Below are 144,179 nucleotides of genomic sequence, written 5' to 3'. Positions count from 1 at the left end.
AAGGGTAGTAATTATTTTAATAGAGTATGCTAAATATCATATACTGTAATAAAACTTTACATAGTCTGCTTTAGATACCCTACAAACCATCTGTAGACTGTCGTGAACCGACCTATCAATAAAGCAAATTATGTTCATTTATCTTTGATCTAAATTTGAAATTCAGATAGGACTAGGAAGGAGTTGATAGTGTATAGATGATTCAGTCTCATACTTGATAGAATCACCTTTTGTTGCAGTAACAGCTTTAAGTGTGTTGGGGTTGTGATTTCTGCCCATTCTTCCTGACAGATTTGCTCTTTTTAGCCATCCTCCCATACAGGACAGGTGTATGCAGAGTTCTTGATATTGTTGCCTCGTGCACGTTCGCTTCAGTCTCAGAACTGAACACTGAACTCTGAACTCCCTTTTTTAATAATTCACAGGTAGAAGTCAATTGTAAGCCACCTGTGTCCTTGTTAGGGCAATAAGTTTCATGTGTAAACTTGGAGCTTCCACAGCACTTCCATTAACCCAGGGTGCAAACAGCATTTTTCAGTTTTGAATTTTTGTTTAAAGATCTGCAGTCAAATTTGACTTTGAAAATATACTTTCAGAGCATATTGGTTTGCATTAAAATACTGGCTGGAATGATCTGTGTAAATGTCATTTGTAAATCCAGACGAATCTGATGCCTTGTAAGGGGGTTGAATACTTTTACGAGGCACCATATTCTCTGACATTAGCATGAAAATGGCATTTGTTTTATATGAGCAGTTAACAGGCAAATGTACCTACTAAAAACTGGAGCTTTAGAATGTTGTACTCATAACATTTACAAAAAATGTGACCAGTATCACAACTGACCGCACTCAGTGTGTCTAGGTCATTTACTAAACATCAGCAACCATGGAATGTTGATAAATGGTTGAAATCAGTTAAGAGGCTTCTTTGACAGGTTGATGACAGTGTATAGATGGGTTTTTGACTGTTTCTAGACTCTGCAGTGAATTACAAAAAAAAAAAAGTATTACCTAATTCAACATTGTCACATGATTAATACAGTTAGTTAGTGTAAAATGGTGCATATTTCCTTAATATTCTGCATTTTTATCTGAATGCTTAATTTCGCATGCCTTCCTCTGCAGTGTCTCTGTCTTTTTCTGTTTTCTCTATATTTTAGATTACATCGCAAATACACTATATGGCCAAAAGTTTGTGGACACATTTATATGTGCTTGTTGAACGTCCCATTCCAGATTTATTCCCCGTGTGTTTGCTGTTATAATGAGCTCCACTCTTCTGGGAAGCTTTCCACTAGATGTTGGAGCGTGGCTGTGGGGATTTGTGTTCATTCAGCTACAAGAGCATTAGTGAGGTCAGGCGCTGATGTTGGGATGTCGAGGAGGTCTGGGGTTCAGTCGGTGTTCCAGTTCATCCCAAAGGTGTTCAGTGGGGTTGAGGTCAGGGCTCTGTGCAGGACACTCGAGTTCTTCCACTCCAACCTTCACACACCATGTCTTCATGGAGCTCGCTTTGTGCACAGGGGCATTGTCATGCTGGAACAGGTTTCAGCCTCTTAGTTCCAGTGAAGGGAAACTGTAATGCTACAGCACACAGAGACGTTCTATACAATTGCGTGCTTCAGACTTTGTGGTAACAGTTTGGAGAAGAAATGCATACGGGTGTGATGGTCAGATGTCCACATACCATTGGCCATTTAGTGTACTTAGCAAATCATCTACCACAGTTTACCTCTATGATCTGATTTCTGACCTTCTTTGTTTTCACTACACATTTTTCCCCTCATTGTACTAATGGTTCTTCTGCTCATTTTTCAGGTCAGACTTCCAGGACCGTGAGCTCCTCACCGAGTGTTGAGAGTCTGTCAGGTGGGAGGGACCAGGCTATGTCATCCCCTCCTCTTCCTGCCTCCAAGGGGCGGGAGTCGAGCACATCATCACCGCCTCTCTCGGCCACGAAGAAAGATTTGTTCTTCAACATCAGTCGTTCGCGTTCTCACAGCAAATCCATAGGCAAAAAGGACCTGGTGAGCCACTGCGTCGCTGTTACCCTCTCAGCCTTTTAGTTTTCTTCTCTATGCTCCTTCCATCCACCACATAGCCACAGTCAATCTATCAAGATATTTAATAATTGGAGCAGTTTTTAATAAATGATGATGGAAACATGCAGTATATGATATACATTATACAGTTTTACCAGAAATTGGTTAAATTGGATTTAGAAGTGTCTTATCAACAGCTACTAAGTATTCCATGTAATGAATTAGTAAACCAAAGAATTAGTTTTCAGTCATGCAGATTTTTGGGGGTGCCAGTCTTTATTCAGTAGGCTGCATTGTATAAGGCCAGAAGAATATTATCAGGGCAAAAACAGTGTAGGTTGTTCAGTTGAAAACCTCACTCTGCCATGATTACAAACTGAGAAAAATGTGTTGTAGTACAACTCAAGAAGAAAAGCCTAAAATTGCACAAATGTCAATTTTTTTCCTAAAAAGCAACAATAAGAAATACATCAGGAAATACATAAAAGGTAGTCCGTGTTAGATGTTTGAGCAACTTTGTTGAATATACTAAATGTGTGACATTTGTTTATTGAAGTTAACAGTTAAACTTGCTCTTATAAGTTTATAATCAGTGATACACATGTGGGTATATGTCTCCAGGAAGAGTTGGAGGCCCAAGTGTCCTTACTGCAGGGGCAGATCAATGATCTGGAGGCCATGAGCAAATATTGTGCCAAGATGATGAATGTACACATCGGTGAGTTCAATAGGCCACTTAAGAAAAAAAATGTCATGCCGAAGGTTCCTCATGGACAATAACAACTTGTTTTTTCACATGATGAACAGGCAAGATTCAGGACGTGATACTGCAGGAACATCTGCAGAAAGAGGATGAAGTGCTGGTATCACTTGCTGGACTTAAGCAGGTTTGTCATTATTCATTATACACCTCAACTGAAATATAAAACTGTTTTATAACAGCATAGCTAGCCAGATATTACAAACCCATCCCAGTCCTGCTGGGGTTTTTGTTCAAAACGCATAGTACAAAAAGTCAAACATACCTTATATGATCATTTTGATCCTCTACATGAGCTCCTGCTGAAGTTTTCACACACCACCCTCATTGTGCCCCTCCTCAGATTAAGGACATCTTAAAGGGAGCACTGCGCTTTAATCAAAGTCAGCTGGAGGCTGAGGAGAATGAGGAGATCACAATAGCAGATGATCACTACTGCTCTACAGGTCAGGACACAGCTCAGCAGGGTGGATCCACAACTGTGGCCAATACGGATACTGAAATTGTTCAGCCAAGCCCTCAGCTGGATATCAGCCATCTCTCTGAGCAAGAGAAGGAAGAGGAGACACAAGAAAAGACAACAACTATGCCAAGTGAGGGGGCACATACCACAGAACCACAGGTTAGAGAGGATTACACATGTAGCGTTCACACACACATATTATCTTCTATGGTGTCTCAGACTTAATGAGATCACTGGTGTATAGTAATAGTAAGACCAGGCAAATTCATTTAATCCCACAGATGAACAGCCTCTTGGATGAACAGCTAAACACCTTCAAGATCTTTTAAGTTTTTATATCAAAAACCTAATTGCCTTGACTTAAGACTAATACGATAAAAATTGCCTGAATAACCCAAGAGCTTCATGGCCATAAGATTAAGTTGTATTTTTCTAGCATTTTTTTTTTTTTTTTTAATTTGTTTTTATTGTTCATGTGAGTGTTTCAGAATAACCCATTCCTATTTTTTTTCTCTCCCTCTTTTTCTTTCTTTCACCCAAGATTGCTGAGGGGAGGAACTGGGATGACTACATCCTGGTTTCACAGGATGGGGATCTTCAACCAACGGAGGGCGAGCATGCTGTGCCCTTCAAGCAGGGACGGGGTTTCGGCATGGCAGAGTTTCAGGACCCTCTTATGGGAACCACCTCTGGATCATCCAGCCCAGAAGAGGGCAGCACTAACAGCAAGGACTCTGATTTTACCATTGTTAACTCGGCTGACCTTTGAACCCTAAAATTAATTTAGTCCGTCTGATCTTTATCTTTGAATCCCTCTAAGAGGACAAGACGTTCTGCTGGACTTTTGCACTTGTGAACTTGGGCTGATTGCCTTACAGGATCCTTAGTCCCTTTAAACCCAGACCCCATTTCATCTCCTATCTGTGTTTTCATAGGCCTGTATTCGAAGTAACTGTCTATACACCTGTATCCTGTGACCTACACCTTTTGTTTGCACATTGAATTTAGCTACCTGGTTGCTGTAATTTACCTTAAAACATAAGTAAACCCCATTTATTTGATGAAACCTTATTACCACCCCATACCACTGCATCTAACCCCTCACAGTCCCCTACATGTAGCCTGACTCCTAATAGTAGTCAAATCTTTATCAGTACTCAAACCTCTCTTGCTCTTTCTCTCTGTGTTTGCATAATGACTGGGATAAAGAAGAGCGCAGTGGAATACATACACCATGTGTCTTAAGAAAGCCAGAAAGGGGAAATGTAATCGACATGGACTATATCAGTAACCTTTGTAACATTGATTGTTCGTTAACCGGTGCCTCAGTATATGTCTGTTTATATGTCCGTCCTGTTCTTCTGTTCCAATGTTTTTTTTTTTCCCTAAATAATTTTAACTCCTAGATTACAGTGTAAGATTTTGCTAAATTATGTTTTCCTTCTTTTTTAAATCCTTGATCTGTGAACTGTATCTTTTTTCTTATGTCTTTTGTTTAAGTTCTTTCAGCCCTTAAGGTAGCTGTATGGCACTGCACGTGTGGGATGTTGGAATGATCTTAACTCCAGAAGAATAAAAAGGCATTATTGCTCTTGCCTAAACTTGTGTACTTGGGAATATGATTGTCATTCTCTGTCTAAGGAGTGTTTTCTTAATGAACATTTTAATTTGAATCCAGTTTGTTGTAAAGAGTCCCAGACATCATAAGGATGGCAATGTCTTTAGTTCTATACAATTTCATTGTGGAAATGAGGACTTGTGCTTCATCACAATCTCCTGATCCTCCAGTTTTTAAAGGTGGCATGGGCTGAATCTGGAGCTCTATGGAACTGGATTCGCCCAGGAATTAAGACTCGTGGTGTTAGAAGAAGATCAGTTCAAGGCATTTATAGATCTGTAGGGTTAACAGGACTGTATTTCCATGAAGTAAAGTCTTTAATGTTCACTCTGTTTAGGCTTAATTGCGTACTGTTTTGTCGCTATCTGAGGGATAATTGAAGCCATACCCACATACCCATACAGCTGATATCATATGCATTAGCAAATCTGTTGAAGGCACTATGATATTGTTAAACTCAAAAAAAAAAAAAAGAAGAAGAGCGAGCTGGCCCTTGGTGTACACAGGAACCCTCCCTGATTGAATGGCTGTAGATCAGTCGGGAAGCTGGAGGCTGATTAGTGCCCAGGTGTAGGCGCCTGTTCCTCCTCCATTTTCTCACAACGCTTGAAAGAAACGGGAAGGCAATTTGGGCAGACATTAATTTATTCACTTATTTTAACGGTTTTAGACATGGTGAGTAAAATGAACTCCACAAGTAATGCATATATATCATCCACGTACATCAGGAAAATAATATTATGTTGTTTTTTGGCTTCTGTGAGAGAAACCGCCCTTTTCAAGCTAACCTCCTTATACGAGGCTATACCTCAACAAATTATTAATGTTCGCGATAATGAGCATTTTTAGAGTTTATAATAATTTTAACTTGCGTATCAAACTTTGTTTTTCTTAGTTGTCTTGATAAAGATGTATAATTGAGTCATGGCTCGTCTCGAGCCTTACTGAGACAGAATGCTAACTACCTTAGCAGGGAAAGCTGTTGTATCAGTGCAGTAAGTTTTGTACGCCTGGTTAACCAGGTAACATCCTGTAATGGTGGTTAATTTGAGGTAGAAACACAGCCGGCGCTGACATGCACCGGGTCGCAGCAGCTCTGCTGGTCTGACTGTTCGCTAGCACACAGGGAACGGCACACAGCGTGCGCGCGACCTGACCATCGCTCTCCACTCACACAGTTAGCTTAGCTGAACAGTTAGCTATCGGAGTGATTGTCTCGAATTTGGATATTTTGTAAAAAAAAAAAATCTAAATCTACCAAATTGTGAATCTAGCGCTTTAAAAAATGATGCCCAGGTTCATGGTTGTCCACACAAAGCTTACTTATAATGTATTTTTATGACTTCATGACTTTAGAGTCGTTAGCTTCAGGCCTCAGGACTAACTGAAATGTGACTCTCAGGATCTCCAGAAACAGCGGCATGGCGTGGCGATGTCTAACGGCTTCATCTTACCGGAGGGCAAAATGACGCCCAACACACTGTTTGTGGGAGGCATAGACATGAAGGTGGGCCAGCGTGTGTTTGATTCTGAAATGAAACGCAGAGTAGGCGAGTGAATGCTGGGCTAAAGGCAGTTTCTCTCCGTGCAGGTTGAAGAGAATGAGATCCGAGACTTCTTCGCTCGGTACGGCGCAGTGAAGGAGGTGAAGATCATCACCTACAGGGGTGGAATCTGCAAAGGGTGAGGCTCAGACCTGCTTCACTCCAAGTACACGTTTCTTATTACTTGCATTTAGTTTTCATCAGTCAACAAGTCTCATTTATTTTATCAAAAGTGCATCACAAATACACTATATGGTCAAAAGTATGTGCACCCCTGACCATCACACCCGTATGTGCTTCTTCCCCAAACTGTTACCACAAAGTCTGAAGCACACAACTGTACAGAACGTCTCTGTGTGCTGTAGCTTTACAGTTTCCCTTCACTGGAACTAAGAGGCTGAAACCTGTTCCAGCATGACAATGCCCCTGTGCACAAAGCGAGCTCCATGAAGACATGGCTGAATGAACACAAATCCCCACAGCCACGCTCCAACAGTGGAAAGCTTCCCAGAAGAGTGGAGCTCATTATAACAGCAAACACAGGGGAATAACTCTGGAATGAGACGTTCAACATGCACATATGGGTGTGATGGTCAGGGTGCACATACTTTGGCTGTAAAGTGTATGATTTTAAACTGCATTATCTCTCTATTTTGCTAATGTACACAGATAAACAAAAATGTTTAAACAGAAGAAATTCTGTTATTTGAGTTGGGGAACTTTCACATTCACTTTTTAGTCCATTTTGAATCGAACCCTGGTGCATTTCTCTCTGCGGTTGATTTAGGAAGGCGAGAGCACATCTCATTTTGTCAGTTTCTGCCTCCATTGCTGTTTGTCTTTCTCCACCTGAGGATAAAAAAGATAAAAAGAAAAGGATAAAAAAAAAAAGTCTAAAATTACTAGCACACCTAATTTCAACATAACATCAATTTCACCAATAAGATGGTGGTGCTGGTGGTTTGTTGTCTGATGTTTGTTTATGTAGCTACATATAACATTTTATAGTAAGCATCTGCTTTCTTCTCGTCAGTTAAGCTGCTTTACCAGGTTGTGACTTAATCTTGATGTGATGTTCCAGTCCATGATCTAAAAGTAGGAGAAAAATAAGGTCTCACTGCTCTATTGTATTATATTATGTCTTCGCTGTGCAGATATAGTTATACACCAGAACGTTACAAGTTCTGTAATGTTGCCTGACATCAGTACATTGTTTGTTGTTCTTCAGAGAGACAATAGAGTAAGAGTAAAGCTCAATATACAATCTGTATATGGAACATACAGCAGTAATTGCATCTTGTAAAAGAATCGGCTTGTTAGAGTGTCTGCAATATGAATATTTAATTATCCACGTTTGTAGGCTATACGAAAATACAGAATAACAATAATGTTTTACACATTTTTGCACTTTTCTTTGCGTGTAGCTCAGCACTTTCGTGCATAGTGTCCACACTTGGGAATAATTCTCTTAAGGCTGCTTTTAGGAAAATATAAAATGTAAAGCACCTCTAAAACACTTTAAAAAAATAAATAAATAAATAAATAAATTCTATTGCTCTGTAGACTCATTGTATCCTGTCTGTTATATCTTTACACATATTCTGCCTAAAATACCAAATTAAATAAAATATTTTGATATCCAATTACCTTCCCTTTTTAAAAACTGTTTTTTTAATTGAAGATAAATCAAGTATACAGTTTTAAACTGTGTGAATTCTGTGCATGTTTAGAATATTGCTGTATTTCGATCCTAAATTATATTTTCTGATTTTTAGACCTGAATGTTTTTGTTTATAAATATAGTAGATATTTTTTTCAGGTATGTTTTATCTTTTTTTTTTTTTTTTTTTTTTTTTTAAACTCATGGTATTCCAGCATGTGGACAGATCATTTACTTTTTAATATAGTAGCTTAAAAACTCAAGAATGTGTCTTGGTGAAGGAAGTCCTTTAGGAAAATGAGGAATAATGAGTGCACTTGCAGCTCATCGCAGATTGAATGCTTTGTAGCCGCACACAGTGATGTCATTCACAACGAGCCAGCCCTTTCTTTCTTTTCTTTTTTTTTCTTGCTTTTCATAGATGTGAACAAATTCATTCCTTCATTCATTCCTTCCTCTAGTCATCTATCTTTAGCAGCCACTTAAATACTTCTATGGTAACCTCTTTGCTGTTCATTTGCATTAATTGTGAGACGTGTGTGTATGTATATGAAGTAAGTGTATCATGGGAGGTGATGAGTTGTCAGGAAAAATGAAAAAAACATTTTTCTTCTTCTCAATTTGGTCACCTGCCATTTCTTACCCACCAGCCAGCTCTCCCTTATCATAAAGCAACTACTAACCAGGGAGGGTGAAGGCTGACACGTGCTTCCTCTGAGACACGTGAACTGCTTCTCATGCTGTGTCACAGGGAAGCATCACACACTCGGTATAATGCACAGGGCACACTCGTTAGTCAGTAGGGACAGTAAGATTTTATTAATGTGCAGTCAGTTATGGGAAAGAACAACAGACATTGGCCATAATATTGCAAACTGTGTCAAATTTTAGTCAAAAGAGCTGGCTTAATGTGTACATAAACCGCTCTGCACGTACAAAGTGTATCTTCTGCCATGTGGTGCGCGTAGTTGAAACCGTGTTTTGTGGAAATCGGGTACGAGGACACCGTGCCGCCCGTGCGCAGTGCAAATCAGACTGTGGCGAGGATTTGACAGCCGTGTAGTTGGGGAATAAGTGTGAAGACCATCAGCAGTTCATCAAAAAATCTAAGGTAAAATTAAATAATTATTTACAGCCATCATAATGTTTATATAACATTATAACAAATATAATTACAGCCATTATAATGTTCTTCAAAGATGTATTTATAGTTGTGAAATTTAAATGACTTTTTTGTGTGTTTTGTGGTGCAGCATATTTTGAGTCTGTTGTTGATCATGGGAAGCAGAGTTGTGGAAACCTAGCAGGTAAGATAATGTTTATAATTTATAATTTGTTCCTCATGGGTTCATAGAGCTCATCAATGTTGTTAGAATAAAGTAGAATTGCAGTACTTCCCAGAGTTATCCACTGATACTTTACATTATACACTACTGTATTATACACTTAGAGCAAAGGGCCTGGGAGAAAGATCAAGTAGCTCAATAACTACTGCATCACACTGTTGTTTCTGACCATGATCTATCTGTACACCACTGTAATTTATTAGTCCAGGCTAGGCATAATCTGGGTCTGGAAAGCTGGCACTAGATAAGATAAGATAAACTTTATTAATCCCCGAAGGGAAATTCAGGTAGTCTTGTAGATAAGTAAGAAAGAAAGTAGTGAGAGTAGTAAAGTAGTGAGAGTAGTAAAGTAGTGAGAGTAGTGATTAGTGATTACTAGATGCCTTTTTAATTATTTATGTTGATGAAACTCATCTACATTTAAAGATCAGGATGCAGATTCAACACAGCAAAATCTACAGGAAACATTTCTTTAATCTGACAAAAGGTATAATGTACTACATGCGATAATTTTTTTAATTTGTTATGGTGGCACCGTTTTGTGTATGTGCGGATTCATTATACCCAGTGACAGGTGAGAGTGCTGCAACGTTATCCCTAAGTGATATTGCTTTATGCTTCAGTGAAAAAGGAAATTGTTTTCTAAGACAAACATAAATAAATATAAATACAAATATTATATGTTTATATATAATTTATATAAACACGTGCAGTGAACTCCAGAAATATTGACACCCTTCAAAAAATGGACAAGCAAAGTGTTCAGATACATTCAGTTTTTGCACACTGTTACAGATTTTTATTTAAAATGGATTAAATTGACTTTCTGGCCATCAGTCTACACACAATAACCTATAATAAAAATTTTTTGTAAATAAAAATAAGTAATAAAGTGGGCCAACTTGTCCATTCACTGTGTAATTTGTCCTTTCAAAAATTCTATGTAGGGATTTCATAAAAGTGAAAAATATCTTTCTTTGCCTTTCACAAGATGTCAGTTTCTCAAGACTAGCTGTCAGTTCCTTTGTCCACATGGTTATAGAAGGAGGTTCCAGTTTTTTCCAGAGAAATGCAGTTATCCTTCGTGCTTGAAGAAGCCCAAAGTCAGTAAGCAGCGACTGCTGCAAAGTAACCACATAATCCTCTAGATAAATTAAATGTACACACAGTTTTGATTGAAAAGGTATTTCTTTACTAATTACATGAGTTATGCATGTAACAACCCCCTTCCAAAAGTACTGTATCTTTGGACATTCCCATACACAATGGATTAACGTACCTTTTGCTTCCACACATTTAACACAAATATTTGGGGTATCAGGGGCAATCCGGTTCAGTGTCACTGGAGTAAAGTTAGTTCTCATTAACCATTTGTACTGTAGTAAGCTGAGTTTAGTATTTAGTGACTGTGCTTTAAAGCAGGCCATCTCCCAATCTGCTACATCTATGCCCTCATTCATGTCCACCTTCCATTCGTCTAGTTTTCTTTCTTTTAAGCTTTATAACAGGCGTCATACAATGCTGACTCTTGACCTCAGTTGGTCATATGGCTAATGGTAATTTTCTCAATTTTGCACAGTGAGGGCAAATGCGTTGATTGTGAACTGGTGATAATGTTTCAGCCGCAAATATCTGAAAGTATTTTTTTGGGATATCGTACGTCTTACACAAACGCAAAAGTTAGTAATTACCATCAGCATACAGATCTGAGACTTTCTCTATACCCCTTTCAAACCATACCTTAAAGCCCCCATCTGTCCTTTCAGGTATAGATTGTTTATTACCCCATATAGGGGAAAACTGAGATAGCATGGGAGAATCTCCAGTATGCAGATGTGCATTGTACCAAACTAAAATGGTGTTTTCAAGAAAAAAACTTTTAATCTGTTTATATAATGTTTTAACATTTGTTGAGTATAGGTAAAGCTTAGAGTAGCTAACTGTTCAATATTAATCCAGGCTGGGGGAGCTGATATAGAGAAATAAAACATAGCTGATCTCAGTTGTGTAGCCCAGTAGTACCATTTCAGATTGGGCAGGTGGAGCCAACCTCTTTCATAAGGTAATTATAATAACTTGAGTGTAAGTCTGACCTTTTTATTATTCCATATAAATTTACTCAGTAAATGATTACGTTTATCAAAAAAAAAAAAAAAAAAAGGCGTCTGTTAATGGTAACGGGAGAGACTGAAAAAGATAGTGATACTGCCAAAATTTTTTTTTTTTTTACTTTTATGCTAGCTAATGGGTCTAAAGGAAGAACCACTCCATTAAGGGTTTATCTAGCTTTAAAATTAAAGTTATCATCGCCAGTCTCAACGAAGTTGGAAGTATTTCTTCCTTATATGCTTCTTCATACATAGCTAAAATCTGTGTCAACAGCTTTTCTTTGAATGATTTATAAAATTCGATTGGAAAGCCCTCAAGCCCCAGCGCTTTCCCACTGCTCATATTCTGAATAGCTTCAGATAGCTCTTCTGTTGTCACCTGCCATTACAACTCTTGTGTTTCCCAGTTTGACAAGCTTTGAAAATGTAATTGGTCCAAAATGAATTCTGGTCGTGTGTGCTGCATTCCAATCTGTACAACATTTTATAAAATTCACAAAAGATTCATTAATTACTAACGGGTCCGAACTTGTATCTTGTGCCGAAGTTACTATACTATTGATTGCTCTGTCAGACTGTGTTTTTGCCACGCCAATAGTTTTTCTCGTTTTTCACCTTGATCATAATAAGATTGCAAATTTAATGAAATCTGGATCTTCGAGAAGTTCAGTTGAAAATCTCCATCTTGGAGAACTATATACATATTCATCTATATGTAAAATTAAAGATAAGCTGCGTGATCACTGATTACAATACTATCATACCAGCATCCATTAATTTTAGGCAGGAGCTCAGCTAAAACTAAAAAATAGTCAATACAACAGTGAGTTCTATATGTCTGTGAGTAGTGGAATCTTAGTGGATTATTAGAAACGGTCTATTGTGGGCGTCATAGTGCAGTGAAACTTGTGAAAGGGGGCAAGTCTGGAACCAATGTACCCTGAGGTAAATCAGCCATCTGCTGCTCTCCTAAACGGAGTCTGTGTTTTCTGCATACTGTGTACTCGGTTATAACGTTGCATGAAGTAGAATTGGCATTGATAATCCAAAATCTTTTATGGAGTTCAGAAAGAATGTGATTTCTTCCTGCATGTCCCACTTTGTCATGTATGTGCCTAAGAATGAGTGACACATGAGACTGCTTGGGAAGTATAACAGGAAATGTGATCTCTTCAGGTAAGGCTGCCTTAGACCGACATCCTCCCACTCTAAGAACTCCATCCTTTAACAATGGATCAAGTCTGTAAAGAGTATTTGCCATCTTAATGTTGGTTTGCACTATTGTGATCTCTTCTGAAGAATGGCTTCTTTGAACATATTGAATGATAGGCTGCTCAACCATCTGCTAATCTGAAACGTTTACTTTCTGTCTACCCAGCAATGTCTTATGTTCTGTCTTTTGCTTGAAACTGTTCTCTTTGTTCCATGTTACAGGGTTTGAGGTATTGTTGAACTTGCGTCAGCTTGTCTGTGGAATTGGTATCACCTTAGATGATTGCGATCATAGTTGGGCTTCTTTTAATTTCTGGATCTTCCACAGAAAGTGAGTGGACTCTTATGTGAGCTAGTGGCTAATCCAGGTCTGTTCTCCATAGGATATTTGGACCATGACATAGGAGTCAGAGTGCTTGAGTTTTATACATCTGCTGACTTGGAAGTTTATTTGCTTGATCATTTTTCCATTCCATCCATTTATCATTTGAAGACTGTGGTATCTCTTCATCCCATCCTACATTCATTCTGCACAGTTCTTGTAATAGCAGTTTAGCAGGCAAGATAAAGGGAGTGAGGAATAATCTGAACTTACAGCAGACAGTATACCTCTTGTATGTGGCTTGCTTGTGACATTAGATAGAACCAAATGTCTGTTGGTTACCCGTTTGGATAGGTGGAATCCTCCGCTTTCACAAGCAACTGTTACTTCCTGGATAAGCGATATTGCTTCCTCTTCTATGGCTACAGAATTCAGACAATCATCAACATTAGACAAGATCGTCAGTTACCTCGGGCCTGAGGTATTGCCTACTGTCCTCAGCTGTTTTTCTGAGTTGCACAGCTGGGTGACGATACAGCTCCAAAAGTGTTATACCTTAGTCTAATGGAGTAAGACTTGCATCACCTCCTGGCCACCACAGAAATTTTAAGAAGTCAACTCTGCTGTCTTTACTTGGTGGAACATTGCTTCGATGCCACCTATTATTGGATCCTGGCGGAATTTCATGAGCACTGTTGTGAGTCTGTTTGTGAGATCTAGACCTTGAAGCAGCTCTGAATTGAAAACTACTCTTAATTTTTTCCTTCTTTGGATGGTATACCCCATGGTGGGGTATGTACCAAATATTACCTTCTCTTCCTTTTAGTTGTTCCTTAGGCACTGTTTCAGCAAATCACTTATTAACAACTTCAGAAAGATTTCTTTTGAGTTTTCTTTTTAAACTCTCAGGGCGCTGTGTTTCGGCTAGTCTGATCAATTATATTGCCAAACACTTGGTTGGTTAATATCTTGTTTCTCAATGAACTTGACTAGGTCACAGAAGCTCACTTTTTTTGTTCCCTTTCTCATGGAGCTCAGAAACTTCAATTCGCCTTCTTTTTCTGAGTTTGTAGGGCAAATTAATTGTCAGGGCTCTAAGATTAGAAGCAAGATCAAGTTCCTCCATGAAAGCCTCTCCTCCATAAATTACAACACCCTCTAAGGTAGAGAGCAAATACTTGTAGAGCCTTTGGATCCTCTGGCCATGACAGGGCCTTTTCTATGTACGCATTAGAGATTTTAAATTCATTGCCAAAATGATCTTTGAGGAGAGTTTTGGCTCCATGATATCCCCTGACAGGGTCCATGAGAAGGCAAGTCTTAACCAATTCTTTAGGCTGCCCCTGATAAACTGTTCCACAAAACACAGCCTGTCTTGAGCATTGTCAGTTTTACCCTCAACAGTGTCCTCAAATTTTCTGATGAATGCTCTGAATTCTAACGGGTCTCCGTCAATAACTTTGACTTCCTTAGGACATTCCTGACATTTTCCTTTAAAATTCGCTGGTATAATTCAGAATTCATTGTTCCATCAATGATGGCAAGCCACCCTGGCCCAAATGCAGCAAACCATGCCCAAACAATGATACTACCACCACATTTCAACAGATGGGATAAGGTTCTTATGCTGCAATGCAGTGTTTTCGTTTCTCCAAACATAACGCTTCTCATTTAAACCAAAAAGTAATATTTTGGTCTCATCTGTCCACAAAACATTTTTCAGTAGCCTTCTGGCTTGTCCACATGATCTTTAGCAACCTGCAGACAGGCAGCAGTGTTCTTTTTGGAGAGCAGTGGCTTTCTCCTTGCAGCCCTGCCATGCACACCATTGTTGTTCAGTGTTCTCCTCATGGTGGAGTCATGAACATTAACCAGTGTGAGAGTGGCCTTTAGTTGCTTAGAAGGTAGCCTGGTGGGTTCCTTTGTGGCCTCGTGGACTATTACATGTCTTGCTCTTGGAGTGATCTTTGTTGGTTGACCACTCCTGGGGAGGATAACAATGGTCTTGAATTTCCTTTATTTGTACAGAATCTGTCTGACTGTGGATTGGTGGTGTCCAAACTCTTTACGATGGTTTTGCTACCTTCATAAACAACTCTTTTTCTGAGGTCCTCACTTCCACAAGCATGTGTTGAGTAGATCAGACTTTGATAGGTCCCTTTTCTCTAAATAAAATGGGGCGCTCACACACATCTGATTGTCATCCCATTGATTTGAAAACACCTGACTAATTTCATCTTCAAATTAACTGCTAATCCTAGAGGTTCACATACTTTTGTGACTCACATCTGTAATATTGGATAATCTTCTGCACTAAATAAGGAAAATATTTTTGTCTCATTTCTTTAATTGGGTTCTCTTTGTCTATGTTGAGGACTTGTGTGAAAATCGGATGTTTTAGGTCATTTATGCAGATATAGAAAATTCTAAAGGTATGCAGTCAAATATTAAGTGTTAAGGCTATGCCAATACTTTTGCTCACCTAAAAATTGGGTGATCTGACACCAAAGGTGCCGTGTTCTAAGTTGTTTAACACATCTAGATGTAAATATCAGGAAATGAAAACTGAAATTCTGATCTATCGTCTGTCTTTTGATCTCAAAGCAAATTGTCTTCAGCGTATAGCAAAGACAAAAGAATTGGCCTTGCCGTTCCAATACTTTCGATGGAGACTTTATTGGATAGCAAGCTAGCATTGACATAAATTGACCATATACAGTCAAGTAAGTTGAAATTAAATAATGAATATGAACTTAGACTTTCAGCTTTAATTTAAGGGTTTTTACCAAATTGGGTGAATGGTGTAGGAAATCCAGCACTTTTTATAAGTGATGCACCATCATTCTGGTAACATCTGTCCATGGAATGTTCCAGAACTGTATGGGCTGCCTTTTTTTTTTTTTTTTTTTGGTTTTGGCAAACTCTAATCTGGTCTTTCTGTTGTTGAGGCTTACCAGTGGTGTGCATCTTGTAGTAAAACCTCTCTTGATTGTTGACTTTGACACACACATACCTACCTCCTTGGGGGTGTTCTTGATCTGGCCAATTGTTGTGAAGTGGTTTTTCTTCACCAGGGAAAGAATGTTTATCCACCACAGTTGTTTTCCATGGTCTTTTGGGCTTTTTGGTGTTTCTGAGCTCACCATTCTGTTCTTTCTTTTTTAGAATGTGCCAAATAATTGCTTAGACCACACCTAATGTTTTTGCTATCTCTCTGATGGGTTTGTTTGATTTTTCAGCCTAATGATGGCTTACTTCACTGGCAGTGACAGCTCTTTGGTCTTTGAAATTTAACAGCAATAGATTCAAAATGCAAAACCCACACTTGAATACTTCCTGTACTGCTTTAACTAAAAGTCAGTTTAACTAAAATAGGTTCCAGTGAAGTGTAAACAAGTCATGAGATGCCTGTTCTGGTGTTCTAGAGACACACGTGTGTGTAATATGGTGGTGCTGAGGCATTTGTGGGGATGTTGGGACATACAGGTTATGATTAGGGGATTGTTCATGTGGAGTTGTACTTCATATCAATGACCGTGTTCCCAAGTTTTATTTTGTGAGGCTTGAGTTGCAAGGATTAAAGAAAAAGTCACTCAAAGCTCATTTGAAGTTCGCTGATGGATGGATACATTTATTACTTGCTGGCAAACTAAGACGACAGTCATTCTAGCAAAATTAAGTTAGATATGCAGTGAATGTTTAGCCTCTTAGCTACATTTTCTTCAGGCCTTTAGTTCATCCATAGCCATAAGATTAACCCAACATTGGTATTGGGCTCAAATATAGAAAATAATGAAGCTTAACAGCAGATATTCAGGCCTCATTCAGACATCAGTACCTACTGTGTTTATTGTGGTCACATTGTGTTATTTACCTCTTTTGTATCTTTCAGGTAAACAAGCATCTGAAATACTTCCAACTCCTGGAGAGCTGCTGTATCTTCTGATCGGTTTTGGAGTCCTTGTGCCCCTCTGTGCACCTGCTTGCTCTACCATTCTCCTTTCTAGATTCTAATTTGGCATTTCTGGAATTTGGAATTTCACCTTTATTAGTTTGTAGTTAGTGTTAGTCCTGTCTCAATAAAATGTACAACACAATAGTAAATAGACGTACTTCAGAGCACTTCAACCATGTCATTGAGATATTTTGACATCCACAAATCCAAGTGCAGCCACACACTGATTGTTGTACAGTCTAGAAACCTGTTGCTTTTTTGCAATTTATGGTAATACATACACAATAAGTAATAAGGTTACTAAGGTTGTCGGTTTTATCTCTTGTGTTTGTCGCCAACCTTTTCTTTTGCATCTGGATTGATGGTTTTCTGTTCTTTTAACATGATCCTTCCCAGTACTTCTCATTGGACTACTGTTCTAATATTTTCTTCAATAAATATTGTGCAATATTGTAAAGGTTACAACTGATTAACTTAATGAAAATAGCATTTGAATGTGTGCAATAGCTGATATTTTATGTCTTGGTATTTATCAGAAAGTAAATGGAAACAAATTGCTAGGTTGCAGTCAAGCCTTCAAACATACCTGCGATAATAAGCTCACAGTGGGTTATTGAATAATGGTATGTTTTTTTTAAAAGAGGCACTGAAGTTAACAAAATTATGAATGCCGTTGTGTTGTCCTGGTGGTCATTTACATTTTTATAATTAGACTGCAGGACACACAGAGCACTAAACTTTTAAACGTTTAATCCTGCTTTGCGTCATGGTGCTGTTTACTTTTGCACAGCGGTTCCCAAAGAAACGACCCCAAATGTGCTTGAATTTTCTGCGACCCGAAACCTTAACCAGCCTTTTTTTTAAATAAATTCCAGATTAAGAGTTTATTGCAACTGTAACATTAGATTTTATTGTGTCAGTAACTTGTACCATGAATGAGTAAAGAAATATTGCTTGCACTGGTGAACTTGCATGTCTTGACAAAGCTTTTCAAAAAGTCAGGTGGTGTGTTTGAACAATCTTATTTCTGCTGTCAAATCCAGCTACGAGCAATACATAAAGAGTAAAACACGATCAGTGTGTTGTAGGAAAATAATCCACGGCGGGGTGGCGTGATGCTCCTCTGCTTCGCGTCGGGGTGTCTGGTTTATAATTGACACATGACATTGTGTGCGAGTGCAGAAGCAGCGGCAGTGCGAGCAGCGTAATCCACACATTTGCCTGTGTCTCTTATGTTGAGGATTAAAAAGCCACATCCACTATAGTTGGAATGTCGGAGCCAAAACACCCCGTCCATCAGGTTTTCAAGTGGAACTGTAAAATGTTTTATCGATTACATGCACGCTGAGAGTTATCAGGCTGATGAGCTCTGTCTCTCTTTAAAACTTTCCACCATCGTTGTGATTGTGCTTTCCACTGTCATGAGCTGTGTCTCAAATTGAAAACTCTGACCTAGTAGTATTTACTAATCTAGAAAATCCAGAAGGACGTGCATCAGAACAGACTTTCAGTAGGTTTGAAGGCTACAAGAGAGATTTTTAAAATTCAAGCACATTGTAATAGAAAACCCAGTTATTGTTAGTGCTCAGTAATGGTCTAGAATAATAAACAAGTATGCGATATGAGACACAGCAGTGGTCTGTTTAGCAGTAGATGGACGGGGAAATCTGTCTTTCTGTCACAGAACTCCTACTTTAATGCAGCGTGCCAGGATAGTGGAAAAAAGGAAGATAGCATGCTTCATTTAAACGTGGTTGGATTGAATATGATTCCCATTAATAAATTCTTCATAGAGCGGGATTTCTAATATTAATTTGTAAAAATGAATGAATAAAACAGAAGAGAAGGTTGAGAGTTTCTTTTGCAACCCCGTTTGTAAATCAGGCGACCCCCACATTTGGGAACCCGTGGCTTTATAATGGGTTCCACCCTTAACTGACCCTGCTAGAGGAAGAAAACCATGTCATGTATTTTGGTTTGTGTGCAACATTTTTTTATTTTTTTTGTAGATGTTTTTGCGTGCTGCTAAACTTGACCTGTGAGGAGCAAACCTGAGCTGGAGAACAGCTGGAGTGCAGAAATGTGATGTGCTCTGGATAATCGTGCTGACAAAAAAAATAAGTACAGGATGCGATACACAAAGTGTTTTAAAGTATTTATATAATGATCTAATCTTTTTTTTTTTTTTTTTTTTTTTTTTTTTAGCAGCATGTGAAAGTGAACTTAGATCTGAGTCAAGGACTGTGAAATCTACATGTAGTGGGGATGGGATTTATTTCATTCACACAATATCAAAAAAACAAACTGTAATTATCCAGTACAAACAGAGCACAAACAAATGCGAGGCAAATATTTTATTGAATTTCTTTTTTTTTTTTTTATATGAGCGACCAAATTCACAGAGGTGAAGCATTTTGCATGTTGGCACACACACACACACACACGTCCTCTTTAAAGTCGGCTCTTTTGTAAGATGTTGCTGTTCCAAACCTAAGCAGAAATGCTGATTCACTTTTAAGATCAGGAAACCACAAGTTAACTCAGTTGCTTGCAGTTGTACTAACCTGTTTTTTCAGTGATGTCTCACAAAAATGAGTTGTGAGTGTAGAGTTGAGTTTTGAAAACTTCAAATTTCCTTTGTTACTGCAAAAACAGTAAAAAGCTGATAATCATAATATAGCCCATTGATTGATTGATTTTTTTAAACTGTGTTTCTTCGGTTTGTTTTTAATCTTTTCTTATATTTATAAAATATTTTCTTGTGGGTAAACTCAAAATATCCATAAAGAGAGAGAGGGGAAACACCACTGTTGCTGATGCTGTTTTTTTCCCCCTCTAGTTATGGTTTTGTTTACTTCAGCGAGGATGTCGACATCCAGACTATCGTTGAAGTAAGGAGGTCACCATTAAACATTACAATAATAATAATAGTAATCTATAGGAGTCCAAAATGTGTTGCTTATCAGTTGCTTATTTGAGTTGGGTCGGTGTTGACTTGGTCTTGCAGCACTAATGTGTGACTGCGTATCTCTTATTCCCAGCAACAGGTCACTTTTAAAGGAAAGAAACTCAAACTGGGCCCTGCCATCATGAAGGAGCGGAGTTCTCGTGAGTCAGGTTTCCAAGGTTTGTCCTTGTTTTGATGTGTTTAGGGTAGCTACTCCAAAAAGAATTTATTATTATTATTTTTTTTAAACTTATTTAATTCTCATGTCCATTTTGACAGATGAGGCTGGTGTATGATATAGCAGTTGGATTATTTTTGGTTACAGATCCAGAAAATTACTTCGTTACTTTTATTTTTTGAGCAAAAATAATAATAATTTTCACATCTAAATACATTTGAAGGGCCATGCATGAATGCTTTTCTGTTGCACCGCTCAGTTGGAACTTCTTTAATTAAACATTTGTCTTTTTTTTTTTTTTTTTTTTTTTTTTTTTAAACGTTGGCTAACGGTTTCCTGCACTGCCTTCAGTGCCATTGGTGCAAGCTGCAAATAGCCATTCTGCATTTCTGCCTTCGGTCCTTTAGTCTGTTCAGCTCTCTCATGCCCTTATCTGTATATGCTGCTTAAACAGATCAGATTCCAGAGCTTTAAGTTTCATACTCAATCAAAGCCATCATACGTGAAATCTCATAGATTGCTGACTAGCCAAGCAGCGTCTGCTGTAATTCAGTGCGGTGTCTTATAGCACTGCGTTCTGGAACTTTTTATCCAGCTTTTGCTGTCTCCATTACCTCTAAATCAGATTTCTCTTTAAGTGTAGACATACAGTCAGGTCCGGAAGCAACAACATGCCTTATTTATCAAGCTGCACACTAATGGATTTCTGCGTACATCATTCATATGAGTGTTTACACAAAAAGATTTACTATCTAATAAAACTTAACTGATCAGCCACGAATCTAATGAGTTGACCTGATCTGATGAGTTACTACATTTTTATATACGGATTATGCTGTCAAGTTTAAATCGCTTATTATTACGAATACACATATACAGGCCAGTGTGTATGACATTATATACAGTTAGGTCCAGAAGTATTTGGACAATGACAGAGTTTTTGTGATTTTGCCTTTATACACCACCACAATGGATTTGAAATAAAACAATCAAGATGCGATTGAAGTGTAGACTTTCAGCTTTATTTTAAGAGGTTCCACAAAAATATGGCATTTACCATTTAGGAATTACAGCCATTTTCAACAAAGTACCTCCATTTTCAGGGGCTCAAAGGTATTTGGACAAAGTGACATAATTGTAAATATAACCATAATTTTAACACTTGGATGAAAATCCTTTGCCGTCGCTGACTGCCTGAAGTCTGGAGCTCATGTTCTCAAAACTCAAATTCTGAGTTTCCTCCCTGGAGATGCTTTGCCACGCCTTCACTGCAGCCACCTTCAGTTGCTGCTTGTCTGTGGGTCTTTCTGCCTTCAGTCTTGTCTTCAGTAAGTGAAAAGCAGCTCTATTGGGTTGAGATCAGACGACTGACTTGGCCATTGAAGAATATTCCATTTCTTTGCCTTCAAAAAGTCTCGAGTTGCTTTCGCAGTATGTTTAGGGTCATTATCCACCTGCACTGTGAAGCGGCGTCCTATCAGTCTTGTAGCATTTGGCTGAATGTGAGCAGAGAGTATAGCCCTGTACACCTCAGAATTCATCTTGCTGCTTTTGTCAGCAGCCACATCATCAATAAACACCAGTGAGCCCGTTCCAGTGGCAGCCATACATGCCCATGCCATAACACTGCCTCCAGCGTGTTTGACACATGATGTGGTATACTTTTTTCAGCCTAATGATGGCCTCCTTCACTTGCATTGAGATCTCCTTGGACTTCATATTGGTAGCTCCAGTTGAACAGCTGCCAAATGCCAACTCAATACCTGATATCAACTCCAGACCTTCTGCTTCATTTGTCTTGAGATGATGAGGTCCAGGTGACCGCACCTGGTCAATTAACTTCTTATCAGTCAATTGTCCAAATACCTTTGAGCCCCTGAAAATGGAGGTACTTTGTTGAAAATGGCTGTAATTCCTAAATGGTAAATGCCTTATTTTTATGGAACCTCTTATAGCTGAAAGTCTACACTTCCATCACATCTAGATTGTTTTATTTTAAATCCATTGTGGTGGTGTATAAAGGCAAAATCACAAAAACTCTGTCATTGTCCAAATACTTCCTGAACTAACTGTATATAATGTCATACACACTGGCCTGTATATGTGTATTTGTAATAATAAGCGATTTAAACTTGACAGCATAATCCGTATATAATGTAGTAGCTCATCAGATCAGGTCAACTCATTAGATTCATGGCTGATCAGTTAAGTTTTATTAGATAGTAAATCTTTTTGTGTAAACACTCATATGAATGATGTACGCAGAAATCCATTAGTGTGCAGCTTGATAAATAAGGCATGTTGTTGCTTGCCACTTGTGTATTCAGTTTCTTGTGTCTCTTCATACGAGGTTAATGGAAAAGTTCTAATCGAGTAAAATGCTCATACTGTAGTCCTGATGAAGCTTTGGCTAATTAGTAAATGTTCTCGTAATTCAGGTTCTGTCCAGTCACCTTTGATTGGTCCATCACAGTGGGTAAGCCCCTCCCCCTGTGTGTACTGTACCTGCTGCCCTCCCAGCCTGGTTACACCCACTGTGCTCAGTGGAGGTGCACAGTACCTGCAGGTAAATTTTAATGTGATACTCGTATTCTTCATACTGCTTTAAACATGAGCCTTAACTCTACACAATACATATGATATAGTGAAGTGAAGTGACAATATACAATACATAACTGATTATTATTTCAATAAGCAAAGTTCAACATTTTAGAAAAAAAACATTTCCCTGAGGTTATTGTATATAGGTTTTAAATCATGTAGTATTTGCTAGGAGAAAACAGGCAAGCAGTACCTATGATCTTTTTTTTCTCTCTCTCTAGCCATATTCTTACCCAAGTTTTCCAGGAGTAATGATCCCTCAGATGCCTATGAATTATGCACAGACAGCCTACGCCTACCCGGTATGCAGTCACCATCAGCACAACATGTACGCAGCTGTTCTCTAGCTGACCGTGTTTCTGAAATATTAATCAATATTTCAAAACTCACATTCAGCATATTGCACTGTAACATGTGTGATAACCTGTTACAGTGTTTTGAATGGAGATGAAGGAATGTTATGTATCGCTAGCACAAACTATAATCTGGAGTGGGTTAATGGCACAAATTTAGATAAACTACCAGTACTTGTCAACTAATTTATTCAGTTCTCAGAGTAACTTGGGGCAAGACGTGATGATAGTAATCCACATCTGTAGTTTTCATACTGGGTGAAGGTCTTAGGCACATTCTGTAAAGTGAACATTCCTTCGTTAATAATGGATTTAATAATTCCATATTGAGAAATAAGCATTAAAACAGCCAACATTAAATTATAATTTAACTTTGCAAATTAGGCACGCTGTCGTGCAGTTTTCTGACGGTAGGCTGCTCCAAGTCTTGGAGAACTTTATATAAAAATGTAGGCTGTCTAAGACTGCACATTACAGTGCCAGGCAAATGTTTTTAAACACCTGGGGTCTTATTTATCAACCGTGGGTACGCATAGTTTTGTGTGTAAACTGCACATATGCACATTTCTATAATTCTGTGATTTATCAAGTTTTTCACAACACTAGCACTACTAATCATTAGATGTTGAGGGTGAGTTTTTGTCCTCTAAACAGGATCTTTTCTCAGTGGATTGCCAGGGTAACAATTAGAGCAGAATAATACAAAGGTTTTTTTTTTTTTTTTTTTGCGTGTGTTGTTTTTTTTTTTTTTTATTCTAGTTAAATTAATCTATCACAGTGGGCTAGATAATTGCACCGCTTTCAGATGCTTCTTTGACAGTATGTGAAGTATATGAAGCTGAGTTTTCTGCTTTATTTTTTGTGCCAGTACTCCCTGCCACAGTGGTGTGGTGACCAGAGGACACGGTTTATGAATCAGGTCAGTTTCTGAAATAATGAAATAATGAAGGCATTCAAATGAAACTAATAACTTTTTTCCCAGCTAAAGGACTTTTGATCCAAATAATTGCAGAATTTTGAAAAAGTAAAGCACAAAATAAATATATACAATAAAAATTATAGGAGTAACAAGATAATGTTTTCATATGTACAGCAAGAGTGATTGTATAAAATTGTGCAATTGATTTGCTGTGTGGGAAGAATTTTCTGTGTAATGATGATGCTCTTCCCCCAAACAAGCCTGGAATCAATCCTGGGTACACACTCAAGTGAAAGAACCCTAATAGTTCATTATCAAAGACATTATTTTAAACCATTAGAAGATATTGCAGGCTATAAGTTTCCAAGTTTTATAAGGATTATACAGCAATACATTAATTTGCATGCCTGTGCATTTTAGAACTTTGTGGACTGTGGAGTCCAGACGTTGCTGACACTTCTGTAGTCCGGTTTAGATGTGGACTGTCTTTCCGGTAAGAACTCAGTTCTCTTCATTAATGGCTTTTTCTAGTATTTCATACTGCAAGATAGGAATCTTCAGTGTTGTCCACCATGGGCCAGTGTGGCTCACCTGTACACCTGCTCATTTATGCAGTTATCCAATCAGCCAATCATGTGGCAGAAGCACAATGCATAAAATTATGCAGATACAAGTCAAGAGCTTCAGTTAATGTTCACATCAAACATCGAAATGGGGGAAAAAGTGTGATCTCTGTGACTTTAACCGTCGCATGGTTGTTGGTGCAGATGGGCTGGTTTGAGTTTTTCAGAAACTGCTGATCTCCTGGGATTTTCACACACAGCAGTCTCTAGAGTTTTACAGAATGGTGTAAAAAACAAAAAACATCCTGTGAGCAGAGGATCTGCAGGCTGAAACACCTTGTTGATGAGAGATCAGAGGAGAATAAGCAGACTGGGCTGAGCTGACAGAAAGTCTATAGTAACTTAAATAAGCACTTTTTACAATGTTAGTGAGCAGAAAAGCATCTTGGACACACACATCAAACCTCGAGGTGGATGAGCTACAACAGCAGAAGACCACATCAGGTTCCACTCCTGTCAGCCAAGAACAGGAATCTGAGGCCATAAAGGGCACAGACTCACTGAAACTGGACAGTTGAAGGCTGGACAAAGTCCAGGTAATTTTTTCTTCCTAATCTTCATCTGTCCAGTTTCAGTGAGTCTGTGCCCTTGATAGCCTCAGATTCCTGTTCTTGGCTGACAGGAGTGGAACCTGATGTGGTCTGCTGCTGCTGTAGCTCATCCACCTGAAGGTTCAGTGTTTTGTTCACGCTGAGACGTTTTGCTTCTCACCACGGTTGTAATGAGTGATTTTCTTTTTTTTAAGTTACTATATCCTTCCTGGCAGCTTGAACCAATCTGGCCATTTTCCTCTGACCTCTTATCAACAAAGTGTTTCTATCCACAGAACTGTCTCTCACCCAATGGTTTTTATTTTTAGCACCATTCTGTGTAAACTCTAGAGACTGTTGTGTGTGAAAATCCCAGATGATCAGCAGTTTCTGAAAAACTCAAACCAGCCCATCTGGTACTAACAACCATGCCACGGTTAAAGCCACAGAGATCAGACTTTTTCTTTATTTTGATGTTTGATGTGAACATGATTTGAAGCTCTTGATGTCTATCTTCATGATTTAATGCATTGTGCTGCTGCCACGTGATTGGCTGATTGGATAACTGCCTAAATGAGCAGGTGTACAGGTGTTCCTAATAAAGTGGACACTGAGTGTATTTTCCACATTTATACCTGTCTGCCTTTGTATGTGTTTGATTAATGAAAAGTACCTAAAAATTACAAATATTTATGAAATTTAACCATTGAAAATTGCTACTCCAAGTAGAAATGATTAGCAGTTAAGATTATCTAGACCCACAGTAAAACTAAAGAGATGACCGTTGACCACACACACGTTTGAAACTGTTGCTAGTATATTTTTTAAATGGTTGACTCGAGCAGTAAGACCTGATACTGATATTAATAATAAACTTTGTCCAGTCTAACCAAGTCAAATATTGAGTTTGTTAAGTTCATTACTGTTTACTGTTTTTTATAGTATTTTTTTTTAATGTAGAAGCGTTTAAGTTCATTATTTTTGAAGGCAACTGTAGAGCATTTCTGTAGTCTACAGACTTTTGCACTGTACTGTATGTGTCTTGGCTGTCTACCTTCATATCGGGCAAATTATGTGATTATTTTTACGCTTTCAGTAGAATGCAGGTGTTTTATTTTGCTACCTAAAGTAATAGTGCATATTGTTTTTGACATTTAATCAGAAGAGGCTGTACCCTGTACACCCTGGGCAGTGCTTTCCCTAATAATAATATAACTGCGTCTATTTACGTGCAATAAAATGTCTAAATCTAACAGTTTTAGTGTTACCTAAAGTACATGACTTGACTCCGACTTAAGCCGAGATGCTTGATACTTGACTTGAACTTCAAATGATTAAATTAAATTTAATAGATGGATAAATTAAAAAAGATAGAAACATCATTTAAAAAAAAAAAAAAATCATAGTTGCTCAGTAGACAGTGTGTTTTCCCCCTTACCCTTTTTGACCATCATCCCCACATGGCTTATTTAGGACCAGCACCCAAGGAAACCGAGGCTGATGTCTTCATGAAAATGACATCCAATTGTGGGAAAGCATGTTCAGCATTCTACCTCTGGTGTGACTCTGTGTTTCTGGGAACAAACGTCCCACTCTGGGTGACATGTCAGTGTGATGGCAAATCATGGTTATGTGGTCAAACTTCCAATAGAAGGCTGCATACTGTGTGTGTGTGTGTGTGTGTGTGTGTGTGTGTGTGTGACTGAATACAATTTACACAAATGTTTTTGTCAGTTTATTTGTTATTGTCCTTGCTCTGCCTTTGTCATACCAAACCTTTAAAAAAAAAAAAAAAAGACACTTTTAAAATCACAAAGGTTTTTGTTTCATCTATGTTGGTTATTTTAATGTTTGCACCTCCCTCGTTCTCCAAATGCTTTTTGATCTCAAGGGGAGGCGACTGTTCTTGAGGCTTCTGTAAATTGTTCAGCAAGTTCAGTTCAGCAAATTTTATAATTATATTTGTTGCATAATCTCATTCATGCTGGCAAAGCTCTATTGATTAACTTCTCAAACCTCATGTCACACATTGTAAGCACTGTCCTGGTTTTATTTTTATTTTTATATATTTATTATTTATTTTGAACAGGGTTAGGGATTCCAGTGTTAGTATTTTGAATATTTCTCAATGGAGTTGAGGTTTTTTTTGGGGGGGTTTATTTGGCTTCATGTGGCTTTGCCCATTTGATTAACATATTATAATAATTATTATAAGTTATATTGGCTTGACTCTTAATTTCAGATCAGTTGTGAAGAGAAGCCAGGAAAAAAAATCACTGCATTAAATACCAATGATTGATTGAAAAGAAACTTTTAAAAACTTGTTCTGTAAAAATGCTCAGTCACGCAATGGGTTTGGCCAGTTTTAATTCACTAAGTAATGATGGAATAACAATGCTTCACACGTTCACTGGTTGATACTGATGTTTGATATTTGTGGGGTTTTTTTATTTAAAGGTTCATTGTGCTTTTGTCTTCTTTCACTTTGTTAACGGTGGTTTTCTTCACAAGAATTGTTTTATTTAAAAATAATAGGGTGATCTGTCTTGAATGGTGAGATTTGCACACGTCATTTTCTTATGGCTGTAACAGATTGCAATACCAACCTAAATAGTTGCTGGTAAGCCATAGGTGTTGAACACTATATTGTTAGCAAACACTTTTATGGAGCCTTTGGCATCTGATGGATTATTTCCTCTTTACATCTCCCATGGCCTCATAAGAACTGTAGTTTCTACTCTGGTTGATGGCATTGGTCGATCACTATTCAGTTTCTTATGTATACTAGTTTAACATAAAAGGTTTGGTGTCTTTTGTCTTGTTTATAAAGAAATAAAGTTGAAGTTAAATAAAAGTTTTACTGTATGTGCATCTGTACTTCTTTGTTGTAACTATAAATGGAGGAAACCCTAAAGGAAATTGCTGTTTTGGACAGAGTACTAAGCGAACGTCCACACTAGGGACAGATCTGTTTACAAAAATATCTCATTTTCTTGAGTGTGGAAAAAACAAGTCGCATTTTTAGTTCTAATTTCCCCTTTAATGTGAGGTACTGACTGTCAAGTTTGATATGAGGCAATACAAACTTAATCTAAACAAGCTAATTTGAATTTATGTGACTTGTACGTCAGTCCAACTCCACATTAATCATGATTTCTGCTAATAAGCACAATGTTGAGACCTTTAACACAGTAACATGGTGAACATAGGACATTATAAAACTCTCTGTAATGGCATTCCATTTATTTTTTCTTGCCTCATATCAGGCATTTCAGGCTGTTTACTTTTAACTACAGTCAGAGCTACAGACGAACTTTCTCCAAAGCTGGTGACCATCTCATATTAACTTCATATTACCTTAATGCAGTAACTTAATTAACTTTTGTTTCTAACCCAGCTGTGTCTGTGTTCTCAGTTTTGCAAGCTAACAGCTCTTCAGTCAGCTATGAGGACTAGATTAATCTGCGAGACACTTGCGTCACATTTATGTCCCTTGGCTTACCATGTGAGTGTGTGAGGAGACTCATGATTTGTGGTTGAGTGTGTTGCTCTTGTAATTCCATGCACATAATGCCGAAATGCAAGGCAGGGTTGAGTTATGGGCCGTCATGTTTCCATGATTATAACACTGAGTTGCAAATCTACTCCGGTTTGTGCTGCATCACAGGAGCCTACTGATGAAGTAGAAACTCTGATTCTCCATCTGTGCTAATCGCCTGTGTGGTTGTCCTTGGTTTAGTGCACCTAGTGGCAAGTCATGGAATTGCTGACTCCATCACCATGGCTAACTGTGCCATTCTGCCTTAAGGCTGACTAGCATTCTCAGTTGTGAGTCACAGAATTCATAGTTGATCCCAGTATTCATAGTTTGGCTCCAGAGACAAAAAGAAAAATAAAAGTGATAATGCTTGTGTGGGCAATGTCTGAGAACTCTTAGAAGCTGGAGACAGGCATCAGCTCTGTTTTCAGTGTCTCAGCATCTATAAGAGACAGATATAGGAACAGACATTCCATTCACAGAATGCACAGTAACACCAATGCTGCCTCAGTGCTGGTCCCAGTTGGGAGTCAGAGATGATCTGAGCACCACAAAAAAGCTTGATGCTGAAATAGAGGCGACACGTAGTGAAAGATCACAACCATCTGTAGAGCATCCGAAAGACACCTGAAGCCGATTTCACTCTCAGGAGGCTGTTCAGTTTTTGCACACTGTGTTATAAATGTTTTTTTAATCATTTATTTGTTTTTCTCCCCAATTTTGGTCACCTGCTAACTCCCACCCACCAGCCAGCTCTCTCCTATCATACAACAATTACCAACTTCATCTGAGATATGAAACAGGCCAACTGAATCTTTTCAAACTGCTGCTCATGCTGTGTCACAAGACACTGTAACACACTCGGAGGAAAGTGCTGTCTACCCTCTCCTGCAGCCATGAACTGACAGGCACCTACGATTAGCTAGTGTCATTGTGTTTGATAGGGGGAGAGGGAGTAGGCCATTTTGTCCACCCAGAGAACACTGCCAGTTTTGCTCCCTTGGCATCATCGGGATGTGAAATGGCTATAATTTAAAGTGGATTAAATTTACTTTTTGGCCTTAAATCTACACATAATGACAAAGCAAAGAAAGGTTTTTAGAAATGTTAGAGTTTGTTTATTTAGCAGTTTGGGGTCTATCGATGTTTGGGGTTGGGGCATTTAGCAGTGAGGGGAGTGTTTATATTTGGGTTTGGGTCATTCTGCAATGACGGGGGTGTGTTTTGGGGCCATTAAAAGTGAGGTGGATTTTTGTGTTGGGGTTTTAGCATTGAGGGTGGTCTTTAATTTTGAATTTGGGGCTTTTAGCAATCAGGCGGATATTTATATTGGATTGATTTTTGGGTTTGGGGCATTTATCAGTCGGGGTATTGAATTAAAACTGTTTAGAATAAGTCAAGTGCGATAGCCTCTTAATTTTGATTAATGCTGTGGTGTTAATGTTGTCCTTCCCCAATACAAATCTAGTCACGGGCTGCTGATTTAATGTGATTTATTTATTTATTTATTTTTTTGGATAATTAAGTTTGATTTACTGGCATATTATTGAATTTTCTATACAATAAGCAGTCTTGGCACTTTCTTTCTGAGGGACAGATATATTCATTTTGTACATTAGACCTTTGTACATTTTTGTTAAATAAAGCTTTCTCTGCAATAAGCTAAAATAAATGTTAACGCTTTCTGAAGGTCAGATCCATTTTTCTTCAGCACCGCAAAGATGAAAGATCGATATGAACAAGTGCCAGGAGTACTGACACTCACAGCCTAAAGAATATCTTAATAAACCGCTCCAGTTTGTTCAAATGTGTGTGTAATTTACTTTTTATGTACGTAAAGAAGGATATTCTTTTCAATTATCTATTTATAAGGTTTCTAGTTATCACTCCCCACAGTGTATAGCTGTACCAATAAATGTCTTGTCTCACTCTCTCCAAATGTGCATGCAAACACAGTCAGCTTTGCTACACGTCTGAAAATAAAGCCACTGAAATATTAGCAGGTAGAAGAATCTAAGATGGAGTGCTGCCTGCATGTAGCCTCCAAAACAACTGGCCCTGTAACCACATTTCCTGAAAGAAAGTTGGACCAAGTTATTATCTATAATGCACAACAGTATTTGGCCTTTAACACAACAAAAGATGTAGTTGCTAATGCTAAAAAAAATGCAAAAATGGGCAGCATGCCCACTGTTCCACTTACAGACGTGGACAAATTTGTTGGTACCCTTCCACGAAAAAAGAAGAACCCACAGTTTTCTCTGAAATAACTTGAAACTGACAAAGTAATTGGCATCTATCATTGTTTATTCCATATTTAATAAAAATCCGACTTTGCTTTTGATTTTTGATTTAACAGAATTATTTTAAACGATAAAACAAATGAAAATGGCACAGACAAAAATGATGGGACCCTTAAACTAATTGCACAACCTTTAGAGTATCTGTAGCTCTCAGTGAGACTTCTGCACCTGTCCACAGGTAGTTTGTCCCACTCTTCCTGAGCAAACTGCTCCAGTTGTCTCAGGTTTGAAGCGAGCCTTCTCCAGACTTCATGTTTCAGCTCTTTCCATAGATGTTCGACAGGATTCAGATCAGGGCTCATAGAAGGCCACTTCAGAATAGTTCACTGTTTTGTTCTTAGCCATTCTTGGATGCTTTTACTGTGGGTTTTGGGTCTTTATCATGTTGGAGGCCTCATGACCTGAGACTGAGACAGAGCTTTCTGACACTGGGCAGTACGTGTCGCTCCAGAATGCCTCGATAGTCTTGAGATTTCATTGTGCCCCGCACAGATTCAAGGCCCCCGTGCCAGACGCAGCAAAGCAGCCTGAGCCTCCTCCATGTTTCATGGTGTTCTTTTCTTTGAAAGCTTCATTTTTTGTCTGTGAACATACAGCTGCTAGACTGTACGCTGGATGTCTGGATGTTGTTGACTCTCAACTGCACATTACAGGGTTACTGTAAAAATTCACTACATATCCTATAGCATAAGTGTGATAGCATCTCAAATTAATTTTCTTTGAGGCTGTTATTTTTAATGTCGACTGTATATTATAATAGCAGGTTTTATTTCAAAATTGTGTTTTTCAAAAGACTATTATTTTAGAATTCCCTTTTCATTTTATAATGAGATTTGTGTTTCATAATGACATATTTATTTCCATGATAATCTGTCAGTCAACACAAAAGGCACTACCTGCTAGTGAGGTGTGTGCTGAGCTTTCAGGCAGATGGACCCACAGGGAAGACCTCAGTGAGCTCCATTCTTTCTTCAGCTGATCGAACACACACACATGATTATACAGCTGATGCTATTTTGAGCCTCACTGAAGATATTAGAAATTCTTACTCTATTAGCCTTCTTCCTCCTAAATGCGTTTGAAGGAGAACCTAAAAGCTGATGGACTAAACTGTACACACATTGTGTATCGCACTGACTCTGTAAAAGCCTCTCAGTGCAGCATCAGCCGAAGACGTGACTCCGCGCATGCGCAGTAACAGGGGAGCGGAATTAACCGGCGCACCTGACGAGCAGAAGACCTGCAAGCTACAGGTGAGGAGAAGACCTGCAAGCTACAGGTGAGCAGAAGACCTGCAAGCTACAGGTGAGGAGAAGACCTGCAAGCTACAGGTGAGGAGAAGACCTGCAAGCTACAGGTGAGCAGAAGACCTGCAAGCTACAGGTGAGCAGAAGACCTGCAAGCTACAGGTGAGCAGCAGCGCAGGGGCATGAGCAAACTGCAGATACACGCAGATTCGGGGACATTTATCAAAAAAAAGATAGATAGATGGATAGATATATATATATATATATATATATATATATATATATATATATATATATATATATATATATAGATGAGAGAGATAAATAAGCACAAACAGCTTCATTGTGAACTTTTCAGTGGTTTTATTAAGGCGATCGTTTCCCATTGCTGTGTCTCTAGAAGCGTCACGCTTAATTAACAGGACGCGTTGCGCATGCGCACTGCTGATGCTACATCTGTGCAGGACAGCGGCAGGGCGCAGAGAGCTGAGGACCCGGTCAGCAGGCGAGTTCACTTCCGTCAGTTTCAGATACACAAAGGAACAACGCAGTTACTATGGCAACGTTCGCTTTTGGACAAACCAGTTCCGGTTAGTTCTGAAGTCTATTCGGCAAACTTTGTGGTTAAGGTCAGGTTTAGGCGTAAGCATAGCATTAATTAGCTGCATTAATAGTTCTGCAAGGTGTGTGTGTGTGTGTGTGTGTGTGTGTGTGTGTGTGTGTGTGTGTGTGTGTGATGTCTCTCTTCACTCACAGGCATTAATATGACAGTGATATTGGCTCTGTCTTCACAACTAGACCTTCATTTCCATTACCATAATCAGAGATGAACTGAAAACTGTTGTCCTGCTGGGAATTTTGTTTTAAAAGTTGGACCAGTGTTTTGTAGCCAGGAGGAGAAATCAGACATGTATTAGTAAAAACAGCCCAGTGCTGCACATCCATGAGTGAGAGATCAGTGGATACAGTCAGCTTACTGTGCTATTAGCAAACCAGTGACAGTGTCTGTGTCCTGGCCAGGAACCAACTGTGTGTGTGTGTGTGTGTGTGTGTGTGTGTGTGACAGAGAGAGATGTCTCATAGCTTAATATATTCTCTGTCTGTAGACTCTGTGGTGTTTTAAATGGGTAAATGAGCTGTGAGTCGCAGAACAATTTGGGAACATTATCAGGGACAAGTAAGCTGAGATATACATTTATAAAAAAAAAACAACACAAACCCATAAATTGTCACGAAGCAGCTTTACAGAAATATATAAATTCCGAATATAAATAAATGTATAAATTTATCCGTAATGAGTGAGTCAGAGGTGACGGTGGCGAGAAAAAACTCCATGAGGAAGAAACCTTGAGAGGAACCAGACTCAAAAGGGAACCCATCCTCATCTGGGTGACACCAAATTAAGTCAAATAAAACTGATCATTGAGAGAAAGTGAGTGTGTAAATACATCAATTAAAGAATATAAAAAAAAAATAAAAACACAAACCCCATAAATTAAGTCAAATTAAAGTAATCATTCAATTATGATAAAAGAAATAGCACAGAATAAATGGAGGCATACAGAGACTTAGCCATAAGCTGTAAACAAATGCCTCAGCTGATGGAAGGTTTAGCGCTCGCTTTTATCATTATTATTATTATTATTATTATTATTATTAACAACAACAACAATAATAATAATAATAATAATAATAATAATAATAAAAAATATATTTATTGGCATAGAAATGAGTCAAAATAATTTCCCCTTCTGTTTTTCAGACTTTATCCTGATCATTCATTTCGCCTCACAGCTGTCTGTGCATTTGACCTGTTATGGAGTTTTGTTTTATTTTCTTATATGCACTATATGAGATGTGCCGGACACGTGCTTGGTAATTTATAGGTGATTATAGGTGCCATTTATCAACATACACACGTGAATACGCAGAAAATCTGCATTTAAGAAACTTTTGTAAATCCAGCATAAATTTTTAGTTGGGTTTCGCATATGCAAACATTTACACACAGCTTTACTCAAAGATTGATGAATGAGGCCCATTGCATGGATTTTCTCTGGATTCTTGGATTTCATCCCAAAAGCATGCCAGTAGATGGATTAGCTACTCTTAATTGTCCCTGTGTGCGGATGAGCGTGTGTGCGGATGAGCGTGTGTGCGGATGAGCGTGTGTGCGGATGAGCGTGTGCCTTGTCCAGGCTACTGGAGATTAATGAATCAGTTAGCATAGCCCTAACTATTTTATAACAGAATGAACAGGAAAGGAAAAAAGAAATATTGGTATGCTATCTTCATCTAGGCAAAAAACTTGAAACAGTGTATGCATGTGACCTTGAACGGGTATTTAGAATTTTGTTGTCCCATGTTTTTTCATGGTGGGATTAAAATCCTACTCAGACTGATTGCTGGCCCTAGCGTGAGAGAGAGAGAGATGGGAGAGGGGCGGATTAGGGAGAATGGTTCATATCCTCTTATAGCACAGCTTTGTAGAGCAACTCTGCTAAAAGCTGTGTTGAGGTCAGGGCTATAGTGCTAAAATGTTCTATGATGGGATGGGAGAGCGGTATTTTTTTATATTCAGTGTAACATAGTCAGTTGTGAAAATTCAGAAAACGCTTTATTGTGTCAGAGTCTGTGTTTCAAGTGTTAGAAAATCTCTCTCTATGTAGGCAGGTTTTCCAGTGCTATATTAGATGAAAACTTCAGATATCATGATTTATGCATAAAGTACACGTGTTGAGGTGTTTGTGTCAGAATTACATAGCATAAGTGATATAGTATACCTACTCAAAGTGTACTGATGAACACAATGTTCACAATGAACAATGCATAAAATTATGATAAAATATGAACCTTAGACAGTGCTGGCTGAGGTTATATAAGAATAATTACACAAGGCTACATGTTTGGACTATAGATGGAAGGAGCGGGATAGTTGATGGTCACTGAGCAGCGGATGATGGTTAGTAGTGGTCTGATCAGATGATGAGATTTGAGGGATTAGAGGTTTAGAGGGAGAGGTGTGTGTGTGTGTGTGTGTTTTGTGTGTAGTAGAATAAATGGTCATTGAGTGCATATGAGTGCATGTACTCATCTGTGGAAGCACTGGGTGTCATCTGGAACTTTTGTTATTTTCCTCATTATTTCGTTGTTTGTCTAGTTGTTGTTTTTTTTTGTTTTGTCCCTAGTACCCTCTTGCTGATTGTAAGATGCCTCAAATTGGGCAACTTGTTTGCTGTGAGTTGCGATCTGTGATTGTGGAGGAAGAGATCCTGGCACTTGCGGATTGTGGTCTGCTGTAGCTACCACAACTCCAACATAGTGCTTTGGCTCCTACTTCACATAGACAGGAGCTTGGAAGGGCCTGTTCCAATCAAGTGGCTGGTCAAGACTTGTCCTGGCTTGCACCATTTTGGCATTAATATCAGCCATTTTGCCATACAAAAAGCAGGGACAGCCAAAAATGCAAAAAAAAGTTGAGGTCTGGCCAGATTCTGGTGGAGCAAGCAGAGAATCTTTTACAGGCCCCTGAATTGGCTGGTACTCATATAAAGGCCGAGTTCACACTAGAGAGCTAGAGCAAATGGGTGAGGCTGAAACTGACTGAGAACTGACAGAAGAGGGTGTGACAGATGTCAAATGAATAACAATCAAAAAACAAGATTGATCCATCCTGATGCAATACTTCTGGTTGGTGTTCTCATCACTTGGAAACCACTCGCTGCTGCTGAGGATGACCCCACACAGACAGCCTAAAGCTACAGGAGATTACTGTGGATGGTACCACTTAGAAACCATGAAGATGGCATTGGACTTCAAAGGATATGAACAGTTTTGCTACGATGGCTTGGGACTACAATTGCTTTGGTAGCTTTAGGACTGCAATTCCCACAAACAGTTTTCCAGTCAAGTCTCCATCAGTGAGCAGTTGATAACTTCAACAAAATAGTGTAAGCTCTAATGAGCTTTCGTGGTTACACAATTGCACTTTTTGACCATATAATATACAGTTATAGAAGGGATTTATTTATAATCGCACTAACCGGTGTCACCCAGATGAGGATGGGTTCCCTTCTGAGTCTGGTTGCTCTCAAGGTTTCTTCCTCATATCATCTAAGAACAAAAATAAATCAACCCTACAATAATCCAATGGAAGCCAAGAAAACAGCCTGAACAAAACTGAACGCCCAAAAGATATTGAAACGGCAGCGACTCTCGCAGCCGAAGCCTCTCACCCAAAGGCAGGAATAAGGTGTGAGTACAAGTACTGCCCGCCTGATGCAGAGTAATATTATTCAGTGGAACTGTCTTGGTCTTAGAGACAATTTGCAGAATTGCAGCATTTAGCTGCTGCTTGCCTTTTGTCTTCAGGAGACCCACCTAGTACCAAACAGCTCCATTGCCTTGAAAAATTTTACAATGTTTAGTGCTTATGGCCCAGTCACACATCATCCCTCTCTTGGTACAGCCATCTTAATAAGACACATCATCCATAGCCCCATTGCAATGGACACAAACCTACAGGCAACAGCAGTACACTTAACACTCCACAAACCCATCACACTGTGCTCTCTCTGTGTACCACCTGATGGCTCTGTGACACTACAAGACTTGGATGACCTCATAGGTCAGGTGAAATCCCATATACCCTCAGGGGTGATTTTTAACAGCCACAATCCACGAGGGGAATCCACTACAACGCTAAAGGCAAGACTATAGAGAACTTTATCAGTAAAACACTCTCTGTTTGCTAAATGACCAGGACATACTCTGCAATGGATATGACCATATTTGAACCTGAATTATTGTTTGACTTCTTATGGCAAGTATGGGAAGACCTGTGTGGGAGCGATCACTATTCCTTATTATAACCCTGGCGGAAGCAGACATGCAACAAAAAGCACAAAGATGGCAGGTTAAAAAGTTAACTGGCCTTCCTTTCAGACCCTGCAGCAGAAGAAGTTTAAGATAAGCCTCAGCATATCCAGAATCCAGTAAAGTGGTTCACTGATACTCTAATATCAGTTGCAGATGACGTTATCCCAAAGATATTAGGAAAACCAAATCGAAGATGTAATCCATGGTTTGATGAAAACTGTAAAAAGGCTATTGAGGCCTGTAAAAAAGCAGAAAGGCTTTTTAACCAACACCCAACAGGCCTGAAGAGTCATCAGTGCAACAAAGAAACAAAGTTGGAGGCAATTTGTAACAAGCCTAACACTAAATACACCAGCAATTTGGGGTATGCTGCATAAGATGGAGGGCAAAGAAAGCGGATCACAAATACAGCATGTCAAACATCAAGGCAGTCTTCTTACCACAAAACATGAAATAGCAAGCAGGCTAGCAGAGACATTCGAAAAGAACTCAACACAAAACTGCCTACACGTATTGCTTGGAATTCGGGGAGGCAGTTTTGTGTTGAGTTCTTTTCGAATGTCTCTGCTAGCTTGCTTGCTATTTCATGTATATACAGAACCATAAAACCAGCCCTTCTCAATGGAGCTCCTGAATTGCATAAAGAAGTCCCATTATACTGCTGTCAGGCCAGACAAGATTCACTATCAGTTTATAAAACACCTTCCCCATAGTGTTCTGTCTCTGCTTCTTAAAAACTTAAATGTCAGGATACATACCACCCTCCTGGCTAGAAGCAGTAACCATACCCATACCTAAACCAGGCAAGGACTATAATGACCCCAACAATTACCGCCCTATAGCCCTGACTAGTTGTCTTTGTACTGTAAAACCATGGAGAGGATGGTTAATAATCGTCTTGTCTGGAAGCTAGAAACTGGCAATCAAATAAGTAGACTCCACTGTGGCTTTAAACAGGGTAGGAGCACACTAGATCACCTTGTTAGACTGTAGACCATATGTACATGATGCCTTTATTTAAAAAAAAAATAAATATAAATAAATAAATAAATAAATAAATAAATAAATAAATAAATAAATAAATAAATAAATAAATAAATAAATAAAAATAACAACAACAACAACAACAACAACAACAACAACAACAACATGCTGGGGGCAGTCGTGGCCTAATGGATAGGGAGTTGGGCTTGTTACCTGAAGGTGAACCTGAAGGTTGTGGGTTCGAGTCTCAGGTCTGGTAGGGATTGTAGGTGGGGGGAGCGAATGACCAGCGCTCTCTCCCACTGCTCCGTGTGTGTGTGTGTGCGCACTTGGATGGGTTAAATGCAGAGCACAAATTCCAAGTATGGGTCACCCTACTTGGCCACAAGTCACTTTTTCTTTTTTTTTTTATCTAGAGAAAGCATATGACACAACACAGAAGTATGGCATTTTAAAAACTTGTACCAAATGGGTTTAATTGGTGCCTGCCCATTTTTATCTCCAATTATTTTTTATCCAATAGACATTTTAAAGTGAGGGTAGGCTCTACTCTCGCAAGCTTACACACAGAAACTGGGAGTACCTCAGGGAAGCATTCTTTCTGTTACTCTTTTGTTAGTATTAAAATCAACTATTTTTGAATGTTAATTTTATTGTGAATGTGATTGGGTCAAATATATTGTGCAGACTTTATGTTGACATGGGGGAAAATATGAATAGCATTTGAAGCAAGTGGCAAGTGAAATGGAATGAAAATGAGGATAACAGTCTGCATGGAATCAATCCTGTTATTGGCAGAAGACTGACTCTTTAAATAATCTATTCATGTTCTAGCTGCATTATAGTTAATATTCCTTCTATAGCATCAAATCAATTTCCCTTACAGTTCTTTAAAAGATTTATAGTCCAGTAAAGGTGGTACTTGGCTGTAAGGTTGTTGAAAGCAGGTACAGTATCCAAAAAAGTATCAGAACCACTGAATATGCATATAGTAATATGTACTCTTGATTAGCATGTGGAATGTGATTCACCCAGAGAAAACCACTCACCGTATTGAAATGACAAACAGAAAGTATTGAAAGTTCTTCAGTTGAGCCAGCTTTCTTGTTTTATAATTTTAGAACTGTAGAAGTTTTGATGTAACCCTGATGTCTATACTGTATGCATTTCATTGATAAAATTTCCATAGGCCCACAAATACAATTTAATATATGTATTTTATAAAACAATCTTTGTCTCTAAAATCACTGTTCCATAGAGCTTCTTTGAATGACTGTGACTTGCAAGACCATTACGCCAAAGTTTATTGTTCATAGAAGTGGAACTGATTTCATGTAATGACATAAACCACACAAATTTGTTCAAATTTCTACATTAATTCACATTAATAATCCCAATTCCAATTCCCTCAATCCCCCTCCCCATTTACTCCCAAATTTGGTCTTGCCAATTCCCTCCCACTAGCTAAGTCTCCCCTATCATACGACATCCACCAACCGGGGAGGGTGGGGCAAGCACATGCTTCCTCTGAGACATGTGAAACCAGCCCACCACATCTTTTCAAACTGCTCTTCATGCATGGGGTGGCGTAACACACTTGAAGGAAAGCTGGATCTACCCTATTCTGCATGCATGAGCCCACAAACCCCCACAATTGGCTAGTGTCACTGATTGACAGGTGAGGGAGAGTATGCCCCTCCCACCCTGAGAGTACGGCCAGTTTTGCTCTCTTCGGCTCTTGGCTACGGATGGCTGTGGCAGCATTGGGATTCAAACTCGCTAGAGGAAAACCACTTTACATTCAGCAATGAAGTCAATATTGGTTGAGCACATGTGTGAGGCCTGTAAACCTCTGACATTTTGCAAATGTGTCATCCACCAGTGCAGTATATTTTAATACATTTCATACCATAGTGCGTGTGTGTTTGTGTGTGGGCAGTGTGTACTCCAAATGATCCAGTTAATAGATATTAAGCTGAACTAAATTTACCAGAACATCACGCCGCTTGCAGACAGCAGTGTGTGTGTCTGTGTCTGTGTGTGTGTGTGTGTGTGTGTGTGTGTGTGCGTGCATGCATGCATGTGCATTTGCAAAATGTCAGAGGTTTATAGGCCTCACACTTGTGCTCAACCATGATAAAAAGCCTGATGGTGTGTGTGTGTGTGTGTGTGTGTGTGTGTATGCTTTTAAGCATACATTTAAGCATTTTACAGAGAGGCTTATTCATGCAAACTGATGGTACCAGAGCTCTGAAGTTATTGTACAGTAAAACTATAATTCTGTTAATTCATCCCAGTAAATGTACATACTGCATTCCTGAGTAATTCTCTTGTCTGTTATCCTTGCTTTTCGTTGTCCTTTATATCCTGTGTGTACGTGTAGGCACCTGGTTTAATTTTGCAAAGATATTTAAGGTGTAAAATAAGCAGTGGTAACAGTGAATCGTATAAGCAGCTGCTGGAGGACATGATTTTGGGGTATCCTGTTGTGTTTCACTGTAAACTCACACTCATATATTTACAACCCAATACAGTAGCTAAGATTATGATGTATATAGTTATGGAATTCTTAGGATTTGACAGTGTGGGCCAAAAGATTTTGTTTTAGTTACTTTAGGATTAGATTTAGGTGTAGCCTACTGTTGATTGGCTGCATTAATAATTAACAGTGTTAAATGCAGCAGTTATTCTTTATTCAGCTTTTCAGCAGTAAATACGCTAATATAGTAATATATAGTAATTAGTAATGCACTAATATAGATGTGGCCATGTGACTGTGTGACAGCTGCTTTTCTGTTGAATTTGTGTGTGTGTGTGTGTGTGTGTGTGTGTGTGTGTGTGTGTGTGTGTGTGTGTGAGAGAGAGAGAGAGAGAGAGAGAGAGAGAGTCACTTCTTCCTCTTTAATTGTGTAGCCATGCAGCAAATGTTGGGTAACCTGAGGGAGTGGCCAACCTCCACTAAGGCTAATGACATTGACCTCATCTTCCTCAAAGGCATCATGGAAAGCCCTGTTGTCTGCTCTCTTGCCAAGGTACTACAGAATTAATCTCTCTCTCTCTCTCTCTCTCTCTCTCTCTCTCTCTCTCTATCTCTCTCTCTCTTTCTCTCTCTCTCTCTCTCTCTCTGTCACTCTGACACCCAAACTTAATTACCTCATTAGTGTAACTATTGGCTAATGACTAACTAAAGTAAATAGCTAGTAGCCTGATAGCCATAGTTGAAAGACAGGAATGAATTTTGGTGTGTGTGTGTACAGATTCATGAGCGTTTAGAGGATATGAAGCTGGAGGCAGTGCAGGACAATAATGTTGAACTAGTGAGTGAGATTCTAGGGGTAATTCGTGGGCTGACCATTAGAAACGACAGTGCTGCAGAGTTATCGAGAATACTTCAACAGCCTCACTTCCAGGTATGTAACTTCAGATTATTACCTTTCACTGTCTCCTTTCTTCTCCCTCGTCTCATCTCGTCTCTTCATCAACTTCTTTATTTCCATGTCTTAGTCTCTCCTGGAGGCCCATGATATGGTGGCATCAAAATGCTATGAGATTCCGCCCCCCATCAAGCCGGCCACTGAAACAGCAGTCAACAATGCACTCATGCAAGCCGATGCTGTCAGAATGATCGGCATCCGCAAGAAAGCAGGAGAACCTCTGGTTAGTTTATGCGGGGGTGTAGTTTAGCAGAAGGAGTATAGCAGAAGGAGTATGTATAATTTAGCAGAAGGAGTATGTACTTCTGATGAACTGATCATTTGTGACAAAGGAATATCTGTCTTGGAGAAATAGCGCTTGAGGTTTTCGTCTCAAGATCCAATATACAGAGCATAACTCAACAGCATATTAATGTATGTGTGTCTCTTTAAAAAGGGAGTCACATTCCGGGTGGATAAGGATGACCTGGTGATTGCTCGGATTCTCTACGGTGGGATCATTGACAGACAGGGCCTGCTCCATGTAGGTGACATCATAAAGGAAGTGAATGGACAGGAAGTGGGCAACAACCCCACAGAGCTACAGGAGATACTGAAGGACTGCAGTGGAGGAATCGCACTTAAAATCCTGCCGAGCTACATAGATTCGGCAATACCACCCCAGGTATCCTTAACGCATGGACAGTTCATACAACTGCACGCTGTCAGTCGGTGCACTTAGTAGCTGGGGTGTCAGGGTTCTTTGGGGTCAAAAGGCCTTTTGGGAGCAATGTTAATAACACTTCACATTCGTTTAATGCGTTTCTAACAAAAGCTGATCCCTTTTTTTTTTTTTTTTTGTCTGTGTCTGTGTGTATGTTCTCTTTCTGTTTGGCCTAAACAACCTGTGCTCTCACCCAGTCTTTAAAAGTCTATTTTGTTTGCAATGCAGAATTTACACTCACTCTTTACACCTCTTTACACACACTAAGCTGTTACTTTCTATAGCTCTTATTTAGTGAAAATACAGTAGGTAGAATCTGAAAAGATCAGGGAATCATGTTTAAACAGTGATATAATACACAGACACTCAAATAGCAGATATATGCGTGATTATTAGTGGAGCAGATCTGAATATATGGTATTTGACCACTAATGCTCACATACACAACTTATATTAAGTTCTGTCTTCATCTGTGTGCTAGGTTTATGTAAAGCCACATTTTGACTACAATCCAGACAATGACAGTCTGATTCCATGCAGAGAGGCCGGACTCGCCTTCAACAGGGGTGACATTCTTCAGATAGTCAACAGAGAGGACCTGAACTGGTGGCAGGTACAATTTCACTGCTTTGGGAAGAGCCTGTGGTTGATTTGCATTCATATGGATTTATTCATTTGGAATTTGGATGTCAGCATTTCATTGGATGGTTGTGTTGTTTTGACAGGCATGTCATAAAGTAGGAGGGGCTACAGGGTTAATTCCCAGTCAGTTTCTGGAGGAGAAAAGGAAAGCTTTTGTTCCAAAGGACTTGGATAGAACAGGTACATTCAAACATGAGCATCTGGATAAATGTATGAAATATACAGGGTGTCCCAAAAGTCTCCATACATAGGGTACTATATTTGCCAGCACCATGCTGGTTGTGCCTTCGTCAGTGGATGTTCGTGGACATCCACTTCTCGGTTGGTTCGCAGCACTTCCAGTCTTTTGAATTTGTTATTAGTTGATAGTGTTGTGTGTGTGATGTGCTCGCCATGTTTCCTGTTAAAGTCCATCCCAACCTTGCGACAGCTTCCCTATCCATAATATTCTTTTGTCAAAGGCACTCATAAAGGCTACCACACATATATATATATATATATATATATATAATAAACTAAGTATGAAAAATTTTGGAAGACATTTTGCTAAAAACTGTTAATTTCTATGTGTATATGTATGGAGCCCTTTTGCACAAATCATTGCTTTTGATTTTCGATTAAACTGATTACATAATGAACCAAATGAAAATGACGTGGACAAAAAAGATGGTACCCTTAACTTAATATTTTGTTGCACCACCTTTAGCAGCAATCACTGCCAACAAGCGATCGCTACAGGTATTTTGGCCCCTGAGCAAACTGCTCTAACTGTCTGAGGTTTGAAGGGTGCCTTCTGCACACTGCATTTTTCAGACCTTTCCACAAATGTTCAATAGGATTCAGATCTGGGCTCATAGAGGGCCATTTAAGAATAGTCCAATGTTTTTTTTCCCCCAGCCATTCTTGAGTGTTTTGGGTCATTATCCTGTTGGAGGAGCCATGACCTGCGACTGAGGGAGAGCTTTCTGACACTGAGCAGTATGTTTCTCTCCAGGATGCTTTGATAGTCTTGAGCCTTCATTGTGCCCTGCACAGATTTAAAGACCTCTGTGCCAGATGCAGCAAAGCAGCCCCAAAACATGACTGAGTCCCTTCCATGTTTCATAGTAGGTACGGTGTTCTTTTCTTTGAAAGCTTCATTTTTTTTGTCTGTGAACATATAGCTGGTGTGACTTGCCAAAAAGCTTTAGTTTTGTTTCATCAGTCCAAAGGACATTCTCCCAGAAAATTTGGCTTGTCAACATGCATTTTAGCAAATTCCAGTCTGGAATCTTTGTTTTTCTTTCAGTAATGGTGTTCTCCTGGGTCTTCTTCCATGGAGCCCATTGTTGTTTAAAATGCGACGGATGGTGCCATCAGATAGTGACGTACTTTGACCTTGGAGTTCAGCTTGAATGGCTTTGGATGTTTTCCTTGGCTCTTTGTCTACCATCCGCACAATCCTTCTGATCAACCTGGGGCTGCATTTCTTCTTGCAGCCCCGTCCTGGGAGGTTGGCTACAATCCCATGGACCTAATACTTTTTTTTTATAATATTTGCAACTGTAGTCACAGGAACATCAAACTGCTTGGAGATGGTCTTATAGCCTTTACCTTTAGGATGGGTATCTACAATTTTGTTTCTGAGCTCCTCAGACAACTCTCTCCTTTGCTTTCTCTGGTCCATGTTCAGTGTGGTGCACACAATGATACCAGCCTACACAGTGGCACGTTTTCTCTCTTTAAATAGGCTGATTGGCTGTTACAAAGATTGAAGACACCTGTGACACTAATTAAGGTTAAACAGTTAGTTTGAAACATGATTAGAATGCAATGATTTCTAATCTTTGATTTACCAAGAAATCTGTTCAGGCTATTTAGATTATCTTGGTAAAATAAACAATATGTCATTTCACAATTTTATTGGTTTAATCTATCACATACTATGGGCAGGCATGTATATATGAGACTATTGCTTTTGGTTTAACCACTTTTCAGGAGCGATGAATCATTATTTCAAAAAATATTATTATTTCAACAAATTTACCCACATCCTGTATGTATGTGTATAATATATACATTGCTCAAAAAATGAAAAATATCGAGAAAATCTTTACTTATATACATTGTGTAATTTGTTGAGAACAAAATGATGTCACAATGGTCAGTGGAAGCCAAAGTCATCAGCACACAGGGCTGCGCCAATACATAACATCTCAAAGGTTCTCAATTGGATTCAGATCTGGGGAACGTGAGGGCCAATCAAAGGCATCAATGCCTTCATCATCCAGAAACTGCCTACACACTCTGGACACATGAGGCCGGGAACTGTCTGATTGGGTTGCAGGTACTGCCTCATGCTACAAGTAGTGACAAGGACCCTAACAAAACACAAAACTAGAGACAAATCAGGAAAGATAAGGAGAGAGCAATTGTCTGTGGTCACCACCTGCAAAACCATTCCCTTTTTGGTGGTTGTCTTACTGTTGCCTCTTCATTACACCTGTTACCACTTTAACACATTTTTTGTCTTTAAATTGTCTTGCAAGAGATGTAATCAGCTACGCACTGGAGAAAGCAAGGCTGATTGTTTTGTCAAGCACCTTTGTACCGCTGGAATGAAGGATTTCTCCTTTCCAGTGGACTACTGAAGTGTCTAAATTGTGTCACTTCAGTAGTGATGGACATAACATTAACGGCATCTTTGTTTACATTGCTAATAGTTAGTACATGAGCAATGAAGAGAACACGTAGGGAGAAGGAGCTACATTTATGTATGAATATATTACTGTGTACAAGAATAAATATTTTGAGAATTTTTACACAGTTGAGAATAAACAAGGCCTCTTTTAATAGAAATACATTATGTGGCCAAAAGTATGTGGACACCTGACCACCACGCCCATGTGTGCTTGTTGAACATCTCACTCCAAAACCATAAGCATAAATGGTTTTGCAGGTTGTGACCACAGACAATTATGGAGCTGGTTCCCCCTTTGCTGTTATAATGAGCTCCACTCTTCTGGGAAGCTTTCCACTAGATGTTGGAGCGTGGCTGTGGGGATTTGTGTTCATTCAGCTACAAGAGCATTAGTGAGGTCAGGCGCTGATGTTGGGATGTCGAGGAGGTCTGGGGTTCAGTCGGTGTTCCAGTTCATCCCAAAGGTGTTCAGTGGGGTTGAGGTCAGGGCTCTGTGCAGGACACTCGAGTTCTTCCACTCCAACCTTCACACACCATGTCTTCATGGAGCTCGCAGGTGAACCTGATTCACAATCACTTATGCTTCCTAACTGGACAGATTGATATCCTTGAAGTTTAATAGACTTGATGTTATACTGTAATGATTAAGTGTTCCTTTATTTTTTTTGAGCAGTATATGTATTACACTCACTGTATGTATAATATACACTCAATTTAAGATAGCACATCAGCTAACTCAGAGGGGCAAGTACAGCGTCATTAATTAATATGTTAAATGGTATATTGTGGTCATATACTTTCACAACGATAATTCGTAATTAAATTGTGAATAAAATAAAAACATTCAATAAAAAAAATAGAAAAATAAAATATTGGAATGGGTACTGTTAAAAATTGTACTGCACCCAGCTAGACATTTTGGCTTCATTTTGAATACTTGTTAAGATATCCACCCATATATACAGTCAATTATGTGCACTTAATACATGTGTGGACCCCCCCCCCCCCCCCCACTTCCTTTTACTGCTAGGAATCTTGTGTGGAACAGTGAATGGTAAAATGAAGAAAAAAAGGATGTACCTGACTTCGAGGAATGCAGGCAAGTCACTCAATGCGTTATTCTCAGATGAATGTTGACACCCACGTTTGATGTGGATGTGACTGAATATGCTGTATTCATTTGCAATGAATGGAATGTAGAATTTGACCATCACGAGCTGCAGATCTATGAGGAGGTAGTATGCATGCCACCATTCCAGAGGAGAACACTGGTTCTGATCGGAGCGCAGGGAGTCGGCCGTCGCAGCCTGAAAAACCGTCTGTTGGTGCTGCATCCTGACCGCTATGGAACCACAGTACCATGTGAGTACTGATATTAACATTGCTATCCAATCAAAAGAAGTGGATAATCCAATTAATAACTCATTAAAGGGTAGAATAAACTGCACTTAAACTTTTGAATCTAATTGCTTTCACAGTTGGAATCTTTTTGTACATGAATGCATTATCAGGACATTAAATTCTTAGGTAATTTAGTACAGTAGGCCGAGTACAATTATTCAATTCAATTTTATTTGTATAGCGCTTTTAACAATGGACATTGTCACAAAGCAGCTTTACAGAAATAAATGGATTCAGGATATAAATTGTAAATGTTGTAAACGATATGAGGAAGAAACTTTGAGAGGAACCAGACTCAAAAGGAAACCATCCTCATCTGGGTTACACCCGATAGTGCGATTATAAATAAATCCCTTCTGTAACTGTGTACTACATGAAATTGGCATCAGGATAACACAATTATAACACTTTTTCGTGTTGGCTCTCTGGACCTGCCTGATCCATCCTGATGCCCTGCTTCTGGTTGAAGTTCTCATTGGTTGGAGATCGCTCACTACTGCAGGCCCCACATGGACGGCCTGAAGATCATTGGTATTGCTGGGGATGGTGCCACTTGGGGACTGTGGAGATGGCTTTGGACTGCGGTTCATATGGGGAGTTGTACTGTAGTGGCTTTGGGGCTGCGGTTGCCGCAAGCAGTTTTTTACTGAGGTCTCCATCAGTGAACAGTGGAGAAGCTCAACAAAACAGACTTCATGTGGAAACTCTAATGAATTTCCTGGTTACACAGTTGCACTATTTGTCCATGTAGTACACAGTTATGAAGGGATTTATTTATAATCCGGTGACAACCGGATGAGGATGGTTCCCTTTTGAGTCTGGTTCCTCTCAATGTTTCTTCCTCATGTCGTCTCAGGGAGTTTTTCATTGCCACTGTCGCCTCTGGCTCACTCATTAGGGATAAATTCACACATTTACAATTTAGATCCTGAATGTATTTATTTCTGTAAGCGTGCTTTGCGATAATGTCCGTTGTTAGAAGCACTATACAAATAGAATTGAATAGAATTGAATGTATCAGTGCCGTAAGACAGCTGTAACACTCATTTGTTATGCAAGTATTTGTGTATAGGAACGTATTTGTAACATTCTTTTTATACCTAGGGTTAGGGTTAGAGATTACCATAGCTTTAATAAAACATATATAGTGTCATGTTTTTGCATGCAACACCATTTGTGTTGCTGTTAACTGAAAACATTTATACCATATTGTTTTACTGTATCTCTTTCATTTGATAACTGAATAATAACAGAATGAGAGTTCACTGTGTTACACTCCTTGTAATGTGAGTAAATGCCTCTTCTTGCATGTGCATAAGTTTTTGGATGTAACAGGAGATTGAGATTTTCAACACTGGCAAGGTTAAAGTGAATATATGAATAGTTCATTCAGTGTCTGTGGAAGGAAAACACAAATTCATGTGAGAGCTTGTCCACTCTGTCTTTCTCTGAAAGTTCAGTCTGGAAATGGCCAGCATGTTTCATGCAGTGATGCTTCCTGCAATCCTTTTCTGTCACTCAGTCACATCTCGAAGGCCTCGAGAGGACGAGCATGATGGTCACACTTACCAGTTTGTGACACAGATGGACATGGAGCGGGACATTAAATTGGGATGTTTCTTGGAGCACGGCGAGTATGATGGCAACCTGTATGGCACCAAGATCAGTTCTATTCATGAGGTAGCGAACACGGGACGCACCTGCATCCTGGACGTCAACCCCCAGGTCCATAAACTGAAGCCATTAATTTCATTTTCATTTATGTAAATCTCTGAAAGCATCTCATTTTGACTTTTTCCTTAGACACATTTTACCTTATGTAATCTTAATTATGTGTCTGAGTGGAGGTGATTAAACCTAGTCTTGGAAATATTCTTCTGATTTCCACTGAAAATCTTTTGAATCTATTTGGAGTAAATTTAATATTACATGCATAGCTGAAATTTGCAAAATCACAATCCTCTTCAATGAGATCTGCAGAGGGCATTAAAATTTTAGTAGTCTAAAAATGACAATGGGTTTTCATTTGAATGTTTCAATTGATAGTTTTTTTAAAAAATAATGTCAAACTCCCACTAATACACACACAGGAATTCTTATTCTGCTTTTACTTTTCCCACACACATGTGCGCACACACACGAACCTATGTTTGTCTTACTATCCTTATGAGAGCCTTCCAATAACATCATTGTTAACACAGCTAATTAATTCAACGCGTACACCTAAATCTAATCCTAACTTTAACGTCAGTAGCCAAAAGGAAACCTACTGGGTTTTTAAATAAAAGCAGTTTTTGTTTGTAAAAAAAGAATAAAATAAATAAAATTCTATTTGTGCCTGAACCACCGGTAGATGACCTGAAATACCATCTTGTGTGTGTGGTTTCTGGCACCAAGACGTTAGCAGCAGATCCTTTAAGTCCTGTAAGTGGTGAGGTGGGGCCTCCATGGATCGGACTTGTTTGTCCAGCACGTCCCACAGATGCTCGATCAGATTGAGATCTGGGGAATTTAGAGGCCAAATCAACACCTTGAACTCTTTATCATATTCCTCAGACCTCCTGAAGGAGGCCACTGCCATTAGGGAATATTGTTGCCATGAAGGGATGTACTTGTTTAGGTAGGTGTCAATGCACTATATGTTCTGATACCATTCTATCATAGCTAACCTTAACTTTCTCAGCAATTTTCTGCTACAGTAGCTTTTCTGTGAGATCAGACCAGACAGGCTAGCCTTCGCTCCCCACATGCATCAGTGAGCCTAGGGCGCCCATGACGCTGTCGCCAGTTCAGTGGTTGTTCTTCCTTGGACCACTTTTGGTAGGTACTAACCACTGCATACCGGGAACACCCCACAAGACCTGCCGTTTTAAAGATGCTCTGACCCAGTCGTCTAGACCTCACAATCTGGCCCTTGTCAAAGTCAGATCCTTACGCTTGCCCATTTTTCCTGCTTCTAACACATCAACTTCGAGAACTGACTGTTCACTTGCTGCCTAATATATCCTTCACCTTTACAGGTGCCATAGTAATGAGATAAGAAATGTTATTCACTTGTCAGTGGTTTTAATGTTATGGCTGATCGGTGTGTATGTACACACGCACACAGGCGCACACACACACACACAGTTGCGGTCATAAGTTTACATACGCCTTGCAGAATCTGCAAAACGATAATAATTTTTAAAAAATAAGAGAGATCATAAAAATTGCATTTTGTTTTTTTTATTTAGTAACTGTCCTAAATAAGCTATTTCTCATAGCAGATATTATATTATCATATATTATATTATCATATATATGTATGATAATATCTGCTATGAGAAATATATATATATATACATATATACATATATACACACACTCTTACCCCAAGTCCTACACTACACATTCAGGATTCTCCTTCTCTTTCACTGGCACATCTTTCTCATCTAGCAACAGAAAGATCCTACAAGTCATCTTGTCCTGCAATCCTACCACATGCCCACTGGATCCAATTCCTTCCACAATGCTCCAGACCATCTCACAAGACCTCCTCCCCTTCTTCACTACTATCATTAATGGCTCCATAACATCTGGTCATGTACCAGCTGCATTCAAGAGAGCAAGGGTTATTCCCATCCTGAAGAAATGCACTCTGGATCCCTCAGACATCAGCAACTACCAACTGTTATCACTTCTCACTTTTCTTTCTAAAATTCTCAAACACAGACTACAATCAACTTTCACAGAACAATCTCCAAGATCCAAACCAGTCTGGCTACAAAGCGGCACATTCCACAAAAACTGCCCTTGTGGCCGTCACCGAGAACCTCCATGCCGCTAGATCAGCCAAACTGTCATCAGTCCTCATCCTCTTTGACTTTTCAGCAGCATTTGACACAATCAACCACAAGACTCTCTGGTCTGTCCTCATGAGTCTTGGAATTTGGGCACAGCATGGCAATGTTTTGCTTCCTACCTGGAGGGTCAGTCATATCAGGTCACATGGAGGGGATCCACATCTACTCCATTCAGACTCTCCACTGGTGTCCCACACGGCTCAGTTTATACTTTATACTCAATCTCTTGGTGAGGGTATATCCTCCCTTGGGTTTTCATACCCCTGCCAGGCGGATGGCACTCAACTTATTCTCTCATTTTCTTCCTCAGATGCTCATGTTTCTGCTCGGATCTCAGCATGTCTGGTAGACGTCTCATCATGGATGGCAGCTCATCAGCTGAAACTTAATCCCAGCAAAACGGAACTGCTGTTCCTCTGAGGTGATTCATCTCCACATCAGGATCTTGCCTACAAAGCCAAAAATGGACCAGCACACCCTACCTAAAAGCTCCCTCCGATCCTCTAGCACAGCTCAACTGGTCCCACCATCTCTCAGGGTACAAAGAAGACATGGATCAAGGCTCTGTTCTGGCACCTAGATAGTGGAATGAACTTCCCCTCTATGCCCGTTCATGCAACGACTAAAGACCCACCTCTTGATTGAGTTTGTCAGCCTGATAGTACTCTTAGTCCATGACCTAGTGAACCAGTATCAGGATGCATTTATTGATAGAGACTTCAAAGCACTTCGGTAAGTCACTCTGGATAAGGGAGTCTGACAAATGCAATAAATGTAAATTAGCCTTGGAGGTAACGATGAAGGCTTCCCTTTTTGACACCATTGATGGTGAGTTGTACTTGTTTGAATTTCGCTCACTGATTCATTCAGTTTCACAGCCCCTGTTACCAGGAGAAGTAGCAGTCTTGTTTTCTTTTTGTTGCTGTCATTTCCAGGAATGATTTGCTGTCATTTCTAAAAATAGCTTTCCTTGTGGTGAATCACTGAATTGTTAGTTCCCCCTATATACATAAGCTCTGCTCCATAGGAATAACACGTGATAATAATAATAGGCATGTGATCAGTGTCTAAACTCTCTAAGAGCTGAGGAGTGGGATTAGTTCTGTGCCAGATGCCTAGGCTTTGATCATTTCAGAGAGGCAACTAAGGAACAGACATTTTTAATGCCGATGTCACAGCATTAATTGTTTAAACTCGAATCTGACCCAAGCATCACAACCCAAAGCCATGACCTGCTAGCCATAGACATATGGATGTTCTGGCGTCTGAAGTGGCTCAGCTGAAGTCAATGATGTTAGAGCTGAAGCCATGTACACGCCTTGGTGGAGTTCTCAGAATAGCTAACAGGAGCTGATTCTCATTATCTACCGTTTGATAGCTATTACATCCCCTGTCATTTGAGGACTAGTGGACTTGAGACTCCATTCTACTAGTGTGGTGAGTTTCTCCTAGTACAATGCATGCTCTTCATGGTTAATCACCAAAACACAGGCTTTGAGTGAATTGCACTTGTGCAGCCAATACCTAAGCTCTCTGGAAACTGGGACAGAAATCCTCAAGAGTAAAGCAGCCTGGATTTGACCAGTGGCTGAGGAGCAGCTCATAATGTGGAATGTGCTGTTCTGCATAGCTCCAGCCAAATGGAATTCATTATGCCTCAAAGTAAGAACTATATGGAGAGCACTGAAGGAGGTTTTTTAATCTGTCTACTGCACTACACCTGAGCTTGCGTTGCACGCCTACAAGCAGGTTGGCCCAGGCAGTATATTTGCCATTGTCACTTTCCGTGCATAACTGGTGGCTTCAGCAGATAAAACACTATGTTCAGACATGTGATGTCCAAACATGGAATACAGATGCACTGCTGTATTACTGGTATGCTGTCCTACTCTTATGGTTTGCTTTACACATGGTGCATACAGATAATTTGCTGCTTGCATTGGAGCTATCAGTCCAATCTGCACCTGTTGGTGCTGCTCCTGGCAGTGAAACACCTAGTCCTCATCTAATTCTTTAAAGCCCTTCCATTGTGAATGTGTGAAGGTTATAAGATGTTAACCAAATTATGCAGGTAAGGACTGGGTCACATTGATGAGCCTGTGCAATGCACCTTTCAAGCGCTCTTTGCTCCAGAACACAGTAGTGGAGTTGTCTTTCAATTACCGGCATTCCAATTCTTACCCTCCAGCCTCCCTCTAGAACGGAGGGTGTTTACGAAATGTAGGCAAACAGCCCCGTTGCTTCTGATTGCCAGAGGCATAAGGGTACTGTCATACTTGGACAGGGGGTTCTAATGGACCTCCACCAGGGAGCAGGCCATCAGGGAGATGAGGATGGGTTCTCTTTTGAGTCTGTTTCTCAATGTTTCTTCCTCACATCGTCTCGGAGTTGCCTTACCATCGTTGCCTCTGGCTTGGTCATTAGGGATAAATTTATGTATTTAAAATGTATATCTGGAAAAAAAGTATGGTTTTTCCTGATGGATTATTTCTGTTCAATTTTATTTATATAGCACTTTTTTTCCAGATATAGATTTTAATCCCTAATGAGCAAGCCAGAGGCAACAGTGGCAAGGAAATACTTACAAAGACAACATGAGGAAGAAACGTTGAGGGAAACCAGACTCAAAACACATCCTCCTCTGGGTAACACTGGATAGTGTGATTATAAATAAATCCCTTCTATACCTCTATACTATATGGTCAAAAAGTGCAATTGTGTAACCACGAAAGCTCATTATAGCTTACACTAAATTACAGTCATTACTGTTGCATAACTGTATGCTCTAAAGTCACTAACTGGAGTAGTGTTAGAGTAGCCCCCCTCAGTTGAGTGACAATCATCTCTGAATGCCCTTCCAAGTCAATCTCAGTGTTTCCTCATAACATACTGATATCCAGGTGTTAAAACACTCCATGTATTCATTTATACATTTTTATTCATTTATTATTTATAACCTCGCTCCTGCCAGGAATATAGCATTTGATGCTGACATGGCGTTAAAAAATTAAACACCTATACCTGTTAAAACACTACCTTCTGGAAGGTAGGAGGTGTGAAACAGAATGGTAGGTTATATATGTAACGGTGGTTCTATGAACCAGAATACCGGTCACTTGGAACCAACAACAAACTAGTAGGAACTGAGCCAGAAGGTTCCAGGGAACAATGGTCGACGTGTACACACACACAAGAGAAAGCATCCAGATGAGAAAACACTGTTCTGCTGCTCTCACGGTTACTTATGTAATCTACTAGATTCCTTGTGGTGACCAGCCAAATGTCCCCACATCGTTAAACTGTCAGATATTCCTATCCTTGTGGGGACATTTGGCCCCTAACAAGATATAAAAACATACCAACACAACATACACACTTTACATAGTCCAGAAATAAAAGGTGCAAACTATGTTCTTACAGTGTTGTTCAAGGTTCAACAGGGATCCTCAGACTACAGGCAGGTTAGAAGTAACCTCTTTAGCAGGTTAATGTTTTCTCTCATCCAACACACCTGATTCAGTTCATCAGTTCATTAATAAGGTATTCTAGCATTTGTTTGTGGTTTAAAAAAAAAAAAAAAAAAAGACTAAAATGACACCAATCTATAAATATAGTGACCTAAATACTGTTGAGTCCAAAAAAGTTCAAACCTCTTGGGCAAAATAAATAAGACAAATTGAATTCATATCAGAAAGACAGTATTAGGGTACCTTCATTATTATAAGTAAAAAATGATAAAAGGGTGTAGGTTAAGATAAATAGTGAAAAAACAAATAACTGGATATCAGTTCCAATGTATTTCTGTTCTAATGTCTAATAGAGTTTATGCCTTACTTTTGCCTTTATAACCACCTCCAACCTCCAACCTCTTTCCTATCCTCTTAGTAACACACACTCACTCTATTGTTGACATTTTCTGATCATTTCTGGAGGCTGATTAAATCATAGCTAAAGATGTTTTTCCCCACTGACTCTTTGCACAGGCTCTGAAGATGCTGAGAACAGCGGAGTTTATGCCCTATGTAGTGTTCATAGCGGCTCCTGAGTTCGAGACACTGAAAGCTATGCACAAAGCTGTCGTTGATGCAGGAATCACCACCAAACAGCTCACAGTACGTACAAATCAAACGCAATCAGGGTAACGCGTTACTACTGAAGTCCACTCATATTGTATGAGTACTGGGGCATAATGTAACAATGGAGTCTCAAAGGCTGAATTAGGATCCATGAGCTAGTTTAATGAAGATCATTGCAAACACAGTGAAATCCCAATCCAATTATCAGTGTTATTAGGCAGGCAGAGGTGAGAACTCAAATGATTAGGGTTATCAGAGGCAGAGAGTAATCAAAGACAAATTAGAGAGCAAGGGTCACAACACATTAAGGCAATAATCAGAAGCAGGGCTCAGAACTATGGATGCACCGATTCTAATACTGGTAATGATGGACTTAACTAACCGGGGCCCTCCCTGGAGGAGGCCCTCCAAAAGCATGGAAAATAAATTTGATTTTGGTTTCTAAATTTGATAATTTTTATTATTATAGCAATATGATGTTAGCTATGATATTTATAATAAAACAAGACATCATCATCCATGGTAAGTTTTGTCCTGCCTGTTGTTTCCTTTAGTGATCAGATCCCCCAAAAGTTGTTTGGCCCTCTGTATCTATTGTGTATAGTCCTTTTTCACACATCCTGTTACGAATGCGAAAGTGTAAGTAGTACCACATCAAAACTTTTGGTGAGGTAGTGAACAGCAAATCAAATACAGCTCGCAGTCACTGCAGCATCCCTAAATGCACATATAATGTAAGCAAACATCTGGACTTGAGGTTTCACTTGAGGATTGTGAGAAAGAAATGGCTTTGAGAAACCATAATGTTACCATAGCAACAAAAGCTGCCAGGAGTCCTGTGTTCCATGGCAGCTAGTGTCCATTTCTTAATATGTATCGTTTGCCAGAAACCCACAGACAGAGTGTCCTGCTATTGCATTTTGTATGTTTTTTACAATATCACTGATACTGTGACCCAACCTCCTAAATACACTATATGGCCAAAAGTATGTGACCATCTTGACCATCACCATTGACCATCACCTATTTGTTCTTGTTGAACATCTCATTCCAGATTTATTCCCCTTTACTGTTATAATAAGCTCCACTCTTCTGGGAAGCTTTCCACTAGATGTTGGAGCGTGGCTGTGGGGATTTGTGTTTATTCAGCTACAAGAGCATTAGTGAGGTCAGGTGCTGATGTTGGGATGTCGAGGAGGTCTGGGGTTCAGTCGGTGTTCCAGTTCATCCCAAAGGTGTTCAGTGGGGTTGAGGTCAGGGCTCTGTGCAGGACACTCGAGTTCTTCCACTCCAACCTTCACACACCATGTCTTCATGGAGCTCGCTTTGTGCACAGGGGCATTGTCATGCTGGAACAGGTTTGAGTCTCTTAGTTCCAGTGAAGGGAAACTGTAATGCTACAGCACACAGAGACGTTCTATACAATTGTGTGCTTCAGACTTTGTGGCAACAGTTTGGGGAAGAATGATCCGCAAGGCTTCACACTGAATGAATGTCCATAAGCTGTTTAAATAGCAGACAGTCAGAAAGCAACATGGAAGTGTATGTGATGTCAGATGTAGCACTAGAATTCAGGGTAACACTGCCTCTGCTTGCAGGAGTGGAAATGTCATGAGTCCTTGCTACACATACATTCTTATGCTTTCATAATGATGAATTAATACAAATACAGATGCTTAGTGCAACATGAAATAATGACATTTTCATCAGCAGTCTCTGAGTCATGAAAAATATGTGTGTGATGGTCATGTGACCACATATGTGACCATATAGTGTAAATATACTTAATAATAATAATAATAATAATAATAATAATAATAATAATAATAATAATAATAATTGGTGCTATGCCCCTGGAAGTAAGGCAAGTGTATGTTCACACTAATGAACAGACAACATGAAATGACAGCAATCAGAATCTATTTTATGATTAATGATTGCCATCAAAGCAAAGCAGACTGTAAACTGTACTCAACTCAAAGGGTTTTACAACAAGGGATTCTGATGCCCTGAAAACAAAAAACAAAACATAAAACAAAGCAAAACAGGTTCTCCACAAGTTCTCATGAGGTGAGTTGAGACCTCATTCAGTTGTTTTTTATGTTTTTCATTAGTGCCTAGCTCTCAGACTAGGCTTATTCCATTAGCATACCAAAAAACTACTCAAAAAAATTACTCAGAACTTACAGAATACATAATGATCCGCAAGGCTTCACACTGAATGAATGTCCATAAGCTGTTTAAATAGCAGACAGTCAGAAAGCAACATGGAAGTGTATGTGATGTCAGATGTAGCACTAGAATTCAGGGTAACACTGCCTCTGCTTGCAGGAGTGGAAATGTCATGAGTCCTTGCTACACATACATTCTTAAGCTTTCATAATGATGAATTAATACAAATACAGATGCTTAGTGCAACATGAAATAATGACATTTTCATCAGCAGTCTCTGAGTCATGAAAAACCACTAAAAATGGTAATACTTTAGCAATAACATCGTTAGATGATTTGGTGAATTTATAAGCTTATTCTAATTGGCTTTCAGTGAAGAATAAGCTTGACCAGGAACCACTGTAAAACAACACTTCCTTTTTAATTGGAAAACATGCACATAGAGCATAAATAATGATAAATAAATAATGAATAGAGCGGGTTTAGAATTAAGCACTGATTCTGCTGAATTTGATACATCGCAGACAGAGCTGTCGGTCAGATCTGGGTGTGATGACCCTTAGTTGAAGAGAATCGCCAGACAGTTTCCAAAGTTCTTTCAGTGAGTTTACTGAATGTAACTTTCTTGGGCATACATGTGTGGTTCTGAAACAATTAACACACACAGTTAAACTTAGGGATACATTCACATAAGTATTTCACTAATATAAATGCCCAAATAAATAAATGAACAATACTTTTTTGTCTAAATTTAAGAAAGGAATAAGTGCATAAAGCATTTCTAGGACGATATTGAATGGTTATTCTCTACTCACCCACACGTGGCGCACTACCACGTGAATACCGCTTGTCTGAACATCACGTAAACCTTTGGCAAATAGCTGATCGTTGCGAAATGATACAGTTATCTTCAACATACCAGTGATCCTGTCCCCTTCTGCTCTCCGGATCTGCCTGATCCATCCTGATGCCCTACTTCTGGTTGGAGTTCTCATCGGTTGAGATCGCTCGCTGCAGCTGGGGCCCCATATGGACGGCCTGCAGAACCGTTTGGATTGCTGGGGATGGAGCCACCTGGGGGCTGTGGAGATGGCTTGGGGATCACATATGGGGAGCTGTACTGTAATGGCTTGGGACATCGATTGCTGTAGTGGCTTTGGGGCTGCAGTTGCCACGAGCATCTTCATACTCAGGACTCCATTAGTGGACAGTGGATAGATTTTAACCAACCGGACTTCTTGCGAAAACTGTAATGAATTTATTGGTTGCACAATTGCATTATTTGTCCATATAGTACACAACAATAGAAGGGATTTATTTATAATTGTTGCACCCAGATGAGGATTCCCTTTTGAGTCTGGTTCCTCTCAGGTTTTCTTCCTCATATTGTCTCAGGGAGTTTTTCCTTGCCACCATCGCCTCTGGCTTGCTCATGAGGGATAAATTCACATATTTACAATATATTTTTTGAATCCATTTATTTCTGTAAAGCTGCTTTGTGATAATGTCCATTGTTAAAAGTGCTATACAAATAAAACTGAATTGAATTGAATATCACTTTTTATACTGCATATTAGCAATAATATCAATAGTGTGCAATACAGATACAAAGTTACAGCGAAGCATAATCTTAAGACACGCATAAACATTCTATATATGAATATTAATAAAGGTAGAATGTGGCTAGGTTATAGATTGACGTTATAGGTCAAACAGCTGATGAAGAACAGAAAGAAAGTCCACTTACTTTACATGCAAGCACACAATACCCCAAAGGTAATCTCAAATTACTGCCAATAAACAGTCAATTAACTAGAGTGAAGCTGGAGAACTGTTCACTCTCATGCTCCACATTGCATCTGCTCAACGCTCACCTTCCATTTCTGACTCAGGCATGTGAGGCTGTGGTAACATCAAGCACTCTGATTGGTCAGAATTATCATAACGTGCAAGAACACCCAGGCTTTTTTAAACAGTGGTTAACTGCAAAATTAACTAAACTAAGTTAAGACCAGTAGGAGTGAACAAAAACAAGATAGTGTCCTGGCTGAGAACATGCCAGCATGGACAACCCATGAACACATTTCTCTAGTAACAGCAAACACTGATAGGCATAAGACATAATGGGAACTCGTGAGTTCAGATCCTGACTATGCCACAGCCATCCATGGCCATGAGTCCAAGAGAGCAAAACTGGCCATGCTGTCTGGGTGGGAAGGGTGGCATAATCTCTCCCCTGTCAATCACAGAGACACTAGCCAATCATGGCCATCTGTTAGCTCATGCATGCAGAAGAGGGCAAATGGCACTTTTCTCCAAGGGACTTACACCGCCCTGTGAGGCAGCATTCGCAATTAAAAGCCAGCACCACTAGCAGGTTGCTTTGTGACAAAAAACAAAAAAACAAACAAACAAATAAATAAATGGGTATGGTGATGACCTCACCGGATCCTGATCCATGGTTGTGATTGTGCACTTATGATTGATACATGTTTCATATGTTTATAATACAATATATCTTGTGTTAGGGTTTAGTTTAGAATTGGAAGAGCTGGAAAACAAAAATATAGAAAGATGTAAATGACTATCATGTATAATTGTGGGGTTAACCTACATTGTTTCCAATTTGGAAGGTAAATGGTCTTTATTAATATAGCAAGTGATGATTTATTAATTAACAGAATGAGTTAACAAGTTGTCAGTGGTTTACTGTTATCACTAATGGCCGTTCATCACTGGCTGCTTCGTTATTTTGTGATGTGCTAAGGATTAGTATATGTTTTAATTCATCATTATGAAAGCATTAGTTAATATTAATATTTGCTTATTTGTTAATGTTTATAGTAAAATGTTACCCAGATCAGATCACACTATTGTGTGTTTCATTACACTCACATGTGAACAGATTGTCTCACAAAGTATTTTTTCTCTGAGGATGTGGATCTAAAGAAGAGAGTGGATGAGAGTGCATGCATTCAGAGGACATATAAACACTACTTTGACCTCACCATTGTGAGCGACAACCTGGACGCTGCATTTGAAACACTACAGGTGGCTTTGGACAAGCTTCGTTCTGAACCACAGTGGGTTCCTGTCAGCTGGGTTTACTAAAGGTGTGAGTGTGTGAGCTGTGCAGCTGTTAATATCGACTGTGTGTAGAAAATACAGTACTCCTTCTACTCAAAGGGAAGATGACCTAGTTTTATACTTGCACTTTTAGGAAAAAATTGTTTTTATTCCACATTGGAATTAAAAAACAACAACAAAAGATAACCATAAAGATTTCCATATTGTTCCATTTTTGTTGCTTTATTTGTTTCTCTACTTGTATACTTGTGGTTTCCCCCAAACCAACTGTGATATTGTATTTCTACAATGCAGTGTTTAATAGATAAGGGCTGTAATGGAACACAGTGGCTGGATTTCCAGGAATCGTAGATTACTTGAAAAAGTGACTTCTCTTGGCCAAAACCACATGTAGGGCAGTGGCGGCTCTGGGTTACTGGTCTAAAGGTCGGGGGTTCAAGCCCCAACACTGACAAGCTGCCGCTGTGCCCTTGAGTAAGACCCTTAACACTGTATCATTGCTGACCCTGCACTCTGACCCCAGCTTACTAACAAGCTGGGATATGTGAAGAAAGAGTTTCACTGTACTGTAATGTAATGTAACAAGGTTTCTATCTATTCTATTATGCATGAGGATTGAAAATTAGAAACATCTGTTGGTGTGTTTTGATGTGCCACGTATACCTACTGTACACCTTCAAATCCCATAAGCAAAAGCAGTATCACTGAACACATACACTCTTATAGAGCCTATTTTATAACATACTGTTAATTTAATCATTTTGTGTCTCTGTTTAATTTTAACTAAATGTTTAGGTGCATATTGTTCTTTGTTAAGTTGAAGTTTTAGAGGTTATTTTGACACAGACCTCTATGAAAGCTAGTTCCACAGTATTTAGTGTGACATGTCAAGCCAACCTTCTCTCTCTCTCTCTCTCTCTCTCTCTCTCACTCTCTCTCTCTCTCTCTGTGGGGAAGCAATAAATATAGAGAATATTTTATATCCAAATTGAGTTTGTAATGATTTGCTCTATTAAGAACTTTGTCCTGTTTACATTATCCATATAGCAATGTTTGCATCAGAGTGTGCAGAGTGTTTCAGTGATCTTGAAGAGTAGAGATAATACAAAAACGACACTTCATTGATGAAATATTTTGTTGTGCAACAAAAACATGCGAGTCAGTGTGTGTGAGTGAAACGCCACACTGCTGTGTGAAACACCACACTGCTGAGGTGAGTTTTGCTATAATAGCCTCTGCCAAACACACAGGACTCCATAAAATGCACACATTGAATGAATATATATTTATAAATCCTGAATATAAAGTTGTAATTCTGAATATATAAATGTAAATCCGAATATATATATATATATACACACACACACACACACACACACACACACACACACACACACACACACATATATATATATATATACACTGATCAGCCAAATGTGAATAACATTTACTCATTTATCTCATTACAATGGCACCTGTGAACAAGTGAACAGTCAGTTGTCGAAGTTGAGTTGATGGAAGCAGGAAAAATGGGCAAGCATAAGGATCTAAGCGACTTTGACAAGGGCCAAATTGTGATGGCTAGATGACTGGGTCAGAGCATCTCCAAACCAGCAGGTGTTGTGGGGTGTTTCCGGTATGCAGTGGTTAGTACCTAGCAAAAGTGGTCCAAGGAAGAACAACCGGTGAACCGGTGACACGGTCATGGGCTCCCAAGGCTCACTGCGTGTGGGGAGTGAAGGCTAGCCTGTCTGGTCCAAGCCCACAGAAGAGCTACTGTAGCACAAATTGCTGAGAAAGTTAATGCTGGCGCTGATAGAAAGGTGTTAGAACACATAGTGCGTAGCCGCAGACCGGTCAGAGAGCCCACGCTACCCCTGTCCACTGCCGAAAGCACCTACAATGGGCATGGGGACTGCTTATCCTACACAGGGTCACGGGGAACCTGGAGCCTATTCTAGGGTTCCAGGGAACTCAGGGCACAAGGTGGGGGACACCCTGGGGGCCAACCCATCATAGGGCACAATTGCACACACACTGACTCACCCATTCACACACTACAGACAATTTGGAAATGCAGAATACAACACAAGTCTTTGGCGCAGGAAACCTGGAGTACTTGGAGGAAACCTAGCTTCTGGAGAACATGCAAACTCTGCACACACAGGATGGAGGCAGGATTCAAACCCCCAACCTTGGAGGTGCAAAGTAACCGTGTATATATATATATATATAATAAGAGAGAGTATGAGAGAGAGATGAAGGAGAGATTTCATTGCATTTAAGCCAAGTAAAGGACATCAAAATGTCTATAATACCCAGTTAGAAAGTCTCAATCATGTCTTTATTCCAACAAATTCTTGAATGATTAAAATGAAAGTCTAAAAATGCCATCCAACAAAAAAGATGATGCATAGATTAAAAGTACATAGAAATTATAGAATACAGGTTTATGGCTTGAGATTATTATGATTTGACTATAGTAAGTAACAATTACAGTAACTCTCTTATCAGACCAACAGTGCATGCTTCATTAAAATATCAGTTCTCCATTGTTCACAATATGCATCACAAACAGAAAATGTAAGTTATTATTTCTGGAAATAAATAATTTCTGGACTAAAATATGTATTCTTCAAGAAGAAGCTAAAGTATATAGCATCATTTTGAACATATGGCTTTAAAAAAGACATGAAATATGATAAAGTATCGGATTCCTTGTTGAAATTCTGAACGAGTAAAAAAATAATATAATATAATATAATATAATATAATATAATATAATATAATATAATATAATAATTTAATACAATTAATTTAAAAGAACTACAAAAGAATTTGTGTTATGTATATGCTCACCTCATGCCATAATATGGGTCTCTGAAGCGCTGAAGTTACGTTTTAGAAATATGAATTGCTTGTAGTGAAAAAACTTTATTCTTTATTTCATCCTTAACTTACATCACATTTCTATATCTGTTTCACATGACTCATTCAGGTATGCAAGGCCATGAATGACAATACACAGTATTAGGGGAAGGACTTTACTGCCACTTCCTATCTCTGCATACAGCTCTTTGTTGTCTCTCTTCAGTGTAATATTGGATGAGATGAACAGCAGCTCCACCTCCTGGGGCACCTCACCATCCCTCAGGAGAAAGGGAAGCTCACTGAATGGGACTCGCTGGGAAACATTTGTCAGATGAGTTACCTGACAAGGCGGAGCACAGTTATATTAGCCACCAGAATCTAAAGCCCAGTGACACCTATTGCTTTCTTGTGGATTACTGTCACTTTCCGGTATAAATGAGGCAAATAAAAATATTATACTTACTAAATCATTTAACCCATTAATTGTTTCTGAAGAGCAGGCTTTTAGCAAGGTGAGGCCATCATCAGTCAGTTCTAAAAACAAATATTAACCCATGAGATCATGAATCTTTAAAATCAAAGACACTTCTCAGATCATAATATGTTTATAGCACATTATCTCACTCACCTTCAGCAGCACTAATCAGCATGTGCATAGCAGTCAGGATTAACTGCCTCTGATTGGTTGACTTTACAGATCCATTATGGCTGATGTTAGCTGAATGAAAAACATTTTGATCAGTCACTTTAGAGAGAAGCCATTCATTTAAACTGTTTACATTTATACAAATGACTTGTATCTATTTTTATCTATTAATTATCTATTGTAATTAGCTAATGTTGATTTACCTGCTTTCCAATTGGCTGGTGCACTCTGACCTCTGTTCTGATTGGAAATTGCAGGCAAAGATCCATTTGGTCTGACGACTGCGGGTAGCCTATCCATATTGTCTGTCTCAGACAGTAGCAAGTACAAAAAATTGTCCGTGAGCTCATTTGATGTGTCAGGCAAATAAGTGTGAGAATCATACATAGATGCATCACATATTTTCTCCAGCTTGTCCTCTAAAGTGGATAGAAGTGTCTGGTCTGGTAGAATCTCTTGAAAGAGATTTAACAGAGAGAAACGAGTTTCAGGTGACAGACAAGCCAATTTACACAACGCCGCCTTTACACTTGCCAGTTCTGCAACACAGAAAAACACAGATGTCCTCTTAGAGCCACTCTGGATGATCTCGCAACAATATAGTGAGTTCCGTCATGTGTTTTACACACAAAAGTGATATTTGTTGGACATGAATGACATGGAGTGGCAATTTTCGGCAACCTAAAAAAAATTCAGTTCCGTTTTCATGAAAACATACATGGACCCATATATACCTTTATTCAGGACACTCAATGACAATCCCTCTGTTATTTGTGTCCATAAGCCGTCCACTTCTGTCTCATTGTGAATTGAATCCAGAGTAATGCTGTCATCTGCCTCAATCCCATCAGGGCTTACACCAACTTCTGAACACACAAACACAGTGTACAGATTTCATAGGCAAGCTTGTACAACCCATTCCTAATACAAACAATAAAAAAATGCACACATCACTAACCATAGTGACCATCACTTTTAATTTTCAGTTCGCTCACACTGTAGGCCATCACAGTGTGTGGGGGAATCTCAATAGCAACATCTCTGGTGTTCTGTAGACAAATGCTCTTGTTCAGATGGACCTGAATGCAACACACATACAGGCATGTACAGGCATATTCGTTTCAAGTTTATCTGTATAACATTTTAACTATAGACATTGTCACAAAGCTGCTTTACAGAAATACAGATGTAGCTTAGCTTCCTGAGGCTACATGAAGAAGAAATATTGAGAGCAACCAGATTCAAAAGGAAACCCATCCACTTCTACAGCTGTATATTCTAGTCAAACAGTACTAAGTGTGTTGAAATGATCTTCTGTAAGAGCATCCTGTTGTGAATAAGAATGCTGGCATAAACACACTAAATCATTATTCTTCAGATTCCTGGAATAAGCACAGGAAATATAGCAGTATAGCAATTCTTAGGTGCAGGTTTACAGTATCCAGAGCAAGGCATTGGAGCAAGGCAAATCATCATACAGAATTAGAAGAAAAAGAAGAAGAAGAATTACACTTAGTAGCCTGTTTCTCTAAGGTACACCTGCTTTGTAGCTACAGTCATGGCCATTTTATTAGATAGATGTACCTAGAGTAGCTGTATACTTACTAGTATAGTACTGTATACAACTACTGACTGCAGCCCCTCTGTTACTGACCACCAATGGATCACTGCTGATCAGATATTGGGTCTCATTAATGAAGAATCAAGCATGTTCACAGCACCACTCTTTACAGAATCTGTTGCCATCTACAAATAGAATGAAATACAGGTGGACCTTCCAGCAGGACAATGATCTCAACTGGTTCCACAGAAAGAAAAGAACAGTGTAGGAATTTTCCAGTCAATCACCAGACTTAACCCATTAGAAATTTGTGGAATGAACTGAAGATAAAGATTCACAAGTGGGCCTCCTGGAATCTTCAAGATTTAAAGTCTGTGTAGAAGATTGAGCTAAAATCCCACCTGAACACTGTGAGAGATTAGTTTCTTCATACCAGAAGTGTCTTCAAGCTCTCATTGCAAACAAAGGTTTCTCTACCAAGCATTAAATAAATTTCAGTTAGCGTGCTCATTACTTAGTTCCTGTGTCATTCCGCTTTACTGCATAAAACCTTTTTTTCAGGATAGGAAATTACGATTTCTTTATCTCTGTATTTTTATTCAGTTAATACCAATGTCTGGTATACATTTTATGTGAATTATATGTGCATTGGAAATATGTTTAATTTAAAAAATTGTGTAGACAGTGTAGACAGCTAGAATAAAAATATTAGGATATTAGGAATTACAGCACTTTCTATAAATGATCCCACCCCATTTTATGGGACCAAAAGTAACCGGACAAACTAATATAATCATAAATTAAATTACTATTATTCATACTTGGTTGAAAATCCTTTGCAATAAATGACTGCCTGAAGTCTGGAACCTACAGACATCACCAGACGCTGGGTTTCTTCCCTGGATCTCCCAGGCCTTTACTGCAACCGTCTTCACTTCCTACTTATTCTTGAGGTGTTTTGTCTTCAGTTTTGCCTTTAGCAAGTGAAACGCAGCTCAGTTGGATTCAGGTCAGGTGATTGACATTCCACTTCTTTGCCTTCAAAAAAGTCTTCCTTGAAAGGGTAGCTTTCAAGGTATGCTTTGGTCACTGTCTATCTGCCCTATGAAGCTCCGTCCAATGAGTTCTGAAGCATTTGGCTGAATCTAAGCAGATAATATAGCTTTATACACTTCAGAATTCATCCTGCTGCATTTGTCAGCAGTCACTTATTTAGTCCCAGTATTTATCAGTCACAGTATTTATCATCAATAAATACAAGAGAACCAGTTCCACTGGCAGCCATACATACCATACAGCCATACATAAGATGCTATGCTTTGGATGTAAGCAGTTCCTTCCCTTTTCCATACCCTTCTCTTCCCATCATTCTGGTACAAGTTGAACTTTGTCTCCTCTCTCCATAGGACGTTGTTCCAGAAAGGTACAGGCTTTTTTGCAGATGTTATTGGCAAACTCTAAACTGGTCTTCCTGTTTTTGAGTCTTACCAATGGTTTGCATCTAGTAGTTTACTCTGGTTTTACTCCTTTCTTGATTGTTGACTTTGACAGATATGCCTACCTCCTGGAAGGTTTTCTTTATCTGGCCAACTTTTGCAAATGAGTTTTTCTTAACCGGGGAAAGAATTCTTCTGTCATCCACCACAGTTGTTTTCTGTGGTCTTTTCGGGTCTTTAGGTGTTCCTGAGTTCACCAGTGCATGTTTCTTTTTAAGAATTACCAAATAGTTGACTTGGCCACACCTAATGTTTTTGCTATCTCTCTGATGGGTTTGTTTTGATTTTTTCTGCCTAATGATAACTTGCTTCACTGGTAGTAAGCAAGGTATCTTTGGACTTCATATTGAGAATTAACAGCAACAGATTACAAATGCAAATGCTACACTTGAAATCAGCTTTAGACCTTTTATCTGCTTACATGGAAGTGAAATAATGAGGGAATAACACACAGCTGGCCATGGGACAGCTGAGCAGCCAGCTGTCAATTTTTCTGGTCCCTTAAAAAAAGGTGGTCCACATAACAAATAAAATAAAATAACAAATAAACTAAAATAGCAAATAACTTTGTCACTATATATTCAAATATTTGTGTACCTGAATGTATAGTATGGTATAGTATCGTACAAAAAAATAAAAAATAAAAATCCAGTACCTTGGCAGGGCAGATTTGTTTAAATATGGCACTGCAGCTGCCTTCTTTCAGTTCACTGAAGTTAATAGTGCAGTCACAAGTAGTGAAGATCCGCTCTTTCACTAGAGTGAAGACCTGATTTTTGCCTTGTATCTGCATAAGAAGATTGTGCTGAGGGTCCATTTTCCTGTAAAACCCAAACAAACCAATATCATCACATTAGATATTTCCAATTGCTTCCATAATTATGCTAATGACACTGTGCTGAAGTACTGTTTGTGTGTTTGACTATCAGACAATGGTAAAAATGTTGCTCCTCATATCCTCCCACTCAGCGTTAACATCAAAAGTGACAGCCACTAGTTAGTGGTGTGTGAATGTGTATAATTATTTTAATGTGTACTGTAAGAAAGAAAGTGTATGAGCATGCCTAACAATATGTACACAGACTGTGTTTGTGCATTCTGATTATCACAGATTCTTCTCATAGTCCTCCATTATAGTAGGTCCAAAAAGCTACCCCTACCAATTATGCATCATAAAACAGTGACTGTACACAAATTGCTTTAAAACACAACACAGGTACAAATAGTTGAAACAAAAATTACTGAAAACACATAACGTACAACATACAGTATATGCTCAAACAATTTACATGTAGTTAAGAGAATATCATCAGATTTTAATAAAAGGTATTCTCTTTATTTTTCTTCAGCATAAGAAAGGCATGCTCAATGGGATTCCCATCAGGTGAAACAGGTGAATCAGGTGAATCACTTGGCCAGTCAGGAATTCCCCAGTTTTTAGCTGTGAAAATCTCCTTTGTTGGCTTTGGCAGTATGTTTAGGATCATTGTCTTGCTGTAGGATGGAGGCATTTTCCTGAACTTGAGCTGATAAGATGTTTCTGGACACCTCAGAATTCATTCTACTACTGCCATCAGCATTATCATCAACATCATCAGTGAAGATGAGTGAGCCAGTACCTGTGGCAGCCATACAGGCCTTTTTTTTTTTTTACAGGTGAGGTGGTATGCTTTGGGTCTTGGGCAGTCCCTTTTCGCCTCCACACTTTGCTCTTGCCATTGTTGTGATAAAAGTTAATCTGTCCACAAGACCTTTTTCCAGAAATCTGCAGGATCTTTTAAGTACTTTTTAGCAAACTATCCTGGTCATCCTGTTTTTGTGGCTAACTATTGGTTTGCATCTTGCAGTGTAGCATCTGTATTTATGTTCATGGAGTCTTCTGCAGAGAGACTCCACACTTGCCTCCTGAAGAGTGTTTGAATTCTTCTTTCATAAGCTGCAGATGTCTACCAGCTCACCAGTTCTCTCTTTCTTCTTAATAATGTTCCAAACCGTTGATCTTTGGTAAACCTAAGGTTTGGGCAGTGTCACTTACCGTTTATTCTTTTTTCTGGTTTCCTTGACTTTCAATGGCATTCTAGGCCTCATGTTGACAAACAGCAAAAGCAGACTCCAAAGGTGACCAAAAACTCTCTTGTCCCTGTACTAATGAAGTGATAATTTATACATAGCAAAGCTAAAATGTATAAAAATACCCATTATTAAAATCTGAGAATGTGCACTTTAACCACATGTGAATTGCATGAGTACAAATTTAAAACTGTGAAGTACAGAGGTACTGTACAGCAAAAAAAAAATTATGCCTTTTTCCCAAACATTATGGAGGGCACTGTACATTGGATGTTTCCTTAACGGTTTATGTCACCTGTCTTTGGACTCTTTTAGAAAGTGTGGCATAATCACACTTTCCTTGAGAAGTGTCCCGAGTGATGATAAAATCTTGGATGTCCCACGTCCCTGGGCTTTCATGCCAACTCCAACCATGTCTACCTCCCCAGATCCAGCAACACTGCCTTTCTGTGTCTCTTCATATTTATTTAGAAACACCTTTTCCTCCAGCACTGAAAACAGCACAGGCACAAGCAGAAAAATACTGTTTATACTTTATAGTGAGGTGAAATATCTTCTTCCAGGGTACACATATGTCTTTTGACTTTCACTTCTAAACAAAAAAGTATTCTTCATAAGCATAAACAAACACGCACACACATATATATACTCACAAATATTAAATATTCAATGAAATTGATAGGTAAAAAGTATCTGGTCACCACATATTATCAACATGAGCATTTTGTTGCAAAGCTGATGAAATTAAATTCTCCTCTAACTACATTGCTCCATTCATGTTTCCTTCAGTGTGTTATGCCACAGTAGCAATTGCAGAGAAGCAGGCTCATATCATGATGCTCCCATCTCTGTGGTTCACTGTGGGTATGGAGTCTTTGGGATCATACACACAACCCTTCTTCCTCCAAACACGATGTGGTGAATTGTTACTAAATAGTTCTATTTTTGTTTTGTTTGACCAGAGTATTTTGCCACAAGAGAGTTGTAATTTGTCTAAGTGCTTTTAGACGTGCATTCCTTTTCAGCAGAGGAGTTTTGTGTGAGACGTGTTAATGTATTCTGTGTTACTGTTATTCCTGCTGCTTTCAGGTCTTCCTGCATCTCTTTTCAAGTGACTGCTGGCTTCTCTCTTACCTTCCTTATCATTAGTCTGAGACTGCAGTGTGAAATTGTGTGTGGCACACCTGTCTGGGAATGATTAGTTTCATGAACTTTCTGCATATTATAGAACAAATTGTACTGACAAGGATTTTTACTACGGCTCTGTAGCCTTTTTAATTTGAGTGTTGTTTAAAAATGCTGTTGATAACTTTAGAAAACTCCTTCATACTTGTTGTGTGAAATCTTCCCAAAAATTCACAATGTCTATTAAAATAATATATTATATTTTCGGATTTGGTTTGCCAATAGTAGCATATACGATTTGTTTAATTGGGTTCTCTTTATCTAGTTTTAGGACTTAGATGAAGATCTGGTCACATTTCAGGTCAAAATTATGCAGAAATACAGAAAAGTGTAAAGGGTTCACAATTTTTTTTTTAATTCAATTAGTCAATTGACTAAATTATGTAGTCAATTACCATCACTTTCATACAGGACAACCAGACAACCAGAATAGGCTTAAGTTTCAAAATACTTTTTGTCTAATTTTTAACTGTATATCTATTTTTTTTAAATATATTTTTAAATATAATCTTTTTTTTAGCTTGAAGTGTGCTTGTGGTATCTTTCTTTAAAATACATGCCACTTAGTTTGATATTGTATTTTCTAATGCAGTGAATTTCATACATTTGTAAATGTGGCTTAAGTGTCCAAATACTTTTTGGGGATCGATCGATAGATAGATAGATAGATAGATAGATAGATAGATAGATAGATAGTGTGTGTGTGTATGTGCAGTCATATGTACAGGGGTACCTGGTTGAATAGGCTTTCCCTGGAGCAGGTCATTGAGAGTGAAGTCTGTGGGTCTGTATTTGGTTCTCTGCCAGAACCATGTTCCTGGACACTTGATCACCACCGCAAGTGGCTTCAGTTTTTCAGAATCATTTAGCCGGGAAACAGCAATCAGCATGCCATCATGGTCAGTCTGGTGAAGCAGGCTATGTGTGGCCTTGTCAAACATCTGCTTCCAATACACATGGCTTAGTCTGACATATTTTTACACATACTAATTCTGCTTATTCATGGTTAATTAACCAATTAACATTTTTTTTTATTTTTCTATATTACATTCATCTGGAAAACCAAAACCCAGAGATTAAGCTGTTACATAATCTGGTTCAACAGGTAAAGTCTAAAGTACTATGTGAGATTTTTTGCGTTTATCTACAATATAACAAGAACCGCCAATCTGAAACATTTTGACATTGATGACAAACCACTGTAAAAATGGAACTTCTTCTTTTTTAACTTAACAACAGAGATAGCGGAGCATAACGGAGTGCAGCGGAGCAGCATCAAAAATATCAAATACTGGGGACATTCTAAAACGCTTAACGTGGATTAATGGACTAAGACAGTGATACTGGAGGACCAAATTTAGTACACAGCTTATTAATAAAGCATACTATGTAGAATCTGCACACAATGCGCAAAGTTTCACGTTTCGTAATAACGGGATTCTAATACGAGGGACCCGGGGGGCGGGGTAAGGGGCGTGGTCAGGGGGTTGGGTAAGGGGCGTGGTCAGGGGGTGGGGGAAGGGGCGGGGGAAGGGGTGAGCGGAGGAGAGGGGCGTGTCCCCCTCAGTGTGTGTGTGTGTGTGTGTGTGTGTGTGTGTGTGTGTGTGTGTGTGTGTGGTGGTTACGGCGCTGAGAAAAAGTTCAGTTACTTTAGTATTTTTCACCCCTGCAGTGATGCTACTGCTTGAGCCCATGCAAAACAGCGATGTCACAGATTCCGTACACTATTTCCACCGTAAACAAGTCTTCCATACATGAACTTCCACAGGAAATCTCATTACTAATCTCATTACTAATCTCATTACTAATCCAAACACTGCAGAAAGTTTAACACAGTTAACCCCTGAAGCGGTTTTCCCGACAGAAAGAAGTAACTCTTCCCTCCTACACGTTAGAATTCAGGGCTGTTTTTAATGTAAACAGAAAGGACACAGAAAAGGTAACTGTACAGGTCGCATACAAGATATCAGCATCAAGATTTACCACAAGGGACTAGCATTAAACCGACACATAACATTAAAGTTAGACTATATAATACCAGGCTATAAACTCATGAATTATATAGACTAATTACCTTTAATCAAATAGAGTACCTATTACTAATATTTCAATATTGTTATAGTATATACCTTGTGTACAGTCCCCTGTTCTTCTGATGATGACGTAGAAAGAAGTTAACAGAATAGGAGAAGCGCCACTGATTTAAAGCGCCAGTGATAGCTCTTTTCTAGAGATTTCTTTCACAGGAAGAGATACAGCTTGATGTTTTCTAAATAAATGATGAAAAGTTCACGCCCCGCTCTTGAAAGAGCCCCGTGTCACACTTCCCCATGCAGCTATAGGATGCTCGAGCTGCCATTCATGAAGGCGGTGGGCGGCAGCAGGGACACCGAGCGGTCCTTCTCTTCCTCCCTGAAGCGGCTCACCGCTGCGAGGGGCCGAGCCCAATGAGGCAAGCACACAGCCAAGGAAAGAAGCATTCTATCATACCGCACTTAGTCTAACCAAACATCAAGAAAATACACTCACTGAGCATTTTATTAGGAACACTATACTGGGTAAGGCCTCCCTTTGCCCTCAGCCTGAATCCTTCATGGCATGGATTCCACAAGAGTTTAGAAACATTCCTTTGAGATGCTGCTCCATGTTGACATGATTGCATCACGCAATTCCTGCAGATTTTTCAGGTGCATTTTCATGCTGCAAATCTCCTGTTCTACCGTGTCCTAAAGGTGTTCTATTGGATTCAGGTCCGGTGACTGGGAAGGCCACTGAAGAGCACTGAGCTCATGTCAAGTTCACGAGACCAGTTTGAGGTGACTTTTGCTTTGTGACATAGGGCATTATCATGCTGGAAGTAGCCATTAGAAGATGGGTAAATTGTGGAAATGAAGGGATGCACATGTTCAGCAACAATACTCAAATAGGCTGTGGATTAACAGGCCCAAAGTGTGAAAAAGGAAACATTCCCCACACCATTACACCTCCTCCACCAGCGGGGACTGTTGACAGAAGGCAGGCTGAGTCCATGGATTCATGCTGTTGGCGCCAAATTCTGACCCTACCATCTGTGTGCCTCAGCAGAAATTGAGATTCATCAGACCAGGCTATGTTTTTCCAGTCTTCACCTGTCCAGTTTTGGTGAGCCCGTGCCCACTGCAGCCTCAGATTTCTGTTCTTGGCTGGCGGAAGTGGAACCCGGTATGGTCTTCTGCTGTCGTCTGACATGTGCATTCTGAGATGTTTTTCTGCTCAGCACAAATGTACAGAGTGGTTATCTGAGTTACTGTAGCCTTTCTGGCAGCTTGAACCAGTCTGACCATTTTCCATTGACCTCTCTCATCAACAAGGCGTTTCCGTTCGCAGAACTGCCGCTTACTGGATGTTTTTTCTTTATTGCACCATTCTGATTAAACTCTAGAAACTGTTGTGCATGAAAATCCCAGCACTTATAGAAATACTGTGATACCATGTTTTATTTTACATATAGATACTCCTGACACTTATTTTCTCCCTTGGTTTTAAATAGACTTATATTAGTGAAAAGTGATTTAATATTGTATTTTTAAAAATGACAAAAGTTGCTTTTCTTGATGATAATGGATTACATAAATGTGAAATAAACTGTATAAGATTATTTAGCTGGAGGCATCCAGTGACCTCTGATGTGGAGTTAAATTTAGAAATGCTGGTTATAGAAGAAGCTGTGGTTTTGTTACTTAGGGCTGGTGTTTCCAATGAAGTAGACCAAGTGATCATGCTTGCCATAGGTAGCCATTTAATTATTTTCATTAATTAAGCAGAATTTAAAATATGGATTTCAGGATTATGGATGGTTGACAGCATTCCATAAAGCAATACGGCAAATTACTGCGAGATCCACGAGCCAAAGCAGCTTCTTGATTTTTTTTTTTCAGAGAACACTGTGTAAATAATTCCAAATGCACGAAGTGATTTCACAACTCAAGAAGAAATGTGACTTTCATAATGCATTGTGGATCAGAATGTCGTAGATTGGAACATAAAAGAGGAAATAAAATTTGTGAAAACCATGACAAAGAAGAGTCTTCTTCCTGCAGGTTACATGTTACATATCTGCATGCTAGACTAGAAATCATGTCACAGGAAGTAAAGACAGCAGTCATTATAGTAAATCTACAGAATATATAGTAGCACAGTGGCATAGCATGTAGCACTGCTGCATCACAGCACCAGGGTCCAATCCTGGTTCGGTCCTGAGCTCTATCTACGTTACTCTTTATGAGGTGTTTTGGTAATTCAGTGCATTTTCGATGTGAAGTTAACTGCTACGCTGAGCTTAATATTGGTAAAGAGAACTGTATTAAGAGTTTGGAAACAGTAAACTCAGTATGTGTGTGACCAAATATAAAAAATTATAATAGTTGAGTATTTGGGATTTGCTGGTATAATCTCAGGTTTGAGTCAGGCCCTGATGTCACTGATAAACCTCTATGGTTTAATGTGGTACTTCTGTGTCAGGCATATTACAAAATATCGCTGCATTGTATAGTGTAACTGTGAACTGTTTTTTTTTTCCCCTGCAGTTTTTTGCACCAAGTTCCAACAGAAGACTAGAAAAAAAAAAAACAGTGAAAACACAACTGCTAAGTCATATAAAATGCAAGACATTGCATTTTTATTGCTTCAGTGTTTTTGTTTTTCAGGCATACAGAATTGCTGAAGAACAACTGACATGCCTATTGATACCTTTAGATGACCTTTTCCCATGGACCTCACAAACACTGATTTTCAGCATAGTGAAAATTCACACCTGCATCATACATAACATCGTTTGAAGTGCAGCAGTAGATTATTGATGAATTACGTGAAAGTCACTGTATTATGAAGATATCTTTGATTGGATTTGTGGTGGTTTAGCCACTGATATCACCCAGGAGCAGTTCTCCTCATTAGGAAACCACAGTTCTGATGGCACCAATAAATTTATGGTCCCCTTTCACAGCAACTGTAAAAATTGTATGAATGTCTATATGCAGAAAAAAAAAACAATATATGTACACAAATAACAGTATGATTTTTTGCCATAATAAGCCACTTTCTTTATGGTATTTGTGCAAAGTAAATGGATATATATTGTTGTTATTAAAAAAGCCAATCAAGGCTAGTCAGCAGTAAGTATCAGCCCACGCTTGGCTTTGTAGCAGAATAAAAACCATATTTGGTCTTAGAAAAAAGCACAGAAGTGGTTGGAAAGTCCCAGTCTGGTCACCAGAGCACAGAGAACTCTAGTTTGCTGAAGCCGGGGTCTTCCCTCAAGTGCCAGTAAGTCCCATTGCTGATCCATGAGTCATCTTCAGACCACCTAATAATAAAAATGAGAAGAGAGAGAAAATTATGTTCTTTTGACATAGTTCCTGTGTTCAAATTTCTTGCTTGTTTCAACAGGGTTTAAGTTAAACATTTCTATCATCAGTAACTTTTTTTTTTCATTTTTGCCACCACTTCTTTTTGAAGAACAAATTTTTTTTGTTGTTTAAAGCCTGCAAACAGAGGCCATCCACATCGGATCTGTCTGAAATCCTCACCAGAAAGCTATGACTAAGGGTGAGTGTAATACGTTTGACATGGCCAACATTGAGCTTGTTCAGTGTGTCGAGCACAGGATGTTTAGTCATTCTTCTTCTGTCATTAGTAACAGCTTTATCTGTGAGAAGTGTAGACAAGTTAGCACTCTGACAGAGAAGACTGCAGAATTGGGGAGGGGATGGGGGGCCCCTCAAAAGGACTAGCAAGAGCAGCATAGTTTCCACAGGGAAAATCTGGGTGCCCTAGGCACAGGTAGCAAACCCTGAACTGCTGGATGTGTATGTGCTCCCAAAAACAGTGTGGGCTTTAGAGAGTAGTTTTTTAGGGCAGGACTGTATCCATCCCACTCAGGAAGGTGCGGCTCTCACTTCTTGCAGCATAGCTCATAGTATTAGGACAGGCTTACTTAATCAGTGACAGTCCAGAGCCAAGGCCCAGGAGAAGACCAACAGGCTAATCTGCTAGCTGTGTTCAGTCATCACTCAGGTACCACCATACTGAGACTGTTCCTCAAGGTAAACAAAAATGTAGAAGCACTTAGAAAGTTTGTTTTAGTAACTGAATTAACATAAAACTAGTTACATACTGAATGCCCAGCCAGCACCTTTGATGTGAAGCTAAAACCACTAAATATTAGCTCTCTCTAAAGTGCTTAGTGTAAATTAAACTATTACTAATCAGGGATTTAGTAGACTTTGTTTAACATAAAGTTTAGACCTAATGAGTATATAGCATTAAACACAGCTAGCCCTCCTAGAATCGTGAGCAAAAGTAGGTGAGCAAAAATATAGTAACAGATAGTCTTAAAGTAAGTACCACTTAATATTTCTTTCAGTTGTTGTTAGTTTTGGGGGATTTCTCCCTTCAATCTCCTCTTCAGGGGGTGAAATGCTGTTCAGTTGGGTCTGGTGATTGACTTGGCTTGTGATACCTTCACCCCTGCCCTGTGGAGGTTGTTGGTGATGTCACTGACTGTTGTTTGGGGGTTTTTCTTCACAGCTACACAATGTTTCTGTCATCACCTGCTGCTGTTTTTCTTGGCCAATCTGTTCCATGTCTGGTTGTTAGTACACCAGTGGTTTCCTTATTTTTCAGGACATTCCAAATTGTTGTACTGGTTATGCCCAATGCTTGTGCAATGGCTTTGATTGATGTTCCCCCTTTTCACAGCTTCAAAATGGCTTGCTTTTCTCCCATAGACAGCTCTCTGGTCTTCATGTTGGTTTATCCTTTTTAACAACAAATGCAGTCTTCACAGGAGAAACCCAGGGCTCAAACCAAGAGTAGAAATTTAGAGCTATTAATTGTTTAAACAATCAATCTAACAGGGCACACCTGGCAACAAGAAACACCTGTCAGTCACATGTTCCAATATTGTTGATCACTTGAAAAATGGATGGGTTCAAACAAAAGGTGCCATGTTCAAAGTTGTTCATCAAATGTCTTCAGTGTAGAGAAAAAACAAAAGAATTGGCCTTGCCATTTCAATACTTTCAGAGGGGACTTTATATGCACTGCCCTTGTTTAACCGGCAGAGAAGGAGCGTCGCATTTATTTATAATAATACTCTATTTATTGCACAAAAATCTGGATATGAAGTCAGCTCATTTGAAGAATAGGTCTCATTCATTATGGCAGACACACCCTTGATTTAAAAACTGGAATTTGGATTAAATATAGAAAACATAGTCTCACTATCCCATTCAGAAATCATCCTAAAATACTACCTCATTTGAATTAAAATGTGACTTACATATGCACTTCACTACGCTACCGCGTCAAGCATACAATCATGTCAGTGCTCAGGTGACTGAATGTTTAGGCTAACACATTTTATACTGCTGTACTCAATTTCCTCTTTATCGAGGCAAATCAATGTACAATTAATGCAATGCGTTTTTAAAGAATTTATTAACTATAAAACTTGTGCAATTATACTTATTCATATGATCGACTTCACTGTCAAATGAAATTTAATTTGAAATGAAAGTCAGATTTCCATACCAGACCACCCACCAAAGACACGCATTTGCCGATCAGTTCAGACAACATTCCCGCTATTCCCAACACAAGTGAAACCGCATAAGATGCCTTTAGTGATGATTCTTGCACTGTCATGCATTTGGCAAAAAGGTTTTGCTGACGATGTATTTTACCTTTTAAATCTGAGATGGCAGCAACTCTGTTGTCACTGGTGTACCTTTTGTACTTCTCTTTGTGAGCAGTGGTGTAATGGCGATTTAAATTAAAATCTTTTATTACAGATTTCGTTTCCAAACAAACCAAACACGAGTGCCCGTTTGAACTTGGTAAAAGATAATCTGTTTCCCATCTTGACTGGAAAACACGATATTCACTGTCAATTTTTTTTTTGCACCTTAAAACACACCACTCAAAAGTTAGAACATAAATGGTGACAAACTAAATTGGAAGTATTCCAAATTGTATGGAAGAGCCACCTTCTTATCTATAGAAAGGATCTTACTGCTGCTAGGTTAGCATACTTCTCCACCTTAATAGAAGATAACAAAAATAATCTCGGTTCTGCAGATGGAAACTCCTTGTTGATGAGAGAGGTCAATAGAGAATGGCCAGGCTTGTTTGATGACAGATGACAGAAAGGCTCAGTAACTCAGATAACCACTCAATTGTGGTGAGAAGAAAAGCATCTCAGAATGCACAAAAGGTCGAACCTTGAGGCGGATGGGCTACAACAGCAGAAGACCATACCGGGTTCCACTTCCGCCAGCCAAGAACAGAAACCTGAGGCTGCAGTGGGCACGGGCTCACCAAAACTGGACAGGTGAAGACTGGAAAAACATAGCCTGGTCTGATGAATCTCAATTTCTGCTGAGGCACACAGATGGTAGGGTCAGAATTTGGCGCCAACAGCATGAATCCATGGACTCAGCCTGCCTTCTGTCAACAGTCCCCGCTGGTGGAGGAGGTGTAATGGTGTGGGGAATGTTTCCTTTTTCACACTTTGGGCCTGTTAATCCACAGCCTATTTGAGTATTGTTGCTGAACATGTGCATCCCTTCATTTCCACAATTTACCCATCTTCTAATGGCTACTTCCAGCATGATAATGCCCTATGTCACAAAGCAAAAGTCACCTCAAACTGGTCTCGTGAACTTGACATGAGCTCAGTGCTCTTCAGTGGCCTTCCCAGTCACCGGACCTGAATCCAATAGAACACCTTTAGGACACGGTAGAACAGGAGATTTGCAGCATGAAAATGCACCTGAAAAATCTGCAGGAATTGCGTGATGCAATCATGTCAACATGGAGCAGCATCTCAAAGGAATGTTTCTAAACTCTTGTGGAATCCATGCCATGAAGGATTCAGGCTGAGGGCAAAGGGAGGCCTTACCCAGTATAGTGTTCCTAATAAAATGCTCAGTGAGTGTATATGCACCAATGTGCTCACATTGTATTATCTTCAAAAAATAAATAAATAAATAAAACATTGTTAAAAAAAACCTGCATTGCCTACATACTTGAAAAATCTGGGTGTGTGAGTTATGTTGTTCTCCTGTAGTAATCTCCTTCTCTCCCTCTGCAGTGACTCTATCCTTTCCTTCTGTTCTTCTGCTCCAGCAATATCTCCTTCCTCCAGCAACCTGAAATGATGTCAGATGTGGTGTTTGTGCACTGGGTTAACACAGTTATTCATTTTCAACTGAACTCTCTCTGTAGATCAGGGGTTCCTAAACTAGGAGTCTCTTAATTTACAAATGGGGCCGCGAGAGAAACTCACCTTCCTCTTTCGTTTTATTAATTTATTTTACAGATTAACATTGAAATAACAAATTAATATTAGATCAAACTATAAAAATGAATTTTGTATTTTGAAATGTCACATTCATCAAGCCACATTTAAATGGAGAAATGGACAAATGTCCCTGTCCATCTAACTCTGCTAAACAAACTACCATTTCAAACACACCTGACTTTTTGGAAAGCTGTGCCAAGGCATGTAGGCTCACCATTCCCACTAGACTGGTAAGCCAGTGCAAGGAATATTTTTTGGTTTTTACTCACTTACGTTAACCATATGTTACTGCCATAAGAAAATATTACAGCGATCCTAAATTGTAAATCTGAAATCTAAAAAACAAACAAAAAAAAAACGTGGGTGGTTAAGGCTTGGGGTCGCAGAAAATTCATAATGTGCATTTGGGGATGCTGTTTAGGTAGATGGTGTTTGGGTAGTAAATATGTTGTTACAAATTGGTTGAAGATTTATAACAGGCAGGGTATTTTTTTTTTGGAAAAGTGTGTGTGTTTGCATGTATACCTCTGGTCTGGTCTGAAACGTGTATCCGTTGGGGGCAAGAATGGACTTATGCTCTCATTCAACTCATTCAATTCAACAGTAAATTGAGTGAAGCCGTAGTATTGTTCATAGTCCTCAGGCATGGGGTCTATTCACACACACACACACACAAACAAACAAACCATGCGTTATTGTAACTGCACTCAGAATTTCCACAGACAAAACATTATCTAAAATGATGCCAGTACAGATTTTATTCTTGTAAAACAGATTTATAATCAAACATTTCCACTCCCATTAATTACTTACTGGCTCTCCAGATGCAGATGGCTGAGGGTGGGTCCCCGAGGTACAAGGCCTCATTCCATTTACCAAAGAGTGAGTGAACCACGTGCCCCTCCGAATCAGTAACTACTGCTTCTACGTCATTAGTGTTTAAGCTTCTAGACTTGGACTGAGAAACAACATACATATACATAACATTAAATAAATAAAATACAACAGATTTAAATAGGCAGACTATTTAATAATCAAAAGAAGATGATGACAGGTCACACCGACACTGTGGATTTACTGTTTACTGTGCGTTACCACAGAATCATGTAAAAATCCACCATCCATCTGAGCTTTCACGGTTGCCACAGTTTCTGACTGGTAATATTATTGTACCTCCCCTACATTCCTTAAATTTGAAATGATGGAAATGCTCGTGGTCCTGTCTTTTTTAGGCTAATGGTTTTGTACAATTAAATTGGAATATTTTAAAATGTAAAATCATGATCAGGGAAAAAACAATATCACACAAGCCTAATATATACAAAGATTTTTCAGATAAATATCTGTTTTAATGTGCTCCACCAGAAAGAGTTATGGTGTTGCTTTAGGCCTCTGATAACACATAGTAGTAATAGTCAAATTATTTAGACCAGCATACCTACTCTTAAAAACCTAAAGTTCAACCAAACCTTCTTGAATGAATGAATTTCCATGTAAGCATACTAGGTCATTGTTGAGTAACAGATCCAAAGCTCAGTTTACCTTAAGGAAGGTAAGTTTGCAGACGCTGGTGTCTTCGATAGTCCCTGTGTTTTTGATTGTCATCTCACCATAGTGTTCTATCCAGCGCTGACCACTTAGGATGTTATGGATACAGGAGGTGACCCTGTTCAGCTCGTAATGATCCCCAAAACTATGTCAAATGGAGACAGAGAAACATGATAAGGAGGAAGATCCAGAACTGAAAGGGGACTAATTTATAAGTATGAGGAAACAGACAGATTACCATGGCAACACTATATGGGTGGTTCCCACTGGGACAATCTCCATGGACTTGCCCCAAAATTTGTTCTTCCACCGGACATCTAAGAGAGACCAAGCTCTATTTTACATCTAAACATATTAGAGTGTGTGTGTGCGTGTATGTATAAATAAATATATATATATATATATATATATATATATATGTGTGTGTGTGTGTGTATGTATGTGTGTGTGTGTGTATATACACTCACCATCCACTTTATTAGGAACACCTGTACACCTGCTCATTTATGTAGCTATACTTGTGGCAGCAGCACAATGCATAAGTTCAGGCAGATGGTGCCAGATGGGCTGGTTTGAGTATGAATATCAAAAACTGCTGATCTCCTGGGATTTTCACACACAACAGTCTCTGAAACTCTGTGAAAATCCCAGGATATCAGCAGTTTCTGAAATACTCAATCCAGCTCTTCTGGCAGCAGCAACCATGCCAGAGATCACACTTTTTCCCCATTTCGATGTTTGATGTGAACATTATCTGAAGCTCCTGACCTGTATCTGCATGATTTTATGCATTGTGCTGCTGCCATATGATTGGTTGATTTGTCTTGCTACGATGGCTTAGGAGTACAATTGCTGTGATAGTTTTAGGACTGCAATTGCCATGAACAGTTTGCACTCAGGTCTCTATCAGTGAACAGTGGATAAGTTCAACAAAACAGACTTCATGTGAAAACTGTAATGAATTTACTGGTTACACATTTGCACTATTTGTCCATGTAGTACACAGTTATGAAGGGATTTATTTATAATCGCACTATCGGGTGTCACCCAGATGAGGATGGTTCCCTGTGGAGTCTGGTTCCTCTCAAGTTTTCTTCCTCATATCATCTCAGGGAGTTTTTCACTGCCACTGTCACCTCTGGCTCACTCATTAGGGATAAATTCATACATTTAAAATTTATATCCTGAATGTATTTATTTTTGTAAAGCTGCTTTGTGACAATGTCCATCGTTAAAAGCGCTATACAAATAAAAGAAAATTGAATTGAATTAAATATTCATTATGAGCTCTACCACTTCTTACACACCAGATACAGGAAGTGCATTTATTGTCTCAAAAGGTTGTGCTACAAAGTATTTGGTTAAAGGTCCCAGTATTTGCCCATGCCATTTTCATTTGTTCTATTATTTAAAATAACATCTTCAGTAAAACACGTGTGTGTGCGTGTGTGTGTTCTCTTCTCACCCTGCCAAAGTGTGAAGTTTTTGGATTCGCAGTGGCATGCAGACACAGGAGGGTGGTGGCTTACCTGAGGAATGGGGAAACGCAGTGTGCATGAGCGAATACTTCTGTGAGGTAAAAAAAAAAAAACAATGTGTGTGAATGGGCTTGTGTGTGCTGTACCTGCTCCGAGATGAAGCGGAAACCCTTGTCTGGACGCTCACATTCGTATGTCTCTCCCAGTACAGGGTTAAAGGGCTTTTTCCCTGCTCTGGTAAACGTACATGCATACATCGACACAGCAAATGCTGCAACGTACACCTACACACATGCACATACAAATATACAGAATGTAAAAAGAGAGGTTAGAAATCAGGGTGTAATATTCGACTCTGATCTCAGCTTTGTTCCTCACATCTAAGGTTGCATTGCCCCTGTGTATTTAGCAGAATGCCTGATGGACTACATCCCAAATCATTTTTTAAGATCAACAAATGCTGGCTTCCTTAAGGTTCCTTTTAATAAGAAGAAGCACAGTGAAACTGCTATCAGTGTCCATGCTCCCAGGATGAGGGACTCACCTGCAGCATATATCTATCAGGCACCTTCATTAAATATATTTAAAAAGCAGCTTAAAACACATTTATTTAACTTTTAACTAGTCCTCTTGATTTTATGCTTAAAACTGCTTTATCTTCTCTTAGTAATATTATTATATTATATAATATTATATTTTCTTTTTGATTACTTATTTTTGTTTCTTAATGATGTTTTAGGTTTTTATATTTTATTTTTATTTTTAATGTTGTGTTGCATTATTATGGTTTTATTATTATTTTATCATTTTATTATATCTTTTCCATTCTGAAGCACTTTGAGCTGCAATTTATGTATGAAAGGTGCTATTTAAATAAAGTTATTATTATTGTTAATAATAATAATAATAATAATAATAATAATCATTATCATCATCATTGATCAGTGAGATGTTATTCTATTCTATGTTCTCTTCTGTAGGTTGCTCATATTGGGACAAGTCAAGAAGATCAGCGATTCACAAACCTAGTTCGTATGTTTTGGTGTGTATATACACATATATATATATATATATACACACACACACACACACACACACACATATATATATATGGGTTTGGAAAGTATTCCGACCCCATCAGTTTTAGCACAATTTATTTACATTTAATTTAAAATGAATTAAAATATACTCTTTTAGCCATTAATCTACATACAGTAACATACAAAAATTTGTTAATAATCAAAAACTTTAATCTCATTGACATCAGTATTCAGACCCCTTCAGTACTTTGTAGAAGCTCCTTTGGCAGCAGTTACAGCTTTGAGTCTTCTTGGGTAAGTCTCTACAAGCTTTACACACCTTCATTTGGGCAGTTTCTCCTATTCTTCCTGACAGATCCTCTCAAGCTCAAATCAGATTGGATGGGGGGGGAGTCTGTGAACTGACATCTTCAGGTCTCTCCACAGATGTTCTGTTGGATTCAAGTCTGGGTTTTGGCTGAGGCACTCAAGCACATTCAAAGACATGCCCTGACGTCACTCCAGCATTGTCTTGGCTGTATGCTTCAGGTTGTTGTCGTGCTGAAAGGTGAACCTTTGCCCCAGTCTGAGGTCGTGTGCACTCTAGAGCAGGTTTTCTTCAAGGGCCTCTCTGTATTTGGCTGCATTTGGCTGCATTTATCCTTCCCTCAATTCTGACCAGTCTCCCTGTCCCTACTGCTGAGTAGCACCCCCATAGCATGAAGCTGATTAATGGGCAAAAAAATATATATTTAAAGCCTATTTAAATATATAATATGATAAAGTGTGCAAAAAATGAAGGGGTCTGAATATTTTACAAACACAACGTATATGAACGGTGCATATTTTTCTGCCCATGCCCCTCAGAATGGTCACCTATGCTCACTGGCCACTTTATTAGGAACATCTGCATACCTGCTCATTCAAACAGAAAATTATGCAGACACAGATCAAGAGTTTCAGTTAATGTTCACATCAAACAGGGGGAATGGGGAAATGTGTTCTCAGTGACTTTGACTGCTGTTGCTGGCGCCAGATGGGCTTATTTGAAACTGCTGATCTCCTGGAATTTTCATGTACAACAGTCTGTAGAGTTTACATAGAAATGTGCAAAAAAAAAAAACAGTGAAATAAGTGAAGTGACTTGTGGCCAAGCGTGGTGACCCATACTCGGAATTTGTGCTCTGCATTTAACCCATCCAAGTGCACACACACAGTAGTGAACACACACACACACCGTGAACACACACCCAGAGCAGTGGGCAGCCTTTTTTGCTGCGGTGCCCGGGGAGCAGTTGGGGGTTCGGTGCCTTGCTCAAGGGTCTCACCTCAGTCGTGGTATTGAGGGTGGGAGAGAGCGCTGGTCATTCACTCCCCCCACCTACAATCCCTGCTGGACCTGAGACTCAAACCCACAACCTTCAGGTTCACCTTCGGGTTGCAAGTCCGACTCTCTATCCATTAGGCCACGACTGCCCCCTGAATGGCAGTTCTGCAACGGAAAAAGCCGTGTTGATGAGAAGTCTGAGAAGAATGGCCAGATTGGTTCGAACTGACAGGAAGGTAACTCAAATAACTCTTTACAACTGTGGTGAGCAGAAAAGCATCTCAGATTAATATGATTAATGATGTTCCTAATAAAGTGTCCAGTGAGCATATATCTCAGTTTTGTTCTCACCATGCGCATATGCAGGTCCTGCGTGTGTGCAGCTGTGTCCAGCAGGTGACAGTACTCCATCTCCTCACAGAGTCTCTGCAGTGTGTTGACAGGCTCGTTGAGCTGTACTGGCATGGCCACCTTCGAGAGGTCCTTCCCAATGTTGGCAGAGAGAATGCTCCACACATTCACACCCCCACTGACACACGCACTCGGTAGCCTTAAGCGCCGTTGCACCATGCTTCTGTCTGGACACACACACACACAAATAAATAAACAAAAATATTAAATAGTTCACAGATGGATTTTGATAACAAGTGTATTTGTGTGTGTGTGTGTGTGTGTGTTTGTAGATGATTTACCTGTGTTGTCCTTCTCAATCCCTCCCTCGCTGCTGCAGAGCTCCACAGAAGCATTATCACTCACATCACTTAAGCAGGAGTCATTATCTGAGGCCTAATTGTGCACACAAACATACACAAATGAAGACACATAGCAAGCAACATCCTTTAGTCTGCCCTCTTATTGCATACTTTTTATTGCATATATAAGCACTCTGCCACTCTCTGACCTCATTCTCAGAGGAGCTGGAAGAAAGCAGGTACTCTTTTGCATCAAAAAACTCTGACAGTGACTCAGGGATTGAGCCTCGCATTTCATTTGACACCTGTTGCAGGAGGTGTTGGGGCCCGTCGGTCATGTCCTGGAAGATCATATGAAACATGAAGGCAGGAAAAAATTGGATTCAATACTCAACTAAAAAACTAATGTTTCACAAATCACTACCCACAACAGTACTTTTATATTGTGTATTTAAATCTTTCTGATGGTTTATTTCTGTAAATCGACCACTGGTGTTATATTGCGGCTTTCTGTTATACCCCGCTGTGTGTGAAGACTAAGCAAAGTAAACTATATTGAAACACACACACTATCAGTCACATACCTTATCAGGAATGCTCTTTAATTCCAGAGTGCATCTAACTCTGTCTCTCTCATTACACAGAGACATGTATGTAGATTTCAAGGTGGCACACACTAAAGGGCACACACACAGAATGTGGCAGCGGTAAGGATTGAGAGAGTGAGGGAAATGAAACATGTACTTAATGCCACCAGCTGAATGCCAGTTTGATTAAATAAGATAAAACTGTAAATATTCTTGTTGCTGTTTTTTACTTCACAGAGAAAAAACGACAGGACTCACCAGTACTGGCCAACCTGCAGAAGTCCTCCTGCAACTGCGAGGCATCAGTGGGTGAGTCTGGCGTGTCTAGATGTGACTCTGGACAGCAAGGCTCAGAATATGTCAGGTTTGGGTTTGAAACATGTAGATGAGCAGATGAAGTTGAGCCAGAAACCTGAGTTGATGAGTCAGCTTGGTCAGATTATTGTTGGATTCACAATTATGAACACAAACATCACACTGCAGCACCAACTAATATAACTGTCTAGTTAACCTGTATGGTGTCTTTGCTATTTTTTCTGTGATTTTTGGACCTCCATCTCCTTGTTCCTTTCTTTTCTTTCTTGGGAACTTCAGTCTGTCAGGACAAAAGCACAGTGAGAATTAGACAGTGTGGTCACAGTATGCAAGCAGTTCAGGAGGAAATACCTATAAACAGAGGTGGGGGAAGTTGGAGTTGGAGTAGGCATACCCCACCTGCAATGTGTTTATAGCAGGGGCAGAGAATGTGCGATGCAATACTTCCATATTCTTCAACAGCAGATTTAATTCTAGCAGAGATGATTCACACTCTGACAGTTCTATGAAAGGAATTCAGAAATAGTTACAAGGTACAGAAACATAAGAAAGGTACAGAAACATAAGAAAGACTAATGAAAAGATGAAAAAGGTGCAATAAGGTACACATTGCTTTGTGCTGCTCATACCTCTACAGCATTTCTTCATGTCTTCTGAGCTCTGTAGCCAACTGTTCTTTGATAGGACAGAAGGTTGTTTAGAGAGAACAGCTTGCTGTAGAGAGAGAGACCGAGAGAAAGGGAGGGCCTGCCTTAGACTACGTGATTTTAACGGTCTTTAAGATTATTATTTCACACTGCACTTCACACTGTACAAGATGATCGCAATAAAATCTTATAAAAAAAAAACTACAACAGACTGTCAGTTCTCCATGCCAGATTATATGAAAAAGATCCTCTAATAATAGACCTATGATTAAAGAAATTAGGTCACTTAAACAGAAACAAGCCCTCAGTATAATGTTATGCCTAGGGAAAATGCATTGCAATGCATCTTCAAATCGAGAAGAAGAGGAGTTCTGAGCCGTCCATGTCTGGGTAAAAGATAACAAAATGGAATGACCATTCTTCAAAGTGAGCTTGAGGTAATAAGGACTTTTTCTGCTTATCAGGCAGTCAGGCATATAAGCTGTTAACCGCTGATCTCAGGTCACGACCAAATAATTGTGATTATGATGTCTGATTTTTGTCTTCAACAGCAAAATCAGGCTGAAATACCACACAGACCCGGCTTAACTGGTGCTGAGGGGGATGGGGGGTGTCATCATATGAGCACTGTTGAATTCTCAAATCTAATTGTTTAGAAAATGTTGATAAATTTTTTAAAACAGCACAGCACTGACAGTAAAGCACTGGTCCTAATGCATCATTGTCTCTATGGTAACAACTAAGTGATAGAGGACACTCGTATATTATAAACTTAGTAATAAATGGTTTTAAAAACGTTAATTAACAAAATAAAATGTGTAATCATTAACATGGTGAAGCTTTCTGTAAGGAGCTGTTTAACATTTATGGAATGAGTCTCCAGTGTCAGCACTTTGTAGCATTCAGGGAAAGGAACACGTAAAGCTGGTCATTTAAAGGAGCCTTATGCAAGATTAGTCAAAATTAGTCAAGATTAGATCTCTAGAAACTAAGAAGGTAGAGTTCAACAACATTTAATGATTTTTAAAAAAAATTCCTTGAGCTTGCCCCCATTCATGCCCATGTACACAAAGTTTCATACCCATACCTGTTGTCATGACATTAATTTCTTGTGCACTTGACCAGCATAGCTATATACATAGCTATAAAGCATAGCTATAACACTATAAAGACACAAAATTCGGCTCATACTGATTTTTGAGAACGGTCAAGAGCGCGATCACTCTCTTGTTTTTCTTTGTAATTAGCTCTTTTTAAAAAAGCATTTATGCTTTAGTGTTAGCATCATTAACATCATTAGCTCCACGGATGTTAGCTAGCATTACATACATTTTTATGAAGGTGGTTCATCCAAAGCATTAGCTCATCTGGCTCTCTGAGTGATGAAAACACACCTACTTAATTCATTATGTGAAGCTGGACATTCAAACAATTAAAATCTTCATACAGACTGATTTACATACCTGTCCAAAAGCAACATCACTAATTAATGTAAACACAACTAGCACTATGGCCACATGGCCTTGTGTTGAGGTCACTGCGTAACAATTAGTTGTAACATTCTACATATTTTTCAAGTTATTTGTACAAATAAGAAGAAAAAAAATCAACAATTGCACCATCAACTTTTCCACTCCAGGAAAGTCTATGTATAGAGGACTTTGCGCTTTGTATTTTACTGACATTAACTATAAATGCTTTAAATGTATGACACTTTGTTCTTCAATAACTAAAACATTGTAATCACTGAAATCAAACAATGTTTTGTTGCTTATTTTCCTATAACAGCATGAACCATCATGTTCTATTCCTTACATATCTGTTATTTTGGTTCTAGGGTAAACTAGTCCTAAGGCAGACAATGACTGAATAGTGACAACAAACAGCAGTACTGTGACTGTCAGAGGAAGTAAATACCCTTCTGAGTGATGCAGAGTCCGAGTGTAGATGGCACTCTTGAGGATCCATTACTATCTCATTCTGACGGAATATGCGGTGATTTCGTAGCTGTGACACCCATTCATCAAACTGATCCCGTGACTTTACCTACCAAAACAACATTATAAGAAAGGGAAAAAGCCACTTTGTGTGTGTGCCATAAATATGGTGTTAAAGTAACAGTTTCATTGTGTGTGTATGCGCGTGTGGCTACCTTTAGATGGTAAATGCTGTCTTCTGCGTCCAGATCAATACACATGGTCTTTTTCTTGATGGACATGACAGAGAGACCAATGTCAATGCGGCCGCGGAGTTTCCCCTTCTTCAGCTTAACATAAACACAGACAGACAGAAAATGTGTTCAAAATATGGCTGTGAGCCAAGTCTCACAAACATTCATTTAATGCAAGTCTCACAAACATTCATTTAATAATTTAATTTAATGATCCCTAGCTCCCCAGAACATTCTTTTTTGTATCCACATCTAAAATATTTGTATTAACACAGTAAAAATGTTGTCAATAAAGATTTGTGCATATTTGACACAGGCAGGTAAATCCATTGCCAATTAGTAAAACACTGTATAATCATGGTTAGATTGTATAGGTACTATTTCACACTTTGACAGTTAGTTAAAATAATGACTTAATAACAGTGACAGAGGGAATAGTTTTTAGTTTTAAATTAAATGTAAACTATATTACAAAAGTTTGGGTGTGTATTTTAATGAAGACCAAGTACCACTTGAAATGAGTGACACAGAAGAAATCATTGAGGCAAATGTTTTCAAGACTCATGTTCTACGTTCTTCATCATATGAGCACAATGTTCCTAAACAGCTCCACACTTCCTATCAGTAACCTGCATTATATTCAGAACAAACTGACTCCGAACAGAAACACACCGCAGGATGTGAACCGCAGTGCCCAAGGTTCTTCCAATGTGTAGATATACTGTATCTTACAGTATATCTACACATTGGAAGAACCTTGGGCATGAATAAATATAAATATATACCAAACATGAATGTAATGGAAACTTATGTTGAATTACTTTGAATAGCAAGTAAAAAAAAAAAAAAAGGTTTACTATACTGATGGTGATTCCTTGGGAAAAGAAAAAAGACAATGTGAGACTGTTGATTGGTCATTTTGTTTAGGACTTAATATAAAGTTTATGAAAAAATGTGTGAAAATTCAGAATGCCAACAATCACCACTGCAATCAGAAAACATGAAGCAAGTATGAGTCTGTTTTTACTTGGTCATAAGCCCGAGATCGTTCAGCTTGAAAACTAAAGCAGAGAGTGAGACTCAGTCCAAAAGCTGTAATTGCTTATTTAGAGTTTTCAATGCTCACAAAAAAAAAAACCCTGTTCATGTACATGTGTTTGTGTGTGTGTGTTTGTATACTCACATCAGCTGTTTTGCCATACATTAGGATCCCCCTTTCCAAAAGAAAGTATCTCTGCCAGAAAATAAATACAAAGCAAGTGTGATTAACAAAGCATTCTCTCAATCTAAACTTCTAGTCAAATTTTTGCGATCAACACTTGGAACAGGAAGAGTTTCAGAATGAAAAACAGTATCATCATACAACTGAATAAACATGAAAGTTTAGGTAGCAGTGGATAAGGGCATTTTTTAATTCTCTCATTATGACCCATGCAATAATGATTAATGAATAATAATTTCTGCTCATCTCATCTGTGAAAATGGCCATAAATCATAGATAATGTACTTAGGCTCCCAAGTAGTGCAGCTATCGATGGTTTTCCCCTATTGTTGAGTAATCCTAAGTTCAAATCATGATAGTGCCACATGTAGCTTTGTCTTTAGCTGCCCTGTTACACTGCATGAGACCCTCCCTGGCTGTCATGACATAAGGAAGACTTGGAGCACTGTCAGGTATTTCCCGCCTCGCGTGCAGAGTGCCGGAGCGCTCAGCGCACTTCAGCTGCCCGTAGCGCAACAGCCCGCACTTGCAGGTTGGCAGGATTTTTTTACATTCACTTGTGTGTTTTGGGTCATGTCCTGTCTCCAACCATGTCCTGTCACTGGTTGTCTCCCCATGTGTCATCATTGTTCTCACCTGCTCCTAACCCTTGATTAGTTTGTATAGTTATACACCCCCCCACCCCCACCCCCTTTGTGCACTATTGTTTCAAGCCATTTTTGTTCTGTGTGTTTGGCTCTGTTTTTTTGACTTCTTGCCTGTTTCTTCATTCTCGTGTTCGTTTTGCCTAGTTTGCCCTGTTTCCCTGCTTTACATTATTGGATTTGTCTGCTTGCCTCCCAATAAATGCTTTTAACTGCACTTGCATCCGTCTGCACGACAGAATACTGCACCCCGGACATGGATGCAGCAAGAAAGCAAGAGAAGTGGTACGCCAAGATGATAGTACTGGCATTTGATTCTGTGCGATTTCCCCAGTGGTTCAACATCAATGCTCCAGCTCCCTTTGATGGCTTTGAAAGCTCTCTGAATGGATTCTTCCTTCAGTGCCAAGTTTTATGCCAGTTCAGTGCCTTCAGTGCCAGCCAGCTGGACCCCAAGCCCAAAGAGTAGCAGTGGCTGGGGTTCTTGTTATTCTGGTTCACCAGCCAAGCCCGCCAGTGGGCGGAGCTTCTGGTTGCCACAGGAACCATGGGCCTTGGAAGCGTGGCTGAGTTCATAAGCCTCCTGAGAGTGATTTACAGGAAGGGTGACCTTAATTTTGATCTGGAAAGTTTTTTGGGGAGGGCAAGGTTGTCGGCCGAACCCATTCTTCCGTTCTCTATCGATGAGGAGAGGAAGGTTGGAGACAAATGAGGCCAACGTGGCAGCCTCCCCTGCAGAGCTCCCTCCAGAGGCTGACAGGGCGGCCTCACCTCCAGAGCTCCAACCTGAGACCAACGAGGTGGTCTCCCTTGCAGAGCTCCAGCCAGAGGCCAACGTAGTGACCTCACCTTCAGAGCTCAAGCCTGAGGCCGAAGAGGCGGCCTCCCACAGCAACTTCCTGCCAGAGGCAGACAGGAGCAGGACTTGGGAGACTGCACGATCGGCCTCTGGCAGAAGCATGGCATGGGAGGCCATCTCGTCAGTCCCATGCAGGAACAAGGCTCGGGAGATGCTCATGTCTGAGGATGACGAGGCAGCCTCCCAAGTCCAGCTTCTGCCTGAGGCAGACGGCGCAGCCTTCTACATCATGCTCCTGCCCGAGGCCGACAAGGCAGCCTCCCAAGACCTACTCACGCCAGAGGCCAATGGTCCGCACTGACGAGATGGCCTCCCATGCCATGCTTCTGCCAGAGGCCGATCGTGCAGTCTCCCAAGTCCTGCTCCTGTCTGAGACTGACAGCAAGGCCTCCCAAGATCAGCTCATGCCTGAGCCTCCCAAGCCTGGTTCCCGCTTAATAACCCCAGCAATCATGTCCCAGCCCTGCTATCTGACCTTGGCGAGCCTGAGGCCGACCCACCACCTCAAGTCAAGTCAATCAAGTGGCTTTATTGTCATTTCAACCTTATACAGCTAGTTAATACACAGTTAAACAAAACAACGTTCCTCCAGGACCATGGTGCTACATAAAACAACACCGAAGTACAAGAGACTACACATTAATACATAAAGCGAATGTGCAAATAACACAAGACAGTACAATAACTACCGCAGTGCCGACTTGCACACAGTTCTAGTATGAGAGTGGCAGATATAACAGTAGTGCAAAAGAATAAAAATATAATAAAATGATGTGAATGTAAACATAACATACTACGGCACAGTATTCAGCAGATAAGCTTATACCACTTATGGACATAGCAGTTACCTGCTTCCAGCCAGTATGCCCCACTGTTACCCTGCTTCCCGGCACCTCTGGAATAAGCCCAGACGAGAGACAATGCCTCGGGACTTTGGGTCTTGTGTGGACAATTTGACCAGAGGGGCAGGACCGCCGGGGGGAGTACTGGCAGGTGCTTCAGGAGAAGCGCCCTTTGGGGGGGATCTGTCAGGTATGCTGCCCATGGCGCGACAGCACGCACTTCTGGGTTGGCAGGACTTTGTTTATATTCACATGTGTGTTTTGTTTTGGTTCATGTCCTGTCTCCACCCATGTCCTGTCATTGGCTGTCTCCCCATGTGTCGTCGTCGTTCTCACCTGTTCCTAATTTGCCATTTGCTCTAATTTGGCCTATATTAAGTTTGTATATAAGAAGTAAAGTGAGTAGCTCAACTAATCACTTTGCTTGCTGCCTGGACCCAGGAGTGGATTGCTTTCACACAAGGTATTGTCTACACCTGATTTAAAGTAAATTACCCACAGACCGCTGTTTTTGGGTGGATCACTGATCAGATCCTTAAGTGCACCTGATTTTGTAAAATACCGCTGCAAATGGTCATAGCTAGTGACTGATAAAGGTCTATGTCTAAATTTAAAGAAAATTAAATAACAAAAAAGATAAGGGATTTACCTTGTGCCAGCCTTTCATTGGCCACTTCCTCTTCTTCAGCAGGAAGCCTTCTTGCTTTCTTGGTTTCTGCACATTGCCCTTTGGCTCCTGTAGGTTTTCCATTATCTCCCAGCCACCTTTCTGAGAGAGACACAGCCAAAAGACGTGTTTACATTTATATCACTGGCCAGTACTGCCAAGGATGCCCAGGTTAAACTACTGAGGATTGAGGATTACATTGTCAGTCAGCTCAAGTTTGGTGTGGGAAAGATTTTTTTGTTGGAAACTGTTAAATATGTAGATTATCAATGTGTCATATTTAGAATTATAGACCAAACCTCTGACACATTGAACTGTAGTTTCTGCTATATAAATACCATAACCATAGAGTGCCAGTCTCAGTAAAGAAGAATAAATGTCCATCTTGCCTGTTGTGCATCTTGACTATTTTCATTTGATGTCACACTTGGTGATTTATGTATGTGAGAGAGCTTGAGCGATGTCCTCTCTGTCACCGATGGCATGTTTTGCTCCTCCAAGTCCATATTTGTACGGTGGAGATTACAGAAGAAAAGTTTCTACACACCCATAACCTATAATCATAGCACATAGTAGAAAGAGAGAGAAGAGAAGGACAGTGATCAGATGTCATGCCAGCAGGTAATGTGCTCACAAGGTGGTTCCTGTGAGTGTGTTTATGTGTCTGTGTGTGTATGTGTTTCGGAACTCCCGTTTCAACCACACATATCTAACTGGCTACTTTAAACCCTACATTAAACTAGCACTGTTAATCACTGGCGTGTAACGCTGTATATGTTTATCTCTGCTTCTGAAGTCATCTGTATGTTCAGGTTTGTAATGTCTGTATTGATGGACAGTCACGCAATTCCTCCACCCTACTCAGAGTCATATTCAGGATGTGACTCATCATACCGAAATATGTGATGTGCTGTAAAGTCTCATACACACACACACACACACACACACACACACACACACAATTAACATATGCAAGATCCCCACAAATAAGAGTCTGTCTAACTCTGGTATTAAAATGCTCATGCTTAAGCCTTTCACACATCCAACACTGTAATGTTTTAACAGAACACACCAAATGTTCCCATTGCTATACAAAAAAATGTGTGTTTATGTTGGCATGTGTAACTGAGTGTGTGACACAATGAGTCCGGTTCCTCTCAAGGTTTCTTCCTCATATCATCTCAGGGAGTTTTTCCCTTGCCACCGTTGCCTCTGGCTTCCTCATTAGGAATAAATCCATACATTTAAAATTTATATCCGGAATGTATTTATTTCTATAAAGCTGCTATGTGACAATGTCCATTGTTAAAAGCAATATACAGATAAAATTGTATTGAATTTTAGTGCGAATACAGTGCATAAGCCCAAAGTGTTCATGCTTGGAGTTCTCACTGATATTCTTCCACTAAATAAACATGTGGAAATGAATTCAGGTATGGCCTGAACTGTCATTACATAACAACTCCTGTGTGAAAGCACATATTCAATGTCCAGCTTATATAACTGAAGTCAATCATTAATAAAAGCTTAAAGGAAGTTCCATTGTGAACAAGACTTTGTTCATTTGCATCTTTTATCTATAGCAACTTACAAATGAGGCAGAATTACAATCCAAACCCAAATCTCATCAGGTGAGAGAGATACCACTCATTGCCCCAACAGTGGTTCACTGCCATCCCTGGTAAAATTCACAACCATCCAGTTGCTGGAAGAGGACTTTAACCGCTCAGCTACCAGTGATTTATGACAGCTGAGGTTGTGTCCCTAAATGTACAATCACAAGAAACTGCATAAGCAGTTACTATAAACATTGTGGGGGGACATGTACATATTAAAGTCTGACTATATAATTCCTACAATGACAAAGTTTATTGTCCTATTCTGTAGCAGCCAGTTAAATACCTAAAATGATAATAAAACAATTTTTTTTATTATGCCGCTGCTCAGACTGCACGTAAGTACTTTAATAGTTGCTTTAAGAAGAAATTGCTGTGCCATTCAGCTCATCAATGTTACAATTTTCCAGCTAATAAAATCAGAGGAAGCAGGATATATTTTGACAGAAATGATGAATTGAGGTGAAATTAGGGCTCCCAGTTCCCTGATACAGTATACACACCTAGGCTACAGCGTTGCATGATATGTAGGAAAAGATTCTGCTTATCTGTTAAGGTTTCCAAAATTCCACTCAAATACAACTCAAAAACAACTCAAAAACACAGAAAAAACATTAAGGCATAGAAAAGTTCCCCTATAAATCACGCATAACTGTCAGGATCGAACCCCAGACCCCAGAGCCGCAAGGCACATAAAATCACAGTGATCAATAAACCTGTTAGAAACACTTTTCTGTGGATCAGTGATGTCTAAGAGGATTGGCATGAATTATGCAAGAAAACACATCAGTCAAAGTCAGACAAATCACATCCCAATTCACTTACTGGACTTTGTGTTAAATGGGCCACAACAGCTGAGGGATATGCTAAATGCCAAAGTTGTTAGTGGAGATAGAGTAACTCCAGTTGTCACAGGAGCAGCAGACCCAGACTGTTGAGTCCAAAAGGTGTCCAGTCATAAAAATCCAGGTTCCCTTTGTATCATGCTGATGGTAAAATCTGATTTGAACCAAGCACTATTAGTCAATGGGACATCATGACTGCTGTCAATAGTACAAACCAGTGTGATGGTGTGGGGAAGGTTTTTCTAGCACTCTTTAGAGCCTGTCACCTAATGTAGAATGTCTGCATATCTTAACATTGTTGTTAACCCCTTCATGGCTACAGTTTATTCACACTCAGATGGAAACTTCCACATTGTAATCTAACATGCCATAAGACATTAAACAGTTCTCGGAACAGGATGAGATGAGGCAGAATGGTCTACTCACAGATAAAACTGTGAAAGCCGTCCAATCTGTAGCAACTGTGTAACACAATTATTTCCACATGGTACGACATTCCTGCACACATCCAGCATCTTGTAGGTGATATCCTGTGGCTTGTCTAAATGTGACTCCCAGTTCAAAATATTAGCACATAAAAGCCGTCTTTGATATTTCTAATATTAATTTGAAAATTAAATGAATGAAACAGAAGAGGAGATTTGTAAATACCCCATTTGTAAATCAAGTACCCCCACGTGGGGTCACGACCCCTAGTTTGGTAACCCCTGGGTTAGACGTTCCAGCCGCTGCTTTTCTATCCATACGATGGACTGATAAGGACTCAGCAGGCTAAACTGCATGATCCAGTACCATGATAGACAGCCATGTTTCAGAGAAACAATGGATGTTACAGTACCTGAAGAGAGTTCTTCTTGTGCCTCACTGAAAACCTTCTAGATGGCAGACAAAGCCTCAAAAACATTCATTTATTTGATCCCTGGCTCCCAAGAATGTACTTTTTTTTTCGTATTCACATCCAAATTATTTCTTTTAGCACAGTAAAAAAAAAAGATCTGCAGTAAAGATTTGCACATATTTTTCTAAAATTGTAAGGTCTAACTCATAGTGTGTACAGGCAATATCACAGGACACCCATGACGAAAGATCCAATCAGAGCTCATTGTACCACTGCAACATCACGTGGTACTGCAAACGATGCTTTTCTAATGACTATAATGTGCAAGAATTGCAGAAACAAGCCCTGTTAGTGTGTACCCTGCTTGCAACTATACACCCTATTGTGTAACGCATATATAATAACCATAAGGGTGTTAAAGTAAACCGAGCTGATTCAGAGAGTTGACACAGGCAGGTAAATCCATTAGCAATCAGTAAAACACTGTATAGTTATGGTTAGATCATGTTAATGCAGTGGTACTATTTCACACAGAAGTCACAGAGGGAATAGATTTTAACTGAATGTAATCATCACAGAAGTTTTGTTTTTTTTAATACAGACCATGTGCCACTTGAAAACAATGAAGAACATGTTTGCAAGACTCTCACAAGTTCTACATTCTTCATCATATGAGCAGAACTTTCCTAAAGAGCTCTGCACTTCCTTTCCTTTAACCTGCATTATATCCAGTCTGATCAACTCAAACACTAAAGCGAGACTTATAGCTAAGGTCTCCTACACCACGCTGCTGCCTTAAACCTTTCTCTTTGAGCTTCTGTAAAGATTTATAATATCTGCCCAGAGTGACATGGCTGATAGAATGGGCCTCAGCGACAGACGTTATGGACTTACTACGACTGTCCTCAAATGCTGCCTTTTATTCAGTCTGTCCACAGACACATGTCTGTCTGTCTGTCTGTCTGTCTGTCAATACAACATAATACAATAAACACAACACAATACAACACAATACAATAAACACAACACAATACAACACAATACAACACAACACAATTCAACAAACACACCAGAGAGAAGGCAAACACACACACACACACACACACACACACACCAGAGGCGTTGACGAGATTCCTTCCAGCTTATAACACAGTTACCTGCAGTTTCTATCAGCCTACACCTTTAACACTACTGTAACATCTCACACCCACTTTTACATTACTTTTTTTTATTTTTATTTTTTTAGCAAAGTAGGCTGCATGGTGTAAGATCAGGGAACTTGTTCACACTGAAGTTGTTTTGATCTGAGTGTGTGAAAAGGCTTCGTCTGGGGCAGAAGTGACAGTTTCCGTGTGGCTGTAAAGGTACAGTACCTGAAGCGCTTTTGGTGTTAAAGTCTTCTTGTCTTCATTTTTTAGATCATCATTTATTCCTCAATACTCCACCAAGGATTAGCTTCCCGTTTCTAGCACGCCTTCATATGACTACGTGTCGCCAGTGTCCTTGGCTACTTCCTACTTACACACAAGTTTTTAACGCCGAGCAGCGAGTCCTGTAAAATGGAATCTCTGCAGAACACAGTGGGCGGGGACAGGGCCGAATTGAAAGCCTGGCGACCAATCATAAGCAAGCAAGGAGCGGCATGGCCCTATCAGAAGCCAAGACCGGACGCGTAGCCGGCGCCGAGTATCGTTCTGTAATACAGGTAGCAGTGATGACAGTTTCGAGTCTTTTCAGTGAGTCAGATCATTTGGCTCAGCTCTCCAGTAAGAGCCGACTCTTTCGGCTCACGAACGGCCTATTGCCATTTTTGTGACAATTGTGGAGATATTTTGACCAGTCAAGGCATTCTTCTTACTGATCTTACTATTCAAATCAGCAAATAATGTATTGTAATGTAACGCATTTTATAAAATCTATTATAAATATTTGTTAAATCAGCACTAGTGAGTATACTGTGCTTAGTGTTTACAATTTATATGAATTTTCAGCTCGATTCTGCTGTACAGTGGAAAGGAAAGCCTTTGGTCGTGAGCGGAGATCTGTGACCTGCTCACCAGCGGCCGAATTAGTGCCAAGACAGCCAATGATAAAGTTCTGGCAGTGTCAGAAAAGTGTGATTAAAATGCCAGTGTGCTACAATGCTCATCTCAAATCCACCAATAGGAGGACAGCATAGAATGACAGACAGCTAGAAATATGGTGGCTGTAGCCCTATTCGGACAGGATTAAATTACACGGGATCCTGGGATCATTTCCTACTTTACAGGAACTCCTCTGTGATTTTATTTCCTTCCAGATTGGCCATGTCCTTCTTCTTTTTTTTTTTTTTTTAACTGTTTTTCACCAAACTTGCCTGATTTTTGGTTTTAGTCTGAATACACGTCTTTGATTTTCTATGCAGATGGAAAAGATGATGTTTGGCTGTTGCTACTTGCCATATTGTATTACGGAGCGCGTATCAGTGACCCTCTCTCAGATATTAAACACTTCCCGAATCAGCTTTTTGACACTTTGTGATTATGAATTGTGTTTTCAGAATGTTGCTGGAACCTTGTTTTGCCCCAAACTAAAATAAGAGCCAGCGTCTCTTCTCTACTCCAGTGACACAGGTCACGAATTGAGCGCAATCATATGACACAAATACCCAAGCTTGTAGAAAATACTAGAAACTCGCTCCTCCTCCCATGGTAATTTTTTTAGTGCTGTCCGGATGCAAGAGTTTTATCACTGAGGGAACTTGTAAAACATTTATTACAGATAAGCCAGGCTTATTTCAACAAGCATGGTTAATTTCCATCAATTTCAATGCAACGAATGAGCTAGTCTTACACCCACTGAGTTACTATAGCAGCATATGCATTTGGACAAACTGAGGGGTGTATAAAGCCAGACTCCTGTCTAATCAGAGCCCTAGGTTACAGTTGTGTCACATGTCATTGAGGATCCCATGTTATGGTTTATATACAGTTTATGTACATTTTCTATATTTTTTAATTAAATATCAGACTTACCAGCACATTGGGCATTAATCTATTATATGTTTTTATAACGTGTCTATAGCCTGTTAGGATTTCTCAGAATCATGGCTGCATTAGACTGCACACACATCACTATTAGACCATCCCTGTGTGTGCATGAATCTGACTATATTAAAAGGAAGTCAGTGCATAGCATCAATGTTCAGGTAGCCTATTAATTTACACACTTCCTGAAATATGCAGTAGTAACAAGCTGGGCTCACCATCCACTTTATTAGGAACACCTGTACATCTGTACAGTCATGCAGTTATCCAATCATGTGACAATGCATAAAATCATACAGATACAGGTCAAGAGCTCCAGTTAATGTTCACATCAAACATCAGAATGAAGAAAAAGTGTGGCATGGTGGTTGGTACCAGATGGGCTGGTTTCAGTATTTCAGAAACTGCTGATCTCCTGGGAATTTCACACACAGCATTCTCTAGAGTTGACACAGACTGGTGCAAAAAAACAAAAAAACATGCTGTGCGTCGAGGGTCTGCACTTGTGGCTGTATTTAAAGGGCTTACCTTTAAAACCAGTGCCCTTTTGCCCTTGATACCATGGTAAAATCCAACCATCTCAGCCAAGACCTAAGAAAAAAATGTGGACCTCTTCAATTCCCATTCCTCCCTAGGAGCAGTTTCTGCAACTGAAGGTACCATGTGCATCTGCACAAACAAGTATATACACACTTTAAAATTTTGGGAGCACAAAGACACGGCATCACTCAGGAAAGAGGCACAAATTAACTTCCAGGGATGAACAAACCTTGGTCCAGAACCTGGTGAAGGATTTGGAAGGATTAGATACCAAAGTATGTACATCCGCCATTAAGAGATTCCTACATCACCATGGCCTGAAAGACTGCTGTGCAAGGAAAAAGCCACTACTCTAAAACCAGCATAAAAAGCCACACTGAAGTTTGCAGGTGATCAGCAGCCTTTTGGAAGAGTGTTTTCTGGTCAGATTGTATCTTATTTTCTATTAGCCATTTTACTGTATCCTATTTTCTGAGTAATCAAGGTGTAAATCAAAGGCTTAAGAATGTAACCATTTAAGAATGTAACTGCTTTGAAGTACTCCAATTAGTGTTTAGTGAAATATGTAATCCAGAAGGGAGTGTGATATGATCTCATCCTATGTCAGAGTGTTAAACCAAGTGTGCATGATATATGTAGTGGAATTCAAATAACCTGATGTAACCTGGTTTGTGGAAAGTACTGAATCGTACCAAATATACAGAAGTTTTATGTCATATAGTGTCTTATCTTTTAATTAGTTCTTTTTTAAAAAAAAAAAAAAAAAAATAGACTGGCTGAGCTCACGCCACAATTAAAAGTAAGTCAGTTGGCCAATGAATTAATTGTGGCGAAAGGTAGGGGTATGATTTAAAAGAAAAAATGAGAAAACTCCGCCTGATGAGATCATTACTTTTAGAACTGTATAAAAGCTTGGTCCACGACCATGTAAAGCAGGTGTTCTGCAGACATCTCGGCTTTGTTAGTTGATTCAATAAAGTCTGTTGATTTTTGGCATCCTGAACCCCTTGTCTTTGGAAGGTTGAACTCACACAACATATAAGACATACACCCCTATTTTCTACACTCCTCTTCAGTGTACACGCCTCTTGCGTGACCTGCCTGTACAGACCTCCAAGTGCAGTGCCAATCGCTAAGCTCTGCCTAGACCTCTTCCGCTAGCACAGCAGCACACAAGCTCACAAGCGAAGAAATGATTAATAGCATTTATGCCTAAAAAACATCACTATAGAAATAAGAAGTGAATCAACTAAGCAAAAGTGAATCAACTAAACAAGAGCAGTTACAATCAATTACAAACATTTTCTGGAAACAAGAAGGTCCCTAGTCCAGATTGTAGAATATATGTTCGTTTGACCTCATACAGAAAATTTGTACATCCCTGTGGTATAGTAATAATAAAAGCTAAGACTCACGCAAAACTAGAAGATAAGGGAAATTGGTTTACAACCACTTTTAAGATAATAGAGTTTCATTTGGGTGATAATATTATTTGGACAACTAATAGTGCAATAAGTCCAGTGCAGCCATATAAAATAATAGTTCCAGAGATACAACACCATTATGACTGTTTAGACGGTGCATGGCATTCTAGGTGTGTATCTGGCTAAATAAGGTAACTAAGTGCAGTACAGTAGAGAGAGACTGCAGTTACGCATGATTGAGTGTGTGTGTGTGTGTGTGTGTGTGTGGCCGTGTGTGTGAGCAGTGCTAAGGAGAGTGTTGATTCTGCGTGCGAGGCTGATGGTGTAAATCTGCCAAGAAATTGGCTTTGTAGATTGTTTGGACATTCTCCCAATTGCAATCGTTGTGATCCAGATAAAGAGACTCAAGTTTTGTTGAATGGACCATGAAACCACTGAGAGTCGTATTCGATTGACATCTAAGTCTCACATATTTTATTTTTCAGTTCCACATTATTGGGATCATATTACCTTGAGGTCACAAGGGTTAATGCATTTTAGGTTAGCGTACACTTCAGCAAGGCCTACAGTGGAAGAATTTTCTCCATTCACAGGCAGGATATTGAGAAAAGTGATTAGAAGTGGTAAAAGAATTAATAATTGTCCCATAAAACTTCAGTTTAATGGGCATCAACCTGAGTATCATCAGGGTACTCTAAGCATATACCAGTACACATGTTATCAGCTATATGAGGAATGCTATTCTTTTCTCTTTAGAAGCACATTGAATTAAGAGTTAAAGAAGTGGATGGCTGAGAGATTAAATCAATTGCTTGAATGAGCACTCACTTTTGGAGGAAACCATTTTATGTAGATCTTTCAGGAAAACTATGCCCTTTGACACAGCAGAGGAAGAACTGGTATTTGGTATGGTTAACTAGAATATTGAACATAGAAGAAGTTGAAACTGAGTGGCCGTATATAAACTGGAATAACATTAGGGCACAATAGGGAGAATCTGGACAGTAGAAAACTTAGAAAGGGAGTTCTGGATGAGTTCTGCCACAGACACACTCTGCTGTATTTTGTTAGATTAAGTATTAATTATCCGGTTGAACCATATCTAAAGTTGGGAGAAGAGAGCGGTTTCGAAAGAGGGAAAGGTGTGACTGGCAAAGTCATAAGTGAAGCAAGCATTGAGATAGCTCCAGTATTGAGGTGAGTGTATTGGATGAACAAAAAAAGAACAGCTGAAGGGGACATTATAGAGAACAGAGAATTTACTACCTTGAGAGGGATAATAGTTACTATTATACCCAATTGGCGTGAATACAGGGCCTCAAGAATGCGAGGAAATTAAAAACAGTAAGTTTTGTGTAAGTTCTTTTCTTTAAAATGAATGAATCCTCAAGAAGAAAATAGGGAGCAGAGGATAGTGTGTATACTACAAGAAGCGAAGGGAATTAGAACACATTTTTGGAAAGAGAATCAATATGAGGATTTATTAGGTAGAAGGTATCCTTTGACTGAAGAGAATAAAAATTCACTGTTAAGAAGTATAACACAGTTTTGAAATCTAGAGGAAGTAAGTGAGAAGTGAGCCTTATGTAGATTGGGAAGGAATAGTGGGAAGAAACTGGAAGGCATCTATCATAGGTGACACTTTAGAAGAGCTAGCTGAGTCAAATCAGTTACATTGGGTAATGATGCCATTGCCTGTAGATATTTACCTTGACTGGGGAGAACTACAAGGCTTTGAGAGAGGCAAAGGAGTAACTGGGAGGCAGTTGAATAACCCTGAAATTGAGGTGTCAGTGGTCTTAAGAAACTTAAGAAAAGTTACTTGGCTTTCAGCAAAAAGTACTACTGAAACCCGTGAACCTAAGACTTTAAGACAAATCTTAATGACTTTTATTCCAGACTGTAATAGTGAACCGTCTCCAAGGAGTTTGGCAACAGGCAGAAACAGAATACAGGGACCTATCATAGCATCCACACCTACAGAGTTGTTAAAAGCCAGATATCCCTTACGTAAAGAAATTATAAAGAAGTTCTCAAAGAAGTGGAGAAAGAGAAAACAAGAAGAGATGTGTGAAGAGATGGAAACATTCATGAAGAACTACAAAGCCAAAGACAGACGTAAAGGGAGAGAGGAAAAGAGAGAGAAAGAACTGAAAATAATTGCATACTTTAAAGCAGAAGGAGAAAATTCTTGGAAAAGTATGAAGCAGGCCAGAAAAATGCTGAAAAAGGACAGTAAGGAGACAGAAGAAAAGATGAGAAAAACTTTCAGTGAACCACCTCCCTATGCACCTCCAAAAAAATCAGTTTCCAATAATTAAAGGAACAGTACAAGTTGAAGGGAAAAAAGGTGACTGCCTATTTTAGTATCAGAACAAACTCCTGTTAATTTGTTGGGAAGAGATGCATTGTGTAAACTTGGACTTCAAATCTGGTGTTCTCCAGAAGGAGTTTATGTAGATGTAATAGGGGTAAAAACCAAATGCTACTTTCTGAGCCAAAAGCTAATGTGTATTGGCTAGGACAGGTAAGTAGTGAAGTAAAACAAGTAATTGTTAAATGGGGAAAGTTTATTGAAGCACAGATCCCAGGTGCAAAAATGCCTAAGTCTGAGTATCACTGTACAATGTTATGTGATCCATCATGTGACCCAGAGATTGAAAAAAGGTGGTTGAAAGATACAAAGGGTCAGAAAGTTTCCTTGGTGTCTAGATGCATAATCATAGGGAAACAGGGAGCTGCTATGCAAATAGATCCTTGTGATGATTGTATTGATGATGGTTTTTTGCAAGTGGTTCCAGGTTCCTCATTCTGTTCCACATATGACTCTTTATGTGGGAAAGGGCTGGGAATCAAAAGACTTAGGCCCAATGATGGCAAAAGCAGAAAAGAGTAAATGGGATGTTACAGAACATCCTTCAGTTTTTCTTTCAACAGATAAGTCATATATTAAGATTTTGTGTACTACTCTCATGACAGGAATTCCTCAGGTAGTGGTGATTATTGAGAAAACACAGATGCCCATAAGTGAGACAGTCAACTCAGAGTCTAAGACAGCTGAATTGTTGAGAGAAATGGAAAAACAGGTACCACTTACTTTGTGGTCTCAACATGACACTGATGTAGGTCTAGTAAAATCTGCTAGCCCAATTAGAATTAGAACTAAACCAGGTGCTCAATTACTTAGAAAGCAGCAATATCCACTGCAATATCCCTGAAGCAGAGGCAAGCATTAAACAAACTATTGAGGGATTGGTCCATGCTGGAGTCCTAGTTGAGACAGTGAGTTATTGTAATACCACAATATTACCTGTTATTAAAGCTGACAAATCAAAATGGCGTTTGGTACATGATTTGCGTGCAGTTAATGAGGTGGTAGAAGATTGGCCAGTGGAAGTTCCCAACCCTCACACATTGCTAACTAATGTTCCTCCTGATGCCAAATACTTTACTGTAATTGATCTTTGTTCTGCCTTTTTTAATGTTCCTCTGGCTGAAGAAAGTAGACATTTATTTGCCTTCACATATGCTGGAAAGCAATATAAGTACACAAGACTTCCTCAAGGATTCAAACACTCACCACATGTGTTCAATCAAGTTCTTAGGGCTGACTTGGAAGATCTTACGATAGATAGCACATTGTTGCAATATGTAGATGATCTGCTGATTTGCTCCACCTCCTTGAAACAATGCCATACAGACTCCATTAAGATACTTACTAAATTAGCCCTAGGGGGACATAAGGCATCTAAAATTAAGCTACAGTACCGTCAGCCACAAGTTGAATATTTAGGGAGATTAATTGCATACAGAACTAAGGCAATTGCACCAGCCCAGCTAGAGGGTATTATTAAAGTTTGTGTTAGTTTAGTTCTGACTGGATAGAGGACTCTGCAATCAAAACTGCACCTTTGAGGGCAATCATGAACCACCAGGACATCAAAATTTGCATTCACCAATAGTGTGGAACAGTGAAGCACTGTTAGCTTTTGAATCATTGAAAAAGGAGCTTCAGGGTGCACCAGCATTAGCCACTCCAGATTATACTAAACCATTTCATCTGTATGTAGCTAACAGAGCAGATGGATATGCATCAGCAGTGCTAATGCAGGAAACATGCAGTGGTAGAAAGAAACAGCCTGATGCATACTACAGCACCAAACTGGATAGTGTAGCACAGGGATATCCTCCATGTTACCCAAAAAAAAAAAAAAAACCCAGGACATTTGTTCTAACTCAGGCTAAGTGCTTAGCCTACTCATCTCTTTTGATGTACCCAGACATCACTATAAAGCACTGCATTACAGTAAATCCAGCTGACATGGTTCCCTTAGAACATGAAGGACAGACTCATGATTGTGTAGCAAACTCACTGGCTTTTACTCGACTTCAACCAGACTGAGTCCTCACCCATTCCAGAAGCAGATGCTGAATATTTTGTGGATGGTTCATGTTTTAGAGACTATTTAGGCAATCATGCAGGGTTTTCAGTGGTGAAAAGACAGAACGAGGACTTTGTGATGGTGATTTCACAGCACTGTAAGCAACCGTGTTCTGCTCAGTTGGCTGAATTGAAAGCTCTTACTGCAGCTTGTCAGTTAGCTAAAGGTCAAGTTATATATACACTGACTCTGCTCATGCTCATGGTGTTTGTCATTTATTTGGGGCTGTCTGGAAGCAGAGAGGATTTAAGAAAAGTGATGGGATACCCATCCAACATGCTGAACAAATAGTTCAACTGATTTCAGCTATGATGTATCCAAGGCATTTAGCAATTATCAAATGTCAGGCACATAAGAAAGGGAATGATTTTGTCATCAAAGGCAACAATGCTGCAGACTTAGAAGCTAAGAAAGCTTCAGGGTGCCAGGTAGCAGTAATGGCCCCAATGGTACTCATTCAGCCTGAGCCCAATTTGGATGATATTGTTTGTATTCAAGGACAGGCAAATGTTTATGAGCACTCAGTGTGGCATCAGAGGGATGCTACTAGAGGTGTAAATGGTATATGGCACTCACATGAAGGACTTATAATTGCACCCACAGCACTTCTCACTGTGTTGATTTCAGATGCTCATGTTTTTTTGATCACTGCAGAAGGGGAGAGGTATTACGAAAAATAAAACAACAGGATTATTGGTCCCCATATCTACAGGCTATGGTAGATAATTTTTTATCTGAATGTGAAGTTCGTGCAAAAACAATTTTAGGAAGGGAAGATCAGCATCAATAGGGCATATATCAGTACCAGAAGGACCATTCAAACATTTGGTAATAGACTATGTAGACATGGTGAGAAATGTAGGGGGGAAGAGGTACTTGTTGGTAATAACAGATGGGTTTAGTAGATGAGTAGAAGCTGTACCATCAAAAGATCAGGCTGCAGGAACAGTAATAAAATTTTTGACGAGAGAAGTAATTCCCAGGTTGGGCAGATAAGTTCTGATAATGAATCAGCATTTGTTCAGAGGACAGAAAACAGTGCTACAGCAATTAAGAATAAAACAGTGTTTGGGATGTGTTTATCATCCTCAGTCTCAAGGAATTGTGGAGATGGTGAATGGTACTCTAAAGGCTAAACTTAATAAGATCTGTGCTGACACAAACCTCAATTGGGTTGATGCTTTACCTCTTGCACTGATGAGCTATCGCATGCAGACCAGCAGAATTACTAACCTTTCGCCGGATGAAATGCTTAAGGGTTGACCCATGCCAGTGCCATATTTCAGGGGTCCTTATGATGGACCACCTCTGGAGCAGTTGCAAACGGAGCTTACATGCGTCAACTAACTGCAATACATCTGTTCACAGGAACAAAGCAGAGAGCCAAGAGAAGACGCAGAGGTGCTGTGTCCAGTAGTTCCTAGAGTTAAGGTATACATAAGAGTGTTCAGACGAAAGGGGAACGAACCTAGAAGAGACGGTCCATACACAGTGGTAAGAGCAACGCCAATAGCGGTGCAAGAGGAAGGTAATACTATCTGGTATCATTTGAATCACTGTACAAGAGTACCTAGACTTAGACCCAGGAGACAAGAAGACGTTCAAACTGTTGAAGAAGAGGGAGATTTAGTGGCAGACTCCCCAGAGAGCAGTCATAGACAAGTAGAAGATGAAGGAGAGAGAGAACCAGAAGCTGGCCTTAGTCATGCAGGGGACAGTGAACCAGGTCCTGCCAAGGCAGAACCTGAAGGAGAAGGTGAGCCAGCCGTTGCATCTGATGTTCCACCTGAAATTGATGAGCCTGTTGTACCCACTGAGGGGGAAGGAGATGAGCCATTGCCAGCTCCAGCTGAACAGGAAAGTGCAGTTGAGCCTGGTGATCTTGATGAGTTTCTCGCTACACTTGCCGCAGACCTCAGGCCCATCCACTAGTCAGCAAGCAGCATTCTCCACAATTGATTTCTCAGCACTTGACTGGCCCTCAGGCCTTGACTGGCTCCCAGATGAGTGAGGACAGTAAAAGACTGGTCAACCCTATGTATCAAAAGACTGTGCATGAGATGTAGAATGACACTGTAGAAGAGATGATGAAGGATGCGTTGTCAAAGACAGCACGAGATAATAAGTGGTATAAGTGGGCAGAATATACTGCCGGTAGTTTGAATAAGGGTAATTGTTTGGTATGTTCACCTTCTCCATTGAGCAGGGTTGTAGTGGTACCGACTTCATTTGACTACTGACACTGTGCAGAATACAATAGGCAGTATTGTGAGAAGAATTGGCGTAATAAAACAGATTACTTGTACTGCCCAGCTGAATATTTAATGTATTTAGGCAACCCGCTCTGTGCAGGGAAACGCTTAAGAATGATGTTACCTAAAAATCGGAAGGGAATCTCGGCTTCTTGGCTTTGTTGGTTGATTGAATAAAGTCTATTGATTTTTGGCATCCTGAACCCCTTGTCTTTGGAAGTCTTTTTCTTATTCTGAATTGAAGAGTTTTTGCCACGACAGGGCCAAAATGAAAAGGGAAATGCAAATCATTACTGCGCCACCTGCTGGTCATTTACTTCTCATTTCCCACTTTGCCTTTTCATTTTCAAGTTCCCCCAATATACTAAATAGCCATGGGCGTGACTAAGGCTAGGTCACGCCCATTCAAGTTTCTACTCTGAATGCCAAGGTAAACAGTGTGGAGGAAGGAAGTGTAGCATACAGCAGCGTGCAAGAGATGGCTAGGGAGTTCATGGATTTAGCAGATTGCCCAGATGTGCATGTGCATTATTTATAGTTCTAGATTGCATTAATGCATATTGGAAACATTGTCTATTAAATATTGTATTACATTGATAAAGGAGATTCTTCAGTATAATAAAGTTGGTGTTTGATACTGTCTGATATTGACAATTGTGTGATGGAGAAAGTTTAATAATGAGCAAACACTTAATTATAGGCAATATCTCTGGTCCACTGGGTCAAATATTTAAAAATTATAATGCTCAGCTATTTAGAATTAATTCTAGAATTACATCATAAAACTTTCCTCGATACCATATTACAGGCTCTACTATTTAATCTTCTATAGTTTATAGCTGTAATTTGCACAATATATTTTGTGACAAAAGTTTCAAATAAAATATTAAAATCCACAAGCAAAATATTAATTATCAAAATATAAAAATAATATTTTTGTCAGTTTTTTAATGCAGCTACAATACAGTTTCCTTGCTCCGGGTGTGTGTTCATGGTGTGTGTGTGTGTGTGTGTGTGTGTGTTCACTACTGTGTGTGTGCACTTGGATGGGTTAAATGCAGAGCACAAATTCCGAGAATGGGTCACCATACTTGGCCACAAGTCACTTCACTTCACTTCATTATTTGAGTGGAGCACTATTTCACCTCCCACTCCACAATCAGTTGACCAACAGCGATTTAAGGTGAATGCCTTAAAGGTGAACTCACCAATGTACAACTCAGCCAACACTACTGCTTTTTATAGTGATATGAATGGTATTAGCAGGAAAAAAAGGAAATGAATTTTCTTCAAATGCACATACAGTCAGGTCCATAAATATTTGGACACTGACAAAATTATTGTTATTTTAGCTGTCTACTGCAGTATATTGGAGTTGAAATTAAATAATGACCTCAAAGTGCACTTTGCACTTTAATTTAAGGGTATTTACATCCACATTCAGTGAACGGTGTAGGAATTACATCACTTTTTATACGTGGCCTTTTTAAGGAACCAAAAATAATCAGAGGAACTAGCATAATTTTAAATTAAATTGTCATTTTTGGTACTTGGTTGCAAATCCTTTGTAAATGACTGCCTAAAGTCTGGAACCAACAGACATCACCAGATGCAGGGTTTCTTCCCAGGTGATGATCTGCCAGGCCTTTACTGCAGCTGTCTTCACTTCCTGCTTCTTCTTGGGGCATTTAGTCTTCAGTTTTACTTTCAGCAAGTGAAATGCAGCTCAGTTGGATTCAGGTGATTGACTTGGCTATTGCAGAACATTCCAGTTCTTTTCCTTGAAAAATTCTTGAGGTGCTTTCTGAGTATGCTTCATGCCATTGTCTGTCTGTATTGTTTTTCCCACACCATTCAACCTATTTGGATGTAAATACCTGCAAATTAAAGCTGAAAGTCTGCAAAGTCTTTGAGCTCATATTCATTATTTAATTTCAACTGCATTATACTGTGGTAGACAGTGAAAATAATAACTTTTTTAATGTTTAAATATTTATGGACGTGACTGTATGTGTTAAAAATCTAGGGCAGCACATACGTATATAATTGGATTTGCAACATATTGGTGCATATAAAGGGATTTAATCTCTAGGTAAATTCAAAATTGGACTGAATTACTGTCTTCTGAATTAAGTGAAAACTGCAATTTCACACTGAAATTGGTGTGTAATGAGTGGTTAAGGCTGCCATAAATATTTCTGAGATACTTGGCACATTTTGTAAATATTTGTTTGCATTAGCTTCCATTTTTAATGCAGATGGATTTTTTTCCCTTTGTAAATGGCATAAACGGGTGCTCAGTGAGTGATTAAATCTGCCCAACATTAAACACTTGCTTGACAATATATGCCTTCAAAAATCTGAATTTGGCAAGTTGTCATGAAGACATCCCATCAATAAAGGTTCCAGACTCATTATTTGATGCAGTCAGAGGAGTGCATGATTCTGCACCCTGCACCCTTTACATGGTGTGTAGTTTGGAGGGCCTTCTTCTCAACTGAAGATGTAAGGATATGAAAGAAAGTAGTTAGCAATTGCATTTACATAGTCATTTGGTACTTCCTTTCATAAAAAGCAGTAGGCTCCACTCCTAGTATACAGCTTATCATTTGTGGGTTAAAAGTCTTGCTCAAAGCCACAGCAGTGGGTCTCTGGCAGTATTGGGATTTGAACTTTGATTTGATCTTACAATTACAACTCTAGTCTTCAGCGGCCACGGCCTTCATTTACTTTTAATTTTGAATTCTTTTACTTTTGCTTATTTTCTGTTATTTATGCCAGTGGCAACCACATCTACCCAGGTTTAAACAGTGATCTCTGCAGGTAACAGACATAAACATTTATGTCATATAGAGTCATATAAACACTGTACATGTATTTTATATATTTATATATTTTCTATAAAGCTGCTTACAAATAATGTAAAACTGAAGACTGTAACAAATATTACTCTATTCTGAGCGAACACTTGGTGGTCAGTTTTACTACTTGTGAGGAATACAGCATTTGTTTTCATTTGCTTTGTGTTAAACGTTTACAAAAATGGAATTAAATGTAGGAAGAAAGTTCATTCTTTCATTCATTCATCCTCAGTAATTTATTTTTCGTTCTGTCGCTTTGTGATGTGTTAAGAATGGTCCTTACACATATATGAAATTGTGAAAGTTGAGCAGCAGTCTAAGCGGAACATTTCTTTCTTGAAAAGCAAACACATCAACTATCTCCATGGTTACAGAAGAGTGTACCAAGTGAGCAGAAAGCATCTCATCCGAAAGATGACATTTCAATGTCATTAGACTGTTTGATTTGATGTTATGTATGTAATTGCATGTCTGTGTATGTTATTCGGTCCAATTTATGTGAGGACTACTTCACCTGTCTCAAACAAATGCACAATCAAATCAATTAACTCATTCCCTGCAGTAGTAAAAACCTTATGAGTCAGTGGGTCAGGCAGATCAAGTAGGATGGGGGAGAGACAGATTCGATTGAGCATAATTGCACTCCTATGGTTACTCCTGTTATTTGTGGACAGGAATAACAGTGCTTTGCTCTCACCATGATGTAGTGTTTGACAGTTGATTCAGAGGCTGTTAGATTGGCACAAAGCGGTGCTCATTGAGTGAATAAATCTGCCCAGCATTAAACACTTGCTTGACAGTACGTCTTCAAAAAAGCAGTTTTGCAAATTGTCACGAAGGCATCCCAGCAATAAACGTTCCAGGAATTAAGTGTACATATTTAGTACCATTTTAGTACCAAATGTACAAATGTACCAGACTCATTGTACATAACTTGTATTTCTATCTTCTCCATTGGTCTTTGGAGTGTATTTTAATGCATACTCAGTTAACTTCATTATTTAACATGATACACATACTGTAAGTGAAAATTAGCATTCTGCTAAAACTAAATTTGTATAGCCATTTGAAGGGGCGTGATCTTATGAGAGTCTTTATAATCGACACTCATTGCGATGCATCTCTGTATATGACTTAACATGTCAAAAATAAGTTACATTGATCAGAAATGAAGCTCTCGTATTTTAATCAGTGTCAGTGTCAACTTGCCACCACATTTGTTTTAGATCATTTTTTCCATATATATATGAAAGACAAATGAACGAATCCCATTCCCTTTATAGTAAATCAATTTCAAAAGGAAAATAGAAAATTCCATTTGAGTCAATTATAATGATCTACAGTTGAGCCTAAAGGTTTACGTATACATAGGCAAAAGATATTCGAATTCGGTTTTTTACAACTCCACAGATTTCATGTTACCATACTTATTCCCATGTTAAGCCAATTACTTTATTTCCAAAAGAGGCCATTTCAAAATAATAGCTAACAGCTTTTAGGTTTTATTTACTATATCAGATTTTTAGTGTATTAAAATTTTACATACATTTTGTTAGCAGCATTGCCTTTTAATTGTTTGAACTTGAATCAAACACTTGGGCCTTCCACAAGCATCACACAATACTTTGCTGGAATTTTCTGTGGAGTTCAGGCTTTGTGATGGCTACTCGAATACTTTCACTTGCTGTCTTTCGTCCTGCTGGAAGACCCAGTCATGACTATGTTTTAACTTTCTGCTTAATGTCTTGAGGATTTCCTTCAGTATTTCTAGATAATCCTCCTTCTTCATGATGTCATTTAATTTCTGAAGTGCACCAGTCAATATGATGCTGCCACCCCATGCTACACAGTTGGGTGTTCTTTGGATAAAAAGCATCACCCTTTTTTCCTCCAAACACAGCACCGATGATTATGGCTAAACAGTCCAATTACAGATGAAATTTCAGCACTGGGTCCAATACACTTTAAGATATTTGAGTGTCACACATCCTACGTATGACAACTTGAGGAGCGACATATTTGATTGCCATAACTAGAAATCTATATAAATGGGATTAATTTTAAGAGGCAGGGCAAGCCTACTTCTTTCATGGATTCCATCAATGTGAGAAGAGTTCCAGTAAAATTATGTGTTATTATAGGGAGTTTTTAAAATGTATATCATGAAAATGTGATTAGAACAAGTTTCTGATATATCTCTTACATGGCCTTCATTTAACTAACACACACACATTTAAGGCCAGTTTTAATGAAGACACTTAGATGGTATGTTAGTTTGGCAGTAAAGTAATCAAACAAGCCTTATTCTTTTCCAATTCTTATTTTGGCAAAGAAACATGACACAATAATGCCTCTATCAAAATTTAAAGGTAAAGGTATATACAGAGCAGTTTATATTACCTTCACAGAATTGACTTGATTTTACGATTATGAAATGAAAGCATCACTATTATTATCACCACCATTCTAAGAAATTTCACCCCACCGCCTCGTGAGTTTTGAATATGATGGACTTGGTACACAGTCATTTTCTTTTTGTATTGTAAGAGTAAATGGTATTTTTATACACTGATTGGTTTGAAAGACTAAGGGTATTGCTGTAAGGTTGCTTGTTTGCTTCTCTGTTGAAAGTGAAATTGCCTGTCACTTTCTCACTTTACAATCCCTTGAAAAAAAAAGTCTAAATAAAACAAAGTGTGTCAAATGAAAAACTTTTGTTAAGAACTTAGCCCAATGCTGTGAAGGTTGTTCATTCTCTTTTGAGAACTTATATTGATTTGCACTGAATGAGACGATGATGGGGAGGGATGATGAAGCATGCCATGCTGGTGGTTTTGTTTATTCAACGTGAACAAATGGAGCAAGTTGCACCAAAAAGCAAGTTGATAAATGTCTCCCTGATTAGAATCAAACATTATATCTCTGTATTGCACTTCAGACATTTCCAGCATAACCTACTAAATATTCCCCTCTCCCAAACACAGCACAGATAGCAATGTGGATGCACATTCATGACTCACAGTGAACGTAGTCATATGACAGTTGAAAGCACACACATTCGACTGGAAAATCGCACAGACACTAACCTGAGCTCAGGACTGAAGCCAGGAGCTGTGAGCCGAGACATTTGGTGGGGACTGTTCCATTACACATTCCTAGTCAGGGAATATTTGAATCATGACAGTGCTAGTTAGATGGCTAACCTGATAAGATATCTGAGAAAACCTTAACTCATAGAGTGTAATTATAAAACTACTATAAAGACACAGTGTGCAATGGGAACAAATGGGGGTATGTACTATAGGGGACCTTTTCACTGATGGGGCTTTGGCATCTTTTAATCAGCTGCAACAGAAATTTAAATTCCCCAAGAGTCATTTTTTTTAGATTTCTACAGATTAGGAATTATATACGTGCTCACACACCTTCATTGGATAATATATCACCCTCAATTATTGATAAGTGTCTTGATCGGTATAAAGGAAGTAAAAAGGCTTTATATATTTATATATATTCTATAATTTATGATTTGCTACAATCCTTTACTTCTCCCTCTACAAGTTTTCTTAAGGAAGAATGGGAGAAAGAACTAGGAGTGGAAATTTCTGAGGAAATGTGGCAGACGAGTTTAATGGATATTAATGAACATTCTATCAATTCTAGACATTGCCTTACTCAGTTTAAAGTCATTCACAGACTACATTATTCAAAAAAGAAGCTACATAGAATTTTCCAAAATGTTTCACCTCTTTGTGACAAATGTAAATCAGTAGAAGCTGATTTGTCCCATAGTTTTATTTTCTGCTCCAAGATACAGAGTTATTGGAAAGGAATTTTTGACGTGCTTTCAGAGATTTTTAAGGTGCAACTGCAGCCAGATCCGGCACTTTTCATTCTGGGATTTTCTGAACGTATGCATTCATTATCAGGAGCACAACACAAACTGCTTGCATACAGTTTAACTATAGCCAAGAAGTTACTACTGTTGTTCTGGAAGAAAAAGGAGGCTCCTACATCTAAGCTATGGCTTGGAAAGATGATTTCTACTGTACATTTGGAACGAATTAGGGACTGTTTGAAGGGCAAATTTGAGCAGTTTGACAAAATCTGGCCCCCTTTTCTACCTTGATGGAAACCCTACAGACTGATGCATCATTTGTTAATGTAATGTCTTAATATTTTTTTCATCATACTTTACAATTTAATGTAAACAGCTCTTGTAAGGGATGGTTTGTGATGTGGGCTCTTTGTTTGTTTCTTTGTTTGTCTTTTTTTTCCCTCTCTCTCTCTCTTTTCTAATTTTGATTGTATTCTTTGTACATGTAATAGAGACAAAATATGTAAGATTGCAAATCTATCTTCAAAATCTTTGTCTTTCAATAAAACTTATTTGACAAAAAAAAAAAAAAAAAAAAAAAAAATACACTGTGTGCTTGTCTTAATTTCTCCAATAAACATGGAGAGCCAATAAAAAAAAACCTTTCCTCTATACACATTACATTATTCTTGTTTTGTCCCTACACTAACAAGTTTAAAGTACAAAGCGACTTAAGTTTGAGTGAATTTATGTATATTAAGTGAATCTCAGGCTTTTTATCCACAGTCTCCTCTGTGTCAGGAGTTACTGGTCATCTTTAATAAAATTTCCCTGTTTGGTATTTGGTTTCATGACTACATGACATCTGTGTCCCATCCGTGAACTAGATTCGAGGTATCTTTGCTCAGAGTAACACAGCAATTTTTTATTCAGTGTAGTCTACAGTAAATAAAATCTCCAGGGCAATTCTGACTTGGTAATTGCCAGTCCAGAAAAATTCACTTTTTGGTATTTGCATTAAGAGTGTGTTTGGGTTTATTCTGGGTTTGTTCTGCTCTGTAATTCAGTGGGTTTCAGAGGAATTTGGTTAGATCTGAACAAGTTCAGAACAGCTCAGGGAAATTTTATTTAAGATGACCAGTAACTCCTGACACAGAGGAGACTGAGCTTCACTTAATATACATAAATTCACTCAAACCTAAGTAGCTTTGTGCTTTAAACTTGTTAGTGTAGGGCCAAAACAAGAGTAATGTAATGTGTGTAGAGTAAAGTCTTTTTTTAATGACTCTCCATGCTTATCTTAACTGCATATAAAGAGCTCACTGACTCACTGATAGCAGTTATACATCAATAAAAACAAATTCCCAAACCCATGACACCACCTTCATCATGCTTCGCAGAAGAGGTATTATGCTTTGGAGTTCTGAGTATTTTTATTTATTTTTTTGAACTTTGGTTCTTTTAGCACGGGCATATTATTCTCATAAATTACAGATTATTTTATATACTTTTGGAAATTGTAAGTTACCACTGCTGTTCTCGTAGGTAAATATGGGTCTATTTTTTTAAATGTTGTATGACATATGCAATAAAGCTTTCTATATGCAATTAAGATTTTTTTTATAACTGAAATTATTTTTATAGAATTGAGTGTGATGTTCTATGGTGTTTAAGATGGTTTACTATTTCTAAACTGACCTGTGTTCTTGCGTCTTTCAAAACTCAAAGAAAAACTTCTTTTGTGCGCTGTTGCATCTCTTCCCTTGTGAAACCTGCTTTTAGCATAATTCTGATCAGTAAAAGTCAACACTTGCGCATTTTGAATTCATCTGCTGGAAAAAAGCTGCCGTGGCGAAACAAAATGAATATAATTTGTATCTATATATTTATATCTATGTATGCTACACAGGATTCGCGACTTGATGGTTTTAAACAATGCTTTTTCTTCCATTCACCATGTTAATGTCTCCAAGAGGAAACCGGAGCTGCGGCGAAGCTTATTCTTTACAATACCGCTACAAAATAAAACCATAACTACATAAAATGTTTGAACATACCTAAAACTATTCTAATCCATGTAGAAACCACTTCCTTTAAACGTTTGTCACGCCGACATAAACAACAGTGACGACCGACCACTCAGTCGGTGAGTGACGTGTGCGCGCGCGTACCGATGGAGCGCGTCCTCGTCCTTGCACGCGCCACTCTACTATATAAACCCAGCACAAACACCATCAGCCCCACGAGACACGACTCCCAGCATCACAGCCTCCCAGCATCACAGACTCCCAGCATCACAGCCTCCCAGCATCACAGACTCCCAGCATCACAGACTCCCAGCATCACAGACTCACAGCCTCCCAGCATCACAGACTCCCAGCATCACAGCATCACAGCGCTGAGCTCTACGGGAGAAGACAACAGAACATCAACTAACTGTAAGTAACCGGATCAAACATTAAACAGGAGCAAATCTGTAAGAATGTTATATGTGTATACACACACACACACGTTATATATAATTCCTATATATATATATATATAATTTCATAATATATACAGGTCTGTAAAGGAAATCCAGAAGCACTTTTTGCTTGATGAAAGACTGTTTTCCCCAAAAACATGTCTCAGTCAAAACGTTGTGCACTTCACTGCACTTTTTGCTGAACACTCATCTGCAGATATCCTCAGGGTCTTACAGGGATGTTTTCATTTTTAAATGTTTTAATCTTCATTTGAATGCAACTCACGCTTTGGCACCTTCAACCATTTTCTTCTTGCAATCTCTTCAAATGATTCTATTAAACTTTCACGAGAAATTGTTTTTGCTGTGTTTCTTCTAAACCTGTTTATTGAGTTATCTCTACCGGGTTACCGAATGTTCCTTTTTAATTTTATTTTTCAGTTACTCTGACAGTGTGTGTTTCTCGTTATGACTTTAGATGCGTCCTCGTGCAAACGTGTGTGTCGGCTGGGCCGCGTGCATCCTGCTTGTTGTGTGTTTGAGCGCGATGGCGGAAGGATATCCAACAAAGCCGCAGAACCCAGGAGAGGACGCACCTGTGGAGGAACTAGCCAAGTATTACTCCGCGTTGAGACACTACATCAACCTCATCACAAGGCAGAGGTGAGCTGTGCAGATGTGACATCTCAAAGACAGGGAATTGTCTTTCCCTGACTTATGGCCCTGGAAAAGGCTGGAAAAAGGCTAGTGTTGCATCTTGAGAAACAAGACGTTCTGAATGGAAGCCCTTCATGCTCTGTAAAATTTAATATAAAATATAGATGTTTAATATAGTCCTATAAACTGGCGTAATGCACAATGTTTCCAGAAACACACACACACAGACAATATGCATAGTTTTCTCTGGAAACTTTGGAACGTATAAGTCTTGTCTCCAGTGCTAGCACAGTGTTTTGTGTCTATTCGGAATATGAATCAAAAACATCCTCCTACATCCTTCTTCAAATGGTGTAATTTGAAGGACTATAATCTACTGGATGAATTGCTGCCACTGTACTATGATTTACAGTGCAGGATAACCAACAGCGATAAAAATTTTTATTGAACTTGGAGGAAGCTATGGAAAAGAAATTCTTTGCATAAGTGCTTCATGCTTCTGTAAAAATTAGGCTGCTTGTCTTTCCAATGTACTCTTCAAAGACTGGTATTAATCCATGAAGAATATGCCACTGATTGTCTAATTAAGAGCCTTCCACTCACTGCCTTACAGATTAGGTTCTGTCTGACGCAGTTCTTTCATAGCGCAAAGATGTGCCAGCTGTGAAATAAAGCTGCAGAGGATTTATTTTAATTAGTTTCCTTGACAGAAGAAAAAAATACTCGTATTTGATTATGAAAATTACTTAAGTTTTTTCAGTCTTCAGAAAACAGATACACGAGACACTCAAAATCGTTACAGAGAATGTACCAAAATGGCCATTTTTTGTTGGATTTACATTGAACAAAATAATGAAAAAACTCCAATGGATGTAATAAATGCTAAAAAGTGAATAATCGCATTAAAAGTGTTGGCCAGACAGAACACTCTTCACAGCTAAACTTCCTCTGTCACCTTCCATCTGTCAGGTATGGGAAAAGGTCAAACTCTGACGCATTAACCCCAGACCTGCTGTTTGGAGAGGCAGAGATGCGACTGCAGTCCAGGTAAAATGTCGAAACCTACTCCTGACCTGGTGACATACTTCTTATGGATTTGCAAATAATGTAATTTTACTCTTGATTTTCTCATTTTTCTTCTTTGGACCTTACAAAATAAACAGTAATAAAAAGTGTTTTGTTATTGAATTAATTTATTCATTATATATATATTTCCCTACAGATATGGTGACCCTTTGATGTGGTGATGTCAGTGTAGACAAATATGTCAACATTTCCATGACTGTTAGCGGCAGTAACCTCTTACATCATTAAAAATGGCTACTTCCATGATTCCATCGCACTGAAATTTAGTGATATGTAGTCCATTTTTAGCAAGCATCAGGGTACACCAAACTTGTTAGTTTGGTCTGTTTAGGACATTGCTGTAATTGCATTGTTTCATTGTTTCTACATCTTGCTTATGAGATCATAAATCATCACTGATTTGCATGTAATCCCCAGCATCCCCTATGTGTATATAGATGTCCTGTATTTATGTTTGTTATATGCACTGTAGCTGCACCAATAAAGAAAAAACATTACTGACTGGTGTGGTATAATTGTGCTATTAAACCACTACATTTGGAAAAACTGACTCTTCTTTTATGTTTTATACACACTGAATTATTGGAGAAGTTCACTAAATGTCTCTGATTATGACAGAGTAAGTAGCTAAAGGCACATTGATTATTCTGTTCTTATTCTAATGGCTAAAATGTGTACAGAAATCTTCCTAATGAATCATGAAAGTTGAAGTATTGTTAATGTAATAGTTAAACTCATATTTGTTATTTGTCACCAAAAAGCACAAAATTTTTTTTCTATGCTATTCCTCTATGGTCAAACTGATATTATCTGTCATAATGAATATTTCTTCCATGGAACGTAAAATCATTGTGACAGTTATATGCACAGACAGCTGTCATTTTCAACAAAAAGTCTACTACACTATATGACTACTATATGACTATAAGTATGTGGTCACCTCACCATCATACGCATCTGTGCTTGTTGAGCATCCCATTCCAAAGTTGGTCCCCCTTTTGCTGTAATAATAAGCGCCATTCTTCTGGGAAGGCTTTCCACTAGATTGGAAACATGGTTGTGGGGATTTGTGCTCATTCAGCCACAAGAGCATTAGTGAGGTCAGGCTCTGATGTCAGACAAGAAGACCAGTGGGGTTGAGGTGCTCTATGCAGAGGCCTGTTAATAGGTTTCATGACACTGGTTATCAACTTTCTCAATCAAGTCAGGTTTTAACCCAGAATTAATGTTTACTCATCATGCACATGCACATAAAAGCCACATGCATGCAGCAAACAGCCAATAGCATCCAATCAAGATGGAGGTGTGCAGACCTCTGGTTGAAGAGCAAGAAATTATTAATCAGAAATATGAGGAACTTACACGTACCTCAACGGCAAAAAAAGCAACACCATTGCGGCTGCCAAAGCTGGGGAAAATTGCTGATTGTGTAAATGAGTAAGTTTACTTTTATAGGCTCATAATGAGAATAAATGGATTGAAAACTTATAAGCCCAAAATATTTCATTTAATTTCATGTAATATAAATGTCAATTTTTAAATTAAATATTAACAAAATATATATCGATTTGTCAAAATATATTAGGACAGGAATAATGCCACATATTTACATGCTGTGGCATTATGCCTGTCCTAATATACCTGTCCAAAGCAATACATACAGTTTGTGGTACAGTAAGAGCCTGGCTTCGGCCTGCCAGATTTTTAATGCACGACTCAAGAAGCTGGCATAGATAAACTATACCATCTGCCAAATATCAATATCTTTCATACAGATGGTCATCGGGAAAATCCAGGCGATCGTGTCTGTCCCTAAAAGTTCCTTCCCTTCAAAGTGCCCTTCTTACTATTTGTGCTCCAAGCTCAACAGGATTCTCTACAAAATGTGAAGCCATCGCTACAAACACTAAAAGGTTAAATGTGATGCGTCGGATTTATATCACTTTGCTCACAGCTGGTCTAAGTGGGGTTTGCGATTTCTTACCCAGAATAAAACCTGCTCCAGAGCAGGTTAGCTGTGTAGTGTAAGTTACCATGGCGATGAAACCCGCTCACCGTGTTGAGACCGAAAAACCAAAGTTTGCTCAAACTAAACAGGCCTCAGGACACTTCCACTCCAACCTTCACACACCATGTCTTCATGGAGCTCGCTTTGTGCACAGGAGCATTGTCATGCTGGAACAGGTTTGAGCCTCTTAGTTCCAGTGAAGGGAAACTGTAAAGCTACAGCACACAGAGACGTTCTATACAACTGTGTGCTTCCAACTTTGTGGCAACAATTTGGGGAGGAACCACATATGGGTGTGATGGTCAGATGTCCACAAACTTTTGGCTATATAGTGTATGTTACTCACAGAGACATGGCAAGCTTTCAACCATATAAAACCTGATAAATCCACACTTCTTTATGTATAGTAATAAAACTTTCTTAAACTAAGTATTGATTTGTTACCATATTAGTACAGATATACCATTATTGTTTCAATATTTTGAGTACTTTGTCACAGAGAAATGGATTTAAACCCCATTAAAAGAGAACATTTATCTGGAATACTGTATAATCAGATCAACCTGTAGATATGTTAATGGGAGTAAAACCATAGCCTAATTTAAAAAAGCTAGTACTTCTCACACTTGATAAGATATGCTTTAAAGAGTTGCTTGTATGTTACTGCAGTGTAGTCTGTCTTATAGACACATACAAATCAACAGGTCAGTTGCTGATTTGTAAGCATCAGGTCATTTGTCCTGTGAAAAGCTTGTGCACTTCACTGCACATTTTGCTACACACTCATCTGCAGATATCCTCAGCCTCTTAAACAAAACAGTGATTCCAGCACACACGTATTTACAGTGGACCTGGCGGTGACCCGGCGGTGACCCGGCACTTCAGGCAATAACAGACAGGTCTGTCTTAGTTGAAAAACCAATCAAAATTTCCAGTTCAGCTGGGGGGTGGGACATTTTTCCTAAAGGGGCTCTCCTGTGATAAATGGTTAACCATGCTTTGGCACTCTCTGGCGCTTAATAATCGCGTGTTGAATCAGTATCACTAATGTTTCAATATTTGAAGTGACTTACATACTCACATATTCTGCATTCTGTATCAATTACAGGAACATTCCTCAAACAACATTCTTCAAGTAAAGTAAGTAAGGCAGTTAGTACAAAGACACAGCCTGTTGTGGAACGTGAAAATTTTTCAAACATATTGTAGAATTAATGTTCTCTAACTCTGTGAACTTAATTTTTGCTGTTATTAGCTGCCTGAGGAGTAAAATTCAAAATGAAGCGTGTGGGTCGAAACAAACTACTCTCTGCCTATGGTGTTTGTTGATCATAGTATTGTATATGCAAGCTCATTCTTTTCTTTTTTTTACTTTTGCTGATATTGTCTCATATTTAACTTTTCTTTCTTCCTATCATTAGTCTTTAATACCTGCACTTTAACTGTCTGTGAGCTGCTGTGATAAGTGAATTTCCCCACTGTGGGATCAATAAAGTTTATCTTATCTTATCTTATCTTATTATTGTTGGTCATGGGTTTTAATGCATTTAAAATATGTTGTTTCTTTAAATATTTTGAGTAATCTAATACGTTCTATAATTTTCCATAGAAGTGGACTGTAACTGAGTAAACTCTAGTATTGTATAAGGAAGCAAACACAGATGTTGTGGGTTCTTTACTGTTTAATAAAATGAATTTAAAAAATATTTGCTGGATGTATATTCTACTTGTAGTATTTGTTGTGGCACATGATATCTAGTTTAAATATCATTAATAGCTCAAATTGTATTAAATATCATTAAAAGCATAAAATTTTGCCCCACCACTTTTGGAGTAGTGGTGCCACCCCTGCTTCATTCATGCTTCATTCACACTTATGTACAGTGCCCTCCAGAATTATTGGCACTGATGAACATGATAAAAATTAATACATGAAAAGAATAACACAGACAGTAAGTGATATTTTGTACTCAAACATACAGGGACATTTTTCCCTGGCTAAATTTCAGTTCCACACACAAAGCTAATCGCAAGCCCCACTGAGTTACTATGGCAACATATGCTTTTGGACAAACTTGCTCCATGTCTGGTTAGTTTTGAAGCTTAGCTAAGCATGTCCTGAGCTTTCGTAATCCTGTCGAGTGGAAACAATACCTAGGACCAATTGTTCTGCCATAGTGCAGTCAAAGCACAGACCATAGAAAATCTGGCTATATAATCAATTCTCTAATGATTTTTCTGCTCGCATTGGAGTGATCCTTCTGTGAAAGAGATGACTGAAACTTTACTCTTGGCAGTGAACGTAACAGAGTCTGATGTTGGCAAGTGTAGTCCATGACAGTCATATTCGTATGCTGCGGTGAGTTCTGGAAAACAGAGCTCTCTGTGGCTGTAGGAATAAGCCTGACAATTAGCCTTATGACATAAAGTTTATGAAAAATGTTTGAAAATCTGAATAACAACAATGAGGAATTACAAAAACTGTGATGAGTATAAGCTAGGTTTTACTCACTTCTAAGGCAGGGATTGATCAACTGAAAAACTAAAACAGAGAGAAAGACTCAGCCCACTACCTATCTGAAAATAAAATATAAAACAAGGTTCAAATCCTGATACTGATTAACAATTCATGCTGCACACTAGGGTGAATTTTTTTCCTTACATTTTAGTAACACATCTCAGAAATTTAATGCTATACACATTATTTTCTTGTGGGGGTCAGCACATGTAGAAATAGAAGGCAATGAAACTGTAGATAAGATGGCAAAACTGTGCCTTAAAGGACTAGAGTTTGATAGACCACTACACATGAGCAAAGTAGTGGCAAAAGTCCTGATAATACATAAAGTAAGGATTTTATGGCAAGAAATGTGGGAGAATGAGCACAAGGGGCAACACCTAGGCCATGTTCACACCTGGCACACACATGAGACCTGGGTGAACTGATCCTAATAGACAGTGCAGGTACAGGTGTGAATAGAAGGCAGATCTTAATACCAGGTGTGAACAGGACCTTATACAGGTACAGGTGGGATGGATGGGGATTGGAGGGATTATCAGAAGGCAGGATGTCATATTCACACAACTTAGAATAGGGCACACTCAGTTAAATCACTCACTTCACCTAATAAAAAAAAGCACAGCTCAGGACTTTATCAACACTGTAACAATTGTGCTGTTATGGGAAAATAATCCACGCCAGGGTACTGCAGAAGCAACAGCAACGTGAGCAGCATTGTTCACAAGTACTCGAGTACTTTATGTACATCTGGAGGTATAAATGCAACATTTGCTAGATGGCGCATCAGGGCCAAAACAACCCTGTCTGTCAGGTTTTCGAATCAAACTGAAAAATGTTCAGCAAATTCACACTCAGCATTGTTAAAAACTCGAGCTCTGTTCAATTTTATAACTTTCTGTTGTCATTGTGATTGCTGCCATGAGATCAAGACAAGATCAAATAAGAGATCAATAACTCTGCTCTTACATTCAAAAGTAGGCTATTTACTAATCTCGAAAATCCAGATAACTGATAAGAAAAGACCTTTCAGTGGGTTTAAAGGCTACATGAGAGATTTTTAAAATTCAAATACTAGCTATAATATGAAACTTGTTTAGTGTTAGTACTCAATAACCATCTAGAATAGTGCATAAGTGTGCGATTTGAGACACAATGCTCGTTTGTTTAGCAGAATGGCTTGTCTGAATGTGACACCCAGTAACTTTTCAAAATATTAGAACACAAAATCAGTCTTCCGTACTTCTAATATCGTATTTTAAAATAAATGAATAAAACAAAAGAGGAGGCTGTGAATTTCTCTCATGACCCCATTTGTAAAGAGACCCCACGTAGGGTTGCAACCCCAAGTTTGGGAATATCTGAAACAGGGAATATGTACTAAACAACTAGTATGTACTATAACGGTTGAATGTGTCCTAATGCATTGCAAAGCATCCCACACAAATGGAAGGTCTGATATCATGACTGAAATCAAAAGAACATAGAGTTTACATTGCAGGATTATTAGCCATTTGTTCTAGGATGCGAGTTCTTGAAAGAGTGTGGAACATACAATTTAACATGTGACATTTATAGAAAATTTCAAGTCACATCTCCACACTCCAGTTCCATAGGTGGCGGTAATCCACCTTAAGCTGGTCTTCCACCTGCCAAAAACACCAAGGAAGAAGAAGTTACAGCAGCTGAGGAAGGATCGCATGACAGATTTACATGCAGTTGCACTCATCATTCCCCCTTACTACAGACATGTCAGAATTATTCAACCCCTATTCAGTATTGCTGGTTTTCATATCTTTTGCTAGACTGTAAAGCTACAAAATTGCGCTAAAACACAGTTAAACTATCGGGAGCTCTATAATGACACTTGCTTCAGGTGTGATACATACATCCCACCATACAAGTGTTTAAGCTCAGTAGCAAAATGACAGAAAAAGGAGCTCTCAAAAGCTAAGAGAAGAAATAATTTCATTACACAGGGCAATATCCCAGACACTTAAAATTCCCAGAGACTCCGATGGCGTCACTGTACGCAAGTTTAAAAATCGCAGAGCAGCAGAAAACCTGCCTGTGGAAGAAAGAGCAAAATTTCACCAAGAGGAACCAAACACTTGAACTGAACAGCTGAGGGGGAAAAAAACGATATAAGCCTTGCAGTATAACCTGATGAAGGAAGGAACACGAAGTACTGGTGAACACACTTAACTCTTAATCAAGAAGCACATAAAGAGGGGTTCTACAGGCCTGTGGAAGTCTGTGAGACGGTTGTATGGTGTGATGAAACTATAACGGAGCTCAGTGTCTGCCATAATAAAGGCAAGAATTGTGACAAAAAGAAGACCATCTTTTGTATTCACAGGAAGTCTTGACTGTGTGACTGGCATCATGTTTTCTTTAAAAGGACATTCTGGAGAAGCATATGATGCCTTCAATGTGTAAACTAAAAATGTCCAGCAAGACATTGATGATAAGCATACAAGCACACATAGGTCAACTGAAGCTTGCTTCAGGGATCAGTCCTGAAATGTGCTTGAGTGGCCATCTCAGTCCCTGGATTTAAACCTAAATGAAACTCTTTGGTGGGATTTAGAGGAAGCTGTGGTAGAACTGAAACCAAGCAACATTAAAGAGCTGGAAGCTTTTGTGTATGAGGAATGGGGCAAGGATTCTAACAGAGGTGGCAGAAGAACCTACCAGAAACATTTTAGGTTATAAATTGTAAAGGGGGCTGAATAGTTTTGACATGGATATCTGTAGATTTTTCTATTAGTAATACACACAGCTTTGCTCTCAAAATCGCTCACATATGTATTTATAAACATTCTGTGACTATTTACTAAGGCTTTGGTTGATATATTTTCATTAAATTTTATTCATTTCCCAAGAATTCCTTGCTTTTTAAAGGGGTTGAATCATTTTGAGTGCAACGGTATATTTGTACAATTTTATGTTTTATAAATATAACTCTTTGCATCAAATCTCATGTATACACTCACCAAGCATTTGTAGCTAGCAAGACTTTTAATGAGGATGAACTGAGCATTAGAGCAGGAAAATCAATTCCCTAATCCGTGTATCATGAAATAGCACTGTACCCGTAATTAGACTTTGTAAAACTACGCTTTAGAAGTTCTGCAATAAGGGCAAATATCGACACAACACCGTTTCCGTTTGTGAAACTTTTTGCCACATAGCCGCTGAAGGCACCTCTGTTCCTGTGTGGCTTCCCAGCGAGCATAAAGTCCTGGAGACAGCGCTGCTGCTCCTGTGCGCTGAGCTGGGCGGCTGGATCACGGTAACAACACCCACATAACCACACGAACTGCATACAATTAACAAAATGCACTTTTAACGAGCTGTGAAAAAACGAGAAGACCTCTTGATTGTTGTGTCGCTGTTGTCTGCATGGTTAGCTAGTGAGTAGACTACTAGATACCGTTCAAGTTAGCCAGTTAGCTAGCTAGCATGATGCTAAGCGTCAGATTTTAACGTATGAAAGAGTTACCTGCATATACACAAATGGCTTAGAAATGATCTGGGGTGGTTTTTGCTTAATATTGTCACGCTGGATTAATAGAAACACGTCATTTGGCTTATGTGGATTCTACAAGCTGTAAGATCTACCAGTGAGGAGCAGGTTTTGCACAACCCCAGCAAAACAAAAACACAAGTGGTGTGAAGAGCCTGACATCCTAACTGAACGCGATTGTTGTTGTTGACTGAGTTAAAGAAAGCCGAATAGCACAAAACTGGGCAGGACGATCAGTACCTGATAACAGACCTTATTATAAACCAAAAACATCTAAACTCAGAGAAGTCTCTTCAGTTCAGCAGGAAGCTCCAGGATGAAGGAAGTTCACATGAGCTATACTCCATTTCAGTGTCCACAGCATACTTCAAGCACATCAAACTTCTGGCACAACCTTACCTGCTGCTCCACTGCTGTATAACTGCTGACTATAACTGTCCTCACTGGATTCTTATTTAGTACAGGAAAGTATAATATACTATAAAGTCTTATTTGTGAAGCTCAATTACAGATCAGTAATGATCTGCTACTGTTCTTCTCCAAACCCTGTAGCTCAAGGCTATAGATTTATGTACTGGTTAATTTAAGCCTGTCCTCCTTCCTAACATGTAGAAGTTGAGGTTTTAACAGAATTACTGCAGTTGAAATGGCTGAAGTTTCATTAACACCAAATTAAAATCCTTAGCTAATATTTCATCTAACAGCAACCTGGGAAAGACACTAAGATACAGCAACAGTTCAAATCTAACATGTATGAATTTTTCTTTTTTTTTTTTTTTTGTCACAGAGGTGGAAATCACAACCCAGCAATACCAGTAATCATGAGTACACTCATGCCATATTAATTAGGAACTATACTATACTAATACTGGGTAGGGCCCCCTTAGCTCTCAGAACAGCAACAATTCTTCGTGGCATGGATTCTACAAGGTGTTGGAAACATTTCTTTGAGATTTTGGTCCATGTTGACATCACATATTCGCTGCAGATTTGCCATTCATACTGTGAATCTCCTGTTCTACCACATCCCAAAGGTGCAGTATTGGATATGGTGACTGTGGAGGCCACTGAAGTACACTGAACTCACCACTGTGTTCATGGAACCAGATTGAGACGACTTGCGCTTTGTAACGTGGGGCATTATCATGCTGGAAGTAGCCATTATAATGTGGTAAATTGTGGCCATGAAGAGATGTACTTGGTCAGCAACAATACCGATTGGATAATTGTGTGAATGAACAGGTGTTCCTAATAAAGTGTCTGGTGAGTATATTTATTGTATCTTATTGTACACATTTAAATAATGAGCCTAATATTTGAATAGTTGGATTATGTTGATTGAAATAAATTAAAATAAATCTTTACTGATGGGGTCTATTGAATTTATATTATAGTTAAAGGGGTCCCTGGCTGCAAAAATTTTGAGAACTCCTGTTACAGATGATGCAGCAAGCCTCAGTAGTCACTAATAAGACATCAACTCCTAAGTGGTCAGTGCAAAGTGACACAACACAAGATGTATAATTGTAATTAAAAAGAAGCATAAACAGTTTTTCTCAGCTTTCATTTTTCAGCTAACAACATTCTTTTGGTGTTAAATTAATGTTGTGCTTTTGCTTGTAAAACAAACAAACAAACAAAAAAAAGATGTGCTAAGACCAACCTAACTGATGATGGTTTTTAAGATAAATGTGGTATCTTTAGTCATGCTTGATGTCAACTGTATAGTAAAGGTACAGCTGTCATGAAGCTGAAAGACCATAGTGGTAATGTAAATATTAAGTTGGTAATATGAGCTAGTGTTTTGTGTAGGCTGTTGGGAGCAAATTGGAGAGGTCACTGTGGGGTCAGGCAGAGCAACATGGTCGTATTTCCCTCTGCATAATTAAACTCAGGCCCTCAGTCTGTGATTTATTGCTCGATTAAAACACCAGTTCAGTCACAAAAGATGATGACCACCTGTCTCCATGATAGCCAGCAATGTCTGTACGCAAATTAAAATTTTAAGTGTGTTGCTGCAATTTGTATATTGCCCTTTTTGCTTGAAACTCATGTTATTTAGTCTATACAGTACCTTTTTATGAATTTTGCTTGAATACTAGTGCCAAGTATTGTGCTTTGTATGTATGTTTCTCTCTTAGGCAATTTGTCAAATGGATCAGGCTGAGTATGAGATCCCAGGGCTGATCGACATACCGGAGGTTGGGAGTGGTTCAAACTCTTCCAGCTGCCATTCAGTCTAGTCCCCATCCAGATGCCCTGATATTTCCCTGCTGGATTCAGCAGTGGTCACATTTAGATCTATTTTGGATATCTTTATTACCATCTGTAGTCATGCCCTGATCTACAGCCATTTCCCTCATCTTTATGTCCTGCTTTTCTGATTCTGATTTTTGCCGATCATCCCACTAATCCTGAACTCCAACTTGGAGCTCCAGTCCAGACAACACATTTACAGGCTTATCTTTAATTCTGTCATCTCAGTCCATTCCACTGGCCTTGGTGGTGGTAGCCAACGTAGCTGCTGGGCTACAGCAATGCTCGGCTGTCTGCTGCGAGGTAGGAGCATGTCTCAGAGGCTCAGCGTTTTGCTCCTGCTCTTTGGCCTGGCCTGGTGCCTGCTGCTGTTGCATTACACCTTTACACAGCCACGGCACCAAAGCAGCACCGAACTCCGCCAACAGATCCTGGAGCTGAGCCAGCGCTATGTCAAAGCTCTCAGCGCAGAGAACCATGAACTTGCAAGGCCATACAACCCCTCAATGGCTGGATATGGTAAGGCTTAGGTGCTTCACTGTTAGATGCTTGACTTTTATTGTGACTGGCTTATGAGTTGCCTTAGATAAAAACATATGCCAAATTAGTGTGCAAATGCACATGTGAGAAACAACATTATTTCAGGCTTTTTATTATGTACTTTGTCTGCTGAAAACGTCCTGAAGTACAATGTTTCCAGATTTCAGGTCACCTGTCCTGCTTTGTGTACTACAGCATAATTTAACCTCTGCATTTTTTACTGAGGTTACTCGATGGATTTGTATAAACATAAATTCTGACTTATACACACACTGTCCACTTTATTAGGAACACTTGTAACCTATACATTCATGCAGTTGCCTAATCAGCCAATCATGTTGCAGCAGCACAATGCAACAAAACATGAAGATACAGGTCAAGAGCTTCAGTTAATGTTCACATCAAACATCAGAATGAAGAAAAAGTGTGATCTCTGTGACTTTAACTGTGGCATGGATGTTGGTACGTGAAGGGCTGGTTTGAGTATTTCAGAAGTATTGAGTATTGCTTATCTCCTGGGATTTTCACACACAACAGTCTCTAGAGTTTACACAGAATTGTGCAAAAAACAAAAAACATTGAGTGAGTGACAGTTCTGTGGATGGAAACGCTTTGTTGATAAGAGGTCAGAGTAAAATGGTGAGATTGGTTCAAGCTGCCAGAAAGGATATAGTAAATCAAATAACCACTCTTTGCAACTGTCTCAGTTGCATCTCAGTATGCACAAAACATCAAACCATGAGGTGGATGAGCTACAGCAGCAGAAGACCACATCAGATTCCACTCCTGTCAGCCAAGAACAGGAATCTGAGGCTATCATGGGCACAGACTCTGGAAAAAGACTAGGTGATTTTTTTTTTTCTAATCTTCAACTGTCCAGTTTGGGTGAGTCTGTGCCCATGATTGCCTCAGATTCCAATCTGGCCATTTTCCTCAAAGCGTTTCCACCCACAGAGCTGTCAGTCACTCAGTGTTTTTTGTTTTTTGCACCATTCTGTGTAAACTCTAGAGACTGTTGTGTGTGAAAATCCCAGGAGATGAGCAATACTCAATACTTCTGAAATACTCAACCCAGCCCATCTGCCACCAACAACCATGCCACGGTTAAAGTCACAGAGATCACACTTTTTCCCCCCACTCATGTATAATGTGAACATTAACTGAAGCTCTTGACCTGTATCTACATGATTTTTGTAAAAAAAAATTTTAATTTTATTATTTGTTTTTTTTTTTTTTTTTTTTTTTTGCATTGTGCTGTTGCCACGTGATTGGCTAATTAGATAACTGAATGAATGTATAGGTGTACAGGTGTTCCTAATAAAGTGGATCGTGAGTGTATATTGGTCAAAAAATGGGAATAAGGTTCTTCTTTGGAATTAGGACTATTGGACACAGTGTTAATTTACTGCAACTGTAAATACAGTCAGTGGAAGGGGGCCACTGTTGCACCAATACTGACCAAATCATTTTTGTATGGTGAACCATTCTCAGCAGTGCTATGACACTGAATGATACTGCAGTGGCAGTTTAATGGCTGTAGTGGTGACAGTAGGAGTGTAACAGTTACAGCATAATTACGGGGATTTCTATATACCTTACTGTCACTGTTGGATTGAGAAATAGTGCTTCAGCCAAAAAAATTTCACCCAACAGCAGTCCCGTTGTCTAAAACTGTTCACTGCTGGAGGGCTAAAGGATAGCTGACACATTGTGCATGAAAAAGAATGAGCTATGGTCTCTAACTACACTTACAAAGTAGATGTGTCTAATAAAGCATCAAATAAGTGTACACAGTGTTTTAAAACTCCAGCATTGCTGCTGCACCTGATACATTTGTGAAGTCAACCTGTATGGTAAGCTTAGAGTAGTAGAGTGCAGCCAGGCAAAGAACTTGTAACTGATTTTAATCAGTCATTGTTCTGAGGACATCAAAACAGAGATGCATCAATTCAGTGATGTGATTAATTACTTAATTTTCTTGAGTTTAAATATTAATTTCTCTATTAAATATTTTGTCCCCTTATACCCTAGCTGATCTGAAAAGGACCATTGCCGTGCTATTGGATGACATCTTGGACCGTTTGGTGAAGCTGGAGAATAGGCTGGATGCTACAGTGAACACATCAGTTCACAGCCCTTCTCACATGACAGGGACTGTCATGCACAGATCCACTAAACAGAACGAATCAGGCACAAACGCTCACAGCAATCAGCTGCCGCCCCAACCACTGACGTAATCTGGGAGCTAGTGGCTGATGGGTGGCACCATTGACACTGTGGTTGCACCATGACTCCAAGACTGATATATTTTGTGTGTGCGTGTGCGTGTGTGTGTGTGTGTATATACATATAAATATTTCTATTAGGGATGTAACCAAGTATCAATACTTTATTCGGATTGAACTGAAAATGTGTCCTAAATGAAATACAGATCCAAATAGTAGGCAGAGTATTTTTTTTGTTTGTTTGTTTGTTTTTGTTTTGTTTTTAAGAAAGCTGGCCAAATTGCTTTAGACTAGGTGTATGCATTTGGACGGTGACTGGCCCAGAATGTTCAGGCATCGGAAAAGTTAGACACTTTTCATTTCTTTTTCTCAGTCTTTTCACAGGAAGCAAGTTAACAGTGCATTTCTGATTTGAAATACACAGCCATTATACAAGGGACCTGACAACCCTAGAACCCTAGAAATGACCTAGAAGTTCATTTACGTGACACTGAATAGTGGAGCTTCTATTATATTTTACCCAACTCCAAACTGGAAATAAATTTGATAAAATATTATTAGATGGCTATTATTGTTAAATGTAAATAACAGTTTCATGATTTGGGAAAGAGGTCACTGCTTTGAAACAGCTTGCTTACTCAGCCACATTAGATAAAAGATAGAAACTCATTAGAAAGCTTCTACAGGGTGCGTAATGCAGGAGTTGAATAAAGTTATGTTCTGCAAATTGCTATTTGTTAGAATTTGTGAATGAAAAATGAATTCTTTTTCCAGCAGCCCTGTATTTTCAGTGTTTCCAGGGCTTTGTGATAGGGTTAACATAAAAAAAACCTTTTATTTTAATGCTCTTATGCATTGCAATGCTGACGCATGATTGGTTTATTGGATAATTGCACGAATGAGTAGGGGCACAGTTATTCCTATTAAAGTGGTCGGTGAGTGTGTATATGATGTTGGAATAAGCAAATGTTGTTGCATAGAAGAGGAAAAATCTTTCCAGGATAGTCCAGATCAGTCAATCAGCAGAACTGTGTAAAAGGATTGCTTTACAATAGCTGCATCATTGCATGTTATTGTTAATAGAATTTGTGCACTTATATTCTTATATTCACTTATATTCAGCAAGAAAAGCACATGCGCAAATCAAGCAAATTTTATATGTTGGATTAATGAAGTCCTGATGCACATGTGAGACAACAGTGTTCACTGGGAACTAGTTCACTTTTATAATATAAAACTGAGTCCATTTTGGCAGAAAAATATGTAGCAGGGTATAGACATAGTTTGTGGTTAGACTTACTAAATCTTTAATTAATCCTATTCATGAATTGCCAAAACTAGGCCACAAATGCCTCCCCTCTGTAATTGTGGGACCAAATATTGACAGGTCCTGCTTGGAGCTTTAGGGTTTCTCAGTGCTGAAGCACTCCTCATGCCATGTTGGCTGTCGATGTAATAAAACAAGTGCCAATATCAGTCATACCAAGTCTTGATGTGTTCTCTTTGCTTAATCGAAACTAGTATTTTCAAAGTGACCGACTTAGAGATTGCTAGATTTTACAAATATTTATTTGTCAGATGCTTTTACTCAAGGAGGCATGGTGATGCAGCAGATAGTGCTGCCAACTTACAGCTCCAGCATCCTGGATTGCATCCTGAGCTCAGGTTGTCTATGCAGGGGCTTTTGTGCCTGATCTCCCCGTGTCTTCCCTGTGTATTCCTGCCTTACGCCCAGTGTTCCTGGGATAGGCTCCAGATCCACTGTGACCCTGATTGGGATAAAGAGGTTACTGAAAGTGAGTGAGTGAGTGCTTTTGTCCAAAGTGACAACAAACAAAATTCAATTCAAGCACAAAGCTGAGCAGATTTTGGCTGATCAGTCTGACCCAGCAAGGACCCAGCACTTTCTTGCAGTCCTGGGATATGTACTTAGAACCTTCCATTCACTGTTCCTTCTGTCAAAAAAGGTGGAAAGATTTTGAAAAGTACATCTGCAGTGCAGTTAGATATGTTTTGTAAGGAATTAAATATTATTTCCTGAAATAGGGGCACTGAATACAAAAGTGCTTTTCCCATCATATAATGCTTGTTTTTATTTTGAACTGCATTAATATAGAAATAAGTACAAATGTTGTTTCAAATTCACTGGCAGACTCTACAATAATGAGCGATAATGAAATGATAGTATGTTGTTCTTCTTTCAGCTGCTCCTGTTAGGGGTCACCACAGCGGATCACTGGTCTGCATATTTGATTTGGCAAAGGTTCTATGCCGGATGCCCTTCCTGATGCAACCCTCCCCAGTTTTATCTGGGCTTGGGACTGGCACTGGAAGTGGCTGGGGGTTGGATCCCTGGTCCAGAATTGAACCCGGGCCGTGGCGGTGAGGGCGCCAAGGCCTAACCACTAGTCCTCCAGGGACCAATGAAATGATAGTATACTAATGCAAAAAATTATAATGCTACCATGACCCTGACCAGGATAAAGCGGTACTGAAGAGGGATAACTTGGCTCACCTTTAAACACTGCTTCAGAAATATTGCGAGTAAAATATTAAATGTTAGATTTTTTAATTGTTCAGTGGAATATTAACAACAAAGGCATAGTTTGCATCTCATTACTAAGAGTACTATTTATTTTGGTGGACACTGTAGAACAATAATGCTTTATCTGGTGAATTGATCTCATTATCATCACACATGCTTAGGTGGTTCTGAATTTGTCTTTAATTAAAAATCAAACCTTATTTTATTTGGATTCTTTAAGAACTAGCTCATAAATCCCTGCAAATAGTAACACCAATTGCATGTTAAAGAAATTATGTATTAGTTGGTTGTTTTAAATTAACGTTAGGAGCTATCTAAGGTCATGTTTAGAGAGATTGTCCTAAAGTGGCTCATCAAAACCTATCAAGTTTGTGAATACACCAGTTTGCTTTGGCCAGTATTGAATTTGTATATCATGAAACCTTTTATCATATTATATTTTTAAAATGAATACAAAATTAAACTTAAAAATATCTTTGTGTAACACTTGATAAATGAAACACCACACCTCACTAGAAATTTTAAAGGTCTCACAACATTCAACACATTCTAGTAACAGCACAGTAATCATTTGGATTTTTTAACAGGCATTCTTCAGTATCAAGTTGACATTTTCAAAATGATTCACACAGCACAACAGTGCTGTTTATGGACCAAACTGTACATGTGTTTTTCATCTCTTTGACCAAAAAATGCACTCAGTGGATACAGCTTTCAGAATTTTTGTGTATGTTTTTGTCCTAGCTCTATCATGGTCAAAACTATTTATTTGTCTAGTCCAGTTTGAAAGTGTTTGCATACGTTGTTTCAAAACTGATTACACTCAAGTTCAAACCATAAAGGATTGGAGTTTGGATGCCAAGAGAAATTAGATACAAGTTAGATGAGGAATAAATACTATACTGGACAACAATCAAAATGGAATTGTTCTAGAGACCAAGAGACAGGGCAACAGTAAACTCACTGTATGTGCAGCCATTTGTATGCTTGACTGCTGAAACAAACATCCTAAATTGGACTGTACAATACAGAATATTGTTTTTAATTTTCATATGACTTCTCTAGAGGGCTAAAGCTTGAGGTAAAGAAACAGGCCAAACATGTAGATCATTTGTAGCTGCATTAGTTTACAAAGCGTTTCACAGTGTACCCCTTGCAGTCATGCACTGATTTTCTGTCCATTCAGTCACGTTTCCTCCCACCTTATTCACCAATCTTTAACCACACAGAAGAACTGCAAAGGTTATGATCATTGTTCAGCTGATGTCCTTCCTGGATGATAAATTCCTGCTTTTAACATGCAAAGAGTTTTCCATGTGTATAGCAGTAGAGGTGATATTGTGATGATGGGAATGTGGCCAAATGAAGAAGACAGTAAATTCTGGCAGTAAATGTATGTTACTGTGGTTCTATGAACCCCACGTAGTGCAAATGCTGAGTCCATCAACAAAGTCATAAAGATATGTACGATGCAGTATGCAGTAAATAGAGCTGTCAAACAGCTATCTTTCCATGATACCTTCTTGCTGGGTTGGTGCTGGCTCCAAATGATGAGGAAGCCTGGCAGTTATCTGGGTATTCAACAACAGTTTTATGTGTAACTAGCATGTCTGTTTTGCTCTTCTTAATCATCAGGGGCATTGAGAGTCACCTGAATAATGGGTACCACAACCATAGGACTAATTGGAAAGATGCTCAAGAGATGACCGACCCCTGCACTAACCCGGTAGAGGTGAACCTTGTTAACAAGGAGCAATTTTGGGTCCAGAACATTTTGATTGGTGTGGCCAAAGTGAGACAGTGCGCTAGTGTGTGGTGGCCATAGCAAAGCAAGACTTAATGCCAGATTATCTAAATGTGCAAATGCTATAATTTGACATGTTGCATGTTTCAGCCTATGCTCATTTCAGTATTAAAATTAGAACCTGTTTTTAGGTTTATAGTGTAAGTTTTTAAATAATAGTATATAGTATTAGAATCCCTATTGTTTTCCTAAGGATTATTATTATTATTATTATTATTATTATTATTATTATTATTATTCAAGGTTTTGGGGACTTTTGGGGCCCTTAACATGCTCAAAAATTCATGAAATGCCATGTAGCCATACATGCCCATGCCATAACACTGCCTCCACCATGTTTGACACATGATGTGGTATACTTTGGATCATGAGCTGTTCCTTTCTTTTGCCATACTTTTCTCTTCCCATCATTCTGGTACAAGTTAATCTTGGTTTCATCAGTCCAAAGAATCTTATTCCAGAACATGGGAGGCTTTTTTTAGATGTTTTCTGGCAAAGTCTAATCTGGTTTTTCTGTTCTTGAATGTTCCCAGTGGTTTGCACCTTGTTGTAAACCCTCTGTATTTACATTCATGAAGGCGTCTCTTGATTGTAGATTTTGACAATGATACGCCTACCTTCTCCAGAGTATTCTTGACTTCTGTTGATGTTGTGAAGGGGTTTTTCGTCACAAAGGAAAGGATTCTGCAATCATCCACTTTAGTTGTCTTCCATGGTCTTCCAGGCCTTTTGGTGTTGTTGAGCTCACCACTGCTTTCTTTCCTTTTAAAAATGTACCCAACTGTTGATTTGGCCACACCTAAGGATTTTGCTCTCTCTCTTACAGATTTATGTTCTTTTTTCAGGCTAATGATGGCCTCCTTCACTTGCATTGAGATCTCCTTGGACTTCATATTGGTGGCTCTATTCGAACAGCTGCCAAATGCCAACTCAATACCTGATATCAACTCCAGACCTTTTATCTGCTTCATTTGTCTTGAGGTGATGAGGTCCAGGTGACCGCACCTGGTCAATTAACTTCTTATCAGTCAATTGTCCAAATACCTTTGAGCCCCTGAAAATGGAAGTACTTTGCTTAAATTGCCAGAATTCCTAAATGGTAAATGCCATGTTTTTGTGGAACCTCTTAAAATAAAGCTGAAAGTCTACACTTCCATCACATCTAGATTGTTTTATTTCAGATCCATTGTGGTGGTGTATAAAAGCAAAATCACAAAAACTCTGTCATTGTCCAAATACTTCTGGACCTAACTGTATATGTGTGTGTGTGTGTGTGTTTGTGTGTATAAAGTATGATAAAGTCACAACACTTCAAATTAATTTTGCAAAAATGCTGCCTGACACAATTCATAAATTAATATATGACCTTTTGATCTTAAAATTAGACATGCTGTATATTTTTTTTCCAACACAATATTTAAATTTTTTTTAATATGCAAAACTTGGGTGTTGATGGTAATGAAAAATATACACTTGCATATCTACTATTCTGTTTATACTCGCCTCTATTTTGTCACCTCTGGTGGGTTTAATAAATGCTGTTGGAAAGTGCAGGAATATGAATGATCACGTTTTACGCATGAGTCCACTAGAGGGAGTATTGTGATGTTTAATGAAAATGCTAAACCCTTCTTCCCTTCTGGGTTTGTAATAATTAATTTGAAACGACAAATACACCTGTTTCTAACAAACGTAAACATGCATGAGCAGTGAGCAGTGCTTAGCACTGAGAATAAATGAACTTTGCCTATAATAAAGATTATTTTCTGTAAAGAGTAGCCAGAAATGCTGGATGAACTGTAGATCAGAAAGACCAAGACAAGCTCTATTTGTATGATCTAAAATAAATTTCCAGATTGAACTTAAAGAGAACTAACTGGGCTTGTAGAACTACATAATTTCAGTGTGTATAACTGGTTGTCATGTCTTTACAGGCCTCCTTGAAAGAGATTGTGTACAGACTCTTACCAAAAACTGGGAGACATCTCCCAACATAGTCTATGACCAACACATGGGCCACTCACTAGGATTCACATTTGTTTACTCTGAATGCATGGATGATGGTAAAGAGGCAAAAGCCATACAATGCCTTGTATAAGCAAATATACTTGCTAAAAGTATGCTCAAGTCTTATTAATTATACAGTTGATAACTTTACCTGGATGTTGTAGACTTACAACTAAAACACTAATGAAATCAAAAATGACCCTGATGCTTATACTGAAGATCTTTACATCACAGTTAGGACTGCTTGACTCTGTGGTATATAATTGTAGAAGAGTAATGATTTACAGTCGCTTATGAAAGTATTGGAAAGGCTATGCCAATTCTATTCTTTTTTTTTTTTTTTTTTTTTTTGCTATACACGTAACAAAAACAAAACAAAAACAAAAGAATTGGCCTTGCCATTCCAGTACTTTTGGAGGGGACTGTATATTTTTTCTATTTTCATATCAAACCATTTTCTTTTGAGCTTACATTGTTCACATTGAATTCACTTTTTCTGTAATTTGTCTCCAGACTTTTCAGGTGCTGCTAAATAATATATACTCACCATCCACTTTAAAAGGATCATCTGTACACCTGCTCATTCATTGCGGCTAGCCAATCATGTGGCAGCATGATTTTGTTTTTTACACCACTCTGTGTAAACTCTAGAGACTGTTGTGTGAGAAATTCCAGGAGAGCAGCAGTTTCTGAAATACACAAACCAGCCCATCCAGTACCAACAACCATGCCATGGTTAAAGTCACAGAGATCACACTTTTTCTTCATTCTGATGTTTGCTGTGAACATTAACTGAAGCTCTTGACCTGTATCTGATTTTATGCATTGTGCTGCTGCCACGTGATTGGCTGATTAGATAACTGCATGAATGAGCAGGTGCTCGTATTAAAGTGGACAGTGAGTGTATATTTTTTATTCGTCATTTCAGCGCTGTGAGCTTTGCCTTTTATGGAGTTTTGTGGGCGTCACCAAATGCAAATCAGCTGTAACCAAGCACGTGCCTAGTAATTAACGGGCCATTGGCATTCATCGACATATGCATGTGAGTACAAAGAAAACCAATGTTTCCAAAACTTTTGTAAATCCAGCAGAAATCTTTTTTTCAGTTTGGCTCACGCAAAAACATTTACATGCAACTTTACTAAAAGATTGATAAATGAGTGCGGTTGAATTCTTTAATCAGAAGTTGTTGATTAATTTCCTATAACAGCACAGCTGTCAGTAGTTACAACTGATAGGGTATAATATAGATGACAGATTTTATGTTAATGCACCTTTTCTAATACGTTATCATTTCCATAGTACCAGTTCATTCTGTGCATGAGAACAGATGGTATAGTACCAGTATACTCGTTGATATGGTGACATTTTCTTTTAGGAGAAATGTAACATTTCATGGAAGGAGTCTCAAGTGTAGGTGCTTTGTAAAAGTCAGTAGGTTTCCTGACACGGAATTTAGTTCCTGTTATTTATTATGTTATAATAGCTATATACATTCTATCTCTTTTTTCTCTCTCTTGAAATTAATGAGAAAAACACAGCTTGTTGTGTTACTGATAAACAGGAAAGCATAAACTCCTCTGTCCTGAAGACTCGAGTCCTGAGGTCCTTCCATAACATTAAATAGTTAAAAAGTGCAATGTGTCATTCATTAATACATTAAAATTTGTAATCGTTGGCAATTCGCTGTGGTATATGGGGAATACTATCTTTGACATATAAACTCAAAAACTACTCAAAATACTTTGTTATAAAGTTTGTTAGCAGCTGCAGTTAAAATCAGAGTTGCAAGTGAAAGGTGGGTACTACAGCACCCTCAGCTTCACAACTTCTCATGACCTTGGAAGAATATGCTGTTTTTAACCACTATTATAACTGTTATGAGTAATGGGTAAAGTTGAATTTTTCTTAGCTGAAAGTTTTATTTTAAGTGTGTCTTTGTGTGGTGATGTGCTAGTAGGCTGCAGTAACACTTGTTTTCATGTTGCAGGAATGGAGGAGGCAGGAGCAGCAGCAGTGGACAAAGGCAAGACTTATTATGATCATGGCTATGATGGGTACAACAGATACCATGAGTATGACTATAGATACAGGTAAAAACTTGCTATATGGTTAAATAATTGAAATTTAGTTACCACTGTAAAGACAGCTTTATCAGTTTAATGGGTAAGATGCTCATCACAAATGATGCAATAATAAACATCTCAGATAAAAGCAGCACTGATCCAGATGTAGTAATGCACATACTCATACTCCGAAAGTAAGAGAGCGCCATCTTGTGCAACTAGCCAAATTCACACCTGAACTTGAGATCTAACTGACACCATACTCACCAATATCCATTCAGCTAGTACATGAATAGCTGACAAGCTGCCAGGTAACATCCTAACCTAATAATCTTTGCACAGACGCCTTGTGCTGCTAGTTAGTTTTTTTATCCATGCTAATAAAGGATTGTTTTGCAAATATGATTTTGTTTGGTTTTGTTTAATAATATGATGATGAGCAAAAAAATAAATAAATAAAACTCAGCTATAGAAATATGACTACCAGTCTTTAATTATGACTGCTGAGTGATTGTACCAATGGTTGATTATGACAATTTTTGTTATTTTTTTATAGATCTCTTTCAAGATCTTGTTTTTTACAGCCAACGTAAATATGAATGACAACTCAAGATAAGCATGTATAAAAATGTGAGGCTACATTAATATTCCTCAAAGTCTATGACTGTATTTTCTCAGACATCTACATTGAAAATCTGTGTGCAGCTGATGTCTGGTTGTTTGTTCCTTTCTGCAGGATGATATTATGATTATGAACCCTTATTTTCATCAGCCTGGTTGGTCTGTCTGTCTGTCTGCTGTCTTTCTTTCTTTGTTCTTCAACAAATGGAATGTAGTTATTAAGTTCAGTAAATATGCTCACAGACACTTCTGCAGATTGCAGTTAAGTATCAGCCATACCATCCACCAATATACAGTCATGTGAAAAAATTAGGACACCCCATGAAAGCCTGTGTTTTGTTTTGTTTTTTTAACATAGTTAAAAAAGTTGGGAAATTCAGGTAATATAACTAAACAAATAAAAAAAGAAAGGTCTTTTTAAAATGATCTGCAAAATGTAATTTAAAAAAAAATCCAATTTCTTGTGAAGAAAAAGTAAGGACATGCCCACATTTATTTGCACATAAATGGCTAAAATTACCTACAGGTGTATCACATCAGGTGCAAATTATTAGAACATCATTACAGAGCATTTTGAAGGAGGCTTGCCTTATTTAAAGCTCAGACATTTAGTTTGGTTTGCTCTTAATTGTTGAAGTGAGAGGTAAATGCACCCCAAGAGCAGACCACAAGATGCTTAAAGAAGTCTCCAAAAACCGTAAAATATCATGGGACCTACAGCAAGCTCTTGCTACAGTTGATGTCAAAGTACATGAATCTACAATCAGAAAGAGACTGCACAACTTTAATTATCATGGGAGGTGTGCAAGGAGGAAACCTTTGCTGTCTAAGAGAAACACGAGGGCAAGACTGAAGTTTGCCGAAGAACACATAGACAAACGTCTATGTCTAAAATTGAATTATTTGGACGCCGTAACACAGGGCATTTTTGGCGTAAACCAGATAGAGCATTTCAGCAGAAGAACCTCGTACCAACTATGAAACATGGAGGTGGAAGTGCTATGGTTTGGGGAAGCTTTGCTGCAGCAGGACCTGGCCAGATCACCATCATAGAATCCAGTATGGATTCTACATTGTATCAGAAGGTGCTTGAGGAACATGTGAGACCATCTGTCAAAATTTTTTTTGACATACCAGTAAATCCACCAAGGACTGGCTGAAAAGTGAAAAATGGAGAGTTATGGAAAGGCCAAGTCAAAGCCCAGATCTAAATCCTATTGAGATCCTGTGGGGGATTTGAAACGGACTGTGCGTGCAAGAAACCCCTCAAACATCACACAGCTGAAAGAATTCTACATTGAGGAGTGGGGGAAACTTTCTTCCAGTCGATGTCAGAAACTGGTAGAAGGCTACAAGAAACATCTCGTTGAGGTTATTTCAGCCAAAGGGGGAAACGCTAGCTATTAGGGCATAGGGTGTCCTAACTTTTTCCTCAGTTGAAATACTTGTTTTTGTTGATTTCTTTTGTTTAATAAGTGAAAACAAAGTGATTTTTGTTGTTTACATGCAATTGCATCACTTTCATCTACAGGTACAAATTAAAACAAGATCAGAAATTGACATGTTGATATTTCTTAATAAAGAACTGAATATTTAATGGGGTGTCCTAATTTTTTCACATGACTGTACGCTAGGGCTTTTGAGCACGACGTAACCCAAAGTGATCAGTCAAAACAATTTTGTAGTGATGTGCAGTGACCTTCCCTCTGATGCCTAGTACACACTACACGATTACCTTTCGCTGATAAATTGGCAACTACTCCACCAGCTTGGTGAGATAAGAAATAGTAATAATTTGCCTTGTATCTGCAGGATATTTGAGTTGATCAAATTAAGTGAATTGGTTGATAGTTTGTAGAACTGATTCGTGACAAGACAGACACATGTAAACCATATAAAGTTTAATAATAAGAAGAAAGGTACACATTGGGTTTAAATAAGCAAATATTAAGAGCCTATGATTGGATCATTACTGCAGTGAATAATATGTTTCAGCTGGCAACTGTTCTTTTAACCTTAACTGATGCAGTGTGTAGCTTCTCATTTCTTAAACAACCATGGCAGATTATGTATCCCATGGTCGCGGAAAAGGTGTTACTGAAGGGGAAAATTGTTGGCCTGCATCAAGCAAAGAAAACAACTAAGGATATTGCTGAAATCACTGGAACTGGGTTATGAAATGTCCAGTGCATTATTAAAGCCTGGAAGGATAGTGGTGAACCTTCAGCTTTACAGCAGAAATGTAGTGGGAAAAAAAATCTTGAATGATCGTGATCGGAGATCTTTAAAACACTTGGTGATGTCACATCGTAAAAAAATTGACAGGAGAACTCACGGCTATGTTTAATAGTGAAAGTAAGAGCATTTCCACATGCACAATGTGATGAGAACTTACAGGATTGGGACTAAACAGCTGTGTGGCCACAAGAAAGCCATTTGTTAGTGAAACTAATCGGAAAAAATGACTTCAATTTGCTAGGGAGCATAAAGACTGGACTGTGGAGCAATGGAAAAAGGTCATGCGGTCTGATAAAATTAGATAGATTTACTCTATTCAAAAGCAATGGGCGTGTCAGGGTAAGAAGGGAAATGCATGAAGTGATTCACCCGTCATGCATAGTACCTACTGTACAAGCCTCTGGAGGGAGTGTTATGATCTGGGGTTGCATCAGTTGGTCAGGTCGAGGCTCAGCCTTATTGTGTGGCAATAAAATGAAGTCACCTGAGTACCTGAATGTACTGAATGACCAGGTTTTCCCGTCAATTGACTTTTTCTTCCCTGACGGCACAGGCATATTTCAGAATGAAAATGCTAAGATTCATTAGGCTTAAC

The 144,179-nt window shown here is 38.9% G+C and overlaps 7 protein-coding genes and 1 long non-coding RNA gene across 20 annotated transcripts in view; 6 read left to right on the top strand and 2 right to left on the bottom strand.

Annotated features, from left to right (window-relative positions):
• The window catches only part of tbc1d5 (TBC1 domain family, member 5), a 22,163-nt gene extending 17,287 nt beyond the window's left edge, over positions 1 to 4,876 (top strand). For 6 of the 7 annotated variants that reach the window (XM_026928093.3, XM_053231432.1, XM_053231433.1 and 3 more), the window contains 5 exons: positions 1,821 to 2,029; positions 2,666 to 2,762; positions 2,852 to 2,931; positions 3,148 to 3,426; positions 3,809 to 4,876. In XM_026928093.3, coding sequence (XP_026783894.1) covers positions 1,821 to 2,029; positions 2,666 to 2,762; positions 2,852 to 2,931; positions 3,148 to 3,426; positions 3,809 to 4,036 — 893 coding nt within the window. In that variant the 3' untranslated portion in view covers positions 4,037 to 4,876. The remainder of the gene's footprint in view (positions 1 to 1,820; positions 2,030 to 2,665; positions 2,763 to 2,851; positions 2,932 to 3,147; positions 3,427 to 3,808) is intronic. The other variant, XM_053231434.1, reaches the window with a different exon arrangement.
• A 543-nt stretch (positions 4,877 to 5,419) lies between these two features.
• On the top strand, positions 5,420 to 28,037 carry dazl (deleted in azoospermia-like). The gene is made up of 10 exons (XM_026928099.3): positions 5,420 to 5,560; positions 6,288 to 6,392; positions 6,477 to 6,568; positions 19,872 to 19,923; positions 20,074 to 20,158; positions 22,596 to 22,723; positions 22,980 to 23,060; positions 23,980 to 24,030; positions 24,451 to 24,523; positions 26,657 to 28,037. Exons 1-9 carry the CDS (start codon positions 5,558 to 5,560, stop codon positions 24,493 to 24,495), a joined length of 642 nt encoding a protein of 213 aa, XP_026783900.1. The 5' UTR covers positions 5,420 to 5,557; the 3' UTR covers positions 24,496 to 24,523; positions 26,657 to 28,037.
• Positions 28,038 to 32,715: 4,678 nt separating this feature from the next.
• Positions 32,716 to 61,108, top strand: pals2b (protein associated with LIN7 2, MAGUK p55 family member b). Its single transcript, XM_034301505.2, has 12 exons — positions 32,716 to 32,861; positions 41,047 to 41,165; positions 41,391 to 41,543; positions 41,638 to 41,790; positions 42,004 to 42,231; positions 42,752 to 42,883; positions 42,996 to 43,092; positions 46,623 to 46,691; positions 46,793 to 46,954; positions 48,516 to 48,718; positions 54,819 to 54,947; positions 60,018 to 61,108. The coding sequence occupies exons 1-12, from the start codon at positions 32,828 to 32,830 to the stop codon at positions 60,192 to 60,194; spliced, it is 1,656 nt and encodes a 551-aa protein (XP_034157396.2). The 5' UTR covers positions 32,716 to 32,827; the 3' UTR covers positions 60,195 to 61,108.
• Positions 61,109 to 62,492: 1,384 nt separating this feature from the next.
• Positions 62,493 to 72,388, bottom strand: gsdmea (gasdermin Ea). 2 transcript variants are annotated; one of them, XM_053231437.1, is made up of 10 exons: positions 72,129 to 72,388; positions 70,733 to 70,940; positions 69,110 to 69,305; positions 67,400 to 67,565; positions 64,646 to 64,736; positions 64,422 to 64,553; positions 63,891 to 64,226; positions 63,670 to 63,759; positions 63,505 to 63,575; positions 62,493 to 63,381 (listed from the first exon to the last, which is right to left on the bottom strand). In XM_053231437.1, exons 2-10 carry the CDS (start codon positions 70,938 to 70,940, stop codon positions 63,133 to 63,135), a joined length of 1,539 nt encoding a protein of 512 aa, XP_053087412.1. In that variant the 5' UTR covers positions 72,129 to 72,388; the 3' UTR covers positions 62,493 to 63,132. The 2 variants fall into 2 exon arrangements, with proteins under 2 accessions (XP_053087412.1, XP_034157325.2); XM_034301434.2 differs by having other exon boundaries at positions 64,646 to 64,766; positions 72,129 to 72,294.
• Positions 72,389 to 74,625: 2,237 nt separating this feature from the next.
• Positions 74,626 to 98,236, bottom strand: osbpl3a (oxysterol binding protein-like 3a). Of its 3 annotated transcripts, none has more exons than XM_026928194.3 (22): positions 98,032 to 98,235; positions 93,749 to 93,913; positions 93,342 to 93,461; positions 90,309 to 90,359; positions 89,108 to 89,221; positions 88,873 to 89,001; positions 86,938 to 87,022; positions 86,708 to 86,811; positions 86,505 to 86,588; positions 86,252 to 86,405; positions 85,991 to 86,082; positions 85,616 to 85,747; positions 85,407 to 85,500; positions 85,066 to 85,292; positions 82,515 to 82,652; positions 82,356 to 82,419; positions 81,129 to 81,207; positions 80,885 to 81,035; positions 80,156 to 80,300; positions 79,868 to 79,994; positions 79,068 to 79,190; positions 74,626 to 75,343 (listed from the first exon to the last, which is right to left on the bottom strand). In XM_026928194.3, exons 2-22 carry the CDS (start codon positions 93,863 to 93,865, stop codon positions 75,247 to 75,249), a joined length of 2,427 nt encoding a protein of 808 aa, XP_026783995.1. In that variant the 5' UTR covers positions 93,866 to 93,913; positions 98,032 to 98,235; the 3' UTR covers positions 74,626 to 75,246. The 3 variants fall into 3 exon arrangements, with proteins under 3 accessions (XP_026783995.1, XP_053087411.1, XP_053087410.1); XM_053231435.1 differs by lacking the exon at positions 74,626 to 75,343 and adding an exon at positions 75,357 to 78,748 and having other exon boundaries at positions 98,032 to 98,236; XM_053231436.1 differs by lacking the exon at positions 88,873 to 89,001 and having other exon boundaries at positions 98,032 to 98,236.
• On the top strand, positions 82,369 to 83,739 carry LOC128317706 (uncharacterized). Its single transcript, XR_008301260.1, has 3 exons — positions 82,369 to 82,466; positions 83,349 to 83,410; positions 83,636 to 83,739. It is a non-coding gene; the product is annotated as an uncharacterized LOC128317706 (long non-coding RNA).
• An 18,797-nt stretch (positions 98,237 to 117,033) lies between the features above and the next one.
• On the top strand, positions 117,034 to 119,750 carry npy (neuropeptide Y). Of its 2 annotated transcripts, none has more exons than XR_004577571.2 (4): positions 117,034 to 117,458; positions 117,963 to 118,147; positions 119,111 to 119,248; positions 119,364 to 119,750. XR_004577571.2 is itself a non-coding variant. In XM_026928309.3 (4 exons), exons 2-4 carry the CDS (start codon positions 117,963 to 117,965, stop codon positions 119,386 to 119,388), a joined length of 288 nt encoding a protein of 95 aa, XP_026784110.1. In that variant the 5' UTR covers positions 117,034 to 117,458; the 3' UTR covers positions 119,389 to 119,750. The 2 variants fall into 2 exon arrangements, 1 of the variants encoding a protein (XP_026784110.1); XM_026928309.3 differs by having other exon boundaries at positions 119,111 to 119,188.
• Positions 119,751 to 126,907: 7,157 nt separating this feature from the next.
• On the top strand, positions 126,908 to 133,030 carry ccdc126 (coiled-coil domain containing 126). 3 transcript variants are annotated; one of them, XM_034301712.2, is made up of 5 exons: positions 126,908 to 127,048; positions 128,317 to 128,545; positions 128,677 to 128,772; positions 129,424 to 130,057; positions 132,110 to 133,030. In XM_034301712.2, exons 4-5 carry the CDS (start codon positions 129,820 to 129,822, stop codon positions 132,313 to 132,315), a joined length of 444 nt encoding a protein of 147 aa, XP_034157603.1. In that variant the 5' UTR covers positions 126,908 to 127,048; positions 128,317 to 128,545; positions 128,677 to 128,772; positions 129,424 to 129,819; the 3' UTR covers positions 132,316 to 133,030. The 3 variants fall into 3 exon arrangements, with proteins under 3 accessions (XP_034157603.1, XP_026784223.1, XP_034157604.1); XM_034301713.2 differs by lacking the exon at positions 128,677 to 128,772 and adding an exon at positions 128,070 to 128,212 and having other exon boundaries at positions 126,944 to 127,048; XM_026928422.3 differs by lacking the exon at positions 128,677 to 128,772.
• The last annotated feature ends 11,149 nt before the right edge of the window (positions 133,031 to 144,179 follow it).

This window comes from Pangasianodon hypophthalmus, chromosome 29 (genome assembly GCF_027358585.1).
Source record: "Pangasianodon hypophthalmus isolate fPanHyp1 chromosome 29, fPanHyp1.pri, whole genome shotgun sequence".
Taxonomy (NCBI): Eukaryota; Metazoa; Chordata; class Actinopteri; order Siluriformes; family Pangasiidae; genus Pangasianodon; species Pangasianodon hypophthalmus.
This window is presented reverse-complemented; position numbering and strand designations above follow the sequence as displayed.

Coding starts and splice junctions, on each gene's coding strand:
- npy (XM_026928309.3), top strand. CDS start 117,963: ATGCGTCCTCGTGCAAACGTGTGTGTCGGCTGGGCCGCGTGCATCCTG. Junction 118,148..119,110: donor AACCTCATCACAAGGCAGAG/GTGAGCTGTGCA, acceptor TCCATCTGTCAG/GTATGGGAAAAGGTCAAACT. Junction 119,189..119,363: donor GAGATGCGACTGCAGTCCAG/GTAAAATGTCGA, acceptor ATTTCCCTACAG/ATATGGTGACCCTTTGATGT.
- osbpl3a (XM_026928194.3), bottom strand. CDS start 93,865: ATGGACTTGGAGGAGCAAAACATGCCATCGGTGACAGAGAGGACATCG. Junction 89,002..89,107: donor ACAGCATTTACCATCTAAAG/GTAGCCACACGC, acceptor TTGTTTTGGTAG/GTAAAGTCACGGGATCAGTT. Junction 81,036..81,128: donor ACCCATATAGTGTTGCCATG/GTAATCTGTCTG, acceptor CATTTGACATAG/TTTTGGGGATCATTACGAGC.
- gsdmea (XM_034301434.2), bottom strand. CDS start 70,940: ATGTTTGACAAGGCCACACATAGCCTGCTTCACCAGACTGACCATGAT. Junction 63,760..63,890: donor ACCAGCCAATTGGAAAGCAG/GTAAATCAACAT, acceptor TTTTTCATTCAG/CTAACATCAGCCATAATGGA. Junction 63,382..63,504: donor TTAATGGGTTAAATGATTTA/GTAAGTATAATA, acceptor CCGCCTTGTCAG/GTAACTCATCTGACAAATGT.
- ccdc126 (XM_026928422.3), top strand. CDS start 129,820: ATGCTCGGCTGTCTGCTGCGAGGTAGGAGCATGTCTCAGAGGCTCAGC. Junction 130,058..132,109: donor CCCCTCAATGGCTGGATATG/GTAAGGCTTAGG, acceptor CTTATACCCTAG/CTGATCTGAAAAGGACCATT.
- pals2b (XM_034301505.2), top strand. CDS start 32,828: ATGGCAACGTTCGCTTTTGGACAAACCAGTTCCG. Junction 41,791..42,003: donor AGAAAGCAGGAGAACCTCTG/GTTAGTTTATGC, acceptor CTCTTTAAAAAG/GGAGTCACATTCCGGGTGGA. Junction 42,884..42,995: donor AGGACCTGAACTGGTGGCAG/GTACAATTTCAC, acceptor TTGTTTTGACAG/GCATGTCATAAAGTAGGAGG.
- dazl (XM_026928099.3), top strand. Junction 6,393..6,476: donor TGGGAGGCATAGACATGAAG/GTGGGCCAGCGT, acceptor CTCTCCGTGCAG/GTTGAAGAGAATGAGATCCG. Junction 6,569..19,871: donor AGGGGTGGAATCTGCAAAGG/GTGAGGCTCAGA, acceptor TTCCCCCTCTAG/TTATGGTTTTGTTTACTTCA.